Here is a 144,179-nt window from a genome sequence, read left to right as displayed (position 1 = left end):
TGTGAGGAGTTCTTCCCCTGAGGAGGAAGGAGCGGCGTAAAGCAATGTGTGATGAACTGACCATAACCCCCATTCCCTCTTCTCTCCTGTGCCGCTCACGGGGGGGGGAAGATGGTAGAGAGAATGTTAAGCTCGGGAAGATGGAGGGGTGGGGGGAAGTTATCTTGTTCTCGTTCACATTCTCCTGCTTTGGTTTTAAAAATAAACAAATAGTTTTCCCAAAGTCGAGCCTGTTTTGCCCATAACGGCAACTTTAAGGATCTCTCCCTGTCCTTATCTCAAACCTCAAGCCGTTTTTCTTATATTATCTCCCCCTATTCCCTCGGAGGGTGGGGGGAGTGAGAGAGAGACTGCGTAGTCCGGTCCTGAACGGGGCTGAACTACGACATGTGCAGATGCAGGAAGCTGGGAGAAAGACAGACAGAATAATTAACCCAAACTGGCCAAAGGGAGTATTCCATGCCATAAACATCATGCTCAGTATATAAGTGGGGATTGCCCATGAGGGGGGCATCCACCTTCCATCTCTCATCTCTCTTGTTCGCTGGCATCGTTCCCTCTACCTTGCTGGCTTGCTTTCACTCCTTGCTTGCTGCTCGGTTTCATTGCCATGATCGCTGCTTGGGACGGGCTGTAGCGGTCATTGGGACATCGGGTGGTGAGAAAACATATATTGTTCATTTTGTATATTTTAATATCCTTATATTCAGTTATTATTGTAGTTTTTCTTTGCTATTCTAGTAAACTGTCTTCATCTCAACCCACCAATCACTTCCGAAGCAGCTCAAATTCCTTCACATGCTGCCAATATTTCTTTTTCAGTGAGCCTCAGATCCTCTATATCCTCAGCTCAAAAACCCTAGGGGTCGAGCTTGAGTCTCCTGTGGTGCTTTCTGCCAGAGACTCCTGGTAGGGCCATTCTCCCCGGCTGTGGTGTAGAGCACGTTTTTAACATCTTGTCCTGTCCGGACTGGCCCAGGGACTACTGCATGAACAATCTCCTGTTTAATTTGTTCAAAGGCTTGTCGTTGCTCAGGGTTCCATTTAAAATCATTCCTCTTTTGGGTCGCTTCATAGAGAGGGCTGACAATCATACTGTAATTTAGAATATGCATTCTCCAGAAACCCACAATGCCCAAGAAGGTTTGTGTTTCCTTTTTGTAGGTTGGTGGAGCCGTAGCTGTTATTTTGTTGACCACATCCATTGGAATGTGACGACGTCCATCTTGCCATTTTACTCCTAAAAACTGGATCTCTTGTGCAGGCCCCTTGACTTTGCTTTGTTTTATGGCAAAACTGACTTTCAGAAGGATTTGGATTATTTTCTCCCCTTTTTCAAAAACTTCTGCTGCTGTGTTGCCCCATACAATGATGTCATCAATATACTGCGGGTGTTCTGGAGCTCCACCCTTTTCCAGTGCAGTCTGGATCAGTCCATGGCAAATGGTGGGGCTGTGTTTCTACCCCTGGGGCAGTCAATTCCACTTGTACTGGACGCCCCTCCAAGTGAAAGCAAACTGCGGCCTGCATTCTGCTGCCAAAGGGATGGAGAAGAACACATTGGCGCTATCAATGGTGGCATACCACTTGGCTGCCTTTGAGTCCGGTTCATACTGACATTCTAGCATGTTCAGAACAGCAGCACTCAGTGGTGGCGTAACTTCATTTAGGCCACCATAGTCCATGGTTAGTTTCCACTCTCCACTAGATTTTCGCACTGGCCTTATGGGACTGTTAAAGGGTGAGCGGGACTTGCTGATCACTCCTTCGCTCTCCAGTTGACGAATCAGCTTATGGATGGGGATCAGGGAGTCACAATTGGTGCAATATCGCCACCAGTGTACCGTGGTGATAGTGATGGGTACCTGTTGTTCCTCAACCTTCAGCAACCCCACAACAGAAGGGTCCTTCAAGAGACTGGAGAAGGTGGCCAGCTGTTTGTTTTCCTCCATCTCCACAGCGGCTATACCAAAAGCCCACCAGTGCCCTTTTGGGTCTTTGAAATACCCTCCTCTGATGTAATCTATACCAAGAATGCATGGAGCATCTGGGCCAGTCACTATGGGGTGCTTTTGCCACTCATTCCCAGTCAAACTTACTTCAGCCTCCAATACAGATAGCTGTTGGGATCCTCCTGTCACTCCAGAAATACAAATGGGTTCTGCCCCTTTATAGCTTGATGGCATTAGGGTACACTGTGCACCAGTGTCTACTAGAGCTTTATACTTTTGTGGGTCTGATGTGCCAGGCCATTTAATCCATACAGTCCAGTAAACTCTGTTGTCTCTCTGTTACCGAAATCCGGAATAAAACTCCTTAACAGTCGCCGAGGCAACAGTTTCGGAGTCGGCACGATTCGCAGCGGCGCGGCGCGGCGCAGTGCAGCCAGGGGATTCCCGAACCAGGGAAGCTCAGGGGGGAGCGGAGCGAGGCGCCAGGAGCCCACAGCTCGCGCGAGAGCGGCTGACGAGACGTGGGCGGAGCCAGGGGGCACCGGCGGTCCGACCCCTCTCCCCGTATAAAGCAGGGCCTAGGGAGCGCCGGCGACCTGGGGCGCGGCGAACAGGCCGGGCGCGGCGCGGCGCGGCAGGGCAGGGCAGGGCAGGGCAGGGCAGGGCAGGGCAGGGCAGGGCAGGGCAGGGCAGGGCAGGGCAGGGCAGGGCAGGGCAGGGCAGGGCAGGGCAGGGCAGGGCAGTTCGCACAGGAAGGGCGCGTCAGCGAGGGCGCTGCCCCGGGGCACTTGGTGATTCACGCCTCTCAGGGCGACATGGCCAACACCCGCCTGAGAACAAAGGCTGCACCTCCGTCCGGAAGGTCTGCACCGGCACCCCCTGCGGCGGTTGATGCCTCCGTGCAGACGGAGCAGCCGAGGGGGGAGGCTGCGGTGCAGACCTCGGGCTGCAGGCAGTGCCTGGACCCTACTCCCGGGGCAGGGGCAGGCGGCAGCCCTGATGCAGAAGGTGTGCCCAGGTGGAGGAGCTCCTGCGGCAGGTGGCTGAGCTGCAGGAGGCAGTCAGGAGGCTGTGTGACATCAGGGAGGCTGAGAGGGAGCTGGATACTTGGTTCCAGGCACAGTCTGCACCGGAACCGCAGCATCCAGTCAACCAATCAACCCCCCCCGCAGTGACACACGACGTAAGCAAGCAGGCAGAAGATGCCACTGAATGGAAAGCTGCAAGGGCAAGGCGCAGGAGGAAGAAGAAGCAGCTTCCCCAGAACCCCGAGGTGCCCCTGCAGAACTGCTTTGCTGCTCTGCAGACTGAGGAAGTAAGACCCAGCACCTCGGGGGAGGAACGGGAGCCGTGCGAGGTAGCGCGCCCAGCTCGTGTAATAACTAGCGCTACCAAGAAAAAGAGACGAGTGGTAGTAGTGGGTGACTCCCTCCTGACAGGTACGGAGGCACCCATCAGCTGCCCCAATGCGCTCTCTCGGGAGGTATGCTGTCTCCCGGGGGCTCGTATCAGGGATGTCACAGAGAGAATACCTAGCCTCATAAGGCCCACAGACTATTATCCACTGCTGGTGTTTCATGTGGGGGCCAGTGACACAGCTGGCAGCAGTCTGAAAAACATCAAAAGGGATTTCAGGGCTCTGGGTTCAACAGTCAAAGGCTCTGGGGTGCAGGTGGTATTCTCATCAATCCTCCCAGTCGAAGGGCAGGGACCTGAAAGGGCCAGATGTATCTGGCAGGTTAACTCGTGGCTCAGGGAGTGGTGCTACAGCCAGGGCTTTGGGTATCTAGATCACGGGACGTGCTTTGAGAAGCCCGGGCTGCTAGGGGCGGATGGCGTGCACCTAACCAAGAAGGGGAAGAGTGTGCTTGGACAAAGACTTGCCAGGCTTGTCCGGAGGGCTTTTAACTAGTGTTGCTGGGGGAGGGGGAGCACAGTTCAGCCCACTGCTGTCAGCATGGCGCCAGTGCCAGCACCGGGGGTCCAGAAGGTGAGGAAGGATCACAGATAAGTGCAAATAAACCTAAACTGCGGTCCAATAGCACCCCTGTCGCTCCAGCCAGCAAGTCGGCTTTGTCGGGGGCCCAGCTGAAGTGTCTCTATACCAATGCACGCAGCATGGGGAATAAACAGGAAAAGCTGGAGATGCGTGCACACGAGCAGGGCTACGACCTCGCTGGTATCACGGAGACGTGGTGGGATGACACATACGACTGGAGCGTCAACATGGAGGGGTATAGGCTTTTTAGAAAGGACAGGAAGGGGAGATGAGGAGGGGGTGTCGCTCTCTACATCAGCAACCGGCTGGAGTGTGTGGAGCTCTGCCTGGGGATGGAGGAGGGGCTGACAGAGAGCTTATGGGTCAAGATTAGAGGATGGGGACGGACAGGGGAAGTTACAGTGGGGGTCTGTTACAGGCCGCCTGGCCAGGAAGACAGAGCAGATGAAGTGCTCTATAGGCAGATAGGAGCAGCCTCACGGTCACAGGCCCTGGTTCTCATGGGGGACTTCAACCACCCTGACATCTGTTGGAGAGACAACACGGCAGGGCACAGGCAGTCCAGGAGGTTCCTGGAATGCGTGGACGACAACTTCCTCCTGCAGGCGCTAGAGGAGCTGACAAGGAGGGGTGCCATGCTGGACCTTGTCCTCACCAACAGGGAGGGGCTGGTGGGGGATGTGAAACTAAAGGACAGCCTTGGCTGCAGCGACCATGACATGGTGGAGTTCAAGATCCCCGGGGCAGCAAGGAAACTACATGGCAAGCTCTCTGCCCTAGACTTCAGGAAGGCGGATTTCAGCCTCTTCAGGGACCTGATGGGCCAAGTGCCATGGGAGGCGGCCCTGGAGGGAAGAGGGGCCCAGGAAAGTTGGTCTATATTCAAGGAGCACCTCCTCCAAGCTCAGCAGAGGTGCATCCCGGTGAAAAACAAGTCGGGCAAAAAGGCCAGGAAGCCTGCGTGGATGAGCAAGGAGCTCCTGGACCAACTGAAAGTAAAGAAGGAAGCCTGTAGAGGGTGGAAGTGGAGACAGGTAGCCTGGGAAGACTACAAAGAGGCTGCGCGAGTGGCCAGGGATAAGGTAAGGAAGGCCAAAGCCCTGGCAGAACTGAATCTGGCCAGGGATATAAAATGTAACAGGAAGAGCTTTTATAGGTACGTAGGGGACAAAAGAAAGTCCAGGGAAAATGTAGGCCCCCTCCAGAAGGGAACTGGTGTCCTGGTTACCTGGGACATGGAGAAGGCTGAGGTTCTCAATGAATTTTTTGCCTCAGTCTTCACCGGCAAGAGTTCCTGTCCCACCACCCAAGCTGTAGAAGGTGCAAGCAGGGACTGCGAGAATGAAGAACCGCCCATTGTGCTCGAAGAGCAGGTTCGGGATCATCTGAGGAACCTAAAGGTGCACAAGTCCATGGGACGTGATGAAATCCATCCGTGGGTCCTGAGGGAAGTGGCGGATGAAGTTGCCAAGCCACTGGCTATCGTATTTGAGAAGTAGTGGCGGTCTGGTGAGGTCCCCGATGACTGGAAGAGCGGGAACATAACCCCAATTTTTAAAAAGGGGAATAAGGAAGACCCGGGTAACTACAGGCCGGTCAGCCTAACCTCTGTGCCTGGCAAGGTCATGGAGCAGATTCTCCTGGAAACCATGCTAAGGCACATGGAGAGCAAGGAGGTGGTTGGTGACAGCCAACATGGCTTCACCAAGGGCAAATCGTGCCGGACCAATTTGGTGGCCTTCTATGACGGGGTGACGGCATCGGTGGACAAGGGACGAGCAATTGACATCATCTACCTGGACTTGTGCAAAGCTTTTGACACTGTCCCGCATGACATCCTTCTCTCTAAACTAGAGAGACATGGGTTTGATGGACAGACCACTCGGTGGATACGGAGTTGGCTGGATGGCCGCACTCAGAGAGTGGTGGTCAACGGCTCAATGTCCATGTGGAGACCGGTCACGAGTGGCATCCCTCAGGGGTCCGTGCTGGGCCCGGCCCTGTTCAACATCTTTGTTGGCGACATGGACAGTGGGATAGAGTGCACCCTCAGCAAGTTCGCCGACGACACCAAGTTGTGTGGTGCCGTCGACACGCTGGAAGGGAGGGATGCCATCCAGAGGGACCTTGAGAGGCTGGAGAGGTGGGCCCGTGCCAACCTCATGAAGTTCAACCAGGCCAAGTGCAAGGTCCTGCACCTGGGTCATGGCAATCCCAGGCACAAATACAGGCTGGGCAGAGAATGGATTGACAGCAGCCCTGAGGAGAAGGACTTGGGAGTGCTGGTGGATGAGAAGCTTAACATGAGCAGGCAATGCGCCCTTGAGGCCCAGAAGGCCAACTGCATCCTGGGCTGCATCAAGAGGAGCGTGGCCAGCAGGTCGAGGGAGGTGATTCTGCCCCTCTACTCTGCCCTGGTGAGACCCCACCTGGAGTACTGTGTCCAGTTCTGGAGCCCCCAACACAAGAAGGACATGGACCAGTTGGAGAAGGTCCAGAGGAGGGCCATGAAGATAAGAGGGCTGGAGCACCTCTCTTATGAGGCCAGGCTGAGAGAGTTGGGGCTGTTCAGCCTGGAGAAGAGGAGGCTCCAGGGAGACCTTATAGCGGCCTTCCAGTACCTCAAGGGGGCCTACAAGAAAGATGGGGAGAGGCTGTTTAGTAGGGCCTGTTGCAATAGGATGAGGGGTAATGGTTTTAAAATAGAGGGGGGTAGATTTAGATTGGAAATTAGGAAAAATTTCTTTACGATGCGAGTTATAGAACACTGGAACAGGTTGCCCAGAATGGTGGTGGAGGCCCCATCCCTGGAAACGTTCAAGGCCAGGTTGGATGAGGCTCTGAGCAACCTGATCTAGTCAGGGATGTCCCTGCTCCTTGCAGGGGGGTTGGACTAGATGACCTTTGAAGGTCCCTTCCAACCCTAACCATTCTATGATTCTAACAGCAATGAGAAGTTAAGAAGCAGGCACTTCTTTATTGCAGCGCTGGGCACACAGGGGATCGCTCTACCTAGCGTGCGCACCTGTTCGATCAGTAGCACAGGTTAAATACACATTAATTATACATATTCACTAGATTTCTGAGAAATATTATACATAAACATCAACTTTCCAAGAAATCATTATAATATTCCCCTCCCACTTGCGCATGCCCAGTCTTTTGAGTCGAGGGTCTTTTGGTGGTCTTGGTGGTCGTCAGAACGCCCCCTCCTCGAATTCGCTGGTCAAACTCCTCCTTGAAATCTCCATATATGGTCTTAAGCACAAGGTCGTGTTGTCCTTGATTTTCCTGGCTCCAAAGTGATGGCTCAGGGCCTATTTTTACAGGTGGTGGTTGGGACCTACCATTGTTCTACCACTCCTCTTAACTACCCCAGACATGCTAGACTAACTTCTAACAAACGAGGTATTATAATATCTCTAAGATTCCCATTCCCTCTAAGGACAAATAGATTTCATATAAAATTTAACCTCTGTGACTACAGTTCTACAGTTAGCAAGAATCACCTCATATTGATATTTAATTTTCAACATTTATGTCATGTAACACCTCTCCTCCACCTGGCTGGAGGCAGGGCCCCTCTAGTCCTGTTCACAGTATTTTCTAGTAACTTTTTGTTAATATGAATCAAAAGTCCCTTCCATAGGATCAGAGGTGAGATCAGCCCTTCTATGCTGTCTGGGGAACTGCCCACTGGAGACTGGAACAGCAATTTTCCCGGGAGAACCTCCCTTTGTGATTGTTTTACCTCGCAACTCACGTACACGTGCCTCTAGGGTTGAGGTAGGCTTTCCATCCCACTTCCTCATGTCCTCTCCTTGGTCACGCAAGGTAAACCATAGGTCATCTTGTCGCGTGTAGTTTCCCTTGAGCAGGAGGAGGATGAGGAGGTCGTCTTCTAATAGCTGAGATACTAGTCCGTGCAGGTGGGGAGTAAGACCTATCCTCTTTGAGTTTCTGAAACCCCTCAGATACTTTTTGAAACAGTTTTTTGAACAGGTTTTCAGATTTTTCAGTCAGTCTTTCCACAGCCGAGACACAGGCCTGTATCAGGGAAGAGAGACTGTCTTCATATTGTCAGAGTTGGTTAGCCACTGCACGTACTGGTGGCGTCTCATCATCCTTCCAATTCATTGCTGCCAATGAGTTGGCATACGATGATGGTGCACTCTGTACAAATTTCCGCCACATGGGTCGGGTACATTCAATTTCATCTGGATCTACAGATGTCTGTGGGTCATCCAGGTTATGATAAATCAGCTCCTGAACAGCTAATTCCCTCAGAAACTGGATACCTCTCTCCATGGTGGTCCACCTGCTTGGGTGGCATACAATATCTTCCTTGAAGAAATACCTGTCCCTCACGCCTGACAGGAGTTGCCTCCAGAGGCTGCGGTATTCTGACTCTCTTCCAATCGCCCTGTCAATGGCTGCTTCCCTAGACAGGGATCCCAGCTGCCTGGCTTCCCTGCCTTCTAATTCCAGGCTACTGGCCTTGCTGTCCCAGCATCGGAGCAACAAGTTGCTCACCTTGCTTACGGCTGAAATCTTTTCGCATATCTCACATTTCACTCAGGGATAGGGATCAAGTGACTACCTCTCCTTCTGCCTCTCCCTGTTCATGTGATGTCCCTGGTTCATCATCATCTTTCACTATGTGAACTGATTTTTTTTTTTGTGTATTTCTTCTGTACAGGGGCAACTGATACTGGCACAGGTTGTTTTTTTTTGTTTATCTGTGGTACTGCTTGCTGGGGTTTGAGTAGCCACAGTGCCTGTTGTGGGGGCTGAAGCAATTGCAGTGCCTGTAGCAGGTACTGGTGGATCCGCAGTGCCAGCCATAGGGGCTGCAGTAACCACAGTGCCCCTAGCAGGAATTGGGGTAGCTGCAGTGCCTGTCGTGGGGGCTGAAGTTGCTGCAGCATCTGCAGCAGGAGTTGGAGTAGCCACAGTGTCTGGAGTGGGGTTTGGAATAGCCATGGTGTCGGTTGCTGGGGTTAGGGTATCTGCACTGTCTGTTGCTGGGGTTGTGGCAGCCACAGTATTCTTAAATAGTTTTTTAAACTTAATCAAATAAAGATCTGAGATAGCTGCAAGAGACCTGTCAACATGAACACGGTGGTAGGAGTATCCCAAAGGTATTCAAAATTCTCAAAAGCTGTTGAAATTAGTTTGGCTAAGTGGGGGAAGCTGTAAACAGATGTTCCCCCTGCAGCCTGGCTTCCCGGACCAAAACAAGAGTTATAATTCCAAACACACATGAGATGGCTCCTGAAATACCTGGGTGGAGCTGCCACTGCCTCCTCAGTCTGCGCACTGCCCGCCGCCATTGAGTACAAATACGAAACCAGTCCCGTTACCAGCGATGTCATCAAACCAACCAGTGCCACACAGAACAGCAGAGCAATACCTGTAATCCCAGAATCGATAAGCCGTGCATAAATACTGACAAACAGCATATAAGGCAAGTAGGGTGCTGCCCAAAACAGCTCTAAAAACAACTGTGAGATCAAATAAAACAACATTGTGACCAGCGATGACCAAACCAACATAATGAATGCTTGTAACAAATCTGTTTTCAACACACTGTGTCCAAACCTGTCCTTATCTCGACCCTTCGGGACTGACCAGGGGCTCAAACCTTGGATCCTCAGACTACAGTCTGATGATCTCCCGACTAATCTAGTGAGGCCCCTTCAAGCCCCATGCTGGGTGCCAAAAAGACTGTGGTGGTTTAACCGTCATTTCTTCCCAATTTCTCTCCCTCATCCCACTGGGTAGCAGGAGGATGAGCGAGAAACTGTGGTAACGAGGGCTAAACCACCACAGCTGCCATTAAGCAAGCCAAGTTGATAAAGCCTCTTTGGTATGGAGGACAATGGCTGAAGTACAAGTATGGAGAGGCCTGGCAGATTGATTACATCACACTCCCACAAACCCACCAAGGCAAGCGCCATGTGCTTACAATGGTGGAAGCAACCACTGGGTGGCTAGAGACATATCCTGTACCCCATGCCACCACCTGAAACACTATTCTGGGCCTTGAGAAGCAAGTTTTATGGCAACATGCCACTCCAGAAAGAATAGAGTCAGACAATGGGACTCATGTCCAAAACAACCTCATAGACACCTGGGCCAAAGAGCATGGCACTGAGTGGGTATATCACATCCCCTGTCATGCACCAGCCTCTGAAAAAATTGAAAGGTACAATGGACTGCGGAAAACTACACTGAGAGCAATGGGTGGTAGAACCTTCCAACATTGGGATAAACATTTAGCAAAAACCACCTGGTTAGTCAACACTCGGATATCCATCAATCGAGCTGGCCCTGCCCAATCAGAACTTTTACATACTGTAGAAGGGGATAAAGTCCCTGTGGTGCACGTAAGGAATATGTTGGGGAAGACAGTCTGGGTTTTTCCTCCCCTGGGCAAAGGCAAACCCACCCGTGGGATTGCTTTTGCTCAAGGACCTGGATGTACTTGGTGGGTGATGCGGGAGGATGGGCAAGTCCAATGTGTACCTCAAGGAGATCTAATTTTAGGTGAAAATAGCCAATAATTTGAACTGTATGTCATAATTTCTGTAGTTATTGTATGTAATGTTCAAGGTATTGCAGCAAGAATCACCCTATTCAGTGAAGAACAAACTTTGATGAAACCGAGCGACATGCAGTGGTGATGGAACCAGAACTGGTGCCCAGCAACCTTACCAAGATCAGCATTTTCAATTCGCAGACCATGGAAGTGAAACAGCAGCCGCACCAGAAGTACCAACTGCGAGCTCCAGATGCAACATGCAACAATCCCACACTACATACCATCTCTCCTGCCCTGAAAGACTGTTATGATAGATGGAGCCCAAATTCATGGACTTAATTAACTCAACAGACTTTTGTAGGATAGCACATAGATTGAGAGAATTATATCTGTATGTATATATAAGCATGACTTAGATGGTATGGAATAAGGGATGGATACTGTCCTGGTTTTGGCAGGGATGGAGTTAATTTTCCTCTCAGTAGCCGGTGTGTTTTGGATTTCATGTGTGAAGAATGTTGATAAAAACACTCTGATGATACGAGTTTTTGTTAATGAGACCAATGACACTCTCTGGATTTCCAAGTCTCGCTAATGTGCAGATGCAGGAAGCTGGGCGAAAGACAGACAGAATAATTGACCCAAACTGGCCAAAGAGAGTATTCCATGCCATGAACATCTTGCTCAGTATATAAGTGGGGATTGCCCATGAGGGGGGCATCCACCTTCCATCTCTCATCTCTCTTGTTGCATCGTTCCCTCTACCTTGCTGGCTTGCTTTCACTCCTTGCTTGCTGCTCGGTTTCATTGCCATGATCGCTGCTTGGGACGGGCTGTATCAGTCATTGGAACATCGGGTGGTGAGAAATTGTGCATTGTTCATTTTTGTATATATTAATATCCTTATATTCTGTTATCTTTGTAGTTTTTAGTATTTTAGTAAACTGTCTTCATCTCAACCCACAAGTTTACCTTCCTTCCCAATTTCTCTCCGCCATCCTACTGGGGAGGGGGAGGTTGAGCGAGAAACTGTGTGGTGACTCGGACTAAACCACCACAAATACAGAAGTTGTTTTCTGGAAGAAACAGAATTTGGAAGGAGGCTGCTGACTCTGGTATAGCTTCACTATCCATTTGTTTTACCAGTTGAGCTGCTTTACCTTCCTGCCTGTGTCTTCCATTCCCTTACAGTGAAAGTTTGCCACTCTCTATTATGCCACTAAAACCAAGTGTCACCTGTATCGCTGAAAGGATCTGACTTAAAAATAACAGTCAAAAAAAAAGGTCATGTTTAACCCATATAGTTTCAGGGATCTATTGACAGGACAGCCTCACAAACAGGTACCGTATCATTACTTGAGGGAGCAAAATATGGAAACCAATGGCCAGGAGCAAAGTGAGATAGGAATTTCTTAAGGTCAAACCATCCTTAAAACCATGATGAATACAAACATGCTGCTTAAGTGCTATAGTAGACGTTAATGCTAAAAAGCAACTGGAAGGAACAAACTATCTTGACATTTGTTCTATGCAATATCATTAGTGTGATCTCCAAGAAAATAATTTTCGCTTCCAGTAAGAGTCCAGATGCTGAAAGGTACAGTGATGAGAGAAAGAGAAGCTGAGAGATATGGGATGATAACTGAGCAGACTAATATGTGATATATTAAGTGGGAAGAAACTAGAGTCAATGACCAAGTGACCATAGAAATAGTGTGTAGCACACAGTGGTCATGTAATATTCTCTCATTTGGTTTCAGTTGCACCTGTTTTACTCATACTGGTTACTAAATAAATCCTTCATTAGCCAGTGCAAACCAGCTGGGATTTTCTTGTTGGTTTTAGGAATAAACTTTCCAACACGAGCAGCATTTTTTTCTAAGTAAAAAGCACCTACTGATATGACTCTCTGTCTGTACAACAAACCCTTACTTTGACAGCTTTTAATGCCCAATAGTCAGAAATCATTTAAATAATCACATTACAAAGTCAAAATTTAGCAATATATATTTTCCAATAAGCCTATTTTTAAGCCTCTCCCTTCGGATGATTTAAGGATGATGTTTTAGGCTTCTCAAAAATATGAATAATCACTACTTTCAGTGGCACAGTGCCAGCTGTTAAGACCTAGCTCATACAAAATCAGATGCAGCCATTAAGTCAGTAATAAGGTTTCTTTTAACTTCAAGGGGCTTTGAGTTAAAAATTTAGTGCTGCTTTTAATTTTTGTATATACAAAATCAATAAATTGTGGGGTTTTTAGAGAGAGTGACAGGCATTTTAGGAAGACCAAAGGCAGATATGCAAAGGTGTTATTCACATTTGCTCATTCATTTCAGAAAGGTTTTCTTTATTTCAAGTATTTCCAGATCCTCTAATTTTCTCATCACCTGCATATGGTGCAAAGAAAATGTTTCCATGGAGTTGTAATTTACAAAATAAATAGCGATTAGAACAGTATTTCTGTTGTCTAATTAAAGACTACTCATGTTCATTCAGAAGTGTGTGTAGAATAAGCGTTGATTACTTTTGATAGGTTTCCACCCTCTAATTACGACCAAAGATCCACGCAAAGAGAATCAAATAACGAGTGGTAATTTCAGCACATAGTAAATGAGAGGCAAACAGAGTCATGGGGTCAGTCATGGAGAAAAATAAAGGTTCCAGGAACTAGTGGAGAACAAACTTGGCACTTCACCATCAGTCATAAACATCCTGCAGCTAAAACCAAAGCATTACTTATATCTGCATGACCCCAAGATTGTAAATTGGCCTCAACTATAAACATCATGTTTGAATACATGTTCACTAGTCGTTGTTAATAATAAGGTTAATACAAGGTGCTAAAGTGTTTCTAACATCCTGATTTCTGACAGGAGCTATTTCTGATGCTTCACAAGGCCACGTTGCTCTCAGCTATACTACTGCAATTGAACTAAAAACTTGAGTAAATAATTTTTATGAAGGTGTACTCCCAGCTGACAGTAGCAGGGACTTAATTTTGCCATTAACATCAGGAAATATGGCATGGAATATACAGGAGGACCAAAACTGTCTAAGAAAGATGCCATATTTGCCACCTTCCATTAGCAAGACCATATTGGAAAAATACTGTAGCACAGAAATAATTTTCAAATTTGAAAATGCATAGATAGATAAAACTACTTCAAAGTAGACTTTTTTTTACTATGTCTCTTCAGCACAGCTGACAAAAATAAAAAAACCCACTATCAAAATTCCTAATTCTGCTCCACCTGCCAGTTTCCCTTCCATAGGAAGAGACTGTTCTTGATTTGGGCAGGTAGCCAGCTCAAAGTCCGATGGGTTACTTCAGTTAGAAATAAAGCATCTTTGATGCAGTTTGGTTTATTTACAAAATTATACAGCCCTGCTTCTTTGAGCACAGTATAAATCAAACAGCTGGAGACAGCCAGCATCTGACCCAAAAGCCCTTTTGCAAGGCTTCTCCTACCAGTTCTCCATACATTTCATACTCTTCACTGCCATCAAGTACATCTCAAAATGTAACTGACACACCAAAGTTACCAATGAGTGGTTACACAGCTATTGCCTGCACCAATGCAGGACAGACTGTCTGCTTAGACTGCCATAGCTCAGCAATGAGGATTTGGTGACAGTCAAAAGCTGAGATTACTTGCTTATTAATGCAACACATACCTTCTCACAGCAGACCTAGGAAGATATTCAGAAGAAATATGAATCAGTGGGTGATTTTAACTGAATAAGAATTTCCTGCAAGTGTAGAAGTGTAGCTGTCTGGGTGGTTGTTCTGGTTTTATTTTGGGGGGGGGGGGGGTGGTGGTGGAGCTACGGTGGTAGCTTCTGTAAGAAGCTGCTAGAAGTTGTTTCCCCTTTGTTCAGTGGACTCGGCCGGGCCTAGAGCAGACCCACTGCTGGCCAAGGCCAAACCAATTGGTAGCAGAATGTTCCCTGATAACACCTCTGTGATAACGTATTTAAGAAGGGGAAAAAAAACAGGAAAAAAAAAAAAAAAAAAGGAGAAGATGTGAAGCAGCTGAGCAGGGGAGGCATGAGCCTTGTGGGCCTTGCAGCCTTCACCCTCTGGCCTCCTGCTGGGCGGCTGCCTGGGCCCAACTCAGCCCAGCCTGGCTGCAAGAAGCGGAGAGGAGATGAGATGTGAAGAGAACCTGAGAGGCCTCTACCTGCCTGTTCTGAAGAATTTATTGTGAGAGGAACAGCTGCAGACACCAAGGTCAGTGAAGAAGGAGGGGGAGGAGTAATGCCACTCCTGGCCAGAATTCCCCTGCAGCCTGTGGTGATGACCATGGTGGAGCAGGTTGTCCCCCTACAGCCCATGGAGGTCTATGGAGGGGTAGAGATCCACCTGCAGCCTGTGGAGGACCCCACATCAGGGCAGGTGGATGCCTGAAGGAGGCTGTGGCCCATGGAGGGCCTGCTGGGGCAGCTGTTCTGGAGGGACTGCACCCCATGGAAGAAATGACCCACGTGGGAGCAGTTTCAGGAAGGACTGTAGCCTGTGGGTGGGACCCCACAACAGAGCAAGGGAGGAATGTGAGGACTTCTTCCCCCAATGATGAAGCAGCGGCGTAAAACAACGTGTGATGAACTGACCGTAACCCCCATTCCCTGTTCCCCCCTGTGCTGCTCGGGGCAGGGGGTGGGGGGTGGAAATGGTAGAGAGAATGTTAAGCCTGGGAAGAGGGAGGGGTGGGGGGAAGTTACTTTGTCCTCTTTCTCATTCTCCTGCTAGTTTTAGAAATAAATGAATAGTTTTCCCCAAGTCGAGTCTGTTTTGCCCATAACGGTAATCTTAAGGATTTTCTCCCTGTCCTTATCTCAAACCTCGAGCCGTTTTTCTTATATCATCTCTCCCTATTCTCTTGGAGGGTGGGGGGAGTGAGAGAGAGACTGCGTAGTCTGGTCCCGATTGGGTCTAAACTACGACAGTGGTACATAAATAGCAAATCATTAGTTAAATAAATTGAACAAAAGGTAATATAAATGCACGAAATACATATTCTACACCTTATTATCTCAGCCATACCTAAAGGGATTTTCACTAAGGACTGATAAAACATAAAAGTTTTCCATAAACTCACACAGCTGAACGGATGCTGTTAAAGGGTGCAACTATTTGTTTCTTTTCCCCCACGTCCATGGAAAGAAAAACTAATTCTCCTTTCTTCACTTAAAAGAGTTCAGGTGTATTAAAATAATTCATTTTCAGTCCTGTGATTCAATTTATCTTTTAAACTTCAGTTTGGTACGCTCAGAAATTATTTAACTAACAATATAACTTTTCAAAAGAAATTTCTTGGCAGAGGGAACAGACATATACAACACTCTTCCAACAAATGCAAAGACGTAAGTCAACTTTTCCCTCTGAGTGCACATTTCAGTTGGAGAGAAATTTGCCTTGTGAGGGTAGAGCTGGTAGGCAGCAGGTTGTGTATTAACAACTGAGAGGGAAAACATTTAAAAAGAGGAAGGATGTCTACCACCCTAGACAGAATATTAATGTCAGCAGCCAGCCACCAGTAGGGCTATTATTACTTTAATATGATCTAAAGATTATGAAGAAATGTTTATGTTTGGTAATTTCTTGCTGCCTAAGTGAGTCTGGGTCCCCGGTAATTTTATTTCAGCTGTTTCCAGCATCTGTTGTTACCTGCAGAACTCCAGAGGCTTTGCATATTCATACAGTCTATACTTAATACCAAGACATTAAGTAATGGTTTTGCTATTACTGTATTTCATTTCAGTAACTAGCCCTTTTTATCATCCTCTCTGCCAGATAGCTATTCAGCTGCAATTTGAATCATAAAAATGGCCACTGCCTTTGTAACAGCACTAGGTAGATAAATAACCCCAGAAAATTAGGGTGTCTCAATCAGAATGGAGAGAGCTCCATCCTACACCCGAGAAAGATAATGGGCTGCGTATGGACAAAGTACATCACCCGCATTAAAACTAAAAGAAAATGTTTAGTAAATAAGTAGAATGTATTAAAAAGGGGAGAGAGGAAAAAAAAGAGTAACTGAAGCTTAGAAGAGAAAAGCAGCAGGAATGCATCAGGAATCCAAAGATCACTTTCCAAGCAATGGTGGTTTTCAGTTTACAAGTCAGAACATGATTTTTGTTTTTCAACAGCCACACTCAATCACTGCTTAATCACAACCCAGGCAGCATCATGGTATTTAAAAACTCTGCCAATCCAAACCAAAGCACAGCCTAAGGAACAGCAGGCTTGATGCCCACAGATTGGATTAGCTGTTTTTGTTTACCTTATCTTTTTACTGTAGCAAACAGATCAGTTCCAATGCAACTATTCTTTAATCACCCTGTAAGGTTTCTATAAGCAATCTCAAACTAAAGCTGTTTCGGTTTGTGTTTTTTTCTTCGTCTGGTTTTTTGTTTGTTGGTTTGTTGGGTTGGGTTTTTTTTTTTTTGGGTTTGGTGTTTTTTTTTTTTCTCAAAAGCATGAAATAGCTGGAGTTAGCTGTGCATGTCATTTACAACATTTTAGTTAGCCGCACATTAGATGTGGTTCCCAGGATTTATCTCTTTTTCAACAACATGGCAACTCCAGAGCTATATTTACTACAGTTGTGGTTCCAACTTTCACCTTTGCTGTAACTGAGGGTTGCCTATTGAAAAGGGCATCCTCAAACAATCTGCTCCTGTTGTTTCCCTTGCACTCCCATGGGGTGATTTGGATCAACAAGTTTATCTGATAGAAAACTAATCCACAAAAGCAAAATTATATATTTCCATAAAATCAGCTGGCAGCTACATGAGACTAACAGCAAAGGTGGTGGGAGCATACTGCTGGGCAGTGCATAGCAGGGACCCCCTTTGGCAGCTTTCTGCAGTTGTCCTACATCGAGTGTAACCCAAACCTTGTTGGGAGAACAGACAATCATTCTTCAGTTATTCATGACTCTTCAGTGTAGGAATCAGTACAGCAAAGTACTGAAAGCTACAGGAGATATGTTGTTAGAAAGCACCTTGGGATTATCATCCTGCTTTTTCTTTGATGCAGGTGTAATTTGTGAAATATGCTGCACAATAGAATTTTATTTATTCTAAATTATTTATCTATTTTATTATTACATGACAACTACCAGAGCTGCAATGCTCCATATTGCCAAGGAAGTGAGGAACTTTGAACTTTGAAAAGACTGGATGTTAATTGTTACCAGTTAAGTCATCTGTAGTACTTCTTGTCTGACTTTCAGATATTCCCATCACCTCAGGAGGATGCAACAAGAAAGTACAGGCTGGGAAACTGGAAAATGCAGGAAGTGGCTTATAGGAAACAAACTGGGTTCATCTGTATAGAGAACTTAAGGAGCTTGGTAAGAAGCATCCTGTTTTGATTTGTGAATTGGGGTCATAGTGAAAATTCTTGCATCATTATGAAAACATGAAGCAATAAGCACTCACACCCTCTGCATAAAATTTGCTTCTCTGTCATCACATTCATGCATAAACATACTTTAAATCAGTGCCTATAGAAACACAAAAAGGAAGTGAATCCCACTGACTGCAAAGTGAGCTAGCTCACTAGCCCATAAAGCTCTCTAACATTTAAAAGCTTAATAGTATTTATAAAATACTTGAAGATTTATACTCTTAATTAGCAAAGCTGTACATTAATGCTAGCTGTATTAGCTGTTCTTAATTTGAATTTTTCTTCAAAATGGGAATACAATTAGCAATAAAGATTATAAGTGACCTTTCAGAAGTCATACAAATGCCAGCTTATTTCCTTGAAACTCAACTGTTCCTAAGCCTAAATTTTGGCTCCTACAGTATAATTAAAAGTATATTTCAAAACACAAAAATAGACATGAACCAAAATAAAGAAAACGTGGGGTGTTTTTTTTCCATTAAGCGAAAACTGGGATACCTGATCTGACTGTAAATGAGCAGATTTTCCTATTTGAGAGATGCATTGCATTTAACCTGAAAACTGCAGATTTGAATCATGCCTAAGCTGCAGATACAGGGGTTTTAGTTTCATTCTCTCACCCTTATTTCCTTAGTAACCACATGGGGCAGCTAATCAGGTTCCTCTCCATCCACCTGCACCAAAATTTTGGTAACCAGTTGTGTTGGTTTTGTTTAGTGGGGGAGGCTACAGTGGCAGCTTCTGCAAGAACTATGACGGTTATTTTGGCACCCAACCCACGACCCTAGGATTAAGAGTCCCATGCTCTACTGACTGACTTAGCCTGTCATAGTTTAGCCCCACTTGGAACCAAGCTACACTCCCCCCACTCTCCGAGGGAATAGGGAGAGAACACTCAAGGTTTGAGATAAGGACAGGGAGAAATCCTTAAAGTTACCATTACGGGCAAAACAGACTCGACTTGGGGAAAACTATTAATTTATTATTAAAATCAAAGCAGGATAATGAGAAAGAGAACAAAGTACCTTCCCCCTACCCCTCCCTCTTCCTTAATTTCAGTTATCTCTACCTCCTTCTCCTCCCCGAGCAGCATGGGGGAAATAGGGAATGGGGGTTATGGTCAGTTCATCACATGTTGCTTTACACCGCTCCTTCCTCCCTGGAGGAAGAACTCCTCACATTCCTCCCCTGCTCCAGTGCAGGGTCCCTCGCACGGGCTACAGTCCTTCGTGAACTGCTCTGGCGCGGGTCGTTTTTCCATGGGGTGCAGTCCCTCAGGAACTGGCTACCCCAGCGAAGGCCCTCCGTGAGCCAAAGCCTCCTTGAGGCATCCACCTGCCCTGGCCTGGGGTCCTCCACAGGCTGCAGGTGGATCTCTGCTCCTCCATAGACCTCCATGGGCTGCAGGGGAACAACCAGCTTCACCATGGTCTTCACAACAGGCTGCAGGGGAATTCTGGCCAGGAGCAGCATTACTCCTCCCCCTCCTTCTTCACTGACCTTGGCATCTGTAGCCATTCCTCTCACAAGAAATTCTTCACAATCAGCTCAGGCAGATGCCTCTCAGGTTCTCTTCACATCTCCTCTCTGCACTTCTTGTGGCTGGGTCAGGCCGAGTTGGGCCCAGACAGCCACCCAGCAGGAGGCAAGAGGGTGAGGGCCACAAGGCCTCCCCCTCTCTGCTCCCACTTCAGCTTCTTTACATCTTTTTTTCTTATTATTATTTTTCTCCTTCTTAAATATGTTATTGCAGAGGTGTTACCAGGGAACATTCCATCACCAATTGGATCGGCCCTGCCAGTGGCGGGTCTACCCTAGACCCAGCTGAGTCCACCAGACAAAGGGGAAACTTGTAGCAGCTGCTTACAGTAGCTGCCACCATATCTCCCCTTACTAAATGAAACCTTATAAAACGCATTTCCAGATGCATAAAGTACCTAAGTTTTGCTTACTTATTAGAACAATAGAGAACAAAAAGGGGTCGGTGTTGAGCCCGGCCCTGTTTAACATCTTTGTTGGCGACATGGAAAGTGGGATAGAGTGCACCCTCAGGAAGTTCGCTAACGACACCAAGCTGTGTGGTATGGTGGAGGGAAGGGATGCCATCCAGAGGGACCTTGACAAGCTGGAGAGGTGTGCCAATGCAAACCTCATGAAGTTCAACAAGGCCAAGTGCAAGGTCCTGCACATGGGTCAGGGCAATCCCAGGCATAAATACAGGCTGGGTGGAGAATGGATCGAGAGTAGATGTTGAAAATATGATGGATAGTGTCTTAGCACCTTCATTCGCCAGTTCCCTCAGGACCCACAGATGCATCTCATCAGGTCCCATGGACTTGTGCAACTTCAGGTTCCTCAGATGGTCCTGAATCTGCTCTTCTGCTACAGCGGGCAGCTCTTCATTCTCCCAGTCCCTGCTTTTGCCTTCCACAACTTGGGAGATGTGGTTAGAGCCCTGGTCGGTGAAAACTGAGGAAAAAAGTCATTAAGCACCTCAGCCTTCTCCGTGTCCCAGGTAACCATGTCACCCATTTCCTTCTGGAGAGGGCCTACATTTTCCCTAATCTTCCTTTTATCCCCAACATACCTAAGGAAGCTTTTCTTGTTGCCCTTGATGTCCCTGGCCAGATTTAATTCTGTCAGGGCTTTAGCCTGCCTTACCTGATCCCTGGCCACTCAGACAATCTCTCTGTAATCCTCCCAGGCTACCTGTCCTTTCTTCCACCCTCTATAGGCTTCCTTCTCGATTTTCAGTTGGTCCAGAAGCTCCTTGTTCATCCATGCAGGCCTCCTGGCATTTTTACCTGACTTCCTCTTTGTTGGGATGCACCTCTGCTGAGCTTGGAGGAGGTGATCCTTGAATATCAACCAGCTTTTCTGGGCCCCTCTTCCCTGCAGGGCTGTATCCCATGGTACTCTGCCAAGCAGATCCCTGAAGAGGCCAAAGTCCGCTCTCCTGAAGTCCAGGACAGAGAGCTTGCTACACACCCTCCTCACTGACCTAAGGATCTTGAACTCCACCATCTCATGGTCACTGCAGCCAAGGCTGCCCTTGAGCTCCACATTCCCCACCAGCCTCTCCTTGTTGGTGTAACAAGGTCCAGCATAGCATCTCTCCTCGTTGGCTCCTCTATCGCCTGCAGGAGGAAGCTGTCATCCACACATTCCAGGAAGCTCCTAGATTGCTTGTGCCCTGCTGTGTTGTCTCTCCAACAGATGTCGGGGTGGTTCAAGTCCCCCATGAGGACCAGGGCTTGTGACCGTGAGGCTGCTCCTATCTGTCTTTAGAGGGCCTAATCCACTCGGTCTTCCTGGTAAGGTGGTCTGTAGCAGACCCTCACTATAATATCATCCTATTTTTAATAGAGCCTTTAGCACTGTGACAAGGGGTAACAGTTTTAAACTAATAGAGGGTAGATTCAGACTAGACATCAGGAAAATTTTTTTTACACCAAAGGTCGTGGAACATTGGAACAGGTTGCCCAGAGAGGTGGTAGATGCCCCATCCCTGGAAACATTCACAGTCAGGCTGGATGGGGCTCTGAGAAACCTGATCTATTAGGAGATGTTCCTGCTCCTTGCAGGGAGGATTGGACTCGGTGACCTTTAAAGGTCCCTTCCAACCCAAATCATTCTGTGATTCTAAAATGCATGTACACACTCCAATTACACTCAAGACAAAATTAGGGAGGCAATTATAAGCCTGTTATGTAGTTCAGTATTCTGGTTTTGTTAGTGAGGGGGGGCCTAAGGTGGTAGCTTCTGTAGGAAACTGCTAGAAGTCGCTCCCCTTTGTTCAGTGGACTCGGCCGGGCCTAGGGCGGACCCGCTGCTGGCCAAGGCCAAGCCAATTGGTAGCAGAATGTCCCATGATAACGCCTCTGCGATAATGTATTTAAGTAGGGGAAAAAAGGGAGGAGAAGATGTGAAGCAGCTGAGCGGGGGGCAGAGAGGGGGAGGTGTGAGCCTCATGGGCCTTGCAGGCCTCACCCTCTGGCCTCCCACCGGGCAGCCAACTGGGCCCAACTCGGCCCAGCCTGGCTGCAAGAAGTGGAGAGGAGATGAGAAGTGAATAAGATGTAAAAAGGATCCTGAGAGGCATCTGCCAGCCTGTTGTGAGGAACGGCTGCAGACGCCAAGGTCAGTTCAGAAGGAGGGGGAGGAGTAACATGGCTCCTGGCCAAGATTCCTCTGCAACTCGTGGTGAAGACCATGGTGGAGCGGGTTTTCCCCCTGCAGCCCATGGAGGTCCACGGAGGGGCAGAGATCCACCTGCAGCCCGTGGAGGACCCCACGCCAGAGCAGGTGGAGGCCTGAAGGAGGCTGTGGCCCATGGAGGGCCCGCTGGGACAGCTGTTCTAGAGGGACTGCACCCCGTGGAAGAGATGACCCACGCCAGAGCAGTTTCACAAAGGACTGTGGCCCGTGGGAGGGACCCCACGATGGAGCAGAGGAGGAATGCGAGGAGTTCTTCCCCTGACGATGATACAGCGGCGTAAAACAACACGTGATGAACTGACCGCGACCCCCATTCCCTTTTCCTCCCCGTGCCGCGCGGGAGGGGAAGGTAGTAGAGATAATGTTAAGCCCGGGAAGAGGGAGGGGTGGGGGGAGGTTATCTTGTTCCCTGTCTCATTCTCCTGCTAATTTTAGAAATAAATGAATAGTTTTCCCCAAGTCGAGTCTGTTTTGCCCGTGACGGTAACTTTAAGGATTTCTCCCCGTCCTTATCTCAAACCTTGAACAGTTTTTCTTATATCATCTCCCCCTATTCTCTCGGAGGGTGGGGGGAGCGAGAGAGAGACTGCGTAGTCTGGTCCTGATCGGGGCTGAACTACGACATTCAGTTAAGTACTCTGTAGAACAACAAAATAAACTCATTTCAAACATTAGTGCAACTCACCTAGATGGTAAGTCACATGAGGAAGTTATCACTACACTTGCAGAAAAGTACAAAGGAAAAAAAAAAAAAAAAAAGAACCACACTTAAGTTGACAGCTATGCACAGTAACTGTAAAACAGTGATTTAGAACTGAGGTGTGTGCAAATTCCATTCTAAGACCCAAGTGAGCCTGAGGTATACATGTATTTTGTCAATTATAACTTTGCACCAATGCTTCCACCCTAAGTACATTTCAAGTATGACTGAGTTGTGTAAAATATATTTATTACTCAAAAAGACAAGTTAAGCAGCACATATCATACTTTGAACTGTGCAGTTTTCTGTTGACTTTTATCTGATTTTGGCTTCTCTGCATAAAGAGAGTTGTTCAGGAAATCCTAGGCCTTGGGATCAAACTGCACAGACCACTCCCACACAGTAAGAAATCTGAAAGGACTGCTTTGTGCCTTGAGGCTTTCACCAATTTGCCAAAACAAAGAAGTCACAATTAAGACTGCTAGAAAGGAATTCTGACAAGTCAAGGTGAAATTAAGAAACTGGTTTTTCATAGAAGAGGCCACAGAGTTGCAAGGACACTTATGATTTCTATGCATTCAATAACTGAACAACATTATTAGATGTGAGTAAAGACATGAAGGATATCTATATAGTATTCTCTGTAGCTTCAGACAGTATTTCATTTCAACAGTGCAATTAGGCAGCACCAAGAATGCCTTTGAAAATGAGATTAAATATTATGAGGAAAAAAACCCAAAAGTTTTGAAAATTGGGCAGTAGATAGACACTTGAATTCTTCAAATGCAGGGGGCAGGATTGTGGAAATAACCTCTCCAAACTTCAGAAGTTAACTGCAGTTACGCAGTGCTACCAGTTTAAATTTTATGATCAGCACTTGATTTATATGCAATACTGTGATTTTCACGACTTGTTTTAGTCTCTGTGCAGCCTTGCAGAGGATACTCCCACTGCTTCCAGCTTCTTAGGCTAGAGAAAAGCATGAACCAAATGTAAATCAACATTCAGGAAATGTTGATTTTGGAATAAACAGAATATACTATACAATAATTCTGTAGGTAAGAATATCCTGCTATCCTGCATAATAAGTTAAGGAGCTCCATTTTCATTGAAGAGCAGTAAACACGAACCTACAGCACACATTAGGAGCAATATATTCCTGAATTATTTTCCTTTTGTCATCATCAAATCCAAAGTCCTGAACTTGACTACTTATACCCAAAGCAGCACTCATTCACCCTTCAAGGCATCACCCTTCATATAAGCATGGGAAAATGTGTTGCTAAGGCATAATTTTTTTTTTCTTTTTTTTTTTAATTTGAGTGTTTCTTACTTGTTGGTCAAACCTGTTCTCCAACACATTGTAATAACAAACTCTTACTATATTAGTGTCTTTTTGATGTTGTGAGTTGAAGAAGAAAGTACTAAAAATAGGCACATAGAGGCTGTCTGACAAGACAGTTAAGTAAGTTTCCGTGAACTCAAATGCTGGAGGATACTGTTGTACCAACTGCCAAACACAATTTAGTAAGACCAGAAAACCAGCAGTCTAAATATAGAACCATATAGAACTGTTAGAGTTGGAAGGGACCTTCAAAAGTCATCTAGTCCAATCCCCCTGCAAGGAACAGGGAAATCTTCAACCAGATCAGTTTGCTCAGAGCCTCATCCAGCCTGGCCTTGAACGTTTCCAGGGATGGGGCATCCACCACCTCTCCGGGCAACCTGTGCCAGTGTTCTACAACTCGCATTGTAAAAAATTTTTTCCTAATATCCAGTCTAAATCTACCTCCCTCTATTTTGAAACCATTACCCCTTGTCCTGTCACAACAGGCCCTACTGAACAGCCTCTCCCCATCTTTCTTGTAGGCCCCCTTGAGGTACTGGAAGACCGCTATCAGGTCTCCCCGGAGCCTCCTCTTCTCCAGGCTGAACAGCCCCAACTCTCTCAGCCTGGCCTCATAGGAGAGGTGCTCCAGCCCTCTTATCATCTTCGTGGCCCTCCTCTGGACCTTCTCCAACTGGTCCATGTCCTTCTTGTGTTGGGGGCTCCAGAACTGGACACAGTACTCCAGGTGGGGTCTCACCAGGGCAGAGTAGAGGGGCAGAATCACTTCCCTTGACCTGCTGGCCACGCTCCTCTTGATGCAGCCCAGGATGCGGTTGGCCTTCTGGGCCACAAGGGCACATTGCCTGCTCATGTTGAGCTTCTCATGCACCAGCACTCCCAAGTCCTTCTCCTCAGGGCTGCTCTCAATCCATTCTCTGCCCAGCCTGTATTTGTGCCTGGGATTGCCCTGACCCAGGTGCAGGACCTTGCACTTGGCCTGGTTGATCTTCATGAGGTTGGCACGGGCCCACCTCTCCAGCCTGTCAAGGTCCCTCTGGATGGCATCCCTCCCCTCCAGCATGTTGATGGCACCACACAGCTTGGTGTCATCAGTGAACTTGCTGAGGGTGCACTCTATTCCACTGCCCATGTCACCGATAAAGATGTTGAACAGGGCCAGGCCCAGCACGGACCCCTGAGGGACGCCACTCGTGACTGATCTCCACTTGGACATTGAGCCGTTGACCACCACTCTCTGAGTGCGGCCATCCAGCCAACTCCTTATCCACCGAGTGGTCCGTCCATCAAACCCATGTCTCTCTAGTTTAGAGAGAAGGATGTTGTGCAGGACAGCGCCAAAAGCCTTGCACAAGTCCAGGTAGATGATACCTGTTGCTCGTCCCTTGTCCACCAATGCTGTAACCCTGCCATAGAAGGCCACCAAATTGGTCAGGCACAATCTGCCCTTGGTGAAGCCATGTTGGCTGTCACCAACCACCTCCTTGCTCTCCATGTGCCTTAGCATGGTTTCCAGGAGAATCTACTCCATGACCTTGCCAGGCCCAGAAGTGAGGCTGACCGGGCTGTAGTTGCCCTGTTGTTCCCCTTTTTGAAAGTGGGGGTTATGTTCCCTCTGTTCTAGTCATTGGGGACCTCACCAGACCTCCACAATGTCTCAAATACGATGGCCAGTGGCTTGGCAACTTCATCCACCAGTTCCCTCAGGACCCACGGATGCATCTCATCAGGTCCCATGGACTTGTGCACCTTCAGGTTCCTCAGATGTTCCCAAACCTGCTCTTCCAGTACAGTGGGCGGTTCTTCATCCTCGCAGTCCCTGCTTGTACCTTCCACAGCTTGGGTGGTGAGACAAGAGCCCTTATTGGTGAAGACTGAGGAAAAAGAGTCATTGAGTACCTCAGCCTTCTCCATGTCCCAGGTAACCAGGACACCGGTTTCCTTCCAGAGGGGGCCTACATTTTCCTTGGACTTTCTTTTGTCCCCTACATACCTATAGAAGCTTTTCTTGTTGTTTTTTATAACCCTGGCCAGATTCAATTCTGTCAGGGCTTTAGCCTGCCTCACCTGATCCCTGGCCACTCGCAAAGCCTCTTTGTAGTCCTCCCAGGCTACCTGTCTCTGCTTCCACCCTCTATAGGCTTTCTTCTTCACTTTCAGTTGGTCCAGGAGCTCCTTGCTCATCCATGCGGGCCTCCTGGCCTTTTTGCCTGACTTGTTCTTCATCGGGATGCACCTCTGCTGAGCTTGGAGGAGGTGCTCCTTGAATATAGACCAACTTTCCTGGGCCCCTCTTCCCTCCAGGGCTGTATCCCATGGCACTTGGCCCATCAGGTCCCTGAAGAGGCCGAAGTCCGCCTTCCTGAAGTCTAGGGCAGAGAGCTTGCCATGTAGTTTCCTTGCTGCCCCGTGGATCTTGAACTCCACCACATCATGGCCGTTGCAGCCAAGGCTGTCCTTCAGTTTCACATCCCCCACCAGCCCCTCCCTGTTGGTGAGCACAAGGTCCAGCATGGCACCCCTCCTTGTCAGCTCCTCTAGCGCCTGCAGGAGGAAGTTGTCGTCCATGCATTCCAGGAACCTCCTGGACTGCCTGTGCCCTGCCGTGTTGTCCCTCCAACAGATGTCAGGGTGGTTCAAGTCCCCCATGAGGACCAGGGCTTGTGACCGTGAGGCTGCTCCTATCTGCCTAAAGAGCACTTCGTCTGCTCTGTCCTCCCGGCCAGGCGGCCTGTAACAGACCCCCACTGTAACTTCCCCTGTCCGTCCCCATCCTCTAATCTTGACCCATAAGCTCTCTGTCAGCTCCTCCTCCATCCCCAGGCGGAGCTCCACACACTCCAGCCGGTTGCTGACGTAGAGAGTGACACCCCCTCCTCGTCTCCCCTTCCTGTCCTTTCTAAAAAGCCTATACCCCTCCATGTTGACGCTCCAGTCATACGAGTCGTCCCACCACGTCTCTGTGATACCAACGAGGTCGTAGCCCTGCTCATGTGCACGCATCTCCAGCTTTTCCTGTTTATTCCCCATGCTGCGTGCATTGGTATAGAGACACTTCAGCTGGGCCCCCAACAAAGCCGACTTGCTGGCTGGAGCGACAGGGGTGCTATTGGACCGCGGTTTAGGTTTATTTGCACTTATCTGTGATCCTTCCTCAGCTTCTGGACCCTCGGTGCTGGCACTGGCGCCGTGCTGACAGCAGTGGGCTGAACTGTGCTCCCCCTCCCCCAGCAACACTAGTTTAAAGCCCTCTGAACAAGTCTGGCAAGTCTTTGTCCAAGCACACTCTTCCCCTTCTTGGTTAGGTGCACGCCATCCGCCCCTAGCAGCCCGGGCTTCTCAAAGCACGTCCCGTGATCTAGATACCCAAAGCCCTGGCTGTAGCACCACTCCCTGAGCCACGAGTTAACCTGCCAGATATGTCTGGCCCTTTCAGGTCCCTGCCCCTTGACCAGGATTGACGAGAAGACCACCTGCACCCCAGAGTCCTTAACTGTTGTACCCAGGGCCCTGAAAGCCCTTTTGATGTTTCTCAGGCTGCTGCCAGCTGTGTCACTGGCACCCACATGAAACACCAGCAGTGGATAATAGTCTGTGGGCCATATGAGGCTAGGTATTCTCTCGGTGACATCCCTGATACGAGCCCCCGGGAGACAGCATACCTCCTGAGAGAGCACATCGGGGCAGCAGATGGGTGCCTCTGTACCTCTCAGGAGAGAATCACCCACTACTACCACTCATCTTTTTCTTGGTAGCGCTAGTTATTACACGAGCCGGTCAGGCTCCCTTGCACGGCTCCCGTGCCTCCCCCAAGGTGCTGGGTCTTACTTCTTCAGCCTGCAGAGCAGCAAAGCAGTTCTGCAGGGGCACCTCGGGGTTCTGGGGAAGCTTCTTCCTCCTGCTGCACCTTGCCCTTGCAACTTTCCATTCATTGGCATCTTCTGCCTGCTTACTTACCTTGTAGGTCAGTGAGGGGGGGTTTTGATTGGTTGACTGGATGCTGCGGTTCCGGCACAGACTGTGCCTGGAACCAAGCATCCAGCTCCCTCTCTGCCTCCCTGATGTCACACAGCCTCCTGACTGCCTCCTGCAGCTCAGCCACCTGCCGCAGGAGCTCCTCCACCTGGGCACACCTTCTGCAGTCAGGGCTGCCGCCTGCCCCTGCCCCGGGAGTAGGGTCCAGGCACTGCCTGCAGCCCGAGGTCTGCACCGCAGCCTCCCCCCTCGGCTGCTCCGTCTGCACGGAGGCATCAACCGCCGCAGGGGGAGCCGGTGCAGACCTTCTGGCTGAAGCTACAGCCTTTGCTCTCAGGTGGGCGTTGACCATGTTGCCCTGAAAGTCGAGAACAACAAATGCCCCGGGTCGGCACCCTCCCTGACACACCCCGCCCTCTCAAACTGCCGCACCACACCCAGATCGCTGGCACTCCCTAGGGCCTACTTTATATGGGGAGAGGGGCCGGGCCGGCGGTGCCCCCTGGCTCCGCCCACGTCTCTTCAGCCGCTCTCGCGCGAGCTGTGGGCTCCTGGCGCCTCGCTCCGCTCCCCCCTGAGCTTCCCTGCTTCGGGAATCCCTTCACTGCGCCGCGCCGCTGCGGATCGTGCCGATTCCGAAGCTGTTGCCTCGGCACAGATTGTTTTTTAGTTTATCTATAGTACTGCTTGCTGGGATTTGAGTAGCCACAGTGCTTGTCATGGAGGTTGAAACAATTGCAGTGCCCGTAGCAGAGGCTGGGATAGCCGCAGTACCAGCCGTAGGGGCTGAAGTAACAGCCGTGACCGTAGCCGGGACTGGGGTAGCTGCGGTGCCTGCAGTAGGGGCTGAAGTAACCACAGCATCTGTAGCCACAGTGTCTCTTGCTGGGGTTGTGGCAGCCACAGTATTCTTAAATAGTTGTTTAAAGTTATCAAGACCAAGATCTGAGATAGCTGCAAGAGACCTGCCAACATGAACACAGTGGTAGGAGTATCCCAAGGGTATTCAAAATTCTCAAAAGCTGTTGAAATTAGCTTGGTGAGGTGGGGAAAGCTGTAAACAGATGATCCCCTCGCAGCCTGGCTTCCTGGACCAAAACAAGAGGTATAGTTCCAAACAACACCCACAAGATGGCTCCCAAAATACCCGGGTGGAGCTGCCTCTGCCTCCTCAGTCTGCACACTGCCCGCCGCCACTGAGTATAAATACCAAACCGGTCCCACTACCAGTGATCTCACCAAACAAATCAGTGCTACATAGCACAGCAGAGTGATACCTTTAATCCCAGAAAAGATAAACCGTGGATAAATATCGACAAACAGTAGCAAGTAGGGTGCTGCCCAGAAGAGCTCTAAAACCAACTCTGAGAGCAAATAACATTGTGGCCAGAGATGACCAAACCAACATAATGAATGCTTGTAACAAATCTGTTTTCAACACACTGTGTCCAAACCTGTCCTTATCTCAACCCTTCGGGACTGACCAGGGGCTCGAACCTTGGATCCTCAGATTAAAGTCTGATGATCTCCCAACTGATCTAGTGAGGCCCCTTCGAGCCCCACGTTGGGCACCAAAAAGACTGTGGTGGTTTAGCCGGAGTCTGCACACAGTTTCTTGCTCCCCCTCCCCAGCAGGATGGGGGAGAGAAATTGGGAAGAAAGGAAAACTTGTGGGTTGAGATGAAGACAGTTTACTAAAATAGCAAAGGAAAACTACAATAATAACAGAATATAAGGATATTAAAATATACAAAATGAACAATGTACGTTTTCTCATCACCTGATGTCCCAATGACTGATACAGCCCGTCCTGAGCAGCGATCACGGAAACGACACTGAGCAGCAAGCAAAGGAGTGAGAGGGAGCCAGCAAGGTAGAGGGAACAATGCCAGTGAGCAAGAGAGAGGTGGAAGAAGATGCATGCAAAGGATGCCCCCTCCCATGGGCAATCCCCACTTATATACTGAGCGTGATGTTTATGGCATGGAATACTCTCTTTGGCCAGTTTGGGTCAACTGTTCTGGCTGTATCCCTCCCAGCTTCCTGCATCTGCACATTAGTGAGACTTGGAAAGCCAGACAGTGTCCTTGGTCTTATTAACGACAACTCATATCATCAGGGTGTTTTTATCAACATTCTTCACATCTGAAATTCAAAACACACTGGCTATTGAGAGGAAAATTAACTCCATCCCTGCCGAAATCAGGGCAGGGGGACAGTCTGCCTCACCATAGGCTGCCGTGGAATCTCTGCTCTGGCACCTGGACCACCTCCTCCTCCTCCACTGACCTTGGTGTCTGCAGAGTTGTTTCACATTTTTGGACTCCTCTCTTCCCAACTGCTGCTGAGCAGCTGTTTTTCCCCCTTCTGAAATACGTTATCACAGAGGCACTACCACAGTCCCTGATTGGCTCAGCTTTGCCCAGCAGTGGGTCCATCTTGGAGCTGACTGGCACTGGCTCTGTCAGGCATGGGGGAAGCTTCTGGCATCTTCTCACAGAAGCCACCTCTGTAGTCTCCCCGCTATCAAAACCTTTCCATGCAAACCCATTACAAAGGGGCTAGCAGATATGGGCCTGGGCCTCTGAGAAACCTGTCCTTCTCCCATTTTTTTTTTGAAGGGAGGCATATAAAAATGGCAGTAAACCCCTGTAATTCAGGCACCTTCATCTCTCCCATATTGTTCTCACTTGCATTGTTAGCAATGCAGCTCAGCTTACTGTCTTAATAAGAAAACATTAAGTTGCATAACCAGTAAATTACTGAGAAATCTAAATGCATGCCAAAAGTTAAGTCTGTGATAAGGATGTCTTACATATTCTGGACAGAACTCTTCCTAATCGTATGCATACAATTAACACAAACATGATGCAGCATGCAGAAAAGGAAAGAAAAAAGCTTGCATAAGGGGCGAGGTTTGTGATTCTCATGTGATTCTCTCAGAAACAAGAGGCTTTTTGTCTCTCTTAATTATAAAGTAACCTTTTATTGTAGAAAGTGTGATTTATTTTGTCTTGGTCAGCTATTCCATTCTGAAATCTTAGATTTTTAAATATAGGAAAGTTCAAAAATCCATATAGGTTTCTTGATACCATTCTATGTTTCTTTGGATTTAGAATATCAACCTGAAATAGGATTGATGTAGAATATATGTGAAAGTATTTAAGCTAGACTGAGCCTCTAAAAGCTGACAGGCTTTAAACTATCCTGCAATAAACAAATCACTGTCTTCAAAATAAATGGCTTTGCAAAATAGTTTAAGGAAACACACATATTAAAGATGACAACCCTTCATGAGGACCCTTACTAATGCAGATATGTTAAGGCTATATTACATGGGAAATTGTGCACTGTGCAGGATAAAAATCCCCAGCAATAACTGCCAATCAGGTATCCATGAAAAACAATGAACTTTACCCTGTTAGGAACTTTACACTTGCCACATATTATTAGGGTAGCATTTCTTAAAATGTAAACTCTAAAACATCAGAAAGCAGTCCAATAACTATAAATTTTCTCAGTATTAGGAATATATATATACACATTTGCACATTTTCATAAATCCAAATGAGAGAATGGGGAAAAATGGGAAAATACAAATTAAGAGATATTAAGAGAATGAAGTTTGATTTATATTTGTATATAAATCAAAACCATTGTGATAACACTGTAGATGACACTCCTTGGATTTTTTTTTCCTCCCCAAAAGACTAGGTCTGTTTAATTTTAAAAAGGTTGAGAAATACCACACTGCAGGAAAATAGAACTCTTGAGAAGATATATAAAAGAATCTCTCAGAAGAAATTTAATTTGCTAGCCTTTTTGGCTAGGAAAGCTCTTTGCCTTACAGCTTTCAGTGGAAAAAAAAAAACACAGAAGGAAAACAGATGTTTTGGTTGAATTTATCACTGTACTTTGTAAACCTACAATGTAAGTGGAAAAAAAAAACAAACAGATTGCAAATTATGCCTCCTTTTTTCTTTTTTTTTTCTATTACTAGTGCTATGCTGATAAAATCTGTTTGGGTAGTACAAATAAGTCTTAATTGTTTAATAAAGAAATGAATTTGACATTGTGTGAATATTTAACAGAGTAATCATCAGCAGATATTCAACAAGCAATAAGAATGTTAAATATTCACAAATTGTTATATGAATATTTAAAGTTGATTCCAACTCTCAGAAAGTTGCTAGGTACAATAATTTTAAGTAATATTAAATCACTTCTAAGTAGTGAAATAGATACAAAAATATAAGCAGCAAATGAACCCATCACATTCAACAGCTCTATAAGATTAACAGATCATATAGAATTTTATAATAGAGCAAGAAGTTTATGGACTATGTCCAACAGACTTGCATTTCTACCAATGCCTGTATATAGGAACTCATGTGAAAACACACTGCTCATAGACAGAACATACTTAAAAACCAGGCACACAAGTCAAAGCTTGAAAAAGCTTCAAAACAGAACAGCTCTCATTTTACCAAATTATTCCTCTAAAGTGAGCACTGAGGGGAAAATTCTTGCTGTGTACATTTCCCTTTTGGGTATTATGACTACAGTGTCTGGCACTTTGAGAATTAACACACAGTGTTGCTGAATAAAAAAGGCAAACACTGCTTATTAGTAAACCACTGGCACAATCAAAACATAGGCTATTAAAAAGATTACTTGTTTGTAAATTGTTTACTTGGCCTTAGTTTTGTCTCCCTAAATGCACAACATAATATTGAAAATCAAAGCTAGTTCCGTACTTTTTCAAATCTTTATTTTTCCATTCTTCCTAGTTTAAAAAGAGTCATAAGTCCCCGTTGACTGGAAAAGGGGTAACATAACCCCCATTTTTAAAAAGGGGAACAAGGAGGACCCAGGCAACTACAGGCCAGTCAGCCTCACCTCTGTGCCTGGCAAGGTCATGGAGCAGATTCTCCTGGAAACCATGCTAAGGCACTTGGAGAGCAAGGAGGTGACTGGTGACAGCCAATGTGGCTTCACTGAGAGCAGATTGTGCCTGACCAATTTGGTGGCCTTCTCTGACAGGATTACAGCATCAGTGGACAAGGGATGAGCAACAGTCATCATCTACCTGGACTTGTGCAAAGCTTTTGACACTGTCCCACACAACATCCTTCTCTCTAAACTGGAGAGACATGGGTTTGATGGACGGACCACTCGGTAGATAGGGAGTTGGCTGGATGGCTGCACTCAGAGAGTGGTGGTCAACGGCTCAATGTCCAAGTGGAGACCCATGACGAGTGGCATTCCTCAGGGGTCAGTATTGGAACTAGAGCTATTTAACCTCTCTGTCGGGGATATGGACAGTGGGATAGAGTGCACCCTCAGCAAGTTAGCCAACGACACCAAGTTGTGTGGTGCCATCAACATGCTGGAAGGGAGGGACGCCATCCAGAGGGACCTTGACAGGCTGGAGAGGTGGGCCTGTGACAACCTCATGAAGTTCAACCAGGCCAAGTGCAAGGTCCTGCACATGGGTTGGAGCCATCCCAGGCACAAATACAGGCTGGGCAGAGAATGGATTGACAGCAGCCCTGAGAAGGACTTGGGAGTGCTGGTGGATGAGAAGCTCAGCATGAGCCGACAATGTGCGCTTGCAGCCCAGAAAGAAGCATGGCCAGCAGGTCGAGGGAAATGATTCTGCCCCTCTACTCCACAATCGTGAGATCCCACCTGGAGTACTGTGTCCAGAGGAGGACATGGAGTAGTTGGAGAGCCTCCAGAGGAGGGCCACAAAGATGATCAGAGGGCTGGAGCACCTTTCCTAGGAGGACAGGCTGAGAGAGTTGGGGCTGTTCAGCCTGGAGAAGAGGAGGCTCCGGGGAGACCTTATAGTAGTCTTCCAGTACCTCAAGGGGGCCTACAAGAAAGATGGGGAGAGGCTGTTCAGTAGGGCCTGTTGTGATAGGATGAGGGGTAATGGTTTCAAAATAGAGGGGGGTAGATTTAGATTAGATATTAGGAAAATTTTTTTTACACTGAGGATTGTAGAACACAGGAACAGGTTGCCCAGAAAGGTGGTGGATGCCTCATCCCTGGAAACATTCAAGGCCAGGCTGAATGAGGCTCTGAGCAACCTGATCTAGTTGGGGATGTCCCTGCTCCTTGCAGGGGGGTTGGACTAGATGACCTTTGAAGGTCCCTTCCAACCCTAACCATTCTATGATTCTAAGTTATGTAGTTAAAATAGCCCATTAAAATGGGCAGGAAAAACAGAAACAAACTGCAAATTCACTTTTCATCACACAGTGCAATAATCATGGTAATGGTTTCATATTTAATGTGGAATCACTTTAAGTATACAATAGTTCAAAAGATCCAGAAACTGTTTAAGAGTTAAAAGCCAGTAGAACAAAAATACAGGAAATCCCAAATACAGCTTTGACCTTTTTAATCCTAAATTTTAGGGTCACATGCCTGAATAGACAAGATTGCTTTCTGAGGAAAGAAACTTTGGTATGAAGTTGAACTAGCCACGTGAATAGTACCTGTAGCTTTCAAAATAAATGATAATGTCTAACTAGAGACCATGGCAGCAAGATATCCTCTTAAAAAAAAAGACTAAGAACAAGCACATGCTATGTATCCAGGCTGGACAACAGAAACTATTGTAATATTTTTTTAAAGTAATTTTAAAGCATATGTTAATTATTGTATTTCTGATGCTGAAATTGGTAAGAAATTTTTCCTACAATGAGAAAATTTTCATTTTATTTGCTAACCACTAATAACCACTCCTTTTAAAATTGCACTCTGATGCTTGAAGAACACTGTATTAAAATTTTTCTTTAAGACACTCTATTTTTCTAAAATATTTTACTTTTTTTCCACAGGCCCATGCTGTTAGCCGTAGGTGTTGCAAACAAAAACATCTGCCTACTTCAAGAGCTATTTATTAAAAAGGTCAAAGATAGATTTGACCTCAAATTGGAACAAAAGAGTTTTTTTAATAAATTGTATCAGAAATAACAAGTGATCTTTGTAATGTGTGATACTCTCCTACAGCCCTCAATAAAGTAGTTACCAGAATGTTAGTCTATGTATTTGTGTGTTTTATGGGTTTGCAACAAAGCATAATACACATTGAATAGAATGAGTGAAACTTCAGTTTCCAGCATATAATGAATTTTAGTAATTTAATACATTTTAGTTTTTATTTGCATATTCCACTGTAGTGCTGTGACAACAAATCACACCTATGTACCAGAGCGTACATCAACCAGTATGATGTAACTTTACTATACCACTGCTATATTTAGCTTCTTGAAAGAGATATAAGCATACACTATGGCCACCATCAAATAATTTTGGGTTTTTTTCCTTCTATAGCTTTCACTTTTTCAGTAATACTTCACTTTTCAAAGTTTAAATTATTGAAAAAAATCACAGAAAGTTTATACAGGAATAGCTATAAGGAATAACCTCACAGGCACTGATATGACAAACATTTATTTCAAGGGCTGAGAGGCATTAATATAATATTGACAAAGTTGACTGAAAAGAATGACTAACTGTCTAAATGGGAAATGCTCGCTTCTGCTTGTACGTTGAGAAAAGCTATTTAGAAAGTTATTTTTTTGGCCCTGCTATGTCACAAAGTCAATCATACAAAGACCTACACATTTAACCTAAAATGATAGTTTCAAAAGCCCTTCTATTAAAAATAAAAACATCATGCAAAACTTTGATCAGTTATGCAGTTGCTTTACAACTGTTGCAAGATCATACTGTATATATTAGCTTTTATACTCCTAATGCACAACAGCAAACTTGATTAGATTAACACAAATTTGTCTTAATTACACTGTTATATCACGCTAAGGAGACAAATGCCACAAGATGGGCAAAAACATTTAATTCTGAGCACTCAAATGGCAGGATAATTATGTGTTGTAAACTCTTCACATTTAGAAAAAAAATCCAACATAATCCTGCAGTCTCACTTTACGAAATAAAGTTCTGTAAAATATTAATTGGGAGTGGAACAGTTTATACTATCTAACACAAAGTAACTTATACAACTAGCGTCAAAGGCAAATAAAAAACTTTCTAAATAAAAAGTCAAAATACACATAGCAACAGAAGCACAAATGCTGCATCAAATACAGTCAAGATAAAACAATGCACTTATTAATTAAAAAAAAATCAAAAAAGACAAAAAAAGAAGAAAAGTTACTAAAGTTAGCAACACATTTAAAGAAAATGCAATGAGGAAAAAACTCTCGAACTATTTTTTCCAATGACAACAGAGTTTCCATTTGCAGTCTTTCCAGTCATAATTTGTCTGATACAGTATATCCATTAAAATATTCAGAATCTCACAGAAGAGCTAGGTTATTCTTTTCCAAATCTAATTCCCAAGTTGGTTTTGGATGTCTTAAACAGACATTATTATGAATGAAGTAAAAGCAAGGCAACAAACAGACTTTTTATCACCTTCAATCTTAGCACTGACAACAAACATTTTTAAAAGTTATCATAATCTTTTTTGTCTTTTTTTCCCTCTGCTTCAAATCCATCAACCCCATCACTGTCCCTTCTCCTTTTACGATTATTATGGATGTTAAAGCGTTGATTCATCTGTGGTAACGGATCCATTCCTAAAACTTTGTGTATTTGACGGAATGCAAGGAGTCTCAGAGCAAACTAGAAAAAGGGTAGAAAGAAGATATTTCTGTTAGAAACAAATGTCAATTTTGAGTACTTTGTCAAACAATTAATGAAGAATATTAGTGATGCATGATATTATCCTTAGCTCTTATCCCCTCTTCCTTCCCTCAACACAATAAAATGTGTATGTCACATTTGCTGCTTCTGTACAAAGTACATCATTTTAGTGTAAAAATAAGATACATCTGTTTTAGTTGCTGGACTTGCACTGAAGCAGTCAAGGCTTTTCACATGTCCCATTACGCATTAGTAATCTTTAGCAAAAGGATCAAATGAAGAGGTAGGGGCAGTAACCTCTTAAACTGCAAGCGTGAACGGTCAAATATTGTAAGTGGATAAAATAAACATTAAAAATTAAACTTACACATATCTATTTATAAAATATTAAATGCCAATGTAATTTTAAGTCTAATAACATACTGCTGTAGTGTAAGCATCTTTACCGATATATATAGATGGGAGTGCTTCAAACTTTTCAGGAAAATACATTAATTTTAATGCAAAAATTAACATTATTATACATCCTCTGTTTTGATATTTTCATTGCCTAGCTTAAGACTGATCATCTGAAAGATCGTACTATATTCTTAGAAAGGAAAATTCATGTCCACCATATAGCTCCATTTAAAATAAACAAACTAATCAAACAAAAAACCCCACCCCAAAAAACAGCCATCAAATTTAGTTAGTACACACATACTTCTCCTTACCTGCGCACTTGAAGTAATATCCTCTCGTTGCTGATCTGTCATTACAGCAAGCGTATCAAAAGGATCTTTCTCACAAGGGTCCAGAAGGCCAGGACCACCTACAGCAGTTAGACTAATTAGTAGCACATCTCTACCTTATTTTAACCAAGATTACAGATTTTACATTAGTTAAGCATAAGCATACAGACACTGATGAAATGCAACTTGCCTTTAAGGATTATTCCTGAAGACATACACTCAAAAACTCTTCTCAGTGCATCCCCAGGACTCTGTGGTCCAGTAGCACTGCTAATTGCTTTTTCCACAAGCAATTCCATAGCCTAGACCAACAATAAGAAAATCCAGTCAATTTAGAAGACTGATTAAAACAGAAAAAAAGCTACTACTGTTGTTCAATACAGAACTTTTGATACTGGAATTTTGAAGAACATTACACATCACAGAAAGCTTTACATTAAAATGGAAAAAAAAATCAGATATTTTATAAAGATGAATAAAAAGAAAGCTGCTGCAAGATTAACATTGAGTACTGATATGTTGCTTCTTATCACAAGTTGTCCAAAAGTTTTGTAGACATTTATACAGTAGTAGCCTACATATGCAGATAGACAATTTCTCCAGCCATTTTTTAAGAGCATGAAACATGGTGGGTCACCGGAATCTGTCAGCCACATGAATAAACAGCACACAGTATGAAATGATGAATTTGATCAATCTAATGAAATTAACAGGATGCTACAGAGAATTTTTTTTTCCTACAAGAATACAGAAACTTAAAGCATCAAAAATTTAATGACCTTTTAACGTTTAAGTGTTTACTAGTTTTTCAGTTTAGCAAAACTCAAGTTCACAGCAAGTTTTTTCTTGGATATAGACTAACACTAACTCAGGTGTTAAATAAGTGTGAAAAAATCTTGATAAACAGGTTTTCTAAAATTTACACATTATTTGATATTAGTTAAAATGGTTTAAATGATTAGCTGTATTTTTAAAAGTTTTTTTCCTGTGAATATTTCCATTGTTTACTTTTATTAGATTAATTTTTTTTTTCCCAGAAAAAACATATAAAAGACATTTGCAAAAGTAAAGAATAGCTTTCCTTAGCTTTTTCAGCATTAAATGGATGTTTCAATATCATCTCTTTGTCAAGTTTCATTTTCAAACAATGTGTGGTGGGTTTTTTTGGGAGTTTGTTTTTTAGTTCCTCTCCCAAGTTTACAGTTGTTCAAAAGTTGCCTTTTATTTTTATTTTCCAAGAGTAAATGCCTATTGTAATGCATTCACGTAACTATAGGCAGTGTTGATTACAATCCTTCACTAAGGGTGCCCATTCCTTTCTATTTTAGCTCAATTTAACTGAAAAATTTCATTTCTTGAGCATGGTATTTCCGTACTCCCACTGCATCACTCAGGATCAACAGTAATTTAGCAACAGTAATTTAGTTGTTTTCAAGTATGAAGCAAAATAGAGTAGAAAAGAAAAAAAGCAGATCATGTTATTGCATTTATTCAAGTACAGTTCTTTCGGATCCTCATACAATACACTAAAGTCCACAACTTAATCCTAGGAAAATGTGAATTACGATGCCCTGGTGTTTATATGCACAAAAGGCTGGAAAAAAGGTTTGAAAAAAATCAACCTTGAATATTAGTTCCTTCTAACTTGAAGAAAATTGACAAAATTCTTCTAATTTAGTTTTTATTTTTAGGTATATAAAGAGGTTGATACTAATGTCTGTGTTTAGACTTCGTAATATTTTCTATTATTACAACTACTTAGGCTCTTTTTTAAAAGCTCTGGCATCTCTTTGGCTTGTAACAGGCTTCTAGCATACAGGTCAGGATAAGTTCTGTATCCAGAAACAAATATTTCTTTGATCTACAAAATTTAATCTATGACTGTCAGAAATTACATATATTTAAAATCACCATTTTCATTCTGTCATTGTTTTTGTCAGTAAGTCTTTGCCAATAGTCCAAGAGAACAACTGACTACACAGACTTCAATGTTGATTCATGTCTCTGGCAATGTATCATGTACCAGGAGAAGCCAGGAAGCACTTTTGGAAAGAACTGAGACACAGCTAGGCCTAACACACTGCTTCATGCCTCTCTTCCCTTCTGGCTGTGCCTTAGAATAGATATGAGAAATAAGAAACAACATTCCTTGTTCTTCATCTATGTGCTTGCTGTGTGTTGCAATAGTTCTAAGGATGCTTTTCTAAAAGTATGCAAGGATTTATTCTTTGGCAACTCAGTATCATAGTGATGTTGAGGGCACTTACATACTTCTTAGCTTCTTTTAAACTATATTTGTACAGTATATCTTTCATGAAGTGTAGCACAGAAATCAGAACTTTTTTTTTTACTTTAAATATTTAAAAACCAGAAATTCTCCACATTTTTTTCCAGAAGCAACAAATATTATCAGAAGTAATTTAATAAAATTGTCTGCAAGCTTAGAATAGTTGTAAAATATTTCTCATTGAAATAATGCCAACTACTGTAACTGTCTTGACAATGTTAGTGCTATTCCTGACAAAACTGAAAAGTCTACATTAGGAAGCAGCACAGTGCAACAAGATTTGGTCTATGAAACAAAATAGTCAGGGCTGAGTTTACCTTCATATATACAAAATGTTTCAGAGATTTTATTTCAGACTAACTTTGTCCAGTCCACAGATTGACCATCTGTTAATATTTGGAGCACAAGTTGCACAAGAGAGGTAACTAGGTACAACCCAGAGATTTGTTTCTAAGTGACACTGATTAAAATGCTAATGCTGACACATCCACAGACTAGTACTGAGGTATTTCAACTTGCAGAAAGGATATATTAATGATCACAGGAATTACTGTGATTTATTCTTTCAAGTAGCCTTTCTGTTATCACAGAGCTATCTGGGCACAGCTGACATAATTTTAAATCAGTTTCAGTAAAGTCCAAGCAATCCAGAGTAGGTCGTTAGAAAAAAAGCAGATTATTTTATACAGAGTAAAGGAAAAAAATGCTAAAATCTAGAATAAGAATGCTACCCACAAAGAATTCAAAAGAACAAGAAAATTCCTTTTGAAAAAAAATTCCAGCTCCAAATGACAAAACCTCAGAAAATTACATTTTTAGAGGGAATATGGATCATTTGTTGGGGAGAAAAAAAAACCTCGAAACCCAATGTCGTAGTTCAGCCCCGATCGGGACCAGACTACGCAGTCTCTCTCTCACTCCCCCCACCCTCCGAGAGAATAGGGAGAGATAATAGAAGGAAAAACAGCTCGAGGTTTGAGATAAGGACCTTAAAGTTACCGTCACGGGCAAAACAGACTCGACTTGGGGAAAACTATTAATTTATTACTACAAACAGCAGGAGAATGAGACAGAGAACAAGATAACCTCCCTCCACCCTTCCCTCTTCCCGGGCTTAACATTATCTCTACTACCTTCCCCTCCCGAGCGGCACAGTGGGGAAGAGGGAATGAGGGTTACGGTCAGTTCATCATACATTGTTTCACGCCGCTGCTTCATCCTTGGGGGAAGAAGTCCTCACATTCCTCCCTTGCTCCATTGTGGGGTCCCACCCATACGCCACAGTCCTTCGTGAAACTGCTCCGGCATGGGTCATCTCTTCCACGGAGTGCAGTCCCTCCAGAACAGCTGCCCCAGCCTCCTTCAGGCATCCACCTCCCCCGGTGTGGGGTCCTTCACGGGCTCCAAGTGGATCTCTGCTCCTCCGTGGATCTCCATGGGCTACAGGGGGACAACCTGCTCCACCATGGTCTTCACCACAGGCTGCAGGGGAATCTTGGCCAGGAGCCGCATTACTCCTCCCCCTCCTTCTGAACTGACCTTGGCGTCTGCAGCCGTTCCTCACAACAGGCTGGCAGATGTCTCTCAGGATCTTTTTACATCTTATTCACTTCTCATCTCCTCTCCACTTCTTGCAGCCGGGCCGGACCGAGTCGGGCCCAGTCGGCTGCCTGGCGAGAGGCCAGAGGGTGAGGCCTGCAAGGCCCATGAGGCCTGCGCCTCCCACTCTGCGCCTCTGCCCCTGCTCAGCTTCTTCACATCTTCTCTTCTCTCTTTTTTTTTCTGTTTTCCCCTTCTTAAATACGTTATCGCAGAGGCGTTATCACGGAACATTCTACTACCAATTGGCTCGGCCTTGGCCAGCAGTGGGTCCGCCCTAGGCCTGGCTGAATCCACTGAACAAAGGGGAGCGACTTCTAGCAGTTTCCTACAGAAGCTACCACCTTAGGCCCCCCCTCACTAACAAAACCAGAACACCCAAACAAAACTCTACATTACTCCTTGAAAAAGTCCATATTTTAAAAGTGTAGTAATGCTTTCCTATGCTTTATTTGCAGTACCATGTGCATTAAAAAGGCTCATTCAAAAGAACATTACTCACCCAGCTTGGAAAATCAGACCAAGTTGGAACCCGTTGACAGAGGTCACGAAGAATACGTATGATAACCACACAGGACTGCAGACCATTAGCTCTAGCCTTGAGAGCAATACAAAAATCAAATTAATTAATCCCAGCACCTACAGCAAATAGGACTTGTTGAAAGACTAAAACACCACTGTTCAATGGAAGCTCAGATACAAGATTAAAACAAATTATTCTACAACTTTATTCCATGAGCTGCCATTTACAGCAGTATTTCATACAGGGTTAGTAATTTAAGGTGGTAGAAGTCAAAGTGCACAGGTTATACAAGAATAATATTTCTTGATCCCCTGTACACTTTGACCTATGTTCATTTGTAACAATAAATACAGTATCTTTCTATATTAGAAATAAAAAGGATACAGTAAAGCTCTAAGAAATAGGTATAGAGACTGAAAGGTCAAGGGAATCTGTTTGGTTTCTTTATTGTGCCTTTGCCAGACTGCAAAGTCACTGAACCGAACAGTTGCTTCTTGCCTTTCATTCCCTACACTTAATAAAATTAAAGAAATAGGGAAAAAAAAGTCTTACATCTAAACACAAAGCTTTAAACATTTATTCCATTATTTAAAGCAAAGTTACTCTGCAGCCTTATGGAATACATAACAAACATACAACATATGATCACCCCAAGCGAGTCAAGCTTTCAACATCGCCTTCCCAATGATCAGAAAAAAAAAAATAATGTCAAATGAGCAATAACTGCATAAAGCAGTTCCTCCATACTCAACCTTCTACATTTAAATTTAGGGACCAGAAAAATATTAAGTATTATTAGCATGAACAATGCTGAGTGTTTGCACACAGTTAAACATTTATATTGCAACTGAACTAATCTCTCATAAGGCTACAAGAAGGAAGTAAAATGATGTTCCGAACCTGGAACCACTTAGCGTGGCGTAGAGCAGCCAGAGCGTCAAGGCATTTTTGCCTGTCCAAGACGTCCGGTGGGTCTTTCACCATACCCGAGGTTACATCTAAAATGGATCGAATTGGCAAAATGCAGTGAGGAATGGGTGTTTGACCAGGTGAGCAAGACACTTCCTTTAAGTAGCTTCAATGTCACACATGCCATTTAAAGTTTAAACACTCGAACAACAAATGTAAATGTTCAATAAAAGCCATTCAATTAGGATTAGGGCATCAACCCAGTATGAAGATCAAGAACATATTGTACTTTAGCTCTCAGGTTATTTTTGAATGCACTGCAGGTTATGCAATGCGCAGTACTTCTTTATTTGAGCTAACACTGGAAAAACACATATCCCCTAAAATTAAATACTGAAGGAAGGATGGTTGGACACAGTGCACCAGCACAGAGAACACAAGACAGAAGGGACACAAAAATCCACTTTAACCAAGTAGAAACATTCAGATTTAATTTCTTGTAAATTTTAATGGTCACATGTTCTTTGAGACCTACTCTTTAAAAGAAAAACTAAGTATAAAAAAAATCTTAAAAGCACTAGATGTTTAGTAATGATGTTATTTTTATCATACCTTAAACTTAAAATGGAAATAATTTTGCTTTAAAAAACCTGACTAAAGGAATGTTAAATGCTCTTCAGTATTACAGAATTCCATTACTTTCAAGTACCCTCTCTCTTACTCATATAAATAAATTCCTCAGCCCATGATATACATTCTTCAATATAATTTAGGATGCAAAGAAAGATCTGAAAAGGTACTGATTTACTTAAGATTCAGCAGGAAAAAGAAAAGCAAGGAACAGTTTAAAAACCAAAGCAGAATGTCTGAAAGATAAAGAAAATATAGTAGAACTTGTATATTTAAATGTTCAGAAAAAGATTAATTAAATTACCAAGCTGATTGCTTTGTTTTCAAAAAGGAAAAGACCACAACGCCCTTTTGGAAGTGGTTTAATCAACAATATGAAATGGTACCTTCAGGTTACATAAAAATTGTAGGGATATAATGCAATGATCAGCTTTAAAATGTCTTTGCTTTACTAATTATGAAAATGGCTATTGTGACTAGTGACAAAGTATATTGGTAGCATAACTGGTGATACACGAGATAAGATGAAAGAAAAAAAGCCCTCACTCAATGGCACTCATTTCACAGGAGATGGCTATATGGAACAATATCGTTTACTCTAGCAAGATATAAATTTAGATAAGTGTGAGAATATTTTTTTTTCTTTTTTTTTTTCTTTTGTTTTCTGAGTCTCATGAAACATGCCAGCACGGAGAAGCTTCTAGGGATGCTGCAGAGACACAGCTCTGAAATCACCTATTCATACACCAATGTAAAATAAATAGTAGGATACTTTACTATACAGAGAACTAAAAAGCCATGAATTAACATGGTGCTACAACTTTGCAATATAATAATTACATTTAATCTGAAGTACTACATTCAGATTTGTCCTTTTTTTTTTTTTTTAATAGGATAGTCCCACTGCTCTGCACAGGGCTAAAAGGGGGAGTGTCCTGGTTCTGGCCAGGATAGAGTTAATATTTACCTGAGCTGGGTGGAGAACTGAAGCTGGTAGCCCCTATGGCTGGGATAGTTAACTAATTAGCTAACAGCTGGGGTTCATTTACCCAAATTAGCCAAAGGGCTATTCCATCCCATCTGACATCATGCTCAGTATATAAGTGAGGAGGGTGCTGAAGGGAGTCTCCCCGCTACTTGGAAGAAACTATGTGTGGAGATCTGTTGTGAGCTATTATACTGTATGTGTATTCTATCACTGTCTTGTTTTCTTCTGTCATTACTGTTAAATTTACTTTTTGTTCAATCTCAACCCACGTGTTTGTTTTTTTTTTTCCTCTGGTTTTCTTTTGTTTTACCAAATCTCCTCCTATTCTCTCGGAGAGTGGGGGGAGTGAGAGAGAGACTGCATAGTCTGGTCCCCATTGGGGCTGAACTACGACAGGGAGGATTTCAAAATAAGAATGAAACATAGGCATCTTCTCACACATATATTCAAACTTATGGACTATATGTTAAAGTGGAAAGAAGAAAAGCTGCACTAACAAGGCATTTACAGAGCAAATGAAGACATTTAAAGTGGTATTTCATTTAAAACAAAACAAAAAACCCCCACACTCCCCAAACCTATGCAAGAGAGGTGTCAGGTAAGATAACTGATGAAACGAGTACAACATGGATATAAAAGACAAGGAGTACATTTAGAGAAAGCCCAAAGCAGGAAAAAAGAAGCAAAGTAACGTTGAGAAATTAAAAATAAAAATATGGGTCTGTTGGGTCTAGTAGCCTAATCAGTCAATTATTTACATTCTTCTAAAACTAATATGCAAATAGGTGACACTGTGCAAACTTTTATCACAATAATTCACTACATAATTTGAAACTCCAATTACTTCTAGCACTGAAAAACCTCAATTTGGAAAATAATTTTACTAAAAAGAATTAGTTTAAGTGCATAGAAGAGAATCTTATTCAGTGCTGGAAATATAGATCTAAAATGTGCTACTAATAGATATCATATGAATACCACTGAAACTTAAAAAGGCTTTAAGTCAGAAGTTGCAAGGCACCTATTGCACTGAGAATACATTGACTGAAAAAATGCATCAAGGAAACTCTTGTAATATTTAATCTGTGGATTTTTGCATCTGTTCCACATTAGGATTAACCCCTTAAAGGCTATTTAACTAAATTTAGATGTCTAACCTACCACCCTGTTAAGCTAAGACAAAAAACTGAATTAATTTCCAAAACAGAAGCATGAATTCTTACCCTATATAACTTATTACTAGTCTAAATATAAGGGGTTAATCTTCAGTTAGACATGCTGTGTCCACACTATCTCTTCATTATACGTTAACAGGTATATCAATTTTGGTAAGTTTTATTATGTGAAATACATTTTACCCTGTCAACTATTTCAAGACTAGTGTGAACACTGCTTAATTCTAGGAGAGAGATAAAGAGAAAAAGAAAACCACACAAAGTAACAGTAGATGCTAGGACTATGCATCCAAATCTCCTCCTTTGTAAAGCATGGCAGGTGTGACACTGAGCTTTAGAAAACCTTGGTCAAAAATCCTTCCAGTGTCTTGGCAGCAACCCCTGACAGGAATCAAGTCCCTCTGCTAGAAGGCTTTGGACTGGGGCTGTTAGCTAAAGATAAAGAAAGACACACACGCACACATATATGCGTTTATAAGTATGTACACTTTGTTTGCTGAAGGAAAGATACCACAGCAGGGGTTAGAGCACTTTGAATATATCAGATTCGGGAAACTGTCAAATGCACAATACTGTAAGGAAGAGTAGCTATGCGGTTAACAATTTTATTTCACACTGTATTTTTTTAGCCTTTTATCATGTAATGGCATTATTACACATCAAACATTATTCTATTCCACATGCAAGTCTTAGTCTCATCTTTACTCAAACTGATTCTTCTGGTAAAGCCTTCCTTAAAAATAAATAAATAATGAAAACTTTAAACCATTTTAAGACACAGAGCATGAGAAGCTGCATTAAGAAAAAACACACGTACTATTACTCTGCAGCAAATAAGCAGTTGTCTTCATAAAGCCTTTTTTGCTGCAATAATTTGCAATTCAGTCTTCTATTTGCTCTAGTTTCAAAAGTGAACTTTTCTGCACATTCATTTTATACTGCTCAGTGTCTTGAAGAGAAATCTAACTTGATTTTGCTTGCCTAGGGGCAGTACTGCATACAGCAGTGAATAAACTCACAATGATCATTTTAACTCAAGTGTGGGTCAGACAAAAATACAGATTTGTTTCCTTTAGGTGGTATAAATCAAGGCATAGTAATTTGAAATTTATTTTCTTTTTAGTCTACATCATAGAATTTTAGGCCAGAAAATTAAAATTGAGTATTGTGGCAGGAATTAATATTGCACTTTTGCACAGTACGTTAAGAAATAAACATGGTGTTTAAGGTTAACTTCATTTAATGGTTAACGTAATTTAATAATAAAAACTTTTAAGTTAAAGTATTCTTTATGAACTTAAATAATATGTGAAGTCTGATTCAGCACAGACAAACCATGTGTCACGTTACACTTGTCAAAAAACAAGCAGAATTGGTTGGGTGTGACAGTACATGTACAAAGCCTTTATTAGCTAGGAATAATATGCACAGCTCAAAAATAATGTACAAAGTACTCTTAAAGACTCTTCAGAAGCCATCCAAACTAGAGAATGTATCTTGAAATTTTTCTTTCTGATTAGGTAGGACGACTTTGTTAACACAGCTTGCTTACAATGCACTAGTCATAGCTACAGAACATTTACTAATGCAATATAAAAACCTCAAGTATTTTAGAGGACATGTAATGATGAGATGAAATAAAAAAGCTTCTGTGGCACATGTATACATATACAATTTTTTCAATCTGCACATGAGAAGTGTTAAGACAGCCTCAGATTTCCTATCTGTAGGTTCACTGTCAAACACCAGAACCCGGTTTGCCATGATCTCTTTCAACTGTGAAAACCCAGGATTAAAAGGAAACAAAAGTTAATTTTATCTGACCCATAAACAAAAAGAACCAATGTACTGCAGACTTTAATCATGCTTATTGGCTTAAAAGCTTTTGGAGCTTTGAAAGTGTTACAGAACAGATCCTAAAGTAACACTGCTGGCACCAGAGAAACTGTGAACTTCAGAAACGTAATTTGATTTACAAGCTCCACCTTCTGCTTCAGCTCAATGACAAAGTAATTTCTTATTGTACTAGTCTGGGTTTGCCAGTTGGATAGAAGACTGACTGTAATACCAGGAGCCTAAATATACTCAAAAAGCACTCCAGACCAAAAAGCAACCTCAGAGAGCTGGAAAAAAAATCGCATCTCTCAAAGTTAGAAGCACTGTTACAATCAAAAGTATTATAAAAGTACATTTTAAGTGGCACTGCTCTTTGGAATGTGTAAGTGATGGTAATGCTGATCCAGTTTAAACCCAAAAACCTGTTATATTTCTAAAACCATACAATCTTTCTCTTAGGGCAAGACTGCTCTAGAAAGCCAGTTTATAGTCACTTGCTCTAAAACACTTAGTTTTCCACATAATTTTATAAGAGGGGAAAAAAAAAAAGAGTCAAGTTTGTACCTTTTCCAGAAAGCTGAGGTTGGACATAAAGTCAGAATTTTTAAAGATTAAATAAATGCATCATATAAACATTTATTTTAACCAACTGTTCTCTACCAAGACTGGTTGCTGAAAATCAAGGTTTTGATCAAATACATTAGTTGTGCCAGCATGTTGCCTTCTAGGACCTTAATGTCATCTTAAACAGAATAGATAAACATATAAAAAACAGGTGAGAGAGAAGTAACATCTTTAACAACTTCCAACCTCCATCCCTCATGTTCTCCTCCCGAATGACTGGAGATGTCAGTGTGATAGTAACTTGCATTTTGGGTTCCACACATGAATTTAAAATTATTGCTGCTTCTGGGACTGCACACTTGATATCATATTTCTCAGGGCTTATTACCTAAATATCGAGAAAAAGAAATTTCTATTAGCATGTGGCCAAGAAAAGTATGGGGAAGAAAATGGATTTCAACATAGTATTTTTAATAGAAAGACAGAAACGCAATATAATTATATGAAGCAGATACCTCTGTATTCAAAGAAACAATAGTATACACAATTAAGATAGATATATGGACTTACATACTGTTTCCAAATCATTAATGAAAATACACAGCAGTCACTAAGCATGCAAAAGAAAGAAACTACCCATAAAGGAAATTAATATACTAAGTAAATTACATAACAAGAATCTTGACAGTGTTCGAGATAAAGAAAAGCATCGGTGCCACTTAAAATGCCAGTTGGATATGTTTCTCATTGGAACATAGGAGCCTTTAAAAAGCACAAAGATGGCAGTGGTTCTTCTTTGAGCTCGCAGTTACAGGATGGTGTCGTAGTTCAGCCCCGATCGGGACCAGACTACGCAGTCTCTCTCTCACTCCCCCCACCCTCTGAGAGAATAGGAGGAGATGATATAAGGAAGAATGGCTCAAGGTTTGAGATAAGGACAGGGAGAAATCCTTAAAGTTACCGTCACGGGCAAAACAGACTCGACTTGAGGAAAACTATTCATTTATTTCTAAAATTAGCAGGAGAATGAGACAGGGAACAAGATAACCTCCCCCCACCCCTCCCTCTTCCCGGGCTTAACATTATCTCTACTACCTCCCCTCCCGAGCGGCACGGGGTGGGGGGAAAGGGAATGGGGGTCGCGGTCAGTTCATCACGCGTTGTTTTACGCCGCTGTATCATCGTCAGGGGAAGAACTCCTCACATTCCTCCTCTGCTCCAGCGTGGGGTCCCTCCCATGGGCCACAGTCCTTCGTGAAACTCCTCCGGCGTGGGTCATCTCTTCCACGGGGTGCAGTCCCTCTAGAACAGCTGTCCCAGCGGGCCCTCCATGGGCCACAGCCTCCTTCAGGCCTCCACCTGCTCTGGCGTGGGGTCCTCCACGGGCTGCAGGTGGATCTCTGCCCCTCCGTGGACCTCCATGGGCTGCAGGGGGACAACCTGCTCCACCATGGTCATCACCACAGGCTGCAGGGGAATCTTGGCCAGGAGCTGCATTACTCCTCCCCCTCCTTCTTCACTGACCTTGGCATCTGCAGCAGTTCCTCACAACAGGCTGGCAGACGCCTCTCAGGATCCTTTTTACATCTTATTCACTTCTCATCTCCTCTCCACTTCTTGCAGCCAGGCTGGGCCGAGTTGGGCCCAGTTGGCTGCCCAGCAGGAGGCCAGAGGGTGAGGCCTGCAAGGCCCACAAGGTTCGCGCCTCCCCCTCTCTGCCCCCCACTCAGCTGCTTCACATCTCTCCCTCTTTTTTCTGTTTTCCCCTTCTTAAATACATTATCGCAGAGGCGTTATCATGGGACATTCTGCTACCAATTGGCTCGGCCTTGGCCAGCAGCAGGTCCGCCCTAGGCCCGGCCGAGTCCACTGAACAAAGGGGAGCAACTTCTAGCAGTTTCCTACAGAAGCTACCACCTTGGGTCCCCCCTTACTAACAAAACCAGAACAGATGGGTACTGCTAGGCACATTCCATACTTGGCTGTCTCAACATTCTCTGATGAGAGCAAAAGACAAGATAAACACCAGGGGAAAAATATAAGAGTAACAAGGTGGTTATTCAGAAATGCTTCTTGCAATTAGATTTAATAATTCTTAGTATCCCCAAAAGGAAGCTGTAGGCATCTCTATCGCCTTCTTCCACAAACCTGAGGGACAAGTGACTTCTCCACAAAGTCAGATCAAGACATGCAGTTTTAAAATTTTCTTCTGTTCTGTAATTTCAAACAAGAGCAAGCCCAAGATTATTTTCTAATTAATCTGATCCTGCTAACGCTTCTACCATGCACTGATTCTCCCTAGCATTTTACCAGGCTGCACTGAAATACTAATACTACGGTCATCCCAGTGATGCTGCTCTTCCTCCATTCTACTTATTGTAGAAATACAGCAAATGGCTTATATGAATTCTGTTGAAGAGTCCAAGACTACACGTACTTTTAGGGTGGGGTTTTGTGTTTTTTTTTTTTTAAGTAATAAATTAAAAAAAAAAAAAACAAAAAACCAAAACAGACTTAGTTAACTAATTGTGAGACTACAAAGCACTGAGACGTTGCCCTTGTTTTATTTAGTGGGGGGGGGGCTACAGTGGCAGCTTCTGTAAGAAGCTGCTAGAAGTTGCTCCCCTTTGTTCAGTAGACTCAGCCGGGCCTAGGGCGGACCCGCTACTGGCCAGGGCCGAGCCAATTGGTAGGAGAACAGTCCCTGAAAACGCCTCTGCGATAACGTATTTAAGAAGGTGAAAAACAGAATAAAAGAGATGTGAAGAAGCTGGAGAGGGGGAGGTGTGAGCTTTGTGGCCCTCATTGCCCTCACTCTCTGGCCTCCCAACTGGCAGCTGTCTGGGCCCGACTCAGCCCTGCCCAGCTGCAAGAAGCGGAGAGGAGATGTGAAGAAAACCTGAGAGGCGTCTGCCTGAGCAGATTGTAAAGAATTTCTTGTGAGAGGAACGGCTGCAGATGCCAAGGTCAGTGAAGAAGGAGGGGGAGGAGTAATGCTGCTCCTGGCCAGAATTCCCCTGCAGCTCATGGAGGACCCCATGCCAGGCAGGTGGATGCCTGAAGGAGGCTGTGGCCCATGGAGGGCCCGCTGGGGCAGCTGTTCTGGAGGGACTGCACCCCGTGGAAGAAATGACCTACGTCGGAGCAGTTCATGCAGGACTGTAGCCCATGGGACGGACCCCTCAATGGAGCAGGGGAGGAATGTGAGGAGTTCTTCCCCCAACCATGAAGCAGTGATGTAAAGCGACAAATGATGAACTGACTGTAAACCCCATTTCCTCTTTCCCCCTGTGCCACTCGGGGAGGAAGGAGGTAGAGATAACGTTAACTTCGGGAAGAGGGATGGGTGGGGGGAAGTTATCTTGTTCTCTGTCTCATTCTCCTGCTGTTTTTAGTAATAAATGAATAGTTTTCCCCAAGTGGAGTCTGTTTTGCCTGTGACGATAACTTTAAGGATCTCTCCCTGTCCTTATCTCAAACCTCAAGCCTTTTTTCTTATATTATCTCTCCCTATTCATTTGGAGAGTGGGGGGAGTGAGAGAGAGACTGCATAGTCTGGTCCGGATTGGGGCTAAACTACGACACGCATACAAATTGGAAACAAGTACAAACAGACTGGCATTAATGAAGAACTTTGACCTTCAGGCAGCGCAAGCTTCCTGTAACACTGCAGAAATTACTATCGCTGCTGGTAACTGGATAATAGTCTTTCTTCTGCTCATTTCTATTTCCCAGGTAAATGAAATCTATTAAATGATGATCGATACTACACCACTAGCATAAACACCTAGACACTTGTATGGACACAATATACAGAAAGCAAAATATGCAGCATAGTCCTTGAATTCAGACAGAAACTCTCAGAAAATGAAAAGAAACTGAACCTGAGCTATGAAATGCAGCACAGTCAGTCCTGCAGACATTTGACTTGAGAACAGATTTTTACAGTATCTTTACAAAAATTCAAATAAAAAAAAATCTAAGTTCTACTTACTGCAAGTTGTTTGGGAAGACTTTCAGCAATACGACTGAGTAACATCTTTGAAGGCTTCTCGGCACATAACAAAACAAGATTGACGTTTCGGTCTCCACGGAGTAGCAAACCTTTAGCCAAAACACCTACCCGTAAAACTCCTTTCAAAGCTCTGTGAATTATAGTTAAAAATTGCATTTAAAATAATATAAAAAACATAAAACTATTCCCAAAGATAGAAAAGTGAAATAAAATAGGAGTATTCCATATACTCTTGAGGCCATAGTGACATATGCCATATCAAAATCCAAAGAGAACAGAAACCCTGGAAGCACTGAAAACAGTGCAAGGAAAAACATAAAATGACTTCAGAAGCATGTGATGAAATTCTTAAAAAATAATAATTAAAAAAAATACCTGTCTTTACTGCCATCTTTCTTGTCATCTCCCTCTTTGCTCTTGCTTTTTTCATAGTCAGTCATATTGTCAGAAACAAGTTTCAAAGCACGCTCAGTAATAGAAACAATTTTTTGAACTGCTTGAAGTTCCTCCTCTGTTGGATATATAGCTGCATGTTTGGTCATCACATAGCGGTCATCAGAGGAGTCAGGGCGGCGTGGAGGCTAAACAGATGAAAAAGCACATTTCTGAAATTTGGGTACACTTCCAAGTTCACAGATGCTATGTGATCAAAAAAACAAAGATGTGGCTAAACAACAGAATATTCAAACCTCAAATAATTTAAATGTAAAAAAACATGAACAGAAGTGTCTCTAACAACTTACAATGGTCACTATCAATCATTTCTGAATAAACATGAAATGTATCAAAAATAAACAAATTATGAAATCCCAGGATCAAAAGTACCTCCCCAACATAAATATCTATTGTCTTTCTGTTAACTGGGAAATACTTGCATACTGCTGCAAAATAAAGTATCTATGATTGCTTTCATAGAAACACAATTCAAATATGAAAGGACCTCAGGAGGTCCTCTAGTTCAACCTCCTATGCAAACTATGGTCAGCTATAAGACCATATCTTGTTGCTCAGGGCTTTATCCAGTTGGTTCTTGAAAACCACCAAAGATGGAAGCTGCACAACATCTGTGTGAAAAAAAAAAATAATTCCTGTATTCAGTCTGAACCTCTTTTTTTCTCAGCTTAAGCTGGTTCTATCTCACCCCCTCACAACTGTAAATAGCCTGGCTCCATTGTCTTTATAACGCACAGGTATTAGAAGGCTATTACATCCCACTGAAGCACTCTCTTCTCCAGGCTGAACAAGCCCAGATCCCTCAAGTATCTCCTCACATGGCATGCACTCCAGACCCTTGACCATCCCAGTAGCCAGACCCACGTTGAACCTGCTATGGTTTATCAGTATCTTACTTGTACTGGAAAGCCCAAAACTGAACGCAGTATTGCAGTTTGGGTCTAATGAAAGCTGATCACTTCCCTTTATCTACTGATTATGCTCCTATTAGTATCACCCAGGATGCTGTTGGCCTTCCTTGCTGCCAGGGCACACGGTTGGCTCATGTTCAGCTTGCTACCTGCCAAGAATTCCAGGTTCAGCAGGGCTGCTACCCAGCCTGTCACTTCACAGGCCCTCAGGGTTATACCTTCCCAAGTGCAGCATTAGGCATTTGTCCTTGCAGAATTTCATAAAGTTCCTGTTGGTCCATTCCTCCAGTCTGCATAGGTCCCTCTGGATGGCAGCCCTGCCCTCAAAGGTATCAACTGTTCTCCCCACTCCAAACCAATTCAGTTTTGTGTCAGTTGCAAATTTGATGAGTGTGGACTCACTCCATCACCTTTCAGATCATTGATAAGGTGCTAATGAGACAAATGCCAGGACAAACCCATGTGGTACTGCAATTGTTAATCTCCTCCAGGTAGAGTACAACCCACCACTAACTATTATCCTCTAGGACTGACAATCCAACCTCTTTTTATCTATACATTTGTCCACAATTAGATAAATAAAGTATAATGCAATTAAGTAAAATAAAAAGTAGTACACAAAGCCAGAGTGACTTGTATTTCAGAAGAAACAGTATTTGTCTTCAAGGCATCCTTTCGTCATATAAGTGGACTTATTTTGGAAGACAGGTCCATCTACACAGTTTCATTAGTATATAATTTTTTCTTCACTTTTCCAAACCCTATTATAAGAAACACTGGAGACAACTCAAGTAACACTGAATAATTTATAGTTCTTAGTTGTGCCTCCTGGTAAGTATGACTTTTTTTTTTTTTTTCCCCTCCTCTCAAGTTAAAAAACTCACAGCTGGCCCTTGGGGCTGAGGAGGCATTCCTGGTCTAACTCCCAGCAGGCCTAGAGGTCCCGGAGGACCATGAGGATATCCTCCATCTGATATTCTGCGACGGTCATCCCAGTGATGCTGCTCTTCCTCCATTCTCCTCCAGTACATGTCCTCTTCATATCGCCTGAAGTGCATCAATCAAAGTATTTGCTTTATATAGCAGTTAATACTTTCAACCATTCTAAGTAAATTCTTGGATGTCCTCACTAAACTAATTTCTAGTAGTCATAAGCAAATATCATTGAACTCCAGAAGGTAACTAAAATGAATGGTTATTTTGAAAGTGGGCCTGAATTTATAGCAAATAATTCTAGTAAGTCTACATTCTTCAGAGGGATTGAATACTAACTAACAAAAACAAATAAAAACCCCAGAGGAATAACGACAAATTAATTTAAAACAAGACAGTACAGAGTTCCCAAAACAAGTATTCAAAATAAGTAACTACAGAAGCAGAGAGTTAGTTTTAGACAATCTGACTGCAGCTTTGTCTCATTCATTGATAAAACAGAATGCATTACCTCATTTCCATCCTCCAGCGTTCTTCCTCTTCTCGCCTTCTCCAGTATTCTTCTTTCTGCATCTGTTTCCTCATCTTTTCTTCTTGAATTTTTCTTGCTCGAATACTGGGCTTTACTTCTACTTGTAAGTCTGGGTTTACTTTTTTCTAGTTCAGAAAAATAATGAATGAAATGTTGGTTTGCCTCTTGTCATCTCAACGTTACAGAGTTCTTCTGACATGTTTAACACACACTACTGGTCTATGATAAAATCAAAGGGAGTAAAATGCAGTTTTAGAAGTGCACTGAATGAATAGTTGAAGAAATATCTGTGTCCAGTATTTTAAAGGAAAGAAATAGCAACAAATAGCATGAATTCCCTCTTCAACTATATGAGAACAAAGCAATTTAAAATTAAAATGTTACATGAAATACTAAGAAATTTGCTGTTCATTCTGTAGCAGGATGACTATTCTATAGCCTGAAAAAAACATTTCATCTTAACTACAGTGTGCTTCCTGATGCCCTGTTCCTGAAGGGTCCCTCATACAGGGGCATAATCATGAGTTACTGAATATGGCAATTTTTTCTCTTCTTTCATCCCTTTCATGATTATGCAGGCCCACTGTATCTCCTGTAACCACAGTAGATTCTTTCTATATAATGTTACAATAATCAAAATGCACACCATATGTCAGTATAGGTGTCTCTCCATTCATGACTGAAAATCTGCAACACTTGTTTCTCAAATGTCTCCATGTGTTAGTTTTGTCTGTGGGGGAGGCTACGGTGGCAGCTTCTAGCAGCTTCTTGCAGAAGCTTCCCCTTTGTCTGGTGGACTCAGCCAGGCCTAGGGCAGACTCGCCACTGGCCAGGGCCGAGCTAATTGGTTCCCTGATAACGGCTCTGTGATAATGTATTTAAGAAGGGGAAAAACAAACAAACAAAAAAAACCGTGAAGAAGCTGGAGCAGGGGCAGAGAGGGGGAGGTGCAAGCCTTGTGGCCCTCACTCTCTGACCTCCTGCTGGGCAGCCATCTGGGCCCAACTTGGCCCAGCCCAGCTGCAAGAAGTGAAGAGAGGAGATGTGAGGAGAACCTGAGAGGCATCTGCTTGAGCCAATTGTGAAGAATTTCTTTTGAGAGGAACGGCTGCAGATGCTGAAGTCAGTGAAGAAGGAGGGGGAGGAGTAATGCTGCTCCTGGCAGAGATTCCCCTGCAGCCTGTGGTGATGACCATGGTGGAGCAGGTTGTCCCCCTGCAGTCCATGGAGGTCCACGGAGGAGCAGAGATCCACCTGCAGCCTGTGGAGGACCCCAGGCCAGGGCAGGTGGAGGACTGAAGGAGGCTGTGGCCGGTGGAGGGCCTGCGCTGGGGCAGCCAGTTCCTGAGGGACTGCACCCCATGGAAAAATGACCCACGCCAGAGCAGTTCATGAAGGACTGTAGCCTGTGCGAGGGACCCTACACTGGAGCAGGGGAGGAATGTGAGGAGTTCTTCCTCCAGGGAGGACGGAGCGGTGTAAAGCAACGTTTGATGAACTGACCATAACTCCCATTCCGTCTTCCCCCCTGTGCCACTCAGGGGAGGGGAAGGAGGTAGGGATAGCTGAAATTAAGTTAAGCCCGGGAAGAGGGAGGGGTGGGGAGAAGTTGTTTTTGTTCTCTTTCTCATTATCCTGTTTTGGTTTTAATAGTAAATAAATAGTTTTCCCCAAGTCAAGTCTGTTTTGCCCGTAATGGTAACTTTAAGGATTTCTCCCTGTCCTTATCTCAAACCTTGAGCCTTTTTTTGTTGTATTATTTCTCCCTATTCTCTCAGAGGGTGGGGGGAGTGAGTGAGAAACTGCTTAGCTTGGTCCTGAGCGGGGCTAAACTACAACACTCCACAAAGTTTATGTGGTTTATCCCGCCAAAAACATTGAGCGCTACTATTTTACACTATTTGAAATTAATGGTAAACAACATAAAGCACCTATTGTTGCTTGCATATGTTGTACAATATTTTAATCTTGCAAAGGTTGCCTGAAAGCTATAAAAAAAACCAAACCAGTTTCACAGTTTGCATTACTATTTTAAAGACTATACTCCCTAAGAAATATATTTCTCTAGCTTTTTTATATGCTGTTTACTCAGAGTACCTACTTTTGACTAGTCTTTAAATGTAAGAACATGTAAGTCAGCTGACATCTGCTGAATTTTCAGATAGAAGCATTAGCATTTCTACTGACCTTATACTGAAGTCTGTGCCGTCTTCCTTTTAAGTGCATCTCCTTGGCATTAGGATCATTAAAACTGCATTCACAAAGTTTACAGTGAAAGCGGATCACCTTTCCTTCATCATTTCTTACCTAGAAAACAAAGTTATTACACATTTGGTCTTTTTTTTTTTTAAAAAAAACCAAAGCTGATGTAAAAATTAATCTAATTCAGTGACACTGGATAATGTCTACCCATCTCAAAACATGCTAAAAAGTTCACATAGTAACTGAAAGAAGGCAAAATAGAACTTTCATTTCTGACACAGACACACCATTGTGTTTGGTAATGAACAAAGTTCTTCCATTCCAAAGAGTATACAGCTTTAAACTAGAGCCTGAACATACTGAGTTGAATAATTACAAATCTGCAAATGATGAAAAATTTACATTAGACTTCATCCACATATCTCATGCCACCCACTTGAAGAATACCCCACTAAGCATAAAAGAAACATGCACAATACAAAAATGTAAACATATGCACAAGCCTTTGCAGGTTCAATGCCTTGTCACTCTTATCTTCAAGGAGGACCCAGGGAATTACAGGCCAGTCAGCCTCACCTTGATCCTTGGGAAGGTGATGGAGCTAATCCTGGAAACCATTTCCAGGCACATTAAGGACAAGAAAATCATTATCAGCAGTAGTCAGCATGGTTTCACTAAGGGTAAGTCGTGCTTGATCAACTTGATAAACATCTGCAAAGAAATGGCTGGCCTGGTAGATGAGAGGAGAGCAGTTGATATTGTCTAACTGGACTTCAGTAAGGCCTCTGACAGTCTCACAATATCCTCATAGACAAGCTGTAGATGCATGGGCTGGATAAGCATACAGTGAGGTAGACTGAAAGCTGGCTGAATGGCAAGGTCCAGTAACTTACTGCTGTTTATAAAAATATTTTGATAGACTTATTTTTAAATCAGTGAGGTTCCACTCTCAAAGGAGATATGCCAACATTAGAAAGGCAATAAGGGGCTCTGGGTTTGTTAACATGGGCTTTATGCCAGTATTTCAGTTGGCTAATGATGGGGAGACAGAGGAGGTGGTGGTAATTGGGGAGGAAAGGTGCCTCACTAACCAGAGGAGCCTTTGTCATTTTTAGGAGGGAAGTATGCCAACTAGTTTAAATTTGCGACAGGCTTATGTCTTTAGGAACTGAGCGCTTGGGGAAGTGTTTCTATTAATGCTATAGTTACATCCTTTCTGGTTGTAACCTGAAAATGGATGTTGGTTGTAGGCTTAACGCTGGGGTGTTAAATTATGTGTAAAATTTTGTCTGCTACTTAAATGCAAAAATGGTAGGTTAAAGTGTAGTTGCATTATCAGTAGCTAGGAAAGCAAAATAGTAGCCTAAGGCAGGAAGTAAAGAATGTTTTAAGAATTGAATACAGTTTTCCATACTAGTGAAGTTGTTTTCCTTTTATAGAGAACTTGCCAGTTTTAGCATTTTTTTGTCTAACATCTTCCTTAATGATCTGGATGATGGGGCAGAGTGTACCCTCAGCAAGTTTGCTGATGACACAAAACTGGGAGTGGTGGCTGATGTGCCAGAGGGTTGTGCTGCCATCCAGAGAGATTTCAACGGGCTGGAGAAATGGACTGACAGGAACCTCGTGAAGTTCAACATGGGGAAGTGCAAAGTCCAGCACCTGGGGAGGAACAACCCCATGGAAGGCAGCTTGGCAGGAAAGGACCTGGGGGGTCCTGGTGAACACCAAGTTGAACTTGAGCCAACAATGTGCCCTTGCAGCAAAGAAGGCGAATGGCATCCTGGGCTGCATTAGACAAAATATTGCCAGCAGGCTGAGGAAGCTGATCCTTCCTCTCTAACCCACCACTGGTTGAGGCCACACCTGGAGTCATGTGTCCAGTTCTGGGCTCCCCAGTACAAGAGAGACATGGACATACTGGAGAGAGTCCAATGAAAGGCCACAAAGATGATGAAGGGACTGGAGCCTCTCTCCTATGAGGAAAGACTGAGAGAGCTGGGACTGTTTAGCCTAGAGATGAGAAGGCTCAGGGGGGATCTTACTAACGTATATAAATACCTGGAAGGAAGGGTGCAAAGAGGACAGAGCCAGGCTCTTTTCAGTGGTGCCCAGTGACAGGACCAGAGGCAACAGGCACAAACTGAAACACAGGAGGTTCCCTTTGAACATCAGGAAACATTTATTGTTTCTACTGTGAGAGTGACTTGAGCACTGGCACAGGTTGCCCAGGGGACTTGTGGAGTCTCCCTCCTTGGAGACATTCAAAAGCTGTCTGGACAAGGTCCTGGGCAACTGGCTAGAGGCAGCCCTGCTTGAGTGGAATTTGACCCCCAGATGATCTCCAGAGGTCCCTTCCAACCTCAATCATTCAGTGATTGTTTCATATTGAAAAAAATTTTCACTAAAATTCATGTCAATACCTCCTCCACATAGTCATGACCCACTGGCTGGACATCACTTTGCAAGGCAGCAAGAGTCGTAGGAGTCACTGGTTCAGCTACTGGGTCTAGTTTTACTTCCTGTGTTTGTACTGTAGTAGCAGTTGTTGTTTTAACACTTTCAGTTGATTTCATTTCTTCTGGTTTACTTCCTGTTGTCTGAAGCTTATTACCACCTACAAATCAAAAAAGTTAAATTGTTAACTTTCATTAAATGAGAATATGATTACACATAATGTGCAATTTGAAGACTTTATTTGCAAGTATAAATGTTCTGGTCAAAGCATTATCAGTCTTTTAAAATTAGTTTAAACTGAAACATAATTTAAATAAAATTAAAGGCTTTTAAAAAAAAGTTTAACAAGCTATTTAAACACTTAGTTTTTTATTTTAGCAAGAAAAACTTTTGCTTTATATAGTTGCGATTTTCATCATTCATTTTCATGTTTTTTCAAAAGAGATAAGACTGAATGGGAACAACTCAGCAAATACATTTTAATCATCTCTTCCTTTTTTTTTTGTCATTAGATTTCTTTTAATGGATCCAAAAAAGTACTTCAAAACCTTATAATGTTTTTACTAACAAAGGTAGTGTACTCTTAGTGTTGCAACTGCATAGGTCTTTCCTTCAAGAGCAGGACAGCTTATTGTCGAACAACTGCTTCCTATGTCTAAATGTCTGTCATGCTTATTTCAAAAGTTTCTACTGTTACAAGGATGTTTCAGTTGCCCAGTTATCAACAGCCAACCTACTGCAGGTTGCCTTAACAGCCCAGGCCGTAAACTGAAATTAGGACCAACTGGACTATAAAATGCAATACTCCAACAGCTACTACATAAGAAAGCAAAGGTGGGAGGCTTCTTATGAAGATAGGAGAAGCCTTCAAGAGAGGTCAGGTGGAGACAACAGGGCAGAAAACACCATAAACTGTGAAGCAAAACTTTTATATACATTCTTTTTTTCACCTATCAGTAATTCTCTCAAACACAACAGAGTTACTCATGCATAAAGTTAACTAAATACATTTGTATTTGTTGCACTAAGATCTCTAAAAAAATATAGACTAGGTTAGGTTTCAAAATAAAGACTGACTTCTGTACTTGCCAACAAAGTTTATTTTTGGTGTAGATATTTTCTTTACAGCTATATTAGCAGCAGTTGAAGATGTTTTGTTGTTGGACATCGTGTTAAGTGGTGCGTTTGTTGTGGGAGTAAGAATTTTCACTGCAGAGGATGCAACAGAGTTCACAGTACTGCTGCTAGTTGCTATATTTGAAACAGAGGCAGTTGGTTTGGAAGCAGATGTGGATGTTGAAGAAGTAGCTTGGGTAACCACATTTGGTTCCGTTGAAGGAATGGGTTTGCCAAGTTTTGTGTGCAACTTTACTACCTAGAAGAATAAAGAGAAATTCATAATATGATCTCCCTGGGATAACTAAAAAACGAACTTGTTATAGGTTATGGAAGCTTTAACAGAAACATCAGTATCACTAAAACAACAAAAAAAAAGTAAAATAAATCAATATAACTAAAAAGTTATTGCTTCTTCACAAAAAGTGATCTCAGAGGGGAAAAAAAAGGACATGTAAAAGTTCTTGTCATCTGTAACAAGGGAACAGTTAATAGTTATCTCAGATTGCTTATTTCCATTAGAAGTTCAGACATTTATTCCAAAAGCTGTATAGGTGAGAACAGAAAGCAAATAAACTCACAAGTCAATAAAACTCAAGGAAACATTTTGCTCATACTGTTTCAATGTGACTGTTTTGTTGCCTGGTTGCTTTTTATTCTCCCTCCAAAAACTGTAGTACATTGAACTATTTTGGTTCCAAATAATATTTGTAAATAAGAGTTATTTAATTCAGATTCAACAACACTGTCTCTTTTGATCACTACATTTTAAGAGTATTTATATTGAAAGACTTTCCAGGTTACCTAGCAAAGCTCAAGATATTCCTTAGACAAAGGTTTTATTTTCTTTTTTTTTTTTTAAAAAAAAAGCATATCTGCAAAGACAGTTAAGGATGATGCAAGAAGCATATTTCAGAGCCCTTTAGTATCTTGTAGAAAGTGAAGAGGTACATGCTTATTCTTAGAAGTAATAAGCAGAAGCCTTTTCATAACATGCTTGAGATTGAATGATACTTCTTTTTGGTGACCTGAAAGAGCAATACATGTAGTTTGTAAGAACAAAACATGTAACATGAAAACTAGGCTAGACATGCCTTTAATGCAAACACATGTACACAATCACAATATGCACACGATTGTATACATACACTTCTTAGTTTTTTGTTCTTATTTTTTAAGCATGTTCCCCATCAGAATACAGACATATTAATGTCACATAATACTATAAATTTAAGTTCAAGCAACTCTTGAAAATTACTTTTTTCCAGTAGAATGCACAAGATTCTTCAGTGTACCAAAGAAATAGAGTCCTTGGAGATTTCATTTTTACACTGATGACAATCTAAATTAGTGTCCTGGTTTCAGCAGGGATGGAGTTAATTTTCCTCTCAGTAGCTGGTGTGTTTTGGATTTTGTGTGTGAAGAATGTTGATAAAAACATTCTGATGATATGAGTTGTTGTTAATGAGACCAAGGACACTGTCTGGCTTTCCAAGTCTCGTTAACGTGCAGATGCAGGAAGCTGGGCAAAAGACAGACAGAATAATTGACCCAAACTGGCCAAAGAGAGTATTCCATGCCATGAACATCTTGCTCAGTATATAAGTGGGGTTGCCCATGGGAGGGGGCATCCCTTCCATCCTGGCATCCATTCCATTTGGGCACCCTTGGCATCCTATTCTTCTCTCTTGCTTGCTGGCATCATTCCCTCTACCTTGCTAGCTTGCTCTCCCCCCTTTGCTTGCTGCTCGGTGTCGTTTCCGTGATCGCTGCTCAGGATGGGCTGTGTCGGTCATTCGGACATTGGGTGGTGAGAAATAGTACATTGTTCATTTTGTATATTTTCTAGATATTAATATCCTTATATCCTGTTAGCTTTGTAGTTTTCAGTATTTTTAATAAACTGTTTTTATCTCAACCCACGAGTTTTCCTTTCTTCCCAATTTCTCTCTCCCGTCCCTCTGGGTAGGGGGAGGGTGAGTGAGAAACTGTGTGGTGATCCGGGCTAAACCACCACAATTAGTATTAGTTAGCAACTACCTATAAGCAAGAGAAAGCGACATCCAAATATATAAAGATAATATACATCATACTCCATATACCTATGGAGTTACTGGGCACAACCCAAAAATTTAACGGCTCAACTTATTAATGAAAGAAAGAACACTAAGCAATTTAACTAAATTCTTATTTTCATTCTTGTACTAACAAAAAATAATATTGGGAAATTTTTTTAAAATTTGCTATGAGATTTATTTATTTTAATAGGAATTATATTAATGATGCCACGTTGTATAGTTTTCTGAGAGACAAAGAAATATAAAAGATGAATATTAATACGGTATTTATTACTAACATTAATCTTTCCAGAGTTATGAGGAAAATCTGTAATATCTTAAAACACATTCTACACTGCCATTCCATTTACAACTTGTTCTGGTTTTATTTAGTGAAGGGGGGCTACGGTGGTGGCTTCTGTAAGAAGCTGCTATAAGTTTCCCCTTTGTCCAGTGGACTTGGCTGGGCCTAGGGCGGACCCACTGCTGGCCAAGGCCGAGCCAATTGGTAGCAGAATGTTCCCTGATAATGCCTCTGCGATAACGTATTTAAGAAGGGGAAAACCAGAAAAAAAGAGGAGAAGATGTAAAGCAGCTGAGAGGGGGTAGAGAGTGGGAGGTAGGAGCCTTGTGGACCTTGCAGCCCTCATCCTCTGGCCTCCCGCCGGGTGGCCACCTGGGCCTGACTGGGCCAAGCCCAGCAGCAAGAAGTGGACAGGAGATGAGATGTGAATGAGATCCTGAGAGGCGTCTGCCTGCCTATTGTGAAGAATTTCTTGTGAGAGGAACAGCTGCAGATACCAAGGTCAGTGAAGAAGGAGAGGGAGGAGTAATGTTGCTCCTGGCCAAGATTCCCCTGCAGCCTGTGGTGCAGCCCATGGTGAGGCAGGCTGTCCCCCTGTAGGCCATGGAGGACCCCACGCTGGGGCAGGTGGATACCTGAAGGAGGCTGTGGCCTGTGGAGGGCCTGCTGGGGCAGCCATTCTGAGGGACTGCACTCCGTGGAAAAATGACCCACGTCAGAGCAGTTCAAGAAGGACTGTAGCCCGTGGGATGGAGTAGGGGAGAAATGTGAGGAGTTCTTCCCCTGACGAGGATGGAGGAGCATAAAGCAACAAGTGATGAACTGACCATAACCCCCATTCCCTCTTCCCCCCTGTGCCGCTCAGGGGGGAGAGAAGGTACAGATTAATGTTAAGCCTGGGAAGAGGGATGGGTGGGGGAAAGTTATCTTGTTCTCTTTCTCATTATCCTGCTTTGGTTTTAATAATAAACAAATAGTTTTCCCCAAGTTGAGTCTGTTTTGCCAGTAATGGTAACTTTAAGGATCTGTCCCTGTCCTTATCTCAAACCTCCCTATTCCCTCGGAGGGTGGGAGAAGTGAGAGAGAGACTGTGTAGTCTGGTCCCGAGTGGGGCTAAACTACGACACAACTGTATGGCCAAATTTAAAACATAGGTTCACAGTGCATCCCACAGTCTTTATTCCACAATGCTCACCTAACTGCACCCAGATAGTAGGGAAAGCATGCTTACCAAAACTCTTCCAAACATACCCATTATCAAGTCTACTACAGGACACTGTTCCTTGCTCTCATATGCCAAAGAAACATCAAAAAGCAATGCATAATAGTCCTGTTCCTTGGCACTGACTCAGCTTACAGTGTTTCAAAGTGCACTGAGAGCTTCACAGAACCAGACAAATAAGAACGTCAAGAAAAAATCTTGAAAAGAGTTAGGGGGCATAAGCATGCTACTGTATGTCCTCATTGATGCTTTTCCCCATCTAACACCTTCTTCCTTTGGTTTACATACTTTCCCCAATATATCCTCTTCTCATTTATGCTGTGGCAATATTTTTTCTCCCTTTCTCCCAACAAGACCTTTCCTACAAGTGAGCTTAAAGATAAGTCTGAAACAAAAAGCAGAACTAAATGTCTTTAAAAAAATAATTCTAATTATATTGTTTCTGCATATTTTCTCCTCTCTAAGATGAGAAAAAATTATGGGAAGAAATATACAACTGACTTGTATAATAAGGACAAGAGAAAGTTCTTACTTTCTGATGCTTGGCTCCACGGATATGGGCAGCATAAGCATCTGCTCCTGTACAAGACACATCACAAAGCTCACAGCGCAACTGATTCTGAGTTCCACGAGCAGACGTGCTGCTGTTATTGGTGTTCTGGGAAGCTTTTAATGCTGCTTCTTTCTTTTTGTGTTTCTGACCTTCTAAGTGTTCTTTATAAGTCTGTTTAAATAAACAATACACACACAATAAGCTATCTTTGAACTGCTCATTCATCATTAATGTGAATACATGTAACACAGAACATAGCATAAAACATATGCTTCGTATGAAAAATACGTTCTACACTGATCATTTCTTCCATATGACATGCTCTAAGGCATCAGAAGGCCACTTCTAAGACCAAGAAATTTTCTTCACCACCAGGATTCCACTTTTAGGTAATACAATATGGTCTTTTATCCTCTACCTTCTCACTTCCTCAATCAAGTACTAGTCAACAGATGTTACCATTGAAAGCTTGATAAGAGCAACGGTTAAGGACTCTGGAGTGCAGGTAGTCTTTTAATCTATGCTCCTAGTCAAAGGGAAGGGGTCTGAAAGGGCCAGTCGAACATGGCAAGTCAACAAAAGGCTACAGGAATGGTGCCACAGCCAGGGCTTTGGCTACTTAGACCACAGGACTGGCTTTGAGAAGCCTGGTCTAGAGGGAACTGATGAGGTCAACCTGACAGAGAAGGGGAAGACTGTCTTTGGCCAAAGACTTGCCAGACTCATCAAGAGGGCTTTAAAATAACATTGTCGTGGGAGGGGGAGCACAATCCAGCCCATTACTGTCCGTATGGCACAAGTGCCAGCAACACATGCCCAAAAACTGGAGAAGGATCGCAGGTAAGTATGAGAGAACCTAGAATGCAACTCAAGAGAACTCCAGCAGCTCCAGGCAGCAAGTCAGCTTCATTGGGGGCCCAGCTTAAGTGCCTCTATGCTAACGCACATAATATGGGGAAAAAACAGGAAGAGTTAGAGATGTGTGCACACAAGCAGGGCTACGACCTTGTTGGCATCACGGAGACGTGGTGGGATGACTCCTATGACTGGAGCATTGGGATGGAAGGATACAGGCTCTTTAGGAAGGACAGGAAGGGGAGAAGAGGAGGGGGTGTTGCCCTCTATGTCAATGACCAGCTAGAGTGCATGGAGCTCCACCTGGGGATGGAGGAGGAGCTAACAGAGAGCTTACAGGTCAGGATGAGAGGGAGGGCAGGGACAGGGGACATTACAGTGGGGGTTTGCTACAGGCCACCTGGCCAGGAGGACAGAGCGGATGAGGCCCTCTACAGGCAGATAGGAGCAGCCTCATGGTCACAAGCCCTGGTCCTCATGGGGGACTTGAACCACCCTGACATCTGTTGGAGGGACAGCACAGCAGGGCACAGGCAATCCAGGAGGTTCCTGGAATGCATGGATGACAACTTCCTCCTGCAAGTGACAGAGGAGCCAGCGAGGAGAGGTGCTATGCTGGACCTTGTTCTCACCTACAAGGAGGGGCTACTGGGGAATGTGGAGCTCAAGGGCAGCCTTGGCTGCAGTGACCATGAGATGGTGGAGTTCAAGATCCTTAGGGCAGTGAGGAGGGCGTGCAGCAAGCTCTGTACCCTGGACTTCAGGAGGGCAGACTTTGGCCTCTTCAGGGATCTGATGGGTAAAGTGCCATGGGATACAGCCCTGGAGGGAAGAGGGGCCCAAGAAAGCTGGCTGATATTCAAGGATCACCTCCTCCAAGCTCAGGAGCGATGCATCCCGATGAAGAGCAAGTCAAGCGAAAATGCCAGAAGGCCTGCATGTATGAATAAGGAGCTTCTGGACCAACTGAAAATCAAGAAGGAAGCCTACAGAGGGTGGAAGCAAGGACAGGTAGCCCGGGAGGAATACAGAGAGGTTGTCCGAGCAGCCAGGGATAAGGTAATGAAGGCCAAAGCCCTGATGAAATTAAATCTGGCCAGGGATGTCAAGGGCAACAAGAAAAGGTTCTTTAGGTACGTCAGGGATGAATGTGGGCCCTCTCCGGAAGGAAATGGGTGACCTGGTTACCCAGGACATGGAGAAGTCTGAGGTACTCAACAACTTTTTTGCTTCAGTCTTCAATGGCAAGGAGTCTAGCCACATCGCCCAAGTCGCAGAAGGCAAAAGCAGGGAGAATGAAAAACAGCCCACTGTAGGAGAAGAGTAGATTAGAGAACATCTAAGGGACCTGAAGGTGCACAAGTCCATGGGACCTGATGAGATGCATACGCGGGTCCTGAGGGAACTGGCAGATGAAGTTGCCAAGCCACTGTCCATCGTATTTGGGAAGTCATGGCAGTTTGGTGGGGTTCCCGATGACTGGAAAAGGGGATACATAACCCTCATTTTTAAAAAGGGAAACAAGGAAGACCCAGGGAAACTACAGGCCGGTCAGCCTCACCTCTGTGCCTGGCAAGGTCATGGAGCACATGCTCCTGGAAACCATGCTAAGGCACATGGAGAGCAAGGAGGTGGTTGAGGACAGCCAACATGGCTTCACCAAGGGCAGATCATGCCTGACTGCTTTGGTGGCCTTCTGTGATGGTGTTACAGCATTGGTGGACAATGGACGAGCAACTGATGTCATCTACCTGGACTTGTGCAAGGCATTTGACACTGTCCCGCATGACATCCTTCTCTCTAAACTAGAGAGGCATGAATTTGACGGACGGATCTATTGGTGGATAAGGAATTGGCTGGATGGCCGCACTCAAAGAGTGGTGGTCAATGGCTCAATGTCCATGTGGAGACTGGTGACGAGTGGCATACCTCAGGATTCAGTATTGAGACCGGCCCTGTTTAACATCTTTGTTGGTGACATGGACAGTGGGATAGAGTGCATCCTCAGCAAGTTCACCAACGACACCAAGCTGTGTGGTGACATGCTGGAGGGAAGGAATGCCATCCAGAGGGACCTTAATAGGCTGGAGAGGTGGGCCCGTGCCAACCTCATGAAGTTCAACCAGGCCCTGCACATGGGTTGGGACAATCCCAACCACAAATATAGGCTGGATGGAGAATGGATCAAACGCAGCCCTGAGGAGAAGAACTTGGGAGTGCTGGTGGACAAGAAGCTCAACGTGAGCTGGCAATGTGCACTTGCAGCCCAGAAAGCCAACTGCATCCTGGGATGCATCAAGAGGAGTGTGGCCAGCAGGTCGAGGGAGGGGATTCTGCCTGTCTACTCTGCTCTGGTGAGACCCCACCCCTGGAGTACTGTGTCCAGCTCTGGAAGCCCAAACATAAGAACGATGTGGACCTGTTGGAGCGAGTCCAGAGGAGGGCCACAAAGGTGATCAGAGGGCTGGAGCACCTCTCCTATGAGGACAGGCTGAGAGAGTTGGGGCTGTTCAGCCTGGAGAAGAGGAGGCTCTGAGGAGACCTTGTAGCAGCCTTCCAGTATCTCAAGGGGGTCTATAAGAAAACTGAAAAGGGAGTTTTGACAAGGGCATGTAGTGATAGGACAAGGAGTAATTACTTTAAACTGAAAGAGGGTAGATTTAGATTGGATATAAGGAAAAACTTATTTACTGTGAGGGTGGTGATGCATTGGAACGCGTTGCCCAGAGAAGTTGTGAATGCCCCATCCCTGGAAGTGTTCAAGGCCAAGTTGGATGGGGCTTTGAGCGACCTGGTCTAGTGGAAGGTGTCCCTGCTCATGGCAGGGGCATTGGAACTAGATGATCTTTAAGGTCCCTTCCAACTCAAACCATTCTATGATTCTGATATTTTAGTTGAAAAATTTTTGATTAAATCTTATAGCAGAATATTAAAAAATACAGGTACCTGTGGTCCAGCACAGCTGATCTTACAAACATCACAGTAGTGGATCTGGGGCGGTTTGGGAGTTTGCTTTGGTTTCAGTTGCTTATTTTGGAATGGTGCCTTTTTAGTAAACGTGGTCCCTGTCCAAGCAGCTGTTGCAGCAGCAGCAGCAGCTGCTGCCGCTGCCTGTTTCTGTTGCTGCTGCTGCTGGTAATAGGATGATGCAGCTGAATACACTGCAGCTTCATAGCCGGAATAAGAGGTACCTCAGAGATCAAAATAAAATAAATGTTACATCACTGTACATCATGTATCAATTACATAATACACTAATTCCAAGCATGCTGCATAATAGAGTTGAGGGGGGCAGGGCAGGACAGAAACGATTTACTGAGATCTTGTTAGGTAGTCTGATTTTTTTCTTGATATTTCACAGTACACAAATACATAGCATACCACTTGTATCAGGAATATATTTGATTTTAGACAAATCTTTGCAGACATGCAGTTATGTTAGGTATATCAAAGCATCCCTAAAGAATATGTTTCCTAGTACATCTGGTGAGACAGAGTATGATGTAACAAGAATTTTAATAAAAGATTTATCAAAAGAAGTAAGAAGTCTTCCAGAACCAGATTTACTGTTCCAGTTCCAAAATGAAAAGGAGGACAAATATTATGTAGAGCAAGGGGAAAAAAAACCCATGAAGATAAAAGACAGAATGGCTAGTTATATTCCATTCTATATCACTGATTTAAATTGTTTTAGCGCAGAGATGCTGCTTGCCCGCTAAAATCTCTGCAGCACACCCTGTCTACACACTCCTTGATTTCTAGTATCAAATTTGAATAAATCAAGGAAACTGGGCTTTCATACCTTTGAGCCAGTTTTCCAGTAAACTTTCTACATCTACTGGTTCAACTATTTTAATCCTCTGATCAGGCTCTGTTTCAAGGAAGTCTTAAATCCCTTTTTAAACAGAAAACAAAAAAAACCCAAAATGTTCAAGGTAGCTATAATATACCAGTTGATTACCATCTGGCCATAAAGTTAACAACTTTTCATCTTTAACTACATTTTGTATTTCTAATGTTTGAAGAAAAAGTCGTTTTTCTAACACCCATTCTCCTCTCATTTTGGGTCAAGACAACCCAAACTTACAAGATTTATATTGGACTACTCCTCCCTGTTTCTGTAACTGCTGTTTGATGGCAGCATGCTCCCCATTTCCCTGGGTTATATTTGTGTGGATGTGTTTCTTTATTTTTTCTACCCCCATCTTTTCTCTCCAAACCTTACAGTAAGTCACAAAACACCACGTGTATAGCAATGCCAATGCTTTGTATATTCTCATATGTAACAAAATAGGCACATACAAACATAAAACATCTTTTAAAGATACATCAAAATATTTTGCCATTATTATGATTTAACTGGTTGATACTTCTCAGTAGACTATGATGTAATTGAACACAAACTACTAAAAATTTGAGTATTTAAATCCTCTCCTGTAACAATTGCAAAGATCCTAGCAACATAATATGCAAAATTCTTACCAGAGTAAGTAACCGCTGTTGTACTGTACGTTGCACTTTGAGTATAGGATGGAACAACAGTAGCTGCAGCTGCTACTGGCTGCACAGTAGAAGATACTGGATATATAGAAAATGTAGTTGTTGCTGGACTTGGGGTTGCAGGTTTTATAGCTGTCACTTGTCGTGTTTGCTGGGCTTGGGTATACTGAGTTGACCCTTGGCTATATCCTGCTTTTGGAGCTAATTAGGATAGAAAATAGAAGTGTATAAACATTGATATGTTTTAGTTGAATGAAATGCAAATCATATTAAGTTATACTTAATAGTATGCTGAGGAATAAACACATAACAAGTGGGTTTTGTTTTAGTTTGGTTGGTTGTTTGTTTTAATGGTTATGCATCGCCTACCATATATCACACAACTGTTTAATTGTGTCACAGCTCACACTAGTAAGCCTCAGATTTATTTATGCATTTTTAACTGTGCTGCCATGTTTTTAAAACACCTTCTCGTTCAATGGTTTTACTAGAGTACACTAAACCAAAGTACATCTAAACTTTCTTATTATTCCTAATTAAAGTAAAAAAAGTAAATAGGATTTATGCTTTGTAGCATTCATGATAACAATAAAGAACTACATACATTAAGTAACTAAAAAATTCTTTAAAAAGTCTTTCTAACCAAGTTAACAGCTGAACCACCAGTGACTTTTTGAACCTACTTCAGCAAAAAAGTTTGCCTAGAAGTACGTTTTGAGTGTATTTAATAACAATCCAAACCTCAAAGATAGTTCCTGTCATGGTTTAGCCACAGTTACTTATGGCAATGTCACAATAATGTTCAAGTTCTAGGTGCAGCAAATTTTTCTACATGTTGACAGGGATTACGCGTCAAAACTAAAAAAAAAAAAAAAATTCTGGATAATGTGAAATATTCAAAAACATATTTTTAAGGTATTAAAGTAGTACGCAGACAGTGTATAATGACAGCAACTTGAATCATGCCACCCACCTGTCTGGTAGTATGATTCAGCTACTGAAGGTTGAGGCTGGGCAGCGGCAGCCACAGCCGCAGCAGTCGCTGTTGGTTGTTGATAGTATTGTTTGCTGTCATAAGCTACAGCTGGGGCAGTAGATCGAACATAAGAATAGGAATCCTAAAAATTCAAAAAAGAAAAACCAGCAAATTTCTCCTTAAGTATATATCTGGAGTAATAAAAATCATTTGCAGAGTCAAATAATTTTCTTCTATTCTACTAAAGTAGATTAAAAAAAATATTTACAGATATAGTATATACTAATAAATACATTTAAAAAAATAAATTTATGTTTACAGATACTTCAGGTCTGAAGACAACCCTGATGGTATTTTTCAGACTTAATATAGGAATTAACCTCATGCTACTAAATCACTTCCCCTTCCAAATTACTTTTGTTACTGAAAATCAACAATTCTCACTAGTTTTTCATAATGACTGTTAACCATAGATGACATTCCTGTAAAATATGAAGGAAAAAAAAACCATAGATGTCCACAAACCACAATAAATCCACAAGTTTACAAACATGAGCCTTTATTGGCTTTAAAAAAACCCATAATCAACAATACTTTTCTTGGTTATATTTTTTAGAGTATGAAAGTGATACTTTTAAAGCCTTCTTTACTTTTTGGTGTATCAACTATTCCATTGGGAAACCATATCTAGTTTATAAAGGCAAGGCAAGTAGCCCATTCGACACGTCCAAAACTCAGGAGATGGTTAGTAAACTTAGAAGGGGAGAGCTTGAAGACACTATATGCATGTACATATATTCTCTCATCCTCATCATATTTATGGTAAAGCATAGAGTTGAACAACTGAGGGGTAGCAAGGCATGAACTACATTAACTGAAATGTACTAATGTATAAAATATATTTTAATTTCAAAGAAATATAACACTAAAATATATTTTCCATCCAACCTGTGTAAAGTAGAATTATTTTTCTTTATTTTAGGGAACTCTTTTCTGTCTGAATGCATCTAATAACTGACTAGTTTAATGACCTCATAATTATGAATAAACATGGTACTGGGAAAGACTCCTATGTTTCAATTCATTACCATATACAATAAATTATAAAAATCGTACAAAGAAATTTATAACATACAACAACAGTAGAGTCCTTTTAAACAAACAAAAATACTAATTAGAATCTTGATAAGTTTAGGACTAAAAAGTTAAAGAACTGTTACAAGGAACATACTATTTCAATACCCTCTGTGTCATAGTAAATGCACATTTTAACTATAAGCCACATCATAAGAGCTTGATAATTCTTGTGCATAAACACACCAGCCTAGAAATATCCACAGAAGACTTACTAACAAATGCTAATGTAGCAAAAAAAGCTAATAAAAATACAAATAAAGCTCATATTTCCAATAGGAAACTATCTGGCCATGAAAAACCTCTCATCTTTCTGCATCTAAGCGGTCGTACTGAAACCAATGAGCTAGGGTTACTGATATGCATACATGCTTGCATTGTGTGAATCTAGACAGACAGGAAAAACTGCAAGTTCTCACTCTTTCTTAAAAACTGAACAGGAGTAAACACTTAGAGAATCATAGACTCATACAATAGTTTGGATTGGAAGGGACCTTCAAAGGTCATCTAGTTCAACCCCCCTGCAAGGAACAGGGACATCCCCCACTAGATCAGGTTGCTCAGAGCCTCATCCAACCTGGCCTTGAACGTTTCCAGGGATGGGGCATCAATCACCTCTATGGGCAACCTGTTCCAGTGTTCTACCACCCTCACTGTAAAAATTTTTTTCCTTATATCCAGCCTGAATCTGCTTCCTTATATTTTAAAATCATTACCTCTTGGTCCTATCACAACAGGCCCTGCTGAAGAGTTTTTCCCCATCATTCCTGTAGGACCCCTTTAAGTACTGGAAGGCTGCTATAAGGTCTCCCTGGAGCCTCCTCTTCTCCAGGCTGAACAGCCCCAACTCTCTCAGCCTGGCCTCATAGGAGAGGTGCTCCAGCCCTCTTATCATCTTCGTGGCCCTCCTCTGGACTCTCTCCAACAGGTCCATGTCCTTCTCGTGTTGGGGGCTCCAGAGCTGGACACAGTACTCCAGGTGGGGTCTCACCAGGGCAGAGTAGAGGGGCAGAATCACCTCCCTCGACCTGCTGGCCACACTCCTCTTGATGCAGCTCAGGATGCGGTTGGCCTTCTGGGCCGCAAGGGCGCATTGCCTGCTCACGTTGAGCTTCTTGTCCACCAGCACTCCCAAGTCCTTCTCCTCAGGGCTGGTCTCGATCCATTCTCCGCCCAGCCTGTATTTGTGCCTGGGATGGCTCCAACCCATGTGCAGGACCTTGCACTTGGCCTGGTTGAACTTCATGAGGTTGGCACGGGCCCACCTCTCCAGCCTGTCAAGGTCCCTCTGGATGACATTCCTTCCCTTCCGGCGTGTCGACGGCACCACACAGCTTGGTGTCGTCAGTGAACTTGCTGAGAATGCACTCTATCCCACTGTCCATGTCGCTGACAAAGATGCTGAACAGGGCCGGTCCAAATATCAGCCCCTGAGAAAGGCCACTCGTCACCGATCTCCAGTTGGACATCAAGTCGTTTACCACAACCCTCTGAGTGTGAACATCCAGCCAATTCCTTATCCACCGATAGATCCGTCTGTCAATTCTATGCCTCTCCAGTTTAGAGAGAAGGATGTCATGCGGGACAGTGTCAAATGCTTTGCACAAGTCCAGGTAGATGATGTCCGTTGCTCGTCCCTTGTCCACTGACGCTGTAACCCCGTCATAGAAGGCCACCAAATTGGTCAGGTAGTATTTGTCCTTAGTGAAGCCATGTTGGCTGTCCTCAACCACCTCCTTATTTTCCATGTGCCTTAGCATAGTTTCCAGGAGCATGTGCTCCATGACCTTGCCAGGCAGAGAGGTGAGGCTGACCGGCCTGTAGTTCCCTGGGTCTTCCTTGTTCCCCTTTTTAAAAATGAGGATTATGGTATCCCTTTTCCAGTCATCGGGAACCTCACCAAACTGCCATGACTTCCCAAATACGATGGACAGCGACTTGCCAACTTCCTCCACCAGTTCCCTCAGGACCCGCGTATGCATCTCATCAGGTCCCATGGACTTGTGCAACTTCAGGTTCCTCAGATGGTCTCGAATCTACTCTTCTGTTACAGCGGGCAGTTCTTTGTTCTCATAGTCCCTGTTTTTGCTTTCTGTGACTTGGGCAATGTGGCTAGAGCCTCGCCATTGAAGACTGAAGCAAAAAAGCTGTTGAGCACCTCAGTCTTCTCCATGTCCCGGGTAACCAGGTCACCCATATCCTTCCAGAGAGGGCCTACATTTTCCGTGGTCTTCCTTTTGTCCCCAACGTACCTATAGAATCTTTTCTTGTTGCCCTTGACATCCCTGGCCAGATTTAATTTCATCAGGGCTTTGGCCTTCATTACCTTATCCCTGGCTGCTCGGACAACCTCTCTGTATTCCTCCCGGGCTACCTGTCCTTGCTTCCACCCTCTGTAGGCTTCCTTCTTGATTTTCAGTTGGTCCAGAAGCTCCTTATTCATACATGCAGGCCTTCTGGCATTTTCGCTTGACTTGCTCTTCATCGGGATGCATCGCTCCTGAGCTTGGAGGAGGTGATCCTTGAATATCAGCCAGCTTTCTTGGGCCCCTCTTCCCTCCAGGGCTGTATCCCATGGCACTTTACCCATCAGATCCCTGAAGAGGCCAAAGTCTGCCCTCCTGAAGTCCAGGGTACAGAGCTTGCTGCACGCCCTCCTCACTGCCCTAAGGATCTTGAACTCCACCATCTCATGGTCACTGCAGCCAAGGCTGCCCTTGAGCTCCACATTCCCCAGTAGCCCCTCCTTGTAGGTGAGAACAAGGTCCAGCATAGCACCTCTCCTCGCTGGCTCCTCTATCACTTGCAGGAGGAAGTTGTCATCCACGCATTCCAGGAACCTGCTGTGCTGTCCCTCCAACAGATGTCAGGGTGGTTCAAGTCCCCCATGAGGACCAGGGCTTGTGACCATGAGGCTGCTCCTATCTGCCTGTAGAGGGCCTCATCCGCTCTGTCCTCCTGGCCAGGTGGCCTGTAGCAAACCCCCACTGTAATGTCCCCTGTCCTTTCCCTGACCTGTAAGCTCTCTGTTAGCTCCTCCTCCATCCCCAGGTGGAGCTCCATGCACTCTAGCTGGTCATTGACATAGAGGGCAACACCCCCTCCTCTTCTCCCCTGCCTGTCCTTCCTAAAGAGCCTGTATCCTTCCATCCCAATGCTCCAGTCATAGGAGCCATCCCACCACGTCTCTGTGATGCCAACAAGGTTGCAGCCCTGCAGGCATGCACACATCTCTAACTCTTCCTGTTTTTTCCCCATATTATGTGCGTTAGCATAGAGACACTAAACTGGGCTCCCAATGAATCTGACTTGCTAGCTGGAGCAAAAGAAATGTTAGATAATTCCCAAAATAACCTCTACAGTCTGAAATCTTCCAACTGTAAAACATGTAACTGTCACAAAGCCTCTTTCTTTAGATTCCCCAGTTCACCGTTTTCAACCAGGAGATTATATCTACCTGAAAACTTGGAAATCAGAACCTCTTCAACAAAAGTGGAAAGGACCGTATCAGGTGCTTCTGAAAAAACATACAGCCCTTAAATTTGAACGTATTGATCCTTAGATTTATTACAGGAGAGAGGAAGCACCGTCTCCAGAACAACAACAACAAAAAAGGATTTCTAAAACACAGGACCTTTAAAGTTAACACTCTTGCATTTTAATGAATTATACAAAATCATATCAAAATATGGAATCTATCAAAGGAATTTTAGTAGTAATGTTAATAATACTGTTTGTTTTACTGATTATAGAGATTAGTTATAAGTAGAATCATAGAATCATAGAATGGTTAGGGTTGGAAGGGACCTTCAAAGGTCATCTAGTCCAACTCCCCTGCAAGGAGCAGGAACAGTAGATGAGACTTATTAAAAAAATAACCATAAATAAGTCTCAAAGGGGGGAAATGTTATATGATATTAAATGATTAAGCAATATAATTTTAGAACAATATGATTTTTGAAAATTATAGAAATATTAGGCAGTTTTTGCTATCTATGTAACTGCAGTCACATAGGCTAGATTTCATGTGTAATCTATTAATCCTTAGAGAGAACTGGTAGTTTTAGGATTGTCAGGAAAATTCATTATTCTGTTTGTTAAAAGTTAGCCTAGCATATCTGGGGTGATTAAGAGGGATGGTAGAACAAAGGCAGGCCTCGAGGATGGAGCGTAAAACAGGCCCTGAGCCAGTACTTTGGAGGTAGAGAAGATCAAGGAACACTGTGACCTGTTCTCAAGACCATAGATGGAGATTTTAAGGAAGGTTCAACCAGCAAATTCGAGGAGGGGGCGCTCTGACGACCCCCAGGACCACCAGAAGACCCTCGACTCAAAAGACTGAGCATGCGCAAGTGGGTGGGGAACATTATAATGACTTCTAGGAAAACTGATGATTATGTATCAATATTCCGGGAATTGTTGATGATTATGTATGAAGTTACTGAATATATTCCATCTGGATTTACAGACCGGCATGCACGCTAGGTGGAGCAATCCCCCGAGCATCCGGCACCGCAATAAAGAATGCCTGATTCTTTATTGGTGTTAAAGAGTTTGATTCCCGATTTCGGTGACAGTTTCTGGCAACCCAAATGGGACTCTGCTTCTGAAACTTGACAGATCCGAGGGATCGCAGGACTTCCAGCCAACACCGAGGTTCTCCGTGAGAATCCCTTTGATCTCCCGACCAAAGAGCTCGAAGCAAGATCCCTGGGACAAGGTAAAGGCATTCTTATTTCAATTAAAACAGGTGCCTGCCCCTAAGATGCAGCGAAAGCTTTTCAGGGTTGCGCTGAAAAGGTACCTTGGTAAAGCAAGGTAAAAAGGTGCCTGCCTGTAAGACGTGGTGAAAGCTTCGCAGGGTTGGGCTGAAAAGGTAAAAAGTTGCCTACCCATAAATCGCGACGAAAGCTTTGTGGGGTAGGGTTAACCCGAGTCGGTATTGGTAAGATTTGTATATAGCTTGGAAAGGGGCCCCAGGGTGTTTTAAGAGTGATTTATAAGTTGGTAATTGCTGCTACAACACTGTTAATGTTGAAGTCTGTATGCATGTGTTGGGATAAATGGGACTTGAATATCACACAGCATTGCATTTGGGGCTTTAAACTTCTCTTGGTGGTGGGATTAACCTTGTCTGTAGATCAGTATTATTGTTTCTTTTTTTGGTACCAAAATCTCTTTTGTAAAATATGGGAAAACACATATCTTCTGTCTGCCTTGATGGAAGGGGAAATATTAACGAAGTCTCCACTGGGATGTGTTCTTAAACATTGGAAGGATATAGGGGGAGACCCAATGACTAGGAGAAAACTGATAGAATATTGCAATCATTGGTGGCCCTTGTACACTCTAGAAGATCAAGAAAAATGGCCGAAGAATGGCACTCTGGCATATAACACTATTTTACAGTTGATGTTTGTCAGGGACTGAAAGAGTTAAATGTCTCAAACATTGTTGTGTCTGTGGCACTGGGTGCAGTCTGCATAGGGGAGGTGGAGGCCACATGGGGGATGTGCAGCTCCCCAGGCCCCTGTTAACTACTTGCCAAATATGGCCAGGGGTCACACAGCGGTCATCTGAGGAAGAGGCTTCCGACCACTCCTCACATTCAGCGTCCACTTCACGCCTGCACAGAGGACTCAGAACTCTCTGGAACCAAACCATAACAGTCTTCAAGGGGCATAACCGGAGTTGGGGATTAGGCTATAAAAGACACTGCCTGAGGGAGCCGCGTGGCGAGCCCCCCACTGGAAGACCATCACGGCTGTCCGCCACCGCGGTCCCCGCTACCAGAAGCCGCATGCCTGCCACCCCACCGGAGGATCCGCCTGCCCACCCGTCATCATCATCCCTGGATCCAAGGGTGGTGATCTCTCTTTCCCTCTTTTCCTCTCTCTCTTTTCTGTTTTCCTTTTCCTTCCGATAAGAGCCCCGGCTATCAACCCCCTTTATGGCTTCCAAGTTTTCAAAGTTAAGTCGTTCTTCCAAAAGTTAAACTTGGAAAGGGAAAGGCATTAGTTTGTGAGGTTTTATGAGCTGCTCTGGTGGCAGCACAGTGGGATCTACAAGCTGTAGCGGATTGAATCTCCAGTCTGACAAAAGGAAGATTTAAACATGGAAAGGGAAAGGCGTTGGTTTGCGGGGTTTTAGGAGCTGCCCTGGTGGGGCTCCAGTATCTGACCCGACAAGCAGAGAGGGAGGCAACAGAAGTAAAAGCTTTACAAGAACATCTAGAGAGTGAGACAAAAGGTCTCTCTGAACAGTGTAGTCTTGCTGCTGAGCGGGCGACTAACCAGAGGCTACACAGTGCTTTGGCAGAGGTTTTGGAGCGGGAAAAGATACCTAAGCAGCAATTGAATGAAGCCTGTTCCCAAATTGGTGTGGAAAACATGGATGTAATTTCTGACCTGGGAAAGGAATTAGAATGGTTATATCATTTTGAAGACTTAGAACACACAAAAGAGATACTTTCCCCTGGAACGGAGGAAGCTAAAATGCGACCTCTAATTAAAACAGAAGCTGTTGATGATGGTCATGGAGGAGCTCAACAAGTCACTATTCATACCATTCCCTATTCCCCTACTGATTTGGCTAAAATTCAGGAAAAATATTCCTGGGGGCCCAGGGAGATGGAAACCGAATATGCGGGGAGGGTGTCTCTCACTGGGGGTGACCATATTTTGCTCCCTGAAATTCCAGAAGATGTTCTGGGGCTTGATCTGCTTGGGAGGTGGGTGTTTGGTCTCCCGGCTGTTCATATGCCATTTTTCCAGCCCGCGCCAGAGTTGCCCCCTTTGGGGACCGTGGATATTGGGCCCTGCTCCCTTCCCTTGGGGACCTGGGGGGGTGGCCCCTGTTGTAACTGAGCTGCGGGGGCAGGGGATGATTATTCCAGCCCATTCACCTTGTGGCTCTCCGGTAGGGCCAGTCCATAAACCTAACGGGATTGTAAACCTAAAGTGGCAATTAACAGTTGATTATCGACTGCTAAATGCCAATGCGGGCCCCTTGTCTGCTGCCATACCTAACATAGCCAAACTAATTGCAACTATACAGGAACAAGCCTACCAAATGTTAGCAACTGTCGATGTAAAAGAAATGTTTTTCATGGTTCCCCTGCCAGAAGCACACAGAGAGCTTTGCTTTCACATGGGAAGGCATGCAGCTTAGTTTTATGTGCCTTCCACAGGGATGAGTCATTCACCAACCATTGCTCATTGTGCATTGGCACAAGAGCTTGCCCAAACTACTCCCGGGGAGGGGGTCAAAGTGTGTCAGTATATTGATGATATATTGATTGGTGGCCCTGATACTAATGTAGTGGGACAAACCCAAACAAAAATTATTACTCACCTGCAGAGTTTAGGACTCCAAATTCCACCCGAAAAGGTACAACCCCCTTCCTCAGAAGTAAAATTCCTGGGTATTTGGTGGAGGTGCAGGACAGTGTGTGTTCCCCCTGAAACCTTGACTACCCTTGAACAGGTGGGAATGCCTGGAAACAAAAGGGAACTTCAGCATGCCCTGGGCCTGTTGGTAGTTTGGAGAAAGCACATCCCAGATTTCTCCATCATAGCCCAACCCTTATATGACCTGACACACAAAAGAGCTTCCTGGGACTGGACCCCTGTCCCCAAGGAAGCCTTAAAACTGCTAATCTTTGAGGCTGGGGTATACCAGGCTTTAGGGCCAGTACACCTGACAGATCCACTCCATATTGAACAGGGCTTTGGAATTCACGGGTTGTTTGCACATATGTGGCAGTGTGGCCCTGAGGGTCTGACATGTCCCATTGGGCTTTGTAGCTTTGAGGATGTGGAGAAGCGACATTCAGTTTGGGAGAGGGGCCTCTTTGTGCTTGGCCTAGCTTTGCAGGAGGCCGAGAGAATTGTGTGGCAGCAGTCAATCATTCTGCGGGAACCATTTAAGATCCTGAAACCAGTACTGGCTGGGACCCCACTCCCTGTAGGGGTTGCACAGCGAGAAACAGTGAGAAAGTGGTATGCACAGCTAGACCACTACTGCCATCCACCATCTGGTCACCCAGACCTAGAACCTCTTCCTTCTTATATACAACCTGCCCCTCCATTTGAACCTCACCTAAAGAATGTGCGGTTCACTGAGGCATCCTCTAAAAGAGGTGGGGGGGGAGGTGTGGAAATACCAAGCAGTACCAGAAGGTGTGGGGGGGTGCTCAGGTGGGAGAGTTGATAGCAATTTGGAGCGTGATAAGGACAAATGCTCAGAACAGGGAAACAGTGTTTGTTTATACAGACTCATATGCTGTATTTAAGGGATGCATTGAGTGGCTGCCTTTCTGGGAACAAAATCAGTGGGAGGTTAATCGAGTGCCTGTGTGGCAAAGGGAAAAATGGGAGGAAATCCTAAATACTGCTAAACAGGGGACTCTTTTGGTGGGATGGGTAGCTGCACATCAAAAGGGAGATCACCCAGCCCACATTTGGAACACCATAAAGGGGCTGAAGCTATGGTTTAGTTATCTACCAAAAACCCAGTAGATTCAATCAGATAATGGTAGCCACTTTACTGCCGGGGTGGTCCAGGGATGGGCAAAAGGTGAGGAAATACAATGGGTATTTCACATCCCCTACTATCCTAAAGGTAACGGGATAGTAGAAAAAACAAACGGATTCCTTAGACCTCAGGATTCCGAATGGCCTGCGCAACTTTTGAACAATCGCTGGGGGGTAAATGGCACTGCATTTTGCCCCAAAACTCCTTAAAGATCCGGTGAAACCACTCCGCTATCCAGGACAACCTGTCTCAGTCAACTTCTATGCCTGGACTGAGAGAAGGAGTTAAAGAAATTTTAGTAGATATGGCATTGATTAATTATTGCTGTGCATCCTAAGGAATCAAGTTGATAAATAGTACTTAATGTTTTGCAAACTACTTGCTTAATAATTTGCTAACCATTGTGCAAACTATTTGAAGCAGAAAGTCTTGCAATTCTTCACGAAAGACAGTTCCTGGTAAGGACTAGGGGGGTCGCTTCAAGAACCAGCTAAAACCGACCCTGCAGCTTGAATGAAAGCCAAGGGATAACTGAGTTTGCGCAAGAACAAAAGGTTACTAGCGGTGACGAAGAGGAGTCACCTGCCTTCATCCTCACGACCCCCGGCGACCACCACCAGGAGGCACTGCGCAAGCCCAGATGGGAGGAGTTTATGAAAATGACCCCTTGGGGCTAATTTTAATACGAAGCGGGATAGCTCATACATATGTATAGGCGTATTGCAAAACTTTATGTATCCGTAACACTTGGTTGTATAAATTTAAAGTGAGCTACCGCATCAGGCGCGCACGGTTTTGGTGGGACTACCCCCCTGTGCTGCCCAGCGCTGAATAAACATACCTACTTTACAATCTTACAGATTGTGGAGTCCGTTTTCCCCACGTCAGGATAGCCACTGACACCAATGGAAAAGACCACGAAATCAATACCAGATGGATTGTGCCATCCTTCTAAAACTGTTTGTTTTGTTCAGAAACCTTTGTGGGCCTTATGTTTACATTGTTACCCTTGGTGGTTGCCTGTGTTGTTTGATACTCTTTGTTTTGTATGTTATAATAGAGTGCAATGTTTTGGAAAACCCTTCTCTTCACCTTCACGATCTTTGGGGAGGGAGGAGGAAATGAGTCACCAAATCTTGCCTGGGAGCTAATTCAGGAATCTGTATGCATCTGAAACCATATTAAGCAAGGAGTTTGTGCTGAGATTCATTAATCTTAACTTCTCCAAATTGTTAGAAAATAAGTTTAATACAGTCGTTAAGAACTGTATTGCAAGCGGTACTTGGGGCCCCAAACTCCTTATTGGCCTCCAACACTTGAAACAGAACCTTTTCGGGTACAAATTCCTAATTGCCCAGGCAAAAAAACCATAACATAGATAGGACTAGATATGAGTGGACCTGGTCTGTCAAACATATGATATATGGAGACCCTCATCCCAATTGTCCAACTGATGAAGGAAATGTTGAAATTCCTTCCCTGGAATACTCTCAATATATAAAAGACACAACATAAGAAGGACATAGACCAGTTGGAAAGGGTCCAGAGGAGGGCCATAAAGATGATAAGAGGGCTGGAGCACCTCTCCTATGAGGACAGGCTGAGAGAGTTGGGGCTGTTCAGCCTGGAGAAGAGGAGGCTCTGGGGAGACCTTATAGCGGTCTTCCAGTACCTCAAGGGGGCCTACAAGAAAGATGGGGAGAGGCTGTTCAGTAGGGCCTGTTGTGATAGGACAAGGAGTAATGGTTTCAAAATAGAGGGAGGTAGATTTATATTAGATATTAGGAAAAATTTTTTTACAATGCGAATTGCAGAACACTGGAACAGGTTGCCCAGAGAGGTGGTGGATGCCCCATCCCTGGAAACGTTCAAGGCCAGGTTGGATGAGGCTCTGAGCAACCTGATCTAGTCGAGGATGTCCCTGCTCCTTGCAGGGGGGTTGGACTAGATGACCTTTGAAGGTCCCTTCCAACCCTAACCATTCTATGATTCTATGACACTGCCTGAGGGAGCTGCATGGCGAGTCCCCCACTGGAAAACCATCACGGCTGCCTGCTACGAGAAGCCGCGTGTCCGCCACCCCACCGGAGGATCCGCCTGCCCGCCCATCATCGTCATCCCTGGATCCAAGGGTGGTGATATCTCTTTCCCTCTTTTCCTCTCTCTCTTTTCTGTTTTCCTTTTCCTTCTTAGAAATATTCCAATAAGAGCCCCGGCTATCAACCCCCTTTATGGCTTCCAAGTTTTCAAAGTTAAGTCGTTCTTCCAAATGTTAAATAAAATCCTAAATTGATCGTTTGGTGTCGGTTCACCTTAATTTAGTCCGAGGGAATCACAAACCTGCTACGACTCCGGGCCATAACAATGTTATCTTGTAGAAGGGAAGGAAAGTGAGGTGAGGTCCCCTATGTTGATTTGTTCTTTACTTTGAGAAATCATCCTGAGTGGCAGAAAGATTGTGGATATCCTTATTCTGAAGAAGAAACAAGACTGGCAGCACAGCAGATGCCTTTATCAGAAGTATGAAGGGGACCGGAGGAGAAATCCTCAGCAGAACCCTTGGTTACAATCCAGCTGGGGACCCAAACCACGGATTTTTTGGTTGATACTGGAGCTACCTATTCAGTCTTAAATACTTGTAGAAGCAAATTGAGTAAAAAGCATGTATACATAATTGGTGCCACAGGGAAAGCTTTAACTTTTAAGGTGGGTAAACAATGGGGAACTGGCCAATTTTTTATATATACCAGAGTGTCCTGTTGCCTTATTGGGGAGAGATTTATTGAGCAAATTTAAAGCACAAATTAATTTTTAAAACTGTGAAATTCAATTAAATATTCCTGAATCAAAAGCCACAGAGGCAAGGATTTTTATGTGACAGAAAACTCCAGAGGCATATGTAATCCCTCAAGAAGTGGACAATGCAGTAACTCCTTTGGTGTGGACTGGTGAAATTCCTGGACGTTTAAAAGCAGCAGAACTGGTAGAGAACTTTCTAAAGGAAAGCGTCAAATTGGTAAGACAAAAAAAGTACCCTTTAAAATTAGAAGCTAGAAGAGGCCTTGAGAAAATAATTGAAAAATTTTTAAAATATCGACTATTAGTTGAATGTGAATCAGAATTCAATACTCCCATTTTACCTGTGAAAAAGCCAGGAGGGGAGGAATATAGGTTTGTACAAGATTTAATGGCAATAAATTTAATAGTTCAGGATATTCACCCTGTAGTGGCAAACCCATATACCTTGTGGCAGCTTTAAAAGAAAATCACAAGTGGTTCACTGTATTTGACTTGAAGGATGCCTTTTTCTGCATTCCCCTTGACAAAAATAGTGAGGTGTATTTTGCCTTTGAATGGGAAAATCCCACAACTGGGCAGAAGACTCAGCTCACCTGGGCAGTGTTACCTCAAGGATTTAAAAATAGCCCAACGATCTTTGGAAATCAACTGGCTAAGGAATTTGAAACATGGAAAAGAATTTATCCTGAAGAATTGGTGTTGCAATATGTAGATGACATTTTAATAGCCACAGAAACCAGAGAAGAATGTTTCAACTTGACTACTAACTTGCTAAATTTCTTGGGCCAAAGTGGTTACAGAGGTTCAAAGAGGAAAGCACAAATTGGGAAAGAGATTGACATGTATTTCATATTTGAAATTACACAGGGACAAAGAAAACTTGGAAATGAGTGAAAGGAGGTGATTTGTCAAATGCCGGAGCCAAAGGAGCTAAGGAGCTGCAAACATTTCTGGGAATGGCTGGATGGTGTCACCTGTGGATTCCGAATTATGGACTGCTGGGAAAACTTTTATATGAAACTTTAAAGGAATCTAAGGAGAGGCCCCTTGTGTGGGAACCTGAAGCTCGAAAGGCATTCCAGAATGTAAAGGTAGCTCTGATGCCTGCTCCTGCTCTGGGGTTGCCTGATTTAACCAAAGCCTTTGAACTGTTTGCTCATGAAAGACAACATTTAGCTCTTGGAATCCTTTCTCAGAAAAATGGAGAATCAAGAAGACCGGTTGATTATTTCTCCAAACAATTGGACAATGTTAGCCAAGGATGACCAGGTTGTCTATGAGCTGTTGCAGCAACTGCCTTCCTGATTCAAGAAGCTCCTAAGCTGACAATGGGACGGCCAAGAACAGATTATGTACCGCATATGGTACTTTCTGTTCTGGAACAGAAAGGAGGACACTGATTATCCCCAAGTAGGATGCTCAAACATCAAATTGTCCTGTTGGAACAAGATGATATTGAATTAAAAACAACTACGACAATCAATCCTGCTGGCTTTTTAAATTCAGTAACAGAACACTGAACCTATACCTGACCCAGAATTTGAGATATGTACTGATGGAAGCAGCTTCATGAGAAATGGAAGAAGATTGGCTGGATGTGCAATAACAACTACAAACTCTGTTACTGATGCAAAGCCACTCCCAGTGAATACCTCAGCGCAAAAGGCTGAACTGATAGCCCTCATAGAAGCTCTAAAAATGGGCAGAAGATAAAAGGGTGAATATATGGACTGATTCAAAGTATGCTTTTGAAGTAGTGCATGCCCATGGAGCCACATGGAAAGAAAGAGGAATGCTGACAGCACAAGGAACATCCATCAAAAACTGAGAAGAAATTCTGCAATTGCTCCAAGTGGTAGAGAAACCTAAAGAAGTTGCAATAATGCATTGCAAAGCCCACCAATTTGGGAATTCCCCAGTGAATATTGGAAATAGATTAGCCGATCAAACGGCAAAGGAGGTAGCAAAAAAAGGTATCATGGCAATAATACCAGTTAAAGAAATTAGATTCAAACAACAAACCCCAAATTACAGTAGGGTTGATCTGGAATTAGCTAAATCACTTAATTCAAATAAAAATGAAAAAGGATGGATGATTACTCCTAAAAATCAAGTTGTGGTCTCACCGCAGTTAATGCTCAGGATAACTGAAGAAAACCAGAGAAATTCATTAAGAAATAAAGACAATGATCAGCGATTTAAGGAAACAGGTGATTAGTGTTAGGATTACAAAGTTAGTAAAATCAATAATAGAAAAATATAAGGTTTGTTTAAAGAATAACCCTAAAATATTAAACAACCACCCTCAGGAACCACATACAGAGGAAACTCGCCTGGAGATTATTGACAGATTGTTTTTTTCAGAATCAATTCAGACAGTTTCATATGACATTTAAGCCAGCGTAAGAATGGGAAGTTGTCTGAGGTACCATCACATCTCTCCTCACAGCCTTACATGATCCCACCCTCCATCTCTTGCATTGGCATCACAACTGTGCAGACCCAAGGAAATTCTGCAGAAGCCTGTCAATCCCGTGGAAAGGTGCTACTCCTTTTTTGGTTGGTTAGTTTTCTACGGTATCCTCATCCTGAATTGACTCACCTAAATGCTGACAACTACTATATTGAATGCAGGGAAGTGTCAGCAAAGGTCAGGGCAAGATGAAAACAGATTAGAGTTCCTTTTTGTAGAACCTGTAGCCACACAAGGTTAGGCAGTGGTCTCACAAAGGGTACCCAAAACCTACCCAAAGGGTAGTTCTTCTCCTAGAGTAATCTTCTATCCTCTTACATTTGGTACTAGAGCTCCTGTAGCATCCAGGAATCTGACAAGGGAACTATTTCTATCTCACACTGAAATTTTTTATTGGAACAGTTTTCTTCATCTAAATTAGTTCCATGACCCAGTTTACTTCATGCCACTTGAACATTTAGTCTAGCCAAGACAAGTATTTCAGCAGTAGTTCACAAAATCATTTGGAGATAAATGCCAATTCATTGCTTATTGTGTGAATGTCTAAATCTTAGCTCCTGCAGAACTACTGCTGATAATCCTCTATACACGCCATATGACACGGTAGTCACTTCACATTCTATCAGTTTTATCTACTAAGTAATTTCAGTTACATTCAAACTGTGATTAATGGAAGAAAAAATACAAACATCATTGCATTCTCTTATCCAAACATTCCTCCTCCTTTTATCATATCATTTAAAAATTACAAGTAATTTTTTTTTAACACACCTGGTAATTCTGTGCAGTGACAGGAGGTGGTGGTGGTGGAGCTTCTTGTTGCCTCTGTGTATAACCATAATCTGTAGCTGTGTGCGCTGTAGGATAGCCTCCATAAGCAGCAGCTGTTGCAGCAGCTGCAACAGCTACTGGAGCAGGTCTGGCTACCGCAACTGTAGCTGCTGCTGGAGCATAGGCTGCAGTAACGGTGTGCGCAGCGACTGGTGCCTGGTGGACAGTGTAGCTAGCAACTGTAGTTGGATGGGAATAGGCTACACCCGAAGCTGGCTGTTGGCTATATTGGAAAAAGACAGTAAATAAATAATTAGATTAATTCAACATACTAAGCTAATGCCTAAACATTTAAAAATCCCAGATTTGATTAATACTTGTCTGTTCTACAAACAGACCTGGAGCAGCTATTTATCTATGCATACACTCTAATGGCTTTTAATATCTCTCTTCCACCCCATTAAAAAGGCTGTATCATTTTAAAGTTTCTGTGGATTTAGATATATCATGCAGGTGATGACTTGCTTCTTAGCAAGAAGGAGGGGGTGGTTGTGTTCCACTGCTTGAAAAGACCCCAAGTCTTTCATTCAAAATAATACAGAAGTCTTAAACTGTTATCTTTTCATGACCAATAAGTTTTAAGTGTTTTAGTAATTCTTCAATAAAACTGACATACCTGACAAATTAAGAAAAATACTACTTTTCTGTGAGCGCTCATTACTGACCTGCACTTGCATGATGTTTTTCAGTAAACCACATTAAAGTAATGAGATTTTAAACATTTCCATGAAAATTAGCTCAGAAATCTTAAATTTAAGGCAAAGACACTTTAAATACACAGCGCTGATAAGGGACTTTTCCCACAGAAGTTTAGAATTATAAAAGCTGGCCCCACTCAATCATACAGGAGTCTAGTGCCTCACAACATGAAGCATCAAAAGAATAGACAGTCAGATCGAGCAAGACAACTGCTACTAGAGCTTTGGCAATCTTCCAGGCACATGCTGAGACTAATCTGCCGCTCTTAAATTTGCAGATAGGACATTAATATGTGGCTATTTACTAAGGATGAGTAAATATTAAGAGCAGAAATAAAAAATGATGGCTTCAAAGGCTTAATTATTTGAAAATAAACTAATATTTTTGTCCTATATTGATCTATAACTGTGCATTATTATTAAAAAGCCTAGAATAGTTACTTTATTTTAAAACAAATAAAGTGAACTGGGCAAAATGTAACTATCTGGAACAATTATATGAAATGGGGATTGAGTGATTATTCTGAAATTCTTAGTACACTTCCTGCACTGCTTTTCAATAATATTTAAGAATATCTATAGGGTTTCACATCTCCATAGCACTATTAAAAGATAATTCAAAACTGATTCCATACCTATCAAAGATGTAGTATCCCCTATTTTTTAAAAAGAAAACAGAAAAATGAAATCTCACTTGAAGCAAACATACTCAGTGGCAAAGTGGAACTGCAGCATGGTTATGCTCAAAACCAAAAAGAACAAGAAGTTACAGTGTTTTTTTTTTTTTTTTCTTACCAGAAACAAAGCACCTTTTAACTACAGATATTTTTTTTTGCAAAAGACATTTCCATAACTCCCTTGTGTTTAGTAATTACTTTTTATAAGAAAAACTGAGTTTGTCATTTTAATTACAGCAGAACCCATTAAATTCAATATATTAAAAAATTCATTCTTACAGCAGAAACACACAGATAAAATGTTATTATTATTGAACTTACATGTCTGGACTCCACCTTCTTCCCATCTTAGGCCCTTGATTGCTGAAAAGACCACTTGCATTCCATACAAATTTAATTCAGTTGTGAGTTGTACTCACAATTATGTTATGTTTTATTTTCAGTTTCTTAGCATAACAGCGGAAGGAAAAGACCTGAACCACTCTGGTGTAGCTCTCACCACTGCTTGAAACAACTCCTCCTACTTGATGTATATAGGCAGTTTCTCTGTTTTGTCATTTCAAGGTGAGAAATCAGACTCCACCAGAAAATTCAGGAAGACTATTTTATGATGGTAAAAGTGAATGACAATCTATAAAATTAGGCTGCATTATCTACATATTTAACAGTACAGAAGTGTAAAATATTCATAGGTTCTGAGGTAATTCACATTATCATATGTATCTACTAAAATACATTAAATTGACAAAACAGGCAGCAGACTATTTAACTCAGACTGCACCTGAACACATTAACAGTCTAATACTGCCAACATGGAAGTCTTGCTCCATCCTATCCCCACTCTTATTCTTCCCTCCTCCCATATATCAAACACAGCTATGCCATCCTATTCCATCCCTAGTGCTAGTTCTGCTACTTGTCAAGCTATTCAGTGCACTGATTTAACTCATTAATCTAGCAGAAAACTATGATATTTTTTTTTTCTGGGCTCATTTTCTAACATGGTAGAAATGTTAGAAACATTGGAGTTCACAAAACAGCCTGATGAGTGTCAGAACCCACATAAGTTATATATATGGAAGCAGGAGAAAAAAATGGGAGGGGGAGAAAGAACAGGAACCTGTCCAGGAAGCATTAATTTGGCTCTTCAAGTTTCATGAAACTATGCTTAAGTTACTATTACAAAATACAATACAGTGTTCACAATACACTATGAGGTAACAGTATCAGTCAATTTATCAAAGAAAATATTTTTGTTCTCAGAATATATATGATTAAAGATGTCTGACAGTTTTCAGTATTTAATATCATGAAGAGGTTGTGATCATTATGAGCAGGACTATCAACAAGATTCAGATACAGATAGTTTCATTTCTTCTGTGCTATTTTTGTATCAAACTTACTTATCATGGTATAGAATTAACAGCCCAAATCATTTGATTTCTAAAGCTAATATAATTTTATGACCATGTTTACTTAGGCAATTCTGTTCCCCTTGCTTCTGCAACATGATGCAGAGCTAGTGATCAAGTTTGCAAGACTACAAGAAAAATATTTTAGAATTGATTGCTTCTTCCTTTTTAAAATATATGTTACACTATGTTACAGAAATTGACAGTGACATCTTTTCTAAATTTGTGTTTCTTTTTCTCCTCATGGTCTTACTGAGAACCTTTTAACATTAAGATGATCAGACGTTTCATATAATTAATTTATATCAAAATATTTTTGTGCCAACTTCATTTAACTTACAAGAGTTTTTAATCCTTGTTTGTTGATTAGTGCCTCATCACATTTGCCAAGACAAACTTAACTCCTCCAAGACTATTTTGCCAGGCTCCCTATTCCACTGATCTTTCTTGCAGTTGTTCTTTGCACCTATCCTAGTATTATCTACAATTGACTACAGATGGCAAGAACTGTATGCATGATTTCAGATTAAGTTTCAGCTGTGCTATCCACTCTGCTCCAGACTGCTTTCTTTCCAGTCTAGCTTCCTCAGAGCAGCTTCTTGTAAAATTACCTGTGTATTGACAATATTTCCCTTGCATCAAATATCATGACACACCATACTAATATAAATACTAAGATCTCCAATACTAATATTCAAGATCAATCCCTAGGGTACTCCACTGCAATTATTCCTATTTGATAATCACTCTAATTCTACTAACCGCCTCTACCAGCTCCTTCTCTACAATTCTTTTACTAATCTCTACCTTAAGTAATAATTTTCCATACTGCACCACATCAAGTATTTCAACTTAGTCCCAATAAATAAGACTCCAAAAGACTTAGGCATCCGATGAAGTTATTAGAGCAACAATTAAATACAGTATTGTCAGCTGAGCTATGGTAATAAACCACATGCGTGTTCCTCACCACAACAAAGACAGTAATTCAGTTTAGCTTAATCCCCCAACAAAGTGGGAAAAAGTTGAACCAAATTACAAGTGGATAGAGAAGCTAACTGATAGACCTGGTAACTTAGTGAGTTTTCTTTGCAGGTCAATGTCCTTATTTCAGCAGGGATGGAGTTAATTTTCCTCTCAGTAGCTGGTGTGTTTTAGATTTCTTGTGTGAAGAATGTTGATAAAACACCCTGATGATAAAAGTTGTTGTTAAGGAGACCAAGGACACTGGCTTTCCAAGTCTTGCTAATGTGCAGATGCAGGAAACTGGGCGAAAGACAGACAGAATAATTGACCCAAACTGGCTAAAGAGAGTATTCCGTGCCATCAACGTCATGCTCAGTATATAAGCGGGGGTTGGTCACGGAGGGGGCATCTATCTCCATTTTTCCATCTTGTCTCTTTTGGTTGCTTGCTGGCATCGTTCCCTCTACCCTGCTGGCTCCCTCTCACTCCCTTGCTTGCTGCTCCGTTTCGTTTCCGTGATCGCTGCTCAGGACGGGCTGCATTGGTCATTCGGACATCGAGTGGTGAGAAATCGTGTATTGTTCACTTTGTATATTTTAATATCCATATATTCTGTTATTATTGTAGTTTTCCTTTGCTCTTTTAGTAAACTGTCCTCATCTCAACCCACAAGTTCTCCTTTCTTCCCAATTTCTCCCCCCTATCCCGTTGGGGAGGGGGAGGGTGAGCGAGAAACTGTGTGGTGACTCGGGCTAAACCACCACAGTCAATTCTTCTCTTCCTCAAAATAAATTCTAATATCCTTATTAGCATCTTTGAGTTCAAGGAATTCTAGCGTTCTTCATATGAAAAGTTATGCAGTCCAACTGGCTTTCCTAACCAGGTGGAGCTTAAAAATCACAGAATAATTTAGGCTGAAACAATGATTTGGAGATCATCTGTTCTAACTCTGTGCTCAAAGTACAGCTAATTTTGAAGTTACATTAGGTTTCTCAGGGCTTTGTGTACAGTCAGGTTCCAATAATGTCCAAGAATGGAGACAGCAAGACTACTCTAGACAACCTGTTGCAGTGTCTGAGCACCCTCACTGTCAAGAATTTTTTCCTTAGTTTATAAAAGATTCAGTTTCAAAAGCAATGAGTTCTAGACCAACATTTACTTAAAGCAAACCCAGTTTGTGAACATTCAATTCAAGGTAACTTCATATTACAATTCTTACAGTGTTTTAACTTACTATCAAAATAAACACCATTCTTTGATTTAGGAAGTTACAGGCAAAGGACTTGGCAGCTTCAATCTTACTCTGCTGTATTGCTCTAATAATACGTCTTCTGCCAGATATTTTCATTCAAAAAGAATATATTTTATTCATACTACAGCTATTTCTTTAGCTGATCATAACAGCAACAATGCTTTCCCACCAAGCTCACTTTAATTTCTATTTTCTAGGAACGACACACATTGTTCAATACTCATCTTCTGGCTCAGATTTATATTTCACTGTGTTTTCACTATCCTAGCCACAGCCAGTTTACGGTCTACATGTTGCACTCAATTATTCTGCTCCAGGTTCTGTAGATGTATGTTTCAGTCAACTACAGAAGGTAATTTCCAGCACCTTACCTAATGTTTTTTGTCTCTCCCTACCTGCCCTAAATTGCTACATGCATATCCCTGTTTCCCCATGGTCTTTACTTCCTCCTCCCAAATAACCTTGCTTCTATTAAAAAGTTTTAGAACCCAGTGTATACCTAGCTTGCTCTCATCTTCCACATCTTGCCTAAGGAACCTCAAGATGAGAGAATTAATTCTTTACACACAACTATTGTACTGTAGTGCATGAGAATAGTATTTTTTGTAAAACACTTTTGATTCAAATCTTTGAAAAACAACTATACTAATTTCTGCTGACATTAATGATGGAAAATACTAATCTTTCTGATGCATTAGTATCAGAAAAAGTGCCACATACTATGAAATACCACTATGATATTAAGTCTCCTAGATAAGACAGACTGCAGTGAGCTGTGACCTTATATCTTTCTCCACACTAATCTCCAATTCCACATCAATCTGATTTTCTGGGGAGTGAAGGGCCACACTGGTTACACAATCTTGCAGAATTCATCCCAGAGAAAAGGCCACAGCAAAAATTAGCCTTGTCCACGTTGCTGTCTGGTGTACGAAACGCCTTTCACCAAGTGAAATGAAGTTCTCCCAAGACAGGTGCATGTTTTACTTTGATACTTTGCAAGCTGGACATAAGACAAACACTGCAGCTACTTTTATGATATGAACATTTAATATTGCTGTGTACACTCAGAATTGTGATTCTGAAACAATATAACATGTAAAAATATTTTTCCCATTTGCAAATTCTAAGTCCCCATTCCAAAACCCTAAGGCATCAAAGAGTTATTAAGAACTCTCTGTCTGATTCTATACCACAAATTAAGATATAGTATAGTTTATAAAATCAATTAAACTGTAGTATAGCTTTTAAAAAATATATAATTCTAGGTAGATATTTAGCCTGGAAAAGTCCATCCTGAACACTTACATTTGGCTAAGCTGTATTAAAACACCAGCAACAAAAAGTCTATACCCTGAGAACAAACTCTCAAAAACAAGGTGTTAACCATCTGGGGGGGGGGGGGGGGGGGGGGGAGGCCTTCTACAAGAAGCTGCTAGAAGTTTGCCCTTTGTCTAGTGGACTCAGCCGGGCCTAGGGTGGACCTGCTGCTGGCCAGGGCTGAGACAATTGGTAGCAGAATGTTCCCTGATAAGGCCTCTGCAATAACATATTTAAGAAGATGGGGGGGGGGGGGGGGGCGGAAGTGAAAAAGGAGAAGCAGGGGGCAGAGAGGGGAGGCTGCCTTGCAGCCCTCACGCTCTGGCCTCCCACGGGGAGGCCGTCTAGGCCTGACTCGACCCAGCCCAGCTGCAAGAAGTGGAGAGAAAAGATTTGAAGAGAACCTGAGAGGCACCTGCCTGAGCCTGATTGTGAAGAATTTCTTGTGAGAGGAATGGCTGCAGATGCCAAGGTCAGTGAAGAAGGAGGGGGAGGAGTAATGCTGCTCCTGGCCAGAATTCCCCTGCAGCCTGTGGTGATGACCATGGTGGAGCAGGTTGTCCCCCTGCAGCCCATGGAAGTCCATGGAGGAGCAGAGATCCACCTGCAGCCCATGGAGGACCCCATGCCAGGGCAGGTGGATGCCTGAAGGAGACTGTGGCCTGTGGAGGGCCCACTGGGGCAGCCATTCCGGAGGGAGTGCACCCTGTGGAAGAGATGACCCACACTGGAGCAGTTCATCAAGGACTGTAGCCCATGGGAGGGATCCCACGATGGAGCAGAGGAGGAATGTGAGGAGTTCTTCTCCCGAGGAGGAAGGAGCGACATAAAGCAACAAGTGATAAACTGACCATAACCCCCATTCCCTATTCCCCCTTGTACCGCTTGGGGGAGGGGAAGGAGGTAGAGATAACTGAAAAGAAGTTAAGCCTGGGAAGAGGGAGGGGTGGAGGGAAGTTGTTTTTCTTCTCTTCCTCATTATCCTGCTTTGGTTTTAATAATAAATGGTTTTCCCCAAGTCGAGTTTGTTTTGCCCATAACGATAACTTTAAGGATCTCACCCTGTCCTTATCTCAAACCTCGAGCCGTTTTTCTTATATTATCTCTCCCTATTCTCTCAGAGGGTGGGGGGAGTGAGAGAGAGACTGCGTAGTCCAGTCATGCTAAGGGCTAAACTACAACACCCAACAAAGAGAAAGTCAGGCAAAAATGCCAGGAGGCCTGCATGGATGAACAGGGAGCTCCTGGAACAACTGACAATCAAGAAGGAAGCCTACAGAGGGTGGAAGAAAGGACAGGTAGCCTGGGAGGAATACAGACAGGTTGTCTGAGCAGCCAGGGATCAGGTAAGGCAGGCTAACACCCTGACAGAATTGAATCTGGCCAGGGACGTCAAGGACAACAAGAAAAGCTTCTATAGGTACGTTGAGGGACAAAAGGAAGTCCAGGGAGAATATAGGCCCTCTCCGGAAGGAAATGGGTGACCTGGTTACCTGGGACATGGAGAAGGCTGAGGTGCTTAATGACTTTTTTGCCTTGCTCTTCACCAATAAGGGTTCTAGGCACGTCACCCGTCGCGGAAGGCAAAAGCAGGGACTGGGAGAAAGAGAAACTGGCCACTGTAGCAGAAGAGCAGGTTCAGGAACATCTGAGGAACCTGAAAGTGCACAAGTCCATGGGATGAGATGCATCTGCAGGTCCTAAGGGAACTGGTGGATGAAGCTGCCAAGACACTGGCCATCATATTTGATAAGTCATGGCAGTCTGGTGAGATCCCCGATGACTGAAAAATGGGAAACCTAATCCCTATTTTTAAAAAGGGGAAACAAGGAAGACCCAGGGAACTACAGGCCGGTCAGCCTCACCTCTGTGCCTGGCAAGGTCATGGAACAGATTCTCCTGGAAACCATGCTAAGGCACATGGAGAGCAAGGAGGTGGTTGGTGACAGCCAACATGGCTTCACCAAGGGCAGATCATGCCTGACCAATTTGGTGGCCTTCTGTGATGGTGTTACAGCATTGGTGGACAACGGACGAGCAACTGATGTTATCTACCTGGACTTGTGCAAGGCATTTGACACTGTCCCGCATGACATCCTTCTCTCTAAACTAGAGAGGCATGAATTTGACGGACGGATCTATTGGTGGATAAGGAATTGGCTGGATGGCTGCACTCAAAGAGTGGTGGTCAATGGCTCAATGTCCATGTGGAGACTGGTGACGAGTGGCATACCTCAGGATTCAGTATTGAGACCGGCCCTGTTTAACATCTTTGTTGGTGACATGGACAGTGGGATAGAGTGCATCCTCAGCAAGTTCACCAACGACACCAAGCTGTGGTGTGGTCGACATGCTGGAGGGAAGGAATGCCATCCAGAGGGACCTTAATAGGCTGGAGAGTGTTGTGGTTTTGTTTAGTAGGGGGGGCCTAAGGTGGTAGCTTCTGTAGGAAACTGCTAGAAGTCGCTCCCCTTTGTTCAGGGGACTTGGCCAGGCCTAGGGCGGACCCACTGCTGGCCAAGGCCGAGCCGATTGGTAGCAGAATGTCTCGTGATGACGCCTCTGCGATAACGTATTTAAGAATGGGAAAACAGAAAAAAGAGAGAGAGAAGAGAAGATGTGAAGAAGCTGAGCGGGGGCAGAGGCGCAGAGGGGGAGGCGCAGGCCTCATGGGCCTTGCAGGCCTCACCCTCTGGCCTCTCGCCAGGCAGCCGACTGGGCCCGACTCGGTCCAGCCCGGCTGCAAGAAGTGGAGAGGAGATGAGAAGTGAATGAGATGCAAAAAAAGATCCTGAGAGACATCTACCAGCCTGTTGTGAGGAACGGCTGCAGACGCCAAGGTCAGTTCAGAAGGAAGGGGAGGAGTAATGTGGCTCCTGGCCAAGATTCCCCTGCAGCCAGTGGTGACGACCATGGTGGAGCAGGTTGTCCCCCTGCAGCCCATGGAGGTCCACGGAGGAGCAGAGATCCACTTGGAGCCCGTGAAGGACCCCATACCGGGGGAGGTGGATGCCTGAAGGCAGCTGTGGCCCGTGGAGGGCCCGCTGGGACAGCTGTTCTGGAGAGACTGCACCCGTGGAAGAGATGACCCACGCCGGAGCAGTTCCACAAAGGACTGTGGCCCGTGGGAGGGACCCCACGCTGGAGCAGGGGAGGAATGTGAGGAGTTCTTCCCCCGACGATGAAGCAGCGGCGTAAAACAACATATGATGAACTGACTGCAACCCCCATTCCCTCTTCCCCCCTGTGCCGCTCGGGGAGGGGGAAGGTAGTAGAGATAATGTTAAGCTTGGGAAGAGGGAGGGGTGGATGGAGGTTATCTTGTTCTCTGTCTCATGAGAACCTCATGAAGTTCAACCAGGCCCTGCACATGGGTTGGGACAATCCCAACCACAAATATAGGCTGGATGGAGAATGGATCAAACGCAGCCCTGAGGAGAAGAACTTGGGAGTGCTGGTGGACAAGAAGCTCAACATGAGACAGCAATGCGCCCTTGCAGCCCAGAAAGCCAACTGCATCCTGGGGTGCATCGAGAGGAGTGTGGCCAGCAGGTCGAGGGAGGGGATTCTGCCTGTCTACTCTGCTCTGGTGAGACCCCACCTGGAGTACTGCATCCAGCTCTGGAGCCCCAAACATAAGAAGGATGTGGACCTGTTGGAGCGAGTCCAGAGGAGGGCCACAAAGGTGATCAGAGGGCTGGAGCACCTCTCCTATGAGGACAGGCTGAGAGTTGGGGCTGTTCAGCCTGGAGAAGAGGAGGCTCTGAGGAGACCTTATAGCAGCCTTCCAGTATCTCAAGGGGGTCTATAAGAAAACTGAAAAGGGAGTTTTGACAAGGGCATGTAGTGATAGGACAAGGAGTAATTACTTTAAACTGAAAGAGGGTAGATTTAGATTGGATATAAGGAAGAAATTCTTTACTGTGAGGGTGGTAGAACACTGGAACACGTTGCCCAGAGAAGTTGTGAATGCCCCATCCCTGGAAGTGTTCAAGGCCAAGTTGGATGGGGCTTTGAGCAACCTGGTCTAGTAGGTGTCCCTGCCCGTGGCAGGGGCATTGGAACTAGATGATCTTTAAGGTCCCTTGCAACCCAAGCCATTGTATGATTCTATCAACTTTAATGAAAATTATTATTTCCTATTATTAAAACTTTGTGAATGAAACATTTTTTGTAACGCAATTCACTAGGCCTGAAGGCATGCACACGTGCAATCTTCTCTTGAATTCTGTTAAGTTTTAGCAGTCCCTGGTAACATATTATATGGTTTAACTACACAACGCCTAAAAAAGAGACAATTGTCTATAGTAATTTTGATTTTCCCTTCCTCTTCCTTGTTTCTAAAAACTTCCTTCTGTCATTCCATTAGAAACAAAAAATACCAATTGCTAATGGATAGCCAAACCATATACTATCAGTTAATGATCTTAAAGTTAATATCCTTATGTTTCCAATACACCCTTACTGCTTTGTTCATTATCACATTTAGTCTCACAAGCTGATTGAAATCCAATCAAATTCTGCAATGTTTTCCTCACTGTACGTCACAACATAACTGCAAGTGTCTGTAACAGTGATGCAAATAAATGCTCTGTATCTACCTCTCTTTACTCAGTTGCACACAAGGGACAGCTCAATGCCTATGCCTGCTTCCTTCATTATCAAAACAATTATTTTATTCAAATCTAGTTAACAGTCATCTTCACAATGATAATGCAAGACAAAAAGAACTGAGCTTGAGATGGTACTTTTTCAGGCAGACATAAAAACTGCTAATATTTTCCCTGACAAAAATCACGGAATCAAAGAATGGCTGAGGCTGAAAAGGACCTCTGGAGGTCATCTGGGGGTCAAATTCCACTCAAGCAGGGCTGCCTCTAGCCAGTTGCCCAGGACCTTGTCCAGACAGCTTTTGAATATCTCCAAGGAGGGAGACTCCACAAGTCCCCTGGGCAACCTGTGCCAGTGCTCAAGTCACTCTCACAGTAGAAACAATAAATGTTTCCTGATGTTCAAAGGGAACCTCCTGTGTTTCAGTTTGTGCCTGTTGCCTCTGGTCCTGTCACTGGGCACCACTGAAAAGAGCCTGGCTCTGTCCTCTTTGCACCCTTCCTTCCAGGTATTTATATACGTTAGTAAGATCCCCCCTGAGCCTTCTCATCTCTAGGCTAAACAGTCCCAGCTCTCTCAGTCTTTCCTCATAGGAGAGAGGCTCCAGTCCCTTCATCATCTTTGTGGCCTTTCATTGGACTCTCTCCAGTATGTCCATGTCTCTCTTGTACTGGGGAGCCCAGAACTGGACACATGACTCCAGGTGTGGCCTCAACCAGTGGTGGGTTAGAGAGGAAGGATCAGCTTCCTCAGCCTGCTGGCAATATTTTGTCTAATGCAGCCCAGGATGCCATTCGCCTTCTTTGCTGCAAGGGCACATTGTTGGCTCAAGTTCAACTTGGTGTTCACCAGGACCCCCCAGGTCCTTTCCTGCCAAGCTGCCTTCCATGGGGTTGTTCCTCCCCAGGTGCTGGACTTTGCACTTCCCCATGTTGAACTTCACGAGGTTCCTGTCAGTCCATTTCTCCAGCCCGTTGAAATCTCTCTGGATGGCAGCACAACCCTCTGGCACATCAGCCACCACTCCCAATTTTGTGTCATCAGCAAACTTGCTGAGGGTACACTCTGCCCCATCATCCAGATCATTAAGGAAGATGTTAGACAAAAAAATGCTAAAACTGGCAAGTTCTCTATAAAAGGAAAACAACTTCACTAGTATGGAAAACTGTATTCAATTCTTAAAACATTCTTTACTTCCTGCCTTAGGCTACTATTTTGCTTTCCTAGCTACTGATAATGCAACTACACTTTAACCTACCATTTTTGCATTTAAGTAGCAGACAAAATTTTACACATAATTTAACACCCCAGCGTTAAGCCTACAACCAACATCCATTTTCAGGTTACAACCAGAAAGGATGTAACTATAGCATTAATAGAAACACTTCCCCAAGCGCTCAGTTCCTAAAGACATAAGCCTGTCGCAAATTTAAACTAGTTGGCATACTTCCCTCCTAAAAATGACAAAGGCTCCTCTGGTTAGTGAGGCACCTTTCCTCCCCAATTACCACCACCTCCTCTGTCTCCCCATCATTAGCCAACTGAAATACTGGCATAAAGCCCATGTTAACAAACCCAGAGCCCCTTATTGCCTTTCTAATGTTGGCATATCTCCTTTGAGAGTGGAACCTCACTGATTTAAAAATAAGTCTATCAAAATATTTTTATAAACAGCAGTAAGTTACTGGACCTTGCCATTCAGCCAGCTTTCAGTCTACCTCACTGTATGCTTATCCAGCCCATGCATCTACAGCTTGTCTATGAGGATATTGTGAGACTGTCAGAGGCCTTACTGAAGTCCAGTTAGACAATATCAACTGCTCTCCTCTCATCTACCAGGCCAGCCATTTCTTTGCAGATGTTTATCAAGTTGATCAAGCACGACTTACCCTTAGTGAAACCATGCTGACTACTGCTGATAATGATTTTCTTGTCCTTAATGTGCCTGGAAATGGTTTCCAGGATTAGCTCCATCACCTTCCCAAGGATCAAGGTGAGGCTGACTGGCCTGTAATTCCCTGGGTCCTCCTTGAAGATAAGAGTGACAAGGCATTGAACCTGCAAAGGCTTGTGCATATGTTTACATTTTTGTATTGTGCATGTTTCTTTTATGCTTAGTGGGGTATTCTTCAAGTGGGTGGCATGAGATATGTGGATGAAGTCTAATGTAAATTTTTCATCATTTGCAGATTTGTAATTATTCAACTCAGTATGTTCATTCAAATGTACATTTTCACTTCAGAATAAGCCTTAAGTCCTACTCAGTATTGTCCCTATCTTCCTGTTTTCCATCAGTACAAGTCTGAATTATGTTTAGTGATAATTTAAGCTTGGTCTAGTAGGCCTGTGTGGATTACAGCCCTAGCATCTCTGAAAGGCCAAATACTTTTGATATCAGTTGAAGAAGAGGTAACTGGGGCAGACACTGAAGACAAAAGTAAATTTAATTAGAAGTACTAGCAAATGTGAACAAACACTCCACCCTCAAACAATTCTCAATTACCAATTTATCCATCCACAGCATTTCACCTTCCTTGGCTGTTCTGCACCAGTCTCGAGTATCCTGTAACATCACACACTGCACTTGAATGCCAAACTAGCTATAATTGCAAGAGTTCACTTCCATATAGACACCTAGAAGACTACATCTTAACCTAAACTCACAGGCACTACAATTGGCTCTGGACCCTAACTGCTACAATTGCCTTTTTCTGTGAAGACTCACCACACTTAGTAATATTTACACTACTTAATAGCAATCCAAAGTTAACAAATCACTCCTAACTACCCAAGAATCTCCCATCTGTGACCTGTCTCATTAGAGCAGGGACACAGTATGAACATCACTAAGATGAAACTCAGACACTCAGAGATTCTTTATCTTCTGAACAGAAACCAAACTCTTAACACAAGGTTAATTAAATGAGACCACCACATTTGCACACTTTGTCCAAACATTTCTCAGTGTCCCTATCACTCCATCAGCATCCTCACATTTCAGTCAGTCAACTCTAAAATAAAAGCATAACTATGCCTCTTATCCAGCACTGAATCAAGAATGCTAATCTTTTTTTACCAATGAAAGACAAGCCAATATTACGTTGTTCATTTCAAACTGAATAGACACAGTGGTTTGGGTGGCCTACAGAACGCACACACACACAAAGACGACTAGTATCACCAAATTCCACATTTATTACAAGTTCCTAAATAGTTAATACAGTTACTTAAATAAGTAACAAATGAGTTTTGCATTGCACGCAGGTTTATAACCTTACGCCCCAATACCACCATTATCAGAAAGCATAAAGGTATTTCAATACTGAGAGAAATTTCCTGTATCGGTATTTGCATAATCTAATGCTTCTCTCATTGTCATGATGTTCTTACTGAGTAGTGCAAACAAAGAATTTTGAATGAGCAGGGCAGTAGGAAATTTTATGCAGTGACAACACTGAAAGGAACAAAAATGCTTCTAATCCATTATTTACAGGTTTAAAGGGCACTTAGCTCTTTTGCTGCCTTTGATTAAATATGAAACGAGTTAAGATTTCAACTGTGCTTTATGAAAACTAGTATTTATGAACTAATAAAAACAGACATCTATTCACTTTCTTCTAGTCAATTCAGGGAACTATACTGCTTACACTGTTACAACAATAAATACGTTATCAACTCCTGCACACACTACTCGTGAATTTCCTAAATCCAAGATCTAACATCTGAGCTACCAATCTGGCCTTTATAACTGCCTTTGATATCAGTATTTAATGTTAAGACTATATTCCTTCAACAAATTTTAATTTATCCTTCGTGTGAATGATGAGGGAGTATTTAAATGATCCACGGCCACATATAAACCAGAAACACAGGAATATAGTGATTTCTATGCCAATAATAGCTTCATCATCTTTTTGGTTATTGATTTTAAAAAGCTATTTCCTTGAACCTAATAGTTCTAATACATTGTCCCTTCACTACTATTAACGCAAATTGGAATACTGTCATTTGGAGAAACGGGAATTCCAACAGGGTTTATACTGGTCTACAACAAATCCAGAATTAAATATGGAAAACCTTTACTACAAGCATCTTTCAAATATCAGTTAGTTAGTATAGCAGATTTTTCTGCTTTGAAAGTATTTATCAGAAATTATTTAGACTCTCTTCTTTCTGATGCAAAGTTGTTTTTCTTTTTTTTTTTTTTCCTTCTGCATGTCTCCCATTGAAGATTTAACAGCTTCTTACTTCGAGATATTCCAAGAAAGGCTTGTATCCTAAAAAGAATTGCACAGATTTTTTGCACTTTGCTGAAGTAAGTGCTGAAATCAACAGGATTCCATATATTATCATTAGGGAGCGCTGATTTAGATTCCTTTAAAGTTGCAGCCTAAAGTTCTCCCAGTGCATCAGAATTTTTGACAGCCATTTTGTCAAGAGAGAACCCCTCAAAATGTGACAAATAATGTGTTTATTATGAAACTTGTAATAACTATGTTATTTGTCATAAAAACTACAGCACTAGAACTTCTAAATTGCATATATAAAAAAATTAAGGTCTTCTGTTTTAAGTGTCTGATTTGCCCTCCTAAAACAACTTGCTATTTTGAGCAACTTTTTTAAAATCCACGGATTAATCCTGTGGTCAGAATTATTTTTTTTTTTGGTAGATTTATGAGACTCACCTGTATATTAACTACGCAGGTAATACATCTATACATCTATAATACATCTATTTGTATTCTCTGTTATCCTAGTTTCTAATGACACAGGAATTTTGTTATTCTTTAAAACTGTTACTTTGAATACTGGTAACAATCTTAGAGAACCTGTTGCAATATTTAGTCTTTTATTATCTTCCCCTGCCACCATCATCTCTTTCTACATATTTCTATACATTTTCCTACAAAATATACATTTTGTAGCACTCTGTAAACAAGCTACTAAGGACCTGCCAAATCTGCTTCATGAAGGTAAGCTCCCTTTTAGACATTTTAAGTGACTCCTGTGTTTTCTGCTCAAAATATTAAATTCATTCTTATGAAAGGACTGCTTTAACACCAATTGCTGTGTCTCTTCACTTTCAGATGTGATAAATATACAAACCATTTATAGGATGCAGTCTTTTACTGAGATACAAATGGAATAATATCTTGTGCTTGTGATAGCAAAAGAAAAAGCTTCTTTCAATCAGTTTATTAATATTCTCAAGAACACATTTAGTATTAACTATGAAAACAGTTTTGAACTTGAACTTTATTCCAATTATAGATTTTTACATTGCAATTCAAAAGGAAATTTCAGATGAGTTGTTCAGGTCCTTAAGTCTATAGACCACCTCAGCTACAAAATAAAAGGAAAAACAGTTTAAAAAAAATTAATCTCCACTTCAAAACTGCAGATATATGGATCTCAGTTTATTATTCACTTAAATATTAATGATTTACTTACTTACAAAAAAAATTCCTCTATGCTATTTAGAAATTACTTCATATCCCATGACAACCCAGTTTCAAATTTCACTATAACTGTCAAGTAAAACATAAACATACTGTGAGCACCTAATCTTAAAAGAACTAGAAGACGAGCTAAGTTTAATTCTCTCCTTTAACTATTATACACTGGAGTAAATGAAAATTAATGTACATTTCCAGGAAAGAATAGATAGAAAGAACAGATTGGGAGTCATTCCAAGACCTCCATAAAACTGTATATTCCTGAAACTGTCAGGTATGCAATTTTGATTAGCTAGTTAACAGTAGCACAAATCTGCATCCATTTGTTAATAACTCCTTATATATTTTCTTTATTCTTCTGTTTTTCCTATTGTCGTGGTTTTGTTTAGTGGGGGGGGCCTAAGGTGGTAGCTTCTGTAGGAAACTGCTAGAAGTCGCTCCCCTTTGTTCAGGGGACTTGGCCAGGCCTAGGGCGGACCCGCTGCTGGCCAAGGCCGAGCCGATTGGTAGCAGAATGTCTCGTGATAACGCCTCTGCGATAATGTATTTAAGAAGGGGAAAACAGAAAAAAAAAAGACAGAGGAGAGAAGATGTGAAGAAGCTGAGTAGGGGCAGAGGCACAGAGGGGGAGGCACAGGCCTCATGGGCCTTGCAGGCCTCACCCTCTGGCCTCTCGCCAGGCAGCCGACTGGGCCCAACTCGGTCCAGCCCGGCTACAAGAAGCGGAGAGGAGATGAGAAGTGAATAAGATGTAAAAAAGATCCTGAGAGACATCTACCAGCCTGTTGTGAGGAACAGCTGCAGACGCCAAGGTCAGTTCAGAAGGAGGGGGAGGAGTAATATGGCTCCTGGCCAAGATTCCTCTGCAGCCTGTGGTGACGACCATGGTGGAGCAGGTTGTCCCCCTGCAGCCCATGGAGGTCCACGGAGGAGCAGAGATCCACTTGGAGCCCGTGAAGGACCCCGTATCGGGGGAGGTGGATGCCTGAAGGCAGCTGTGGCCCGTGGAGGGCCCGCTGGGACAGCTGTTCTAGAGGGACTGCACCCCATGGAAGAGATGACCCACGCCGGAGCAGTTCCACGAAGGACTGTGGCGTAGGGGTGGGACCCCACAACAGAGCAGAGGAGGAATGTGAGGAGTTCTTCCCCCAACCATGAAGCAGCAGCGTGAAACAACATGTGATGAACTGACCACAACCCCCATTCCCTCTTCCCCCCTGTGCTGCTCGGGAGGGGAAGGTAGTAGAGATAATGTTAAGCTCGGGAAGAGGGAGGGGTGGGGGGAGGTTATCTTGTTCTCTGTCTCATTATCCTGCTGTTTGTAGTAATAAATGAATAGTTTTCCCCAAGTCGAGTCTGTTTTGCCCGTGACGGTAACTTTAAGGATTTCTCCCTGTCCTTATCTCAAACCTCGAGCCGTTTTTCCTTATATTTTCTCTCCCTGTTCTCTCGGAGTGTGGGGGGAGTGAGAGAGAGACTGCGTAGTCTGGTCCGATCGGGGCTGAACTATGACACCTATTAACATAGACTTAGAAGTCAAGGAAGATTTTTAGTACAGATTTATGAAATGAATAATGTAGATTCAAATGTAGACTTCGAGGTGCTACTCCAATACAAGCCAAAAATGTGAAGATGTTCCTGACTGTATCTGTTTTTTGCCAAATTAAGTAATTTGATTTCAGAAAAAGTGAGATAATAGATGCTACCAATTACTTTTTAACACTGATACATGATTTGCATGCACAAAGGGTACTAAGATACAAAGATGCGGTATGTCTATACAAGATATACAATTACAGGTCTCTGAGCTCCACTATAAGACCTGCTCCTGGTCTTAGATATTCAAGTAGGAAATCTTTTTAAAAGGTGCCTGGCCCCAAAAGTACCTTTTCTACTTTCTGAGAGACATTAATTATAACGTTGCCTCAGTGGAATGAGATAGTCCCCTGTATTTTCTGGTGCTTCAGCTCTTCCCTTATCCATCCAGTCTCCTATAGGTTGGATTGGTGTAATTTTAACCTATGTTAAAAAGGATTCTGTCCTCCCACACCAACATAGGAGGAAGCAAAGACTTGGGGAACAAGTCCCATCTTCCCTGAAGCTGAAGAAGGGCCCAGGAGCAACAGATGGTAACTCGCTGGTGGCGTTGACTGGTCATTTTAATTTAAGAGCTTTGAGACCTGATGCTGCCGCTGATTCTCCTCCTCCTCCGTGGTGCCCGGCTCCACCTCCCCACCCTCACATCACTGGGGATACAGGGAGGCCCTTACCAGGAGGATAAGAAAACACATCCGCGGACGGGGCAGACAAGCAGAAGGGTCCCAAGCATAACCATCCCGGAGAAACGGGGTGCAGAAGAGGCCTCCACACGATGGGGGACGGGAACGGTCCCAAGCACTCACTCCCGAGGGGGCGGGGAGATCCCGGTCAAGGACACGGGACCGGAGGCGAAGAATGGAGAGGTGGCTCCGGGACTGGACAGAGGGAGGGGCGGGACAGGGCAGGGAGGAGTCGCGGCGGTTACCTATACTGGGCAGCAGCCCCGCTATGGGTGAAACCAAAGTAGTTGCCGGTGGCCATTTTGGCATCTTCTCCCAGCCGGCTGGGCACTGTGGCGACGATAACCAAGCGGCAGCGGCGGTGGTCGGGGCCATGACAGGAGGCCCGGCAAGAGGAGGGGGAAGGAGGAGACGGGGGAGGGGGAGAAAAAGGACGTGCAGACAAGAGACAAAAAGAGCGCGCGAGCGCCAAGTCAGACACGGCGCCTCAGGAACACCGCCCTCCGTTTCCCCACCCCGCGTGCGAGCCGCATCCCCTCACCGCCACCGCCGCCCCCTCCCCCGCGCGCAAGGACACAAATAAACACCGAGCACCGTTACTTACCATAGGTGAACGAAACTACCGGGCATATAGGAATCATGAATCCAAGCTGGCAGCGACAACAACAGTTCAACTCTCACTCTCACTCTCACTCTCACTCTCACCCCCTCCCCCTCCTCCTCCTCCTCCTCCTCCTCACCACGCTCGCTCCCTTCTCCACACACACCTACAGCGACAACAGCGGAGCGCAGCCGGGCCGGAACTGCGCGCACACGCGAGATATGCAAGAGGCCGCTGGGAGTTGTAGTCCGGCCCATGACTGCCCGCCCACAGAAGAACACGCTTGGTGCTGCGGGAACTGCTACCGCGCTTGAGGCGCGAATCCTCATGTGCGGGATTTGCAAAGCCCCTTGGGAGTTGTAGTCCTCCTCCCTGAGACTCAGGCGCGAGGGAGAGCTGCTCTCAGAGGATCGCTACACGTGCCGCCCGCCTGCCCCTTTCTTCCCTCCATTATCCCGTGTTCTGCACCCACAGTTACACCGTATCTGTACCCATGGACTCAAATTGCAAAGATAGGATCAGTTTCTCATTCTTGCCTGCAAAGGCACAACGCACTGCAGCAGGTAGTTCAAGTAACAGAAATCTAGATGAAATGGGTCACCGCCGCCCTTGACACATACTAGTGTTTGTCCACATGCACATACTGCATGTGTAAATATACCAGCTTTCCCACACAAGCACGTTGTCAGCTGAAAATTGACATACGCAGCAGGTACCTAGTTAGCACTCTTGCAAGACCATGGAGTTAGAAGGCAGCACCTGCAGCTAGCACACATGTGCAGAGTTCCTAGCAAGACCTAGCACTTGTCTAAACTTGCAACAAGTTTTAGATTCACTTGGGCCCTGAGGTGCACCACCACAATCACATATGTGAAGAGCAATGTAGTTATCATTCATCTAAAGCCATGTGCACATTGTCTGACCTGTCCCCAAGGTGCCACAGCTGGTGCATATCCACAAATTAGTTGTGCAATAGTTCCCATATGATTATTGTACATGTGAGGTAAACCCTCACCCATATAGGGCTCATTTATTTGAAGTTTCTATGAACCAGCAGCCCATGAGATTGCTCCTAAAAACTGTTAGGCAGTATGTGTGCTGGTTCAGGGAGGGCAGGGGGCGCGCTACAATGGCAGCTTCCGCAAGAAGCTGCTAGAAGTTTCCCCTTTGTCTGGTGGACTCGGCCAGGTCTAGGGAGGACCTGCTGCTGGCCAGGGTCTGGCTAATCGGTGACAGTGATAACACCTCTGTGATAACATATTTAAGAAGGGAAAAATAAAATAGAATAGAAATAATAAAAATAAATTAATAATAATAATTTAAAAAAAGAAGTGAGAAAGCAGAAGCGAGAGCAGAGAGGGGGAGACGCGAGCCTCGTGGGCCTTGCAGCCCTCACCCAGCCTCCCATTGGGTGGCTGTCTGGGCCCAAACTGGGCCACGAGAAGTGAAGAGAGGATATGTGAAGATGTTGAAGACTAACTCTGAAAGTTAGCTAACATAAATTAAGTCAAGATGTTCTTTGTATACGATAAGCTGACAAGCAGAGGACAATTCATCATCTCTAATTAAAAGAACAAACATTCAGTATCCTTTAACCAAGGACAGCTGAGCAATTAAAACCTTGAGGAGGACATTTAATCAGAATGGTTTGAGGATGCTTTGTGTATGTTGCCAAACTACTGAAGAAACTGGGGGAAAAGTAATTCCGGCAGGGGTCACCACAACCACTGACTCACGGACCCTCTACCCAAATCGTACCACCGACTCAAAAGAAGTAGATGGAGTAATAGGACTGAGCATGCATACTAATTTACATGCTAGGCGAGGAGACTCTAACCAATCATTTAATAGAATAACAAAGCATATGTATTAGAAAGTTGAATATGATAATATTTTATGTATAAATATACTGCAGAGAGTCCTGCTTAGGGTGCTTGATTTGTGGGAATCCACCAAGCACCCAGGCTTGTGCAAATCTGAAATAAATGAGCAATGTCTCTCCTGAGTGTGTGACTATTGACTCATTGCACACCAGGCAACGAATCTGTCTTTTTTTTTTGGATAACAGTTTTCTGGCGACCATATTAATATTCTGTATGTGGAAACTATCTTGTGTGGAATAAGTTTGTTTGTGGTTGTCTGGGGTTTTTTTCCTTGAGTTAAGCATTAAATATTAAAAGATCATCTGTTCATCTTCCACAATTATATGGCTTGATAAGCTTGATATTTATTTGCAGTAGTAATAATTACTATATTTTCACACATATGATTTACTGTGCTTTGATTCTGTGTAAACAACCATAGTTTTTTTTTTCTAAAGACCAGACATGTAGTAAGAGCTGTATATTTTTCTTTTTTTTTGTTTTGCATGATATAGAACAACATTAAGAAACAGCCAATTTCCAAGAATTAGTTTAAAAGTGCACTTTTAATTTCTAGTATTAACTTCCTGTTTTCCTGCTACTAAATTGAAAAAGGGTCATGCTGTATTCCTCAGAGTGAAGAATTACAGCAAGATAACACAAGAATGACAAGAATCAGCTGGTATCAACAAAGATGAGTCACTTCCAGACCAGGGGGATGGGAGATAAGGGAGTAAGGTTGCCCGAAAGTAACCTAAAGCTAATTAGCATGGTAAAAATCACACCTCTGGGAGGAGACCCTACATGTTAATGTCTGACCACCTTTGTATAATGAACTAGTCACTAATCAAGACCTGTGCATAAGTGCACCAGTTATGTAACTAAAAGCCGACCAATGAGCCAGTCTTGGGCAACTTCTCCTTTGTTGTAACCTGTATAAAAGCCTATGAACTTTACAAAGAGGTTGTCATAGTTCAGCCCCAATCAGGACCAGACTACACAGTCTCTCTCTCGCTCCCCCCACCCTCCGAGAGAATAGGAGGAGATGATATAAGGAAAAACGGCTCAAGGTTTGAGATAAGGACGGGGAGAAATCCTTAAAGTTACCGTTACGAGCAAAACAGACTCGACTTGGGGAAAACTATTCATTTATTTCTAAAACTAGCAGAAGAATGAGACAGAGAACAAGATAACCTCCCCCCACCCCTCCCTCTTCCCAGGCTTAACATTATCTCTACTACCTCCCCTCCCAGAGCGGCACGGGGTGGGGGGAAAGGGAATGGGGGTCGCGGTCAGTTCATCACGCATTGTTTTACGCCGCTGTGTCATCATCAGGGGAAGAACTCCTCACATTCCTCCCCTGCTCCAGCGTGGGGTCCCTCCCACGGGCCACAGTCCTTCGTGGAACTGCTCCGGCGTGGGTCATCTCTTCCACGGGGTGCAGTCCCTTCAGAACAGCTGTCCCAGCAGGCCCTCCACGGGCCACAGCCTCCTTCAGGCCTCCACCTGCTCCAGCGTGGGGTCCTCCACGGGCTGCAGGTGAATCTCTGCCCCTCCGTGGACCTCCATGGGCTGCAGGGGGACAACCTGCTCCACCATGGTCTTCACCACGAGTTGCAGAGGAATCTTGGCCAGGAGCCATATTACTCCTCCCCCTCCTTCTTCACTGACCTTGGCGTCTGCAGCCGTTCCTCACAACAGGCTGGCAGATGTCTCTCAGGATGCTTTTTACATCTTGTTCACTTCTCATCTCCTCTCCACTTCTTGCAGCTGGGCTGGGCCGTGTTGGGCCCAGTCGGCTGCCTGGCGAGAGGCCAGAGGGTGAGGCCTGCAAGGCCCACACCTCCCCCTCTCTGCCCCTCACTCAGCTGCTTCATATCTCTCTTCCTCTTTTTTTTCCTGTTTTCCCCTTCTTAAATACATTATCGCAGAGGCGTTATCACGGAACATTCTGCTACCAATTGGCTCGGCCTTGGCCAGCAGCAGGTCCGCCCTAGGCCCGGCCGAGTCCACTGAACAAAGGGGAGCAACTTCTAGCAGTTTCCTACAGAAGCTACCACCTTAGGCCCCCCCTCACTAACAAAACCAGAACAGAGGTGTACTAGATTTGCGCATTATTGCCTAGCATCCCTTTCTGTACAGAACTGCATTAAAAGCTAGAAGGTGGATCTTGACTCTGTGTGCTCACTGTCTCTGGTGCACCAGGCACAAACTTATTCCCAGATTAAGGGACAATTTCTGACGACCACAAAGGAACTGCCAAAAGGCCTTGCCCAGTTGTGATGGTTTAGCCCTTGTCACCACACAGTTTCTCGCTCTCCCTCCCCCTCCCCAGCAGGATGGGGCAGAGAATTGGGAAAGAAGGAAAACTCGTGGGTTGAGATGAAGACAGTTTACTAGAATAGCAAAGGAAAACTACAATAATAATAGAATATAAGGATATTAAAATATACAAAATGAACAATGCATGATTTCTCACCTGCCAATGTCCCAATGACTGATACAACCGGTTCCGAGCAGCGATCACGGAAACAAAACCGAGCAGCAAGCGAAGGAGATCAAAAGTGAGCCAGCAAGGTAGAGGGAATGATGGCAGCGAGCAAGAGAGAGGTGGAAGAAGATGCATGCAAAGGATGCCCCCTCTCATGGGCAACCCCCACTTATATACTGAGCATGACCTTTATGGCATGGAATATTCTCTTTGGCCAGTTTGGGTCAATTATTCTGTCTGTCTTTCTCCCAGCTTCCTGCATCTGCACATTAGTGAGACTTGGAAAGCAGGACAGTGTCCTTGGTCTCATTCACAACAACTGGTATCATCAGGGTGTTTTATCAACATTCTTCACATATAAAATCCAAAACACACCAGCTACTGAGAGGAAAATTAACTCCATCCCTGCCAAAACCAGGACAGTATCCATCCCTTATTCCATACCATCTACGTCATGCTTATAGATATACACACAGATATAACTCTCTCAATCTATGAGCTATCCCTCCAAAGTCTGTTGAGTTCATTTAGTCCATGAATTTGGGCTCCATCTGTCATAACAGTTTTTCAGGGCAGGAGAGATGGTATGTAGTGCGGGACTGTTGCATGCTGCATTTGGAGCTCGAGGTTGGTACATCTGGCGTGGCTGGTGTATCATGTCCATGGTCTGCGAATTGAAGATGTTGATCTAAAGGAAGCCCATATGTATGTTTTTGGGGAGGTTTACATGGCACCGGGTCTGCTAGCAACAGATGGAATTCGGCTGTCTCCAAGGGGGAAAAGGATTCTCGCTCATGAGCTGGCGGGGCTAATTGACAGGGCTTGAAACTAGGCTTGAAGGGGGGAGGGGATACAACCAGGCTCACTAGAGATGAGCCCTGGGGTGACATGCCAAGGATGGGGGAGAAATCAATAGCTCAACTCAAGTGCCTTTACATCAATGCACGCAGCATGGGCAACAAACAGGAGGAGCTGGAAGCCATTGTGCATCAGGATACCTATCCAGAGGGACCTTGACATCTGGCACAGCTGCTGTACCATATCCACGATCTGCAAGTTGAAGATGTTGATCTTGAGGAAGTTGTTAGGCGCCAGTTCTGGTTCCATCACCACTGCACCTCATTATGTTTCATCGAAGTTCGTTCTCCACTGATCAGGGTGATTCTTGCTGCAATACCTTTGATATGACATAAAATAACTACAAAAAATTATGACATACAGTATTATCATCAGACAGTTCAAGTTATTAGCTACTTTCACCTAAAATCAGATCTCCTTGAGGTACATATCGGACTTTCCCACCCTCCCGCATCACCCACCAAGTACATCCAGGTCCTTGAGTAAAAACAATCCCAGGGGTGGGTTTGCCTTTGCCCAGGGGGACAGGTATTTCTTCAAGGAAGATATTGTATGCCACCCAAGCAAGTGGACCACCATGGAGAGAGGTATCCAGTTTCTGAGGGAATTAGCTGTTCGGGAGCTGATTTATAGTAACCTGGATGACTCACAGATATCTCTAGATCCAGATGAAATCGAATGTACCCGACCCACGTGGCAGAAGTTTGTACAGAGTGCAGCATCATTGTATACTAACTCATTGGCAGCAATGAGTTGGAAAGATGATGTCATAGTTCAGCCCCGATCAGGACCAGCCTACGCAATCTCTCTCTCGCTCCCCCCACCCTCCGAGAGAATAGGGGGAGATAATAGAAGGAAAAACAGCTCGAGGTTTGAGATAAGGACAGGGAGAAATCCTTAAAGTTACCGTCACAGGCAAAACAGACTCGACTTGGGGAAAACTATTCATTTATTACTACAAACAGCAGGATAATGAGACAGAGAACAAGATAACCTCCCCCCATCCCTCCCTCTTCCCGGGCTTAACATTATCTCTACTACCTTCCCCCTCACCGAGCAGCACAGGGGGGAAAAGGGAATGGGAGTCGTGGTCAGTTCATCACCCGTTGTTTTACACTGCTGCTTCATGGTTGGGGGAAGAACTCCTCACATTCCTCCCCTGCTCCTTCCTGGGGTCCCTCCCATGGGCCACAGTCCTTCGAGAAACTGCTCCGGTGTGGGTCATCTCTTCCACGGAGTGCAGTCCCTCCAGAACAGCTGCCCCAGCGGGCCCTCCACGGGCCACAGACTCCTTCAGGCCTTCACCTGCTTCGGTGTGGGGTCTTCCATGGGCTGCAGGTGAATCTCTGCCCCTCCGTGGACCTCCATGGGCTGCAGGGGGACAACCGGCTCCACCATGGTCATCACCACAGGCTGCAGGGGAATCTTGGCCAGGAGCCGCATTACTGCTCCCCCTCCTTCTTCACTGACCTTGGCGTCTGCAGCCGTTCCTCACAACAGGCTGGCAGACGCCTCTCAGGATCCTTTTTACATCTTATTCGCTTCTCATCTCCTCTCCACTTCTTGCAGCCAGGCTGGGCCGAGTCAGGCCCAGTCGGCTGCCCGGCAGGAGGCCAGAGGGTGAGGCCTGCAAGGCCCATGAGGCTCGCACCTCCCCATCTCTGCTCCTGCTCAGCTGCTTCACATCTTCTTTCTTTTTTTTTTTTTTTCTGTTTTCCCCTTCTTAAATACGTTATCGCAGAGGCGTTATCACGGGACATTCTGCTACCAATTGGCTCGGCCTTGGCCAGCAGCAGGTCCGCCCTAGACCCAGCCGAGTCCACTGAACAAAGGGGAGCAACTTCTAGCAGCTTCTTCCAGAAGCTATTACTGCAGCCCCCCCCTCACTAAACAAAACCAGAACACACATGCTCATTAATTTTCCTTAAGTCCTTGTCGTGGTTTTGTTAGTGAGGGGGGGCCTAAGGTGGTAGCTTCTGTAGGAAACTGCTAGAAGTCGCTCCCCTTTGTTCAGTGGACTCGGCCGGGCCTAGGGCAGACCCGCTGCTGGCCAAGGCCGAGCCGATTGGTAGCAGAATGTCCCGTGATAACGCCTCTGCGATAATGTATTTAAGTAGGGGAAAACAGGAAAAAGAGAGAGAGAAGAGAAGATGTGAAGAAGCTGAGCAGGGGCAGAGGTGCAGAGGGGGAGGCGCAGGCCTCATGGGCCTTGCAGGCCTCACCCTCTGGCCTCTTGCCAGGCAGCCGACTGGGCCCGACTTGGTCCAGCCCAGCTGCAAGAAGTGTAAAGGAGATGACAAGTGAATAAGATGTAAAAAAAAGATCCTGAGAGACATCTACCAGCCTGTTGTGAGGAACGGCTGCAGACGCCAAGGTCAGTTCAGAAGGAGGGGGAGGAGTAATGCGGCTCCTGGCCAAGATTCCCCTGCAGCCTGTGGTCACGACCATGGTGGAGCAGGTTGTCCCCCTGCAGCCCATGGAGGTCCACGGAGGAGCAGAGATCCACTTGGAGCCCGTGAAGGACCCCATACCGGGGGAGGTGGAGGCCTGAAGGCAGCTGTGGCCCGTGGAGGGCCCGCTGGGACAGCTGTTCTAGAGGGACTGCACCCGTGGAAGAGATGACCCACGCCGGAGCAGTTCCATGAAGGACTGTGGCGTATGGGAGGGACCCCACGCTGGAGCAGAGGAGGAATGTGAGGAGTTCTTCCCCCGACCATGAAGCAGCGGCGTGAAACAACGTATGATGAACTGACTGCAACCCCCATTCCTTCTTCCCCCCTGTGCCGCTCGGGAGGGGAAGGTGGTAGAGATAATGTTAAGCTTGGGAAGAGGGAGGGGTGGGGGGAGGTTATCTTGTTCTCTGTCTCATTATCCTGCTGTTTGTAGTAATAAATGAATAGTTTTTCCCAAGTCGAGTCTGTTTTGCCCGTGACGGTAACTTTAAGGATTTCTCCCTGTCCTTATCTCAAACCTCGAGCCGTTTTTCCTTATATTTTCTCTCCCTGTTCTCTCGGAGGGTGGGGGGAGTGAGAAAGAGACTGCGTAGTCTGGTCCTGATCGGGCCTGAACTACGACAGTCCTGTACAAATCTATATTCCGGATTACCCTCTTCATCGATTCTATTTTTGGTAACTGGTAGTATAGGGGTATTACACATTCCTGTAGAATACCATTCCTTGGAAAAAATCAATTCACCTTTGAATACTTGGCCGTGCTTCACTTGCAATGGGATACTGTCTTATTGCAAGCCGAAAACTTTGTTTTTATCTGCACAGGCTGTGCAGATTTTATGAGTATCACATCTGTGCTTGTATGATTCCACAATATTTTTGGGGACTTCCCTCAATTCTGATGGTATCTCAAATTCATCTCTTGTTACATCTTCTTTAATTTTTCCTTTTATCACATTCATCTCCAATTAAACAATCAAATCTATCCATTCTGGTGCTGACCTTATTTCCACATCCAAAACCTGCAACGGGTCTCTTCCCATACACTGTCAAGTCTTCAGCCATTACAAATCTTCCCCAAACGCTCTTATTTCCAATGGTTTAGTCAGAGTTTTCTCTGCTTCTCCCATTACATTTTGTACCAAAACTTGATCTTTGGTATGAGATTCTTCGGGTACATAATTTAAAAGTGATAAGGTTGCACCAGTACCTACCAAAAATTCTATTTCTTTACCTTCAACTTTCCCAATCATATGCTCCTCGTGATTCAATTTTGTTTTCCAGAGGGAGTACATAATCAGTACCTCCTCTGGTCTCCTTTCTAGTCACTGGGAATTTGCTTGTGGACGTTGATCAAATCGACTCATTGGTTCATCTGTCCTCCCCATATGAGGGCACAGAGGACAGGCCCATTGCAATTGTCCCAGTTCCCCACAGAAACAACATTCCTGGCTTTCCCTCAGCCATCCCTGCTGCTGATCCCATCAGGGAAGCGCTGTGCAGAGTCAGTGTGAGGCCATCCTCCCCCTTCCCCAGGGAATTAGCTCTCTCTGCTTTTACAGTGCACATTTTTTCACCAACACTGCCATCACAATTAATTCTAACATTCTATAAGTAAACTTATTTTAATCCCCAACGTTTATATTGGAGCCACCATTGGTTACAGTATCGCTTCCTTTTATCTTTTGTCATAGGGTCACCCTCACACTTAGGTCAGTTCTTAAGGATGTATCCCAAGGGGGAATAGGGGAGAATCTTGGACCAGCTACTTCCCATTCTTCTCCAGTGGCTGCTCACACTTGGCCTTGACTTTACCACCCAGTCAACTAAGGAGGGCTCACAGGGTATCAGCCCAGTCTTGACTGGGTCACAGCATCTACATGTGAGTCTGACCGCTCAAAAAATGCACATAAACCATAAATAAAAGAGGTACTCACCAGTCCAATGGATATTTCCCACTTCCCAGGTTGTCAGTGGATCTCTTCAGGCATTGCACCATTTTACCACTCACCAAACTCAGGCCACCAGAGGGTCGAGGCCAGACCTCCGATGAAATTACCAGTGCACACTTGGCCTCAGGCATCCTGTTCCTCCATTGCCAATGTCAAGAAGTTGGACTGATGTCCTGGATTCAGCAGGGATGGAGTTAGTTTTCCTCTCAGTAGCTGGTGTGTTTTGGATTTGTATGTGAAGAATGATGATAAAACACCCTGATTATATGAGTTGTTGTTAATGAGACCAAGGACACTGTCCTGCTTTCTGAGTCTTGCTGATGTGCAGATGCAGGAAGCTGGGAGAAAGACAGACAGAACAGTTGACCCAAACTGGCCAAAGAGAGTATTCCATGCCATAAATGTCATACTCAGTATATAAGTGGGGGTTGGCCAGGGCGGGTATCTGCCTTCCTGGCATCCATCTTTCTCCCTCATTTTGCTGGCATCATTCCCTCTACCTTGCTGGCCCCCTTTTCTCTCCTTTGCTTGCTGCTCAGTTTTGTTTCAGTGATCGCTGCTTGGGAAGGGCTGTATTGGTCACTGGGACATCGGGTGCTGACAAATCATACATTGTTCCTTTTGTATATTTTAGTATCCTTATATTCTGTTATTATTGTAGTTTTGCTTTGCTATTCTAGTAAACTGTCTTCATCTCAACCCACGAGTTCTCCTTCCTTCCCAATTCTCTCCCCCATCCTGCAGGGTAGGGGGAGGGAGAGTGAGAAACTGTGTGGTAATTTGGCCTAAACCATCACAGTCTTTTTGGTGCCCAATGTGGGGCTCAAAGGGTTGAGGTAACAACAGATCTGACTACAGTGTGTTAAAGTTGTTACAAGTGCTCATTATTTTTCTTTAAGAGTCCCTGGTCACAATGTTGCACTACATGTTTGCATGGTTGTGTTATGTCTCTCCTAAGTTGCATCACATATTTCCTTCGGTGCTGTTGATCACTTCTCAGAAATGGGTGAAAATTCTCATTTTGTTGTACTGGGCACTACTGACTTATGATATGGTAGCATCACTGGTCATGAAATTAGTCTGGTCCTTGTTTTCGGCATTGCTGGTAACTCCATACTTTGGGTACCATTTTGCAAGAATTATTAACAATCACACCTTTTTTTTTTCTCCCCAGAAAACCAATCTATGGGGCAGTCAGAGGAGGATACTTTCCCCTGCTCTTTTACTTTCCCTTTTTCCTTCAAGCTAGTCACATCAGCTTTCGAGAATTTTGAATATCCTTGGGATGTGCAAGCCCGCATTCTCCTATTGCTATGTCTCCTGAATGTGTTTCAGATTTTGTTTAGGATTAAACAACTATTTAAAAAAATCACCTGGAGATCTGCCTCGAGGTTGCAGGGGCAGGGGTGGCATGGCATGTGGGAGAAGATGGGCAGGTACCTAGAGAACTTCTCACCTCCAATGGTCTGGAACTACACTCCCAAACAACTGCAGAGTCCTGATGAAGTGATAGAATATTTGAAAGGAAAATGTCATGGGTATTCCAAAGAGGCACAACTTATCGCTTTGTGTTGGGCACTGGCTAATATCTACCAAACAGTGCTCAGTGTTATGCAGCACCCTCAGGAAGAAGGGAAGGAAAACCAACTGACAGATACTGCAGCTACTCCAGCCCCTGCGACAGACACCGCAGCTACTCCAACCCCACCTACTGGCACTGCAGCTACTCCAGCACCAGTGGCAGGCACTGCGGCTGCTCCAACTTCAGCTACTGCCACTGCAGCCAAATCAGAGAACCAACCTGTGTCGGTATCAGTCGCCCCTGTACAGAAGAAGAAATCTTGGAAGCGAAAGTCAGCTCGTTTAGTAAGGGATGAGTAAAAACCAGGACCATCACGAGCAGAGGAGGAAGAAGAGGAACTCATGAGAGAGGAACTCATAAACGAGACTGAAACCACCCGATCCCTATCCCTGAGTGAGTTGCGAGATATACAAAAAGATTTCAGCTGGCATCCAGGCAAGCACCTTGTTACCTGGCTGCTTCGATGCTGGGATAATGGGGCCAGTAGCCTGGAATTAGAAGGTAAGGAAGTTAAAGAAACGGGATCTCTTTCTAGGGAAGGAGGCATCAACAAAGCAATTGGAAGAGGTGCACAAGCTCTCAGCCTCTGGAGGCAACTCCTGTCAAGTATGAAGGAAAGATATCCCTTCAAGGAAGATGTTACCTATCACCCAGGCAAGTGGACCACCATGGAGAGAGGTATCCAGTACTTAAGGGAATTAGCCATGCTGGAAGTTATTTATAGTGACCTAGACAGTGAGGAGTCACCCAAAGATCCAGATGAAGTCCAGTGCATATGGCTCATGTGGTGGAAGTTTCTACGGAGTGTACCATCATCATATGCCAACTCATTGGCAGTACTGAATTGGAAAGATGGAGAGGGATCAACAATGGATGGACTGGCTAGTCAGCTCCGGCAATACGAAGAAACTCTCTCTTCTTCCCTCGTCTCAGCTGTGGAGAAACTGTCTTGGGAGTTCCAGCAATTCAAAGAGGATAGGTCCTACTCCCCACCTGTATGGACCAGTATCTCAGCTATTAGGAGTAAACATTTCCCTGCTCAAGGGAGACGATGCACATGGATGGATGCCAGGAAGGCAGATACCCACCCCGGCCCGCCCCCACTTATATATTGAGAAGAAAAGGATGCCAAGGGTGCCCGAATGGAATGGATGCCCCCTCCCATGGGCAAACCCCACTTATATACTGAGCATGACATTTATGGAATGGAATACTCTCTTTGGCCAGTTTGGCTCAATTATTCTGTCTGTCTTTCGCCCAGCTTCCCGCATCTGCACGTTAACGAGACTTTAACGAGACTTGGAAAGCCAGACAGTGTCCTTGGTCTCATTAACAACAACTCATATCATCAGGGTGTTTATCAACATTCTTCACACACAAAATCCAAAACACACCAGCTACTGAGAAGAAAATTAACTCCATCCCTGCTGAAACCAGGACAGTATCCCCCCCTTATTCCATACCATTTACATCATGCTTATAGATATACACACAGACATCATCATATCAGTCTATCTGCTATCCCTCCAAAGTCTGTTGAGTTGATTTAGTCCATGACTTTGGGCCCCATCTGTGATAGCAGTCTCTCAGGGCAGGGCAGACGGAATGTAGTGTGAAGTTGTTACATACTGCATCTGGAACTCGTAGCTGGTACCTCTGGCGCAGCTTGTATATCACGTCCATGGTCTGCGAGTTGAAGATGTTGATCTCAAGCAAGTTGCTGGGTGCCGGTTCTGGTTCCATCACTGCTGCATTTCGCTTGGTTTCACTGAAGCTTGTTCTTCCTTGATGAGGGTGATTCTTGCTGCAGAAATTTGACAGAACACAAAAGAACTACAGGGATGATTAGATACAGTTTGAATTATTGGCTATTTTCACCTAAAATCAAATCTCCCTGAGGTACACATAGGAATTGTCCATCCTCCCGCATCACCCACCAAGTACATCCAGGTCCTTGAGCAAAAGCAAGCCCACGAGTAGGTTTGCCTTTGCCCAGGGGAGGAAAAACCCAGACTGTCTTCCCCAACATTTTCCTTACATGCACCACAGGGACTTTATCCCCTTCTACAGTATGTAAAAGTTCAGATTGGGCAAGGTCAGCTCGATTGGTGGATCCCCGAGTGTTGAATAACCAAGTGGCTTTTGCTAAATGTTTGTCCCAGTTTTTGAAGGTTCCACCACCCATTGCTCTCAGTGTAGTTTTCTGCAGTCCATTGTACCTTTCAATTTTTCCAGAGGCTGGTGCATGATAGGGGATGTGATATACCCACTCAATACCGTGCTCTTTGGCCCAAGTGTCTATGAGGTTGTTTCGGAAGTGAGTCCCATTGTCTGACTCTATTCTGTCTGGAGTGACATGTTGCCACAGAACTTGCTTCTCAAGGCCCAGGATGGTGTTTCGGGCGGTGGTATGGGGTACAGAATATGTCTCTAGCCACCCAGTGGTTGCTTCCACCATTGTAAGCACATAGCGCTTGCCTTGGAGGTTTTGTGTGATGTAATCAATCTGCCAGGCCTCTCCATACTTATACTTCAGCCATCATCCTCCATACCAAAGAGGCTTTATCAACTTGGCTTGCTTAATTGCAGCACGTTTCACATTCACAGATAACCTGTGCAATAGTGTCCATGGTGAAATCCACCCCTTGATCACGAGCCCATTTGTATGTTGCATCTCTTCCTTGATGGCCCGAGGTGTCATGGGCCCACCGAGCTAAAAATAGTTCACCTCTGTGTTGCCAGTCTAGGTCCACTTGGGAAACTTTAATCTTAGCAGGCTGATCCACTTGCTGGTTCTGGTGTTCTTCAGTGGCTCGACTCTTGGGTACGTGGGCATCTACATGATGTACTTTTACAAGTTTCTCTAACCAGGCAGCAATATCTTGCCACAGTGCGGCAGCCCAGATGGGTTTGCCTCTGCGCTGCCAGTTGCTCTGCTTCCATTGCTTTAACCACCCCCACAGAGCATTTGCCACCATCCATGAGTCAGTGTAGAGATAGAGCACAGGCCATTTTTCCAGTCCAGCAATATTTAAAGCCAGCTGGATGGCTTTCACCTCTGCAAACTGACTTGATTCACCTTGGCCTTCAGTGGCTTCTGCCACTCATCGTGTAGGACTCCACACAGCAGCTTTCCACTTCCGATGTTTTCCTACAATACGACAGGATCCATCAGTGAACAGGGCATATTGCCTCTCATTTTCTGGCAGATTATTATACGGTGGGGCCTCTTCAGCCTGTGTCACCTCTTCCTCTGGTGACATTCCAAAATCTTTGCCTTCTGGCCAGTCTGTGGTCACTTCTAAGATGCCTAGATGATTGGGGTTTCCTATTCGAGCCCATTGTGTGAGCAGTGCGACCACGTGGCATCAGTTGCATGATGTGTAGAGGGGACCTTCCCTTTGAACATCCAGCCCAGCACTGGCAGTCGGGGTGCCAGGAGGAGCTGTGCTTCAGTACCAATCACTTCTGAAGCAGCTAGAACTCCTTCATATGCTGCCAGTATTTATTTTTCATTTGGAGTATAGCGGTCCTCGGATCCTCTATATCCCCGGCTTCAAAACCCAAGGGGTTGACCTCGAGTCTCTCCTGATCATAGAATCATAGAATCATAGAATGGTTAGGGTTGGAAGGGACCTTCAAAGGTCATCTAGTCCAACCCCCCTGCAAGGAGCAGGGACATCCCTGACTAGATCAGGTTGCTCAGAGCCTCATCCAGCCTGGCCTTGAACGTTTCCAGGGATGGGGCCTCCACCACCTTTCTGGGCAACCTGTTCCAGTGTTCTATAACTCTCATCATAAAAATTTTTTTCCTAATTTCCAATCTAAATCTACCCCCCTCTATTTTAAAACCATTACTCCTTGTCTTATTGCAACAGGCCCTACTGAACAGCCTCTCCCCATCTTTCTTGTAGGCCCCCTTGAGGTACTGATGTTCTCTGCCAGAGACTCCAGGTAGGGCCATTCTCCCTGGATGCGGTGTAGAGGATGTTTTTCACATCTTGTCCTGTCCGGACTGGCCCAAGGACTACTGCATGAACAATCTCCTGTTCAATTTGTTTAAAGGATTCTCGTTGCTCAGGGCCCCATTTAAAATCATTCCTCTTTTGGGTCACTTCATAGAGAGGGCTAACAACCACACTGTAATTTGGAATATGCATTCTCCAGAAACCCACAATGCCCATGAAGGCTTGTGTTTCCTTTTTGTTAGCTGGTGGAGCCATAGCTGTTATTTTGTTGACCACATCCATTGGAATGTGACGACGTCCATCTTGCCATTTTACTCCTAAAAACTGGATCTCTTGTGCAGGCCCTTTTGACACGCGGATCAAACTCTAAAACTCGTAAAGAGTTATAAAGCAGGCATGTTTATTCGGCGCCGGGTGCGTGGGGGATCGCTCCTCCAAAAGCACGCACACCGACAGCACATTTTACCAAAAATGTATATGGTGCAGGTATACATATTCATAGGATTGCACAATACAGACATACATATGCATAAGTGAGGCGGGGTTATTAAAAAAAACCACTTGCATTAGCATTTCAGATCTGTCTCTGGTGTTCGTTTACTTCTTCAGGGGTCTTATCTTCCTCTAGATGAACTTTAGTCATTCATCCATGCTCTCCTTTCATTTGGTGATTTCAGCAGTTTCCCAACTTCTGACCAAATTTGTGGTGGAACTGACATTCCATCCTTTGCTAGGCATATTAGTCCTTGACAAATACCAGTCCCTGATAAGCTTAAGTGAGTTTCAAGGCAAACAGGATTGTTAGGCATTGTCTAGCAGACAGTTAGTCTCCTAAATCAAGCAATATTTAGCAGACCGTTAATTCCCTGTATCAATTCCCCCCTTTTCTTTCCCCTAAGCAAATTCTTTTGCTGTTAAAAGTGGTTCATTATTGTTTTTAAGGCCCATATTTGTTCAGCAAGCTTCTTCAATTTATACCAAAAGATAAGATTTATTACCATTAATATTGCCATGACTATCAGTAAAATCAATATTCGGTGGGTCAGTATGTTTAAGATCTTGGTAGCAGATGGGGAATAACCCATGAACACATCCCACCAATAGTGCTCTCCATCTGACTTCACTCGTTCCATTATTTGGTGTGTTCTTTCTGCATCATGTTGGACAGTAATTAAAGTCTTTTGGCCACTGTCCTGGACTTGCTTTATCAATCTCTCTAAATTTTCATGATGCAGTAGTTCCATTACTAGAGCAAGATTCATTCCAATAGGGGTGGGCTGCAAATCTTGAATCAGTTCATTACTAGATCATATCAATTGATAGGTAATGACAGGAGCAGTATAAGTAAAATCACATCCTGTGAGACTAACAAAATTACAGATGCAAATATTTGAATGGTTACTTGTGTCCACTATGAGGTCATCAACTTGAACAGAATCACATAGAGTCCTCAAATAAACACATCCCATACCCCTGTAAAATACAATGGTTTCTAGGGTCTCATTGGGGTGTATCTCAAAATGACAAACATTTTGTTCTGTATCCAGAAAAATATCCTGCCCTTTTATGGTATTACCTTCACAAATAAATCCCTGCTGGTCTCGCACAGCACAGGCCTTGACATCAATAACATCAATAGTTTGCCATTTCTTCCCATTTTTCATAGCCCATACCCTATGTTCTACGGGATAAAGTACACTTCCATGGTGATTTAATCCTAATGCAACAGTCGGATATATATTGTACACCAAGGCTTTAGATATAGTTAGTACAAAAGCTGTGGCTGTGTTGCTAGTAGGGTCAAAGGTAAAATTAACACTGTGCCACCACGACTGGAATTACCTTTCAAATTCAGTTGCATTATCTCAAATTACCTTTCGGATTTCTCTTTGGCAGGATTCTGTCCTCTCCTTCCCTGATGATTGCAGCTGCTATTGATTGTATCCATAATTGGAGCTGGATACAACTGAGTGCTTTAGAAACATTAGTTTGAACTACGTCTAATGCATCTACAATTAATTCATTATAACAATTTTTACAATAAAATGTGGTCCTCTATCTGAGGAGATTGTTGCAGGAATCCCGAATCTCGGTACAATTTCTTCTAGTAATGCTTTAGTTACCTCTCTAGCTTTATTGGTTCGGCAAGGAAATGCTTCTGGTCAGCCTGAAAAGGCGTCCGTTAGGATCAACAGATATTGGCACCCCCCTTTTCTTGGGAGTTCTGAGAAATCAATTTGCCATTTCTGCCCTGGAGAGTTTCCTTGCCCTTTTTCTCCGAGTTGGGCTTTAGGCCTTGTCTTAAGATTCTTCTGCAAACATATTTCACACTGCTGTGTCACTTGTTTAACAATAGTGTAGAGGTTCCAGGCAGCTATAGGCTGACTCAAGTAGTTATACAATGCTTCAGCTCCCCAATGGGATTTTCTGTGTTCTGCCATAACTACGGCCCACAATAATGCAAATGGAATTATTATTCTGCCTTGCAGAGTCTTTGCCCACCTACCCTTCTCTATTTTTCCACCTAAATCTTCAACTAATTTTTGATCCTCTTTGGAATACTTGGGTGCTGACGCGGAAGTAACGGACACTGCTGACGACCAATATGATCAAGCAAATGCCAATTTATTGTTGATACATCCCGGTTAACATAGCCCTTCTAATTCCGTATCATGCACAAGCTCTCTACTAATTGGTTAACTATATCATGCACGCGCTCCTAGCTAAAATATGATTCGTTAAGTCTCTATGTTCACGCGCACGGCTCTCTCCACCTGCACCCTGCTTCATGTTCAGCCCCCAGTCACGTATGCCAGCTGTTTTCCTTCTTCTCAAGGTTGCTTTGTTTACTTTCTCACAGGAAGCTTCATTACTTTCTCACAGGCGGCCTCATTATTTTCTCACAGGTGGCTTCAGTACTTTCTTACAGGCAGCTTCAGTACTTTCTCACAAGCGGCTTCAGTGATGTCCTTGAGGCCTGCTGCTCACAAACATAACAATTCCATTCGGTCTGGATTGTTCACTAAGTGCCCCTGGTACTCCAGGTATCCAACAAATCCCCCTTTTTGTTTTGAACAATCCAGACCCACTTTCATCATACATTCCATAGCTTTCACAAAGCATTTTAAAATATACCCCAAAATCATCAGTGTCAACAGCAAACCTGTCAATAATACCAACCCATAAACTATCAAATCTTTTAGCCAGCCTGTGACCCCCAAGGATTTCAACCAGTCTGTTAACCTGCTTTCCACTTGTATTGCATGCATGTTGCATCATAACTCTGCCAACTGATAGCGTATCGACTTAGAGTGATCAGAAACATTCATGCAGCACATACCTTCAAAATCTTCACATCCATGTCCATGCGCTAATAACAAAAAATCAATGGCTGCTAGATTCTGCAAAAATATCATGACGCATGCTATCCATGTCTTCTAATAATCCTGATAACATGCTAGAGGTTAAATTCGTTTGCTTTTGTGCCCAACAAGCTAATTTATTTAAGTTAGCTAAAGTTTTTGCAGTTGCTGCCCAAGGAACAAATAAAGATAATGCTATCCGCTCAGCTGTCCCCAACAGGGTTAAATTGCCGTCACAATGGGGAGTCAATACTTTTAGCGATCTTCTTGCTCGCGTATGATACCGTAATGTTCTCATAGGTGGAGCAAACACTATCAATTTTCCAAAATAACATGGTCCTCCTATAGCCCTTTTTGGTATTCCTGACCTTATTTTACTACAATATCAACTAGGTTCATGTAGGCCTCTACTGAATCTCCCTTTTTTTTTTTTTTTTTTTTTTTTTTTTTTGATTAGCCAGATTGTCTGTATTGAGTTGTTAATCATTTTTTGCAAGCATGGTATGTTAATGATTATGCCTAGTATGATGCCTAGTATCACAATTCCGATTTTAACCAAGGACAGCAACCACCCAGTTATGCCACACACAAGCTTAGTTAATAAAATTACTGATCACACGTTATACATATTCATGATTACGAAGCAAAGCTAAGTTTCACTACCTTCTAGTAATTTTCTACTATAACATTCTTCTACCATTATAGATATAACAACTCCAGTAACTTTCTTATCTATAAGAGCAATGACTAGTTTTCTGCAGGCCTCTGTTGAAACAAGCCATAAATTCTGCTAACAATGTTTTGTATCTTAAAGCTTCCCTTCTCATTCCATGGCTTTCTTCCTGAGAGCATGATTGCATTCCTCCCCCAAGGTCGGTGTGCTTTCACTGATACCGTACTGGCTCAGCGAAATACCACATCTCCCCCTTCTTTGTTTATGAGAAGAGGCTTGTTTCAACGCTTTATCTGTTAAAGTCTGCACACATTTTAAGACACAGAATATAGATCAAAATACATATATAAAAGGAATGAATAAGCATCCTACAACTATTAGTAACAAGCTTATATCAAGTCACCAAAAGATTTCTGAATATATCAAAACCATCACTTTGTTGCTGTTTTTGTACTCCTTTTTGCAAGTTTTGAATACTTTTGTGAATAGATTCCGAATGATCAGACAGATTCATGCAGCAAAGCCCATCAAAATCCTGACAATCATGATTTTGTGCTAATAATAAAAAATCTATTGCTGATCTATTCTGTTACTAACCCAACTATGCGAAAGACACCGCTGAGCAAGAGGATGTTTATCAGCCGGGTCAGAGCAGAGAAGGGAGACAGGCGCAGCACCTTCAGGGCGTCCCCTGTTGTAAATAAAGTGTGCTCTGGGTTTGTCCTCTCCCCCTCGCTCCGAGCCACCTCTGTTTATACCCTCAGCAGATTCAGTGAAAGAGTCCTGACTAGGTGTTGCTGCATGCGTGGCCAGCGCATACAACAAGGCCTGACCAGACGTTGCTGCATGCGTGGCCAGCACATGCAACAAGGCCTGTCAAAATATGTGCTCTGCAGGCTAACAGCGGTTCTGTTTTGTAAAGTAGCATAGTATATAGAATCTACATCAGTTAACAGCATTGATAGTGCCGATGCAGTTGTATTTATTTGCTTAGCAAGCCAACAGTCCAATTTATTTAGCATAGTTAATGCCTAGGCACTTGCCACACCAGGTGTAAAGACTGAAGCAGCAATAATTTTACTTAGTTTCCAAAACTCTGTATTGTCTTGGCAATCAGATTCAATGCTATGTATGCTTCGTTTAGGTCTTTTATGCTGTCTGGATTTTGATATGTGCTCGCATGATTACATCATGCTGTCTCGTTGCAATGTATAGATCTTAAAGCATTTACAATCATTACCCCTCTAGAAACATTAGCTCTTGAATAGTTAAAAAATAGACAGAAGTCCATCTTTACTGATCCCAAAAAGTTCCATCTTTTGTAGTTTTAGCACTCAGCACTCGTGGTTGCTGCTGTTTTACACAGAGTTGCCGTCCTACGGGTATCTGGCAGGTCAACCAAACATGTTCTGAAATACCCGCAGACGATACAGACAGGGATCCACTTGTTTACTGCTCCTGTAAAGACATGAGCGTATCCCTTCCCCCATGTTATAAGAGGGAACGGTCCTTCCACTTATACAAAGCTCGACTCAGACAGGAGTATCTGTTAACCATGTCAGGGGCGGGGGGGTGGGGGCGCCTGGCGGCGGCTGTGGCCCCGGGCATATAGGAGGAAAGAAAACTAAAACCCGAGGTTTAAGACAAGAATAGGGAGGGATCCTTAAAGCCACCGCTACAGGCAAAACAGACCATCAGTAAAACCAAAGCAGGATAATGAAAAAAGGAACAAGACAACCTCCCCCCACCCCTCCCTCTTCCCGGGCTTAACACCATCTCCACCTCCCTCCCCTGCCCCCTGAGCGGGACAGGGATGGGGGGCGGGAAGAGGGAGTTAATCACGCACCGCTTTATTGATATCAACGGTTTAACTGCTGCACCTACAGCAGCAGCCATGACTGTAGCCTTTTGTTGTTCTAACATTCGCTCGGCAGCTTCCAGCAGTTGCCCTGTACTAGATCCTTTTGGCAGCACACTAAGGGCTCTCTTAGTTTTTTCATTAGCATTATTAAAGGCAAGCATGTCTAAAAACTTTGCTTTCATGTCATCATCCAGATCAGGGTGAGCCATAATTGCGGTGTGCAACCAATCAATAAATTTCCCATATGGTTCTGTGGGACCTTGCCTTACTGACGTAAAGGCAGGTCCGGACTTTTCACCGTACACCCTAGCAAGCGCTCTATAAGCCAAATCTTGGCCCAGTTGTAACACTTCGGTAGCGAATCGCGCTTGCCAATCAGGTCGTGTGTAGGGTCCCGCTCCCATCAGCATTTGAGTTTGCACCCCAAATAATGGATCACCCTGTTGTCGAGGCGTTGCAGGTGCCCTATCACAAGCAGTCTGCCAGTGCTGAAAAAACTGCAGCTGCTGTGACGGTAGCAAAAGCATCTGGACAATCATTCTAATATCATAAGGAGTTAAAAACTGTGACAAAAAAAATATGCTGCAACACAGATTGAGTATATGATGATTTTAGCCCATACTGAGTAACTGCATTTTTAGCTTCCTTCAATATTTTCCAGTCTAATGCTTGCCACACACTTCTCCCAGTATTATTGGTCACAACTGGAAATGCCATGGGAAAAGGCTCTCCTTCTATCAAAGCATCTTGAATCACCTCTTTCCACCGCACTATTGGATTCAAATCCCCAGCCCCTCCCGCCAGCGTCCCTTGGAAAGGTGCAAAAAGACTGATCTCACCCGATGTTCCATTTGGAACGAATAGGTTGGACGCTGGCAGGTCTCGATGTGGCACAGGCGAAGGAGTTGACAAGTTTCCCAGCGATGCTTCTAGGCGAACCTCTAGGGCTTCCAGCCTTTTTAGTGTCTCTTGCAGCTGTGCATCCTTCAAGCCGGATGAATGTTCATCCCCCTCTTCCTCATGCCGTGGTGGCAGGGAAGAAGGTGGTAACGGGGGATAAACCGGAGCTGTTGGCGCCAGTGAAAAGACTCGTGACTCTGAGCCTGCACTGGCGCAGTGTGGCGGGGTGCCTGGCGGTGATACATCTGATGGTGGTGAAAAGTCTTTGGCAGTTTTTCCCTCTGGTGCCCACATATCTATAGTTATAGGGGCTGTGGCTGCATTTCCTGGAGTCCTTGCTGGGGCTCGAGCCCCCCCACCCTCAGCACAGGCCGGGGCGGCGGCAGGGCTCGTTAAACCCGAGAACAGCATGCTAGCAGCGGAGGTGGACCCTTTGGCTGGAGTTAAGGCCGCAAGAGCAGATGTGGCAACTGAATGCTTGGCTTTCATGCTTATCAATGTTTCGTTAATTAGCCTCCACACGGTGGAGAGTTTGCTCGCCTCCTTTGATCCTTTACTTTTTTCATCCCACAGCTCTTTTCCTATCTTTTCCAATGTCGGGAGTTCAAAAGCAGCATCAACTGTGGAGATTAATTCCCTTTTCTTTGCCCACTGCAGCAAAGCTTCTAGGATGGCCTAGTCATAAATCAGTCCTCTCATAGAGAGCATATGTTGGAGGAGCTTAACCACTGCTGACTCCTCTTTGGTCAGTGTGGACCCCATCTCCTCCCCGGCCGCTCGCCTGGCCAAGACGAGATTCCCTCCGTACCTTTTGTACCTTTTTGCGCTATAGCGACTTCCCGAGTGCCGGGGCAGCACTCGCCTTGGACTGGCTTCCGCCCCCTCTTCTTTTCCTATTTCGGTTCCGTCGGGATGTCCAACGCCGATCTGAGGGTCCCTGTTCGGGCGCCACCTGCTGACGCGGAAGTAACGGACACTGCTGACGACCAATATGATCAAGCAAATGCCAATTTATTGTTGATACATCCCGGTTAACATAGCCCTTCTAATTCCGTATCATGCGCAAGCTCTCTACTAATTGGTTAACTATATCATGCACGCGTTCCTAGCTAAAATATGATTCGTTAAGTCTCTATGTTCACGCGCACAGTTCTCTCCACCTGCACCCTGCTTCACTTTCAGCCCCCAGTCACGTATGCCAGCTGTTTTCCTTCTTCTCAAGGTTGCTTTGTTTACTTTCTCACAGGAAGCTTCATTACTTTCTCACAGGCGGCCTCATTATTTTCTCACAGGTGGCTTCAGTACTTTCTTACAGGCAGCTTCAGTACTTTCTCACAAGCGGCTTCAGTGATGTCCTTGAGGCCTGCTGCTCACAAACATAACAATTCCATTTGGTCTGGATTGTTCACTAAGTGCCCCTGGTACTCCAGGTATCCAACACTTGGGTTCACAATAAATCTGTATGTTACCGTCTGGGACCAAAGACTGTACCTCTAATTCGTCCCTCTCAGCCGCTCTTTTGGCTTCTGATCCATAACATTGTCCAGTTCCTGAGTGGTATTTCATAGAATCATAGAATCATAGAATGGTTAGGGTTGGAAGGGACCTTCAAAGGTCATCTAGTCCAACCCCCCTGCAAGGAGCAGGGACATTCCTGACTAGATCAGGTTGCTCAGAGCCTCATCCAGCCTGGCCTTGAACGTTTCCAGGGATGGGGCATCCACCACCTTTCTGGGCAACCTGTTCCAGTGTTCTATAACTCGCATTGTGAAAATATTTTTCCTAATTTCTAATCTAAATCTACCCCCCTCTATTTTAAAACCATTACCTCTCGTCCTATCGCAACAGGCCCTACTAAACAGCCTCTCCCCATCTTTCTTGTAGGCTCCCTTGAGGTACTGGAAGGCTGCTATAAGGTCTCCCCGGAGCCTCCTCTTCTCCAGGCTGAACAGCCCCAACTCTCTCAGCCTGGCCTCATAGGAGAGGTGCTCCAGCCCTCTTATCATCTTCGTGGCCCTCCTCTGGACCTTCTCCAACTGGTCCATGTCCTTCTTGTGTTGGGGGCTCCAGAACTGGACACAGTACTCCAGGTGGGGTCTCACCAGGGCAGAGTAGAGGGGGAGAATCACCTCCCTCGACCTGCTGGCCATGCTCCTCTTGATGCAGCCCAGGATGCGGTTGGCCTTCTGGGCCACAAGGGCGCATTGCCTGCTCATGTTAAGCTTCTCATCCACCAGCACTCCCAAGTCCTTCTCCTCAGGGCTGCTCTCAATCCATTCCCCACCCAGCCTGTATTTGTGCCTGGGATTGCCATGACCCAGGTGCAGGACCTTGCACTTGGCCTGGCTGAACTTCATGAGGTTGGCACAGGCCCACCTCTCCAGCCTGTCAAGGTCCCTCTGGATGGCATCCCTCCCTTCCAGCGTGTCGACGGCACCACACAACTTGGTGTAGTTGGCGAACTTGCTGAGGGTGCACTCTATCCCACTGTCCATGTCGCCGACAAAGATGTTGAACAGGGCCAGGCCCAGCACGGACCCCTGAGGGACGCCACTCGTGACCAGTCTCCACATGGACATTGAGCCATTGACCACCACTCTCTGAGTGCAGCCATCCAGCCAACTCCTTATCCACCGAGTGGTCTGTCCATCAAACCCATGTCTCTCTAGTTTAGAGAGAAGGATGTCGTGCGGGACAGTGTCAAAAGCTTTGCACAAGTCCAGGTAGATGATGTCAGTTGCTCGTCCCTTGTCCACCGATGCCGTCACCCCGTCATAGAAGGCCACCAAATTGGTCAAGCACAATCTGCCCTTGGTGAAGCCATGTTGGCCGTCACCAACCACCTCCTTGCTCTCCATGTGCCTTAGCATGGTTTCCAGGAGAATCTGCTCCATGACCTTGCCAGGCACAGAGGTGAGGCTGACCGGCCTGTAGTTACCCGGGTCTTCCTTATTCCCCTTTTTAAAATGGGGGTTATGTTACCCCTTTTCCAGTCATCGGGGACCTCACCAGACCACCACGACTTCTCAAATACGATAGCCAGTGGCTTGGCAACTTCATCCGCCAGTTCCCTCAGGACCTGCAGATGCATCTCATCAGGTCCCATGGACTTGTGCACCTTCAGGTTCCTCAGATGATCCCGAACCTGCTCTTCGAGTACAATGGGCAGTTCTTCATTCTCGCAGTCCCTGCTTGCACCTTCTACAGCTTGGGCGGTGGGACAGGAACTCTTGTCGGTGAAGACTGAGGCAAAAAAGTCATTGAGTACCTCAGCCTTCTCCATGTCCTGGGTAACCAGGACACCAGTTCCCTTCTGGAGGGGGCCTACATTTTCCCTGGACTTTATTTTGTCCCCTACGTACCTATAAAAGCTCTTCTTGTTGCATTTTATATCCCTGGCCAGATTCAGTTCCGTCAGGGCTTTGGCCTTCCTTACCTTATCCCTGGCCACTCGCAAAGCCTCTTTGTAGTCCTCCCAGGCTACCTGTCCCCACTTCCACCCTCTATAGGCTTCCTTTTTTACATTCAGTTGGTCCAGGAGCTCCTTGCTCATCCACGCCGGCCTCCTGGCCTTTTTGCCCGACTTGTTTTTCATCGGGATGCACCTCTGCTGAGCTTGGAGGAGGTGCTCCTTGAATGTGGACCAACTTTCCTGGGCCCCTCTTCCCTCCAGGGCAGCCTCCCATGGCACTTGGCCCATCAGGTCCCTGAAGAGGCTGAAGTCCGCCTTCCTGAAGTCTAGGGCAGAGAGCTTGCCATGTAGTTTCCTTGCTGCCCCGTGGATCTTGAACTCCATCATGTCATGGTCGCTGCAGCCAAGGCTGTCCTTTAGTTTCACATCCCCCACCAGCCCCTCCCTGTTGGTGAGCACAAGGTCGAGCATGGCACCCCTCCTTGTCGGCTCCTCTAGCGCCTGCAGGAGGAAGTTGTCATCCATGCATTCCAGGAACCTCCTGGACTGCCTGTGCCCTGCCATGTTGTCTCTCCAACAGATGTCGGGGTGGTTGAAGTCCCCCATGAGAACCAGGGCCTGTGACCGTGAGGCTGCTCCTATCTGCCTATAGAGCACTTCATCTGCTCTGTCCTCCTGGCCAGGCGGCCTGTAACAGACCCCCACTGTAATGTCTCCTGTCCATCCCCATCCTCTAATCTTGACCCATAAGCTCTCTGTCAGCTCCTCCTCCATCCCCAGGCAGAGCTCCACACACTCCAGCCGGTTGCTGAGGTAGAGAGCGACACCCCCTCCTCGTCTCCCCTTCCTGTCTTTTCTAAAAAGCCTATACCCCTCCATGTTGACGCTCCAGTCGTATGTGTCATCCCACCATGTCTCTGTGATGCCAACGAGGTCGTAGCCCTGCTGGTGTGCAAGCATCTCCAGCTCTTGCTGTTTATTCCCCATGCTGCGTGCATTGGTATAGAGACACTTCAGCTGGGCCCCCGACAAAGCCGACTTGCTGGCTGGAGCGACAGGGGTGCTATTGGACCGCAGTTTAGGTTTATTTGCACTTATCTGTGATCCTTCCTCAGCTTCTGGACCCTCGGTGCTGGCACTGGCGCCATGCTGACAGCAGTGGGCTGAACTGTGCTCCCCCTCCCCCAGCAACACTAGTTTAAAGCCCTCTGAACAAGTCTGGCAAGCCTACGTCCAAGCACACTCTTCCCCTTCTTGGTTAGGTGCACGCCATCCGCCCCTAGCAGCCCGGGCTTCTCAAAGCACGCCCTGTGATCTAGATACCCAAAGCCCTGGCTGTAGCACCACTCCCTGAGCCAAGAGTTGACCTGCCAGATACATCTGGCCCTTTCAGGTCCCTGCCCTTCGACTGGGAGGATTGATGAGAATACCACCTGCGCCCCAGAGCCTTTGACTGTTGAACCCAGAGCCCTGAAATCCCTTTTGATGTTTTTTAGACTGCTGCCAGCTGTGTCGCTGGCCCCCACATGAAACACCAGCAGTGGATAATAGTCTGTGGGCCGTATGAGGCTAGGTAGTCTCTCGGTGACAGTCTCTCTCTGATGAGCCTTGCAATGCATGATAGCCACTTTTTCGGGTAGCTGCACTGCTTCCAGGAGCCTAAGAATTTCTTCAGCATGTTTTATATGTTTCCCTTGGGTGGATAGGAGTCCCCTTTCTTTCCATATCACCCCATGGGCATGGACTACCCCAAAAGTGTATTTGGAGTCCATCCAGACATTAATCTTCTTGCCTTTAGCGAGTTCCAACACTCAGGTTAAAGCTATTATTTCTGCCTTATTTGCCGAGGTATTTGGGGCAAGGGCTGCAGATTCTATTACCTGATCCATAGTGGTTACCGCATACCCTGCTTTGCGGACACCTTGTCGAACAAAGCTGCCTCCATCTGTGTACCAGGAGTCTTAAGCATCTTCCAATGGCTCCTCTTTCAGGTCCGGTCGGCTGGAATAGACCTCTTCAATCGTTTCCAGGCCGTCATGTGATAGTGGTTCTCCTGTGGTTCCGCTGAGGAAAGATGCTGGGTTGACAATGTTAGTAACCACTATTTCCACATCATTCTGTTCCACCAGAACGGCCTGGTATATAAGGAACCTTTGTGGTGAGAGCCAGTGCCCCCCTTTTATCTCTAATACTGTGGATACAGTATGAGATATCAACACTGTCATCTTTTGGCCTAATGCCAATTTACGTGCTTCTTGGATATTTAACACCAATGCTGCTATCGCCCTTAGGCAGCTAGGCCAACCTTTACTTACTTCATCAAGTTGTTTGGAGAAGTACGCCACTGCCCTTCTATATGGTCCCAAGTTTTGGGCTAGGATTCCCAGGGCTATTCCCTGCTTCTCGTGAGAGAACAGCCAGAATGGCTTAGTAGTATCTGGTAACCCCAAGGCAGGGGCATCCACTACTTTCCTTTTCAGTTGCTGGAATGCTTTTTCTGCCTCTCCATTCCAGGTGAGGTCCTTTGGATTAGATTTCAACAGTTCATAGAGTGGCCTTACCAAGAGTCCATAGTTATATATCCATAGGCGACACCATCCCGTCATTCCTAAAAACGTGTGGAGTTCTTTAGCTGTCTGTGGTCGAGGAGTCTGACAGATGGCCTCCTTTCTTGCTGTTCCTAGGGTCCTTTGGCCAGCAGTTATCTTGTATCCGAGGTAAGTCACCTGCCGCTGAGCCACTTGTGCTTTCTGTGGAGAGACTCGATAGCCATTAAGTCCAAGGAAATTTAGCAGACTGACTGTCCATATTATACATAGTTCTTTCGTTTCAGTGGCTATCAATAGATCATCTACATACTGTAATATTATTCCATTTCCATGTGGTCGCTCCCACCGTTCCAAGTCTCTGGCTAATTGGTTTCCAAAAAGAGTGGGACTATTCTTAAACCCCTGTGGTAACACAGTCCATGTCAGTTGTGTCCTTCTTCCAGAATCAGGGTTTTCCCATTCAAATGCAAAAAGCAACTGGCTTTCTGGGCTCGAGGGCAGGCCAGAGAAGGCATCTTTCAGGTCAAGTATGGTAAACCAGGCCAATTCAAGTGCCAATTTAGTTAATAATGTGTATGGATTTGCTACGACAGGATCTTCAACAATTTTATTAATAGCTCTGAGATCTTGTACTATTCTGTAACTACCATCTGACCTTTTGACTGGTAGAATGGGAGTGTTATGCTCCGACTCACACTCTGTTAACAGCCTGTGTTTGATAAACTAGCTGATTATTGGTCGAATTCTTTCCCTATCCCCTGTCCTGAGGGGGTATTGCCTGATTCTTACCGGCCACGCCCCTGGTTTGAGTCTGACTACTACTGGGGAAACGTTTTTTGCTTTTCCTGGTATTTCTGAGGCCCACGCCCCTGGATATACTTGGTTCTGGACTTCCTCAGGTACTCCTGAGCTAACAGGAGTATCTATATCTATGAGGGCCAGACTCAAAAGTTCAATTAGCTGGTCATCTCCCACTCGGAGTTCCACTTTTCCTTTTTCAAATTTTATTTCTGCCTTTAGTTGTTCCAATAGGTCTCGCCCTAATAGGGGTTTTGGCGAGTTAGGCATATATAAGAATTTGTGTATTCCCAATTGTTTTCCCAATTTAAATTTAAGAGGTTTCAAGAAGTACGCCTTCTCACTTTGGCCAGTAGCTCCCCTTACCATTACAAAGTCATCATCCATAGCCATTCATGTTAAAGCTTGGTTTAAAACCCGGTGTGATGGTTTAGCCCAAATTACCACACAGTTTCTCACTCCCCCTCCCCAGGGGGATGGGGGAGAGAATTGGGAAGGAAAGGGGTTGATGTGAAGACAAGAAGAGAATTTACTAAAATAACAAGGGAAAACGACAATAATAACAGAATATAAGGATACTAAAATATACAAAAGGAACAATGTATGTTTTCTCACCACCCGATGTCCCAATGACCAATACAGCCCTTCCCGAGCAGCGATCACAGAAACAAAACCGAGCAGCAAGCAAAGGAGCAAAAGGGAGCCAGCAAGGTAGAGGGAACGATGCCAGCAAAACGAGGGAGAAAGATGGATGCCAGGAAGGCAGATACCCGCCCTGGCCAGTCCCCACTTATATACTGAGCATGACGTTTATGGCATGGAATACTCTCTTTGGCCAGTTTGGGTCAATTATTCTGTCTGTCTTTCTCCCAGCTTCCTGCATCTGCAAATTAGCGAGACTTGGAAAGCCGGACAGTGTCCTTGGTCTCATTCACAACAACTGGTATCATCAGGGTGTTTATCAACATTCTTCACTCACGAAATCCAAAACACACCAGCTACTGAGAGGAAAATTAACTCCATCCCTGCCAAAACCAGGACACCCGGTATCAACTAGAAATTCTATATTCTGTTGTTGTTTCCCTAGCTTCAGAATAACCAGTGGATCTGCTAGGGTAGATTCCCCAGGTCCCCATCAATCTTCTTTGATGTGGGCCTGTATCCTTCCTTTCCCTTTTCTCTTTGGACATTCACTTTTCCAATGTCCCCTTTGTTTACACCACGCATACTGGTCCTTTTCCAAAAGTCTCCCAGGTCCCACACATCTAGATCCCTTACTCTCTTGTAAAGCCGCTACCAGCATCCGTTTATCCTTCCTCCGATCCTCCTCTTCTCTATTGCTAAACACTCTCCAAGCTTCATCTAACAGAGTCTCCAAATTTCTGCTCCCTGTCAGTCTTAATTTCTGCAATTTCCTTTGAATATCACTTGCTGAGTGTCCTATAAACAGAGACACTAACTGCTGTACTCCTATTTCTGACCCTGGGTCCAGAGGAGTGTGTCGCCTCCCTCTGGCCCCACCCCCTCCCTGAGGGGTGCCTGCACCATTATCTGTTCTTTCTTACTTCGGGTGTGAGAGGATACTGGACTATCTGGAGGGGCTTTCGAATCGGAACCTTCATTTCCTCCTTGTTGTGCTCCTACTGGTGGTTTATAATGCTCCGGCAGGTCTCCCATCCCAGGACCCCTTATTTTCCCCAACTTTGTACATTTCTGCCCTATGCTGCACGTGGAGCAACACCTTTCCTTTTCTTCTCCGAAGCTATTACCATTGGGTCCTGTGGGGGTGGTAATCCACAGTCCGTTTGATATTCGGGATGATTTTGGAGGGTGAAAAAAACGTGTCCGCATACGAGACCTCATCCCATTTCCCTTCTCTCCTCAAAAACGACATCAATTGCAACAAGGTATTATAATTCAATGTTCTGTTAAAGGGCCATTTCTCCTCATCATCTAATTCATACAAAGGCCACCATTAATTGCAATACTTTAATAAAGTTTTTTTGTTTACACTTCCGCCTGCGGCTCTCCTATCTCCTTCCAGTGAGCTAAAATGCAGCCCAGAGTGCTCCTTTTCACTGCTCCGCTGCTTTGTTTGCCTCCCATAACAGACACTCTGCTTATTCTTCAGCCAAAGAATACAACCTGATTAAATTGACAACAATAATACCTTATCGAAGGCCAAAGATGCAAGGGCGTACTCGCCCCACAGCGAATGCACCTCAATTCAAGACAGTTGTTGAGACAAAATTCCTGTCTCCCGTTAAAAGAAATAACGTACTTATGACACTTCAAACACTTAGCGCGAACAAACAAGCAACAGTGGGCAGGCGCTCGTCCGTGCTCCACACCAAATAAACCCAGCACTACTCCGCTCTACACTTCCTCCCATATACCAGTGGCATTCTTACTGATTCCTTACACCCTTTTAAGTTTCCACCAAATACCTGCTTAAGCTGGCCTGAATGCAATATTCAGCAGACAGCTAATTCCTTGTATCACTTTGACTTTGCTTTGTTTTATTGCAAAACCAGCTTTCAGAAGGATTTGGATTATTTTCTCCCCTTTCTCAAAAACTTCTGCCACTGTGTTGCCCCATACGATGATGTCATCAATGTACTGCAGGTGTGCTGGAGCTCCACCCTTTTCTAGTACAGTCTGGATCAGTACATGGCAAATGGTGGGGCTGTGTTTCCACCCCTGGGGCAGTTGATTCCAGGTATACTGGACACTCCTCCAAGTGAAAGCAAACTGTGGCCTGCATTCTGGTGCCAAAGGGATGGAGAAGAACGCATTGGCAATAACAATGGTGGCATACCACTTGGCTGCCTTGGACTCCAGTTCATACTGAAGTTCTAGCATGTCCAGCACAGCAGCACTCATTGGTGGTGTAACCACATTTAGGCCACGATAGTCCACTGTTAGTCTCCACTCTCCATTAGATTTTCTCACTGGCCATATGGGACTGTTAAAGGGTGAGCGGGACTTGCTGATCACTCTCTGGCTCTGCAGTCGACGAATCAGCTTGAGGATGGGGATTATGGAGTCTCTGTTGGTGCGATATTGCCGCCAGTGCACTGTGGTGGTAGCAATTGGTACCTTTTGTTCTTCAACCTTCAGCTTTCCCACAGTGGAAGGGTCCTTTGAAAGTCTGGGCAAGGTGGACAGCTGTTTATTTTTCTCTGTCTCCACGGTGGCTATACCAAAAGCCCACCGGTGCCCTTTTGGGTCTTTGAAATACCCACTCCTGAGGTAATCTATACTAAGAATACACGGAGCATCTGGGCCAGTCACTATGGGGTGCTTTTGCCACTCATTCCCAGTCAAACTTACTTCAGCCTCCAATACAGTCAGCTGTTGGGATCCTCCTGTCACTCCAGAAATACAAATGGGTTCTGCCCCTTTATAGCTTGATGGCATTAGGGTGCACTGTGCACCAGTGTCTACTAGAGCCTTATACTTCTGTGGGTCTGATGTGCCAGGTCATTTAATCCATGCAGTCCAATAAACTCTGTTGTCCCTCTCCTCCGCCTGGCTGGAGGCAGGGCCCCTCTAGTCCGGTTTATAATATTTTCTATTCACTTTCTGTGAATATGAATCAGAAGTTCCTTCCATAGGATCAGAGGTGAGATCAGCCCTTCTACGCTGTCTGGGGAACTGCCCACTGGAGACTGGAGCAGCAAATTTCCTGCAAGAACCTCCTTTTGTGATTGTTTTACCTCGCAACTCACGTACCCATGCCTCTAGGGCTGAGGTAGGCTTTCCATCCCACTTCCTCATGTCCTCTCCTTGGTCACGCAAGGTAAACCATAGGTCATCTCGTCGCGTGTACCGTCTCCCTTGAGCAGAAGGAGGATGAGGTCTTCTTCTAATAGCTGAGATACTGGTCTGTGCAGGTAGGGAGTAAGACCTATCCTCTTTGAGTTTCTGACACACCTCAGATAGTTTTTCTAACAGTTTTTAAAACTGGCTTTCAGATTTCTCAGTCAGTCTTTCTATAGCCGAGACACAGACCCGCATCGGGGAAGAGAGATTGTCTTCATATTGTCGGGGCTGGTTAGCCACTGCACGTACTGGTGGCATCTCATCATCTTTCCAACTCATTGCTGCCAATGAGTTGGCATACGATGATGGTGCACTCTGTACAAATTTTCACCACATGGGTCGGGAACATTCAATTTCATCTGAATGTCCGTGGGTCATCCAGGTTATGATAAATCAGCTCCCGAACAGCTAATTCCCTCAGAAACTGGATACCTCTCTCCATGGTGGTCCACTTGCTTGGGTGGCATACAATATCTTCCTTGAAGAAATACCTGTCCCTCACACCTGACAGGAGTCGCCTCCAGAGGCTGCAGGCTGCTGACTCTCTTCCAATCGCCCTGTCAATGGCTGCTTCCCTAGAGAGGGATCCCAGCTGCCTGGCTTCCCTGCCTTCTAATTCCAGGCTACTGGCCTTGCTGTCCTAGCATCGGAGCAACCAGGTGTGAGAGACTGTGTCGAATATTTGTCTCAACATTGTCGAAACATCAAACCACCACCCGAACAATGGCTTCCCGTTATCTTGCAAGGCAACTCCTGTTGTCTTGCGAACCTGAATGCAGAGCTGGTTCCCAGAAATCTAGCCCTACCCCGGCATGCGTCCAGAGATACATATCACCCAGTAATGGGCATGAATATCGCCTGGTAATGGATCACCCGGTAATGGGCATGCATATCACCGCCAGGTGAGGGGTGCGGCTAGGAAAACCAGCTCTTGAAATACAATGAAAACAACCAACATAAAAGGGGAACATTTTTTCAATGGAACACACTTCTACACTTCTTCACTTCACTTCTTCTCTTCACTTCATTTGTTCAACAGAATACACAGTCGCCGGAATACACATCCACGGAACCAACATCGAGACGACCAACACCGAACGGATGGTCCCCCCATCGAGCGAATTGAACTGTCGGGATGCCGCAGCTCTGTGGTGGTAGCTATTACAACCGAAACTCTTTTCCCTCTTGCCTTCCTTTCTCTCCTTTCTCTTCCATTTACAAACTTCTTGTCGGGTTAATAAAGTTACCTGGCACTTGACTCCGTTTTGAGTCTTAATTCTGTTCCCGAGAATATGAACAAAACCATGCTCCGGTGTGTGAGAGGTTGGTCTAGCCGCCCCTAGCCTCCCAGACTTGTCTGAGGTCGGCTAGAACGCAAGGGGGCCTTCCTCTCGTCCGAAATCGGAACGTGACGTTATTTAATTGGCGTAGTCGGCAGGATTCTCGGAGAAACAGACAGTGTCCAGTTGCTTTATTAGAGACTGTGTGTGTGTGTGACTGAGACGTACATTAGTACGAAGCAAGTGCTGAGTCTGGATCCACGGTTCTGTTTGTCCATGAGGAAAACAGCCGGAGAAGGACAAAGTGATAGAACTGAGTGAAAGACATGTCTCTTTCTTGTGAAATTTGAAAGGTGTGGCCTCCTGAGAGTGTGTGAGGGGGAATTGTGGTAGAAAAATTGTGGTGCGGCCCTCTCAGGACGAAATAACTCCTCTTTGGTGAGATGGGTGCTTGCAAATCTGCAAATGTTTGTGATGAGATCCCGCCAACGGTATTGAATGGGTGTTACATGACATAAACGTTGAAAATTAAATATCAATATGAGGTGATTCTTGCTAACTGTAGAACTGTAGTCACATAGGTTAAATCTTCATAAAATTTGTTTGTTCCTAAAGGGAGTGGGACCCTAGAGATATTATAATATGCATTTGTTAGAAGCTAGCCTAGCATATCTTTAATACAATGGTAAGTCCCAAACACCCCCAAACACCACCTGCAGAAATAGGCCCTGAGCCATCACTTTGGAGCCAGGAAAATCAAGGAGCATCGCGACCTGTTCTCAAGACCATATATGGAGATTTCAAGGAGGAGTTTGACCAGCGAATTCGAGGAGGGGACGTTCTGACGACCACCAAGACCACCAAAAGACCCTCGACTCAAAAGACTGGGCATACGCGAGTGGGTGGGGAAATGATGTAATGGTTTCTCAGAAAATTTATGTTTATGCATATTATTTCTTGGAATTTAATGAATACGTATAATTAATGTGTATTTAACCCGTGCTGTTGATCAAATGGGTGCGCACGCTAGGTGGAGCGATCCCCCGTGCGCCCAGCGCTGCAATAAAGAAGTGCCTGCTTCTTAACTTCTCATTGCTGTTAAGGAGTTTTATTCCGGATTTTGGTAACATGGGGATTTAGAGAAATTGGATTGTTGCAGATATTAGGAGTAAAAATGAATCATAGAATATAGAAGTGTTAAGAATCAACAGTAATTACAGATTATAACTTTAAAATAAGGAAACTGCCACTGACACCAATTTGCTGCTAGAAATCCCCTACCCTTTCCATCTCGATCTGGGAATCGAGGCAATAGAGATAAGGGAGATTAATGAGATAATTTTTATTAATCGCAGAACCGTAGCCACATAGGGAGTGGGACCCTAGAGATCTTATAATACACATTTGTTAGAAGCTAGCCTAGCATATCTTTAATACAATGGTAAGTCCCAAACACCCCCAAACACCACCTGCAGAAATAGGCCCTGAGCCATCACTTTGGAGCCAGGAAAACCAAGGAGCATCGCGACCTGTTCTCAAGACCATCTACGGAGATTTCAAGGAGGAGTTTGACCAGCGAATTTGAGGAGGGGGCGTTTTGACGACCACCAAGACCACCAAAAGACCCTCGACTCAAAAGACTGGGCATGTGCGAGTGGGTGGGGAAATGATGTAATGGTTTCTCAGAAAATTTATGTTTATGCATATTATTTCTTGGAATTTAATGAATATGTATAATTAATGTGTATTTAACCCGTGCTGTTGATCAAATGGGTGCGCACGCTAGGTGGAGCGATCCCCCGTGCGCCCAGCGCTGCAATAAAGAAGTGCCTGCTTCTTAACTTCTCATTGCTGTTAAGGAGTTTTATTCTGGATTTCGGTAACAGTTTTGGTGACCCAGATGGGACCTTGCGAGTGAGACTGAACGAGATCGAGTGTTGATCGAACTCCAGCCGGCACCGAGGTATTCTCGGGGAGACCCATCGCTCTCGACTCACAAAGCTCCTCGCAACGTTCCCTGGAGAAAAGGGTAAGGCACTTCTTCTTTGAAATCTGTCTGGTCTGGATAGCCTGCCCGTAAGGCGCGGCGAAAGCTTCCCAGGGTTGGGGCTTAGAGGGTACCCGTTTGGTTTGGAAGCCTAGGCGTCTGCCCGTAAGTCATAAGCGAAAGCTATTGCTGGGTTGGACATTTGTGTATTTGGGACAATTGTCATTTGCATTTATCTGGTATTTGGCATTTAGTCTAAATTGTTTAAGAGTAAGAGTATGGGGAGTATTGGTAAGATTTGTACATAGCTTGGAAAGGGGCCCCAGGGTGTTTTAGAAGTGATTTACAAGCTGGTAATTGTTGCTTCAGTGTGTTTTTGTTTTGTTTTGTTTTTTTTAAGTCTGTATGCATGTGTTGCAGTGTACGGGACTTGAATGATATACAGTATTGCATTTGGGGTTTTAAACTTTTCTTGGTGACGGGATTGACTTTGTTTGTAGAACAGCGTTATTGTCTTTTTGGTACCAAAAACTCCTTTGTAAAATATGGGAAAACACATATCTTCTATGTCTACCTCAATAGTAGGGGAAATATTAATGAAGTCTCCACTGGGATGTGTTCTTAAACATTGGGAGGATATAAGGGGAGACCCAGTAACTAGAAAAAAAAAAAAATTGATACAATATTTTACAGTTGATGTTATCTTGTAGAAGGGAAGGAAAGTGAGATGTGGTCCCCGATGTTGATTTGTTCTTTACTTTGGGAAATCATCCCAAGTGGCAGAAAGATTGCAGATACGTCCCCAAGGATCCGATGGTTTTGGCATAAAAAAAAAAAAAAAAAAAAAAAAAAAAAAGGAAAAAGGTTGAAAAGATCCTGGCTTGTAGTATAGAAAGTGATGTTTAAAATGTGGAACTGAAGAGGAAAACATAGAATTCATGTGTTAAATTGCTGTGCTAAATTTCTGTATTATCTTTATGTGTGGTCTGGAAGTGTTGATGCAGGTTTAACAAAAGAAACAGTAGAAAAAGGGGCCAGAACACCGAACCCCTGGTGGGAGCTGTAGAGTGGGACAGTTGAATTATGAGGGTTTCAGTCCTATTGCAGGGAGAACTGGAAGCTGACAAGACCAGATAGAACAAGGAGCGGCTCAAGCCTTGCCCCCCCTACCACTTTGACAAGCAGTAGGGGAACAAACCGGGGATGAGATCGGGGTGTGGTAGAGGAATGGATAAAATAACTGCAATAGGAGAGAGATTGGGAATATCAGTGCGCAAAGTGTGAAGCATGGTGGCACTGGAAAAATGAATGTCCTTATTCTGAAAAAGAAACAAAAAACTGGCAGCACAGCAGATGCCTTTGTCAGAGGTGCAAAGAGGACTGGGGGAGAATTCCGCAGCAGAACCCCTGGTTACAATCCAGCTGGGGACTCAAACCATGGATTTTCTATTTTGATACTGGAGCTATTCATTTTAAGTACTTGTAGAAGAAAATTGAGTAAAAAGCATGTAGACAAAATTGGTGCCACAGGGAAAGCTGAAAATAATTTTTTCATTCAATCCTTAACTTTAAGGTGGGTAAACCATGGGGAATTGGCCAATTTTTATATATGCCAGAATGTCCTGTTGCCTTTTGGGGAGAGATTTATTGAGCAAATTGAAAGCACAAATTAATTTTTAAAACTGTGAAATTCAATTAAATATACCCTAATCAAAAGCCAGAGAGGCAAGAATTTTTATGTTACAGACAACTTCAGAGCCATATGAAATCCCTCAAGAAGTGGACAATGCAGTAACCCTTTGGTGTGGGCTGGCGAAGTTCCCGGACATTCAAAAGCAGCAGAACCGGTAAAGATTTTTCTAAAGGAGAGCACCAAACCGGTAAGACAAAAACAGTACCCTTTAAAATTAGAAGCTAGAAGAGGCCTTGAGAAAATGATTGAAAATTTTTTAAAAAAATATCGACTATTAGTCGAATGTGAATCAGAATTCAATACTCCCATTTTACCTGTGAAAAAGCCAGAAAGTGAGGAATATAGGTTAGTACAAGATTTTAATAGCAATAAATTTAATAGTTCAAGATATTCACCCCTTTGAGAGAAGGAGTTAAAGAAATCTTAATAGATATGGCATTGATTAATTATTGCTGTGCATCCTAAG

At 44.3% G+C, this 144,179-nt stretch overlaps 1 protein-coding gene, 1 non-coding gene and 1 pseudogene across 3 annotated transcripts; 1 reads left to right on the top strand and 2 right to left on the bottom strand.

Annotated features, from left to right (window-relative positions):
- Positions 1–36,428: 36,428 nt before the first annotated feature.
- LOC104484533 (zinc finger RNA-binding protein-like) lies at positions 36,429–106,250 on the bottom strand. Of its 2 annotated transcripts, none has more exons than XM_086769522.1 (20): positions 106,214–106,250; positions 105,855–105,939; positions 86,879–87,161; positions 71,164–71,308; positions 70,173–70,391; positions 68,637–68,881; positions 64,815–65,006; positions 60,661–60,958; positions 59,550–59,743; positions 57,112–57,231; positions 54,904–55,049; positions 54,344–54,506; positions 52,471–52,676; positions 52,075–52,225; positions 48,327–48,468; positions 42,879–42,976; positions 41,958–42,053; positions 37,760–37,871; positions 37,552–37,649; positions 36,429–36,817 (listed from the first exon to the last, which is right to left on the bottom strand). In XM_086769522.1, exons 1-20 carry the CDS (start codon positions 106,248–106,250, stop codon positions 36,638–36,640), a joined length of 3,210 nt encoding a protein of 1,069 aa, XP_086625648.1. In that variant the 3' UTR covers positions 36,429–36,637. The 2 variants fall into 2 exon arrangements, with proteins under 2 accessions (XP_086625648.1, XP_086625649.1); XM_086769523.1 differs by having other exon boundaries at positions 60,673–60,958.
- LOC147596787 (small nucleolar RNA SNORA66) lies at positions 89,715–89,851 on the bottom strand. The gene has a single exon (XR_015261377.1). It is a non-coding gene; the product is annotated as a small nucleolar RNA SNORA66 (small nucleolar RNA).
- Positions 106,251–117,239: 10,989 nt separating the features above from the next.
- On the top strand, positions 117,240–121,743 carry LOC147596786 (uncharacterized; annotated as a pseudogene).
- Positions 121,744–144,179: the final 22,436 nt, after the last annotated feature.

This window comes from Chlamydotis macqueenii, chromosome W (assembly GCF_036417535.1).
Source record: "Chlamydotis macqueenii isolate bChlMac1 chromosome W, bChlMac1.mat, whole genome shotgun sequence".
NCBI lineage: Eukaryota > Metazoa > Chordata > Aves > Otidiformes > Otididae > Chlamydotis > Chlamydotis macqueenii.
The sequence above is the reverse complement of the archived record's forward strand: the minus strand, read 5'-3'. Positions and strand labels throughout refer to the sequence as shown.

Bases quoted from the DNA above. Each gene is read 5' to 3' on its own strand.
- LOC104484533 (XM_086769522.1), bottom strand. From the start codon at position 106,250: ATGATTCCTATATGCCCGGTAGTTTCGTTCACCTATG. The intron at 37,650-37,759 runs GCAAGTTGCATT...TAACTGCTGTAG, and splicing joins TTCAGGAATAATCCTTAAAG to GTGGTCCTGGCCTTCTGGAC. The intron at 36,818-37,551 runs GTAAGGAGAAGT...CCCTTTTTCTAG, and splicing joins ATATTACTTCAAGTGCGCAG to TTTGCTCTGAGACTCCTTGC.